Source organism: Aythya marila (assembly GCF_965140915.1).
Source record: "Aythya marila genome assembly, chromosome: 22".
NCBI lineage: Eukaryota > Metazoa > Chordata > Aves > Anseriformes > Anatidae > Aythya > Aythya marila.
This window is the reverse complement of record NC_139063.1, coordinates 3,484,333-3,600,213: the sequence shown is the minus strand read 5'-3', so window position 1 is coordinate 3,600,213 and position 115,881 is coordinate 3,484,333. Positions and strand designations below refer to the sequence as shown.

Genomic DNA, 115,881 nt, shown 5'->3' with positions numbered 1-115,881 from the left:
GAGGAGGCGAGGGGGACACAATCAGGACCCCCCCAGCCATACAGCGAGGGCTGAGCCCCGGCACAACTCCTGACACCAGTGCACCCCCCCCACCACCACCCCGCTCCCCACCACGAGGATTTCGCCCCCCGATCCCAACCCCACCGCCACCCCTTCCCCTACAGCAAGCCGGGGGCTGCCTCCCCTCCACACCCGGCTCTCCCCGGTCCCAAACCCGCCCCAGTTCCCCCCGAAACGCCTCCGTGCCCCCCCCCCGCTGTGCTGTGTGCGCTTGGGGGAGCAGCGGGCGCTGATCGCTGCTGACAGCGGCGCCGCGCTCGCCGCCGCTTTCGGAGGGGCCGCGGGGCCTGATCCTGCTGCCCCCCTCGCACCATGATCATCCGGCCCCGACGCCTCACCCCGGGGTATTTTCGCCTGCTCCAGGTAAGGAGCGAGCAAAAACTGGGGGTGGGGGTGACGAGCGGGGACCCCCCGATCCTCCCCACGAGGCCTGCTGGATGCTGGAGCCATGCCCAGCCGTGTCCCGGCTCCACGCTGGTGGTGGGGGCGCTGGGGCAGGGCTGGGGTTGGGGGCACCCCAAAATCATCGTGGGTGCTGCGGTGGGGGCACCCCGCTGGAAAAAGCCCCCCCCTTTCTTCCCCATATCCCGGCTGTGCGTGCATTGGGGTCGCTCAGGGCAGGCTGTGGGCTGGGGCTGTCCCCTGGGGTGGGTCTGGGGGTGGCATCGCCCCCTTTTTTCCCCTTCTTCCCCTTTTTTCCCTCTCCTCTCCCCCCCCAGATGCAGCTGGCGGCAGGACGGGGCGCTGAGCCCAAGGAGCGGGCGCTGCCCCCCCTGGCCCTGCTGCTGGCGGCCGCTGGGCTCTGCCTCTCCCTCTACAGCGCCTGTAGGATGGCCGGACCCGCCAAGACCCCCCCCGAGCCCTGAGTGGGGGCCATGGGGACGGTCCCCAGGTCCCCAGCCAGGCCCTGGCATCCCCCCCACACCCTTTTTCCCCCCGAGAGAGGAGCTGCTGCTGGATGCGGCCCCACCACACCTCGATGCCACGGAGCTGGGGGACACACACACACATACGCCTGTCCCGGCTTTGGGAAACGGATAAATCGACTCCAGACCCTAAAAGGACGCAGCCAACAGGGTCCAGGGCCTCCAGCACAGCCCCGGGACTCGTTGCCGTGATGTCGAGTCCCCAGCAGGCAGCAGGATGAGGCCATGAGACTGGAGGCTGAGCAGACGGACAGACCCCGCTGTTAGAGGGGTTTGGGGTCCCTCGCACCCTGCTCGCTGACCCTACAAGCAGCACGGGGACGCGCCGTGCCTGCTGCCAGCCCTGCTGGAGGAAAGGAGGTCAGCGCTGAGCGGCGTTAGGTAACCCGGCAGGGAGGGCTGGGGCCAGGATCAGCCTCCTGAACCCACGGGATATAGGGCCAGCTCCTGCGGGGGCCTCGAGGCGAAGAGCAGGGGGCAGCTCCGGGACCAGCAGCCGCAGCTTTCCCCTTCCCCACACCCACCGACCCCACAGAGAGCCGGGCAGGGAGCTGCTGCCTGCAGCTGCCCTGATCCCCCCAGGCAGGGGGAGGACAAATCCGGGCAGCTTGCATGGAAATAAATCTTTTCCCTCCCTGCAGAGCCGTGTGGTGTTGTCGTGCTGCCTCCAGCTGCTCGGCTCAGCCCGCCCTGTGGGAACCCGCAGCGGTGACACCGGGGCCACGTCACCCCCGGGATGGGGATGCAGCGAGGGGGATGAATCGTGCCATACGCACAGCCCCAGCCCTCTGGGAGCATGAAATCACCCCCGTGCAGTGAGTTTTAAGGCACTGAAACTCAGTGGTGGTGTTTCCAGAAGCCCCAAACCTGCTGGGGAGGACACCAGCTCACCCCCACCCCACAAAAAGCTGCTTACTATGAACCCGAGCGCTCGACGGAGGCTTCATTCACACGCAGCTCCCCCCATGCCAAAAATCAGACGCTCACAAACAGCTCTCAACACCAGCCCGGTGGGTGACACATTTTAATGGGTGACTAACGGGGGTCTCTGACCCACGGAGAGCCCTAAAACCGCCCCAAAAGCCAAGAGAGGAGCGCACAGGGTTTGCAGCAAGGAGCTGCCTGTCCTGTCCCCACAACGGGGACACGCGGGGGCACGCGGGGTCTCATTGGCTCCTTCTCCTCGTTAGCGCCCGGCGAGGAGGAGCGCTGTGCCCGTCCCGGAGCGTGGCTTTGTCATGGGGTTGGGGACAAAGAGGTCCTTTCAGCGGCACCTGCGACGGGAGCAGCCCGGCCCCGGGGGCTCAGCCGGACGCCTCCATCTCGAGCACTTCGTCCAGCGGCTGGGTCTGCACCTGGACCTTCTTCGGGGGGATGTAGGAGCCCATCCCCGCCGCGCGCTCGGCCTCCTCCTGCGTGTAGGGCTCCTCGCTCAGCTGCTTCAGCCTGCAGGTGAGCAGAGAGGTGCTGGGACCGTCCACGGTGCCCTAAAGGACGGTGAATCCCCACCGCAGCCCCCTCGGGGATCGGCCCTTAGGGTTTTTTGGGGGGCTCAGGACCTTCCCCCCCTCCTTACCTCTTCTTGTGCACCTTGGACCTGAAGTGCTCCTTCATGCTGGTCAGGTCCACGAAGTAGCGGCTGGGGGCAGAGAGGGGATGGGGTCAGGGGGGGATTTGGGGTCCCCGCACCTCCAGAACCAACTCCCCAGGGATTAGGATCCCCCCCCCCCCCATGTAGGATAAACCCCAAGGAGTCAGAACCCCCCCCCAGGCCAGCCCAGGATCCCCAGATCTGTTGCCCCCTGGGTCCTGTCACCCCCCCAAAACCTGTCAGCATCTTCCTGGATGTGTCACCACCCCCAAAACCTATAATCTCGCCCCCCAAAGCCTGTTGCCCCCCCCAGACCTGTCACCTCCCCCAAAACCCTGTCTCCCCCTCCAAAACCTGTCATCCCCCCAGTCCTGTCACACCCCCCACAACCTGTCACCGCCCTCCCAGACCTGTCACTCCCCCAAAATCCTGTCTGCCCCCCCATACCTGCTGCCCCTCTCACAAACCTGTGCCCCCCCAAAACCTGCTGTCACCCCCCCTCCCAGCTCTGTCACCCCCCCAAAAACCTGGTGTCCCACCCTAAAACCTGCTGCCCTCCCCCAAAACCTGTCACCCCCACAAAACCTGCTGCCCTCCCCAAAACCCTGTCGCCCCCCCCGAAGCCTACTGCCCCCCCAAAACCTGTCACCACCCTCCCAGACCTGTTGCCCCCCAAAAACCTGTAACCCCCCCAAAACCTGCCGCCCCCTGGGTCCTGTCACCCCCCGTGTCCTGCTGCCCCCCCCAAACCTGCTGTCACCCCCCAAAACCTGGTGTCCCACCCCAAAACCTTCTGCCCCCCCAAAACCCATCACCCCCCTCCCAGATCTGTCGCCCCCCAAAACCCTGTCACCCCCCCCCCAAAACCTGTCGCCCCCCCCAAAACCCTATGGCCCCCCCAAAACCTGTCACCACCCTCCCAGACCTGTCACCCCCCCCAAACCTGTCACCCCCTGGGTCCTGTCTCCCCCCCTCTGCTCCTGTCACCCCCCCAAAACCCTCTCGCCCCCCCAGACCCGTGCCTCCCCCCCAAAACCTCCTGCCCCCCCCCCATTCTCGCCCCGTTCCCGTACGCGCAGTGCAGGCAGTAGAACTGCGCGCAGCCCGGCAGGTCGGGGTCCGGCTCCTGGCGCAGCAGCCGCTCGGCCCGACCGGGCCTCAGGTCCGCGTGGATCTCGTCCAGGTCCCGGCGGCGCCGCTTGGTCTTGGCCCGGCGCCCCTCGGAGCGGGCCCGGTGCGCGCCCGTGCGGCGGCTGCTGCGCGGAGCCATGGCCGCGGCGTGAGGCCGCGGGGACGCACTGCGCAGGCGCAGGAGGGCGGAGCCACGCCCCTCTGGTTTAGCCACGCCTCCTTTCGCGCGTGGACACGCCCGCGAGGGGATAGGCTCCGCCCCCTGGTCCGTGCTGGAGGGGGCAGCGCCTCCCCCCCTTGTGTCACCCCCCCCGTGTCAGCTCTCGGGGTCACCCGTCAGTGTGACCCCCATAGCAGCACCCCGCTCAGTGTCACCCCCCCGTGTCACCCCCTGGTGTCACCCCCTTGTGTCACCCCCCTGGTGTCACCCCCCCCATGTCACCTTTCAGTGTGTCCCCCACCCCCCAGTGTCAACCCCCCCCCGGTGTCACCCTCCCAGTGTCACCCCCCCACATTGACCCCCCCCGCAGCATCCCCCCACCGTGTCACCCCCCCAGTGTCACCTCTTATGTGTTCCCCCACAGGTGTCACCTCCCCAGTATCCCCCCCCCAGCATCCCCCTCTGGTGTCACCCCCCGCTGTCACCCCCCCATGTCACCCTTCAATGTCCCCCCCTCCCAGTGTCACCCCCCATTGTCCCCCTCTGGCGTCAGCCCCCTCTGTCACCCCCCCAGTGCCACCTCTTGATGTCACCCTCCCAGTGTCACCTCCCCTGTGCTCCCCCCCCAATGCCACCCCCAAATGTCACCCCTCCGGTGTCACCCCCCCATGTCACCCCCCCCATGTCACCCTTCAGTGTGTCCCCCACTGCACAATGTCACCCCCCCCCCGGTGTCACCCCCCAGCCCTGCCCATCCCCACACCCCCCCGAGCACATCCCTGCCTCCCCACGGCTGCCCCCCCCCCGTCCTGCCCCCAGGGTCCCAAGCTCAGTCCCAGTGTCCCCCCAGTGCCCCCCAGTGCCCCCAGTGCCCCCCCAGTGCCCCAAGGCCACCGATCACATTTCCTCCTGGCCGATCAGTTACACACTGGGGACATGGGGAGGGGGGGGAGGACAGCAGTGACCCCAACACCAGCCCCCCCATGCTCTCCGTGCACCCCCATTACCCCCCCCTTGGGGTGAGGGTCACCGGGGACCGAGGCGGGGGGGGGGGGCTTTGGGGTGCCTGTAGCAGCCGCCCCCGCTGTGCCCCCAGCTCGGGCTCAGGTTCCCCTTTGTGCATCGGGCCCTAAAACTTTAATGAGGACACCGGATCGGTGGGTGGCACCGGGGGGGGGCCCCCCACACCCCCCACACCCCCCCCCCGTCCTGCTCCCCGGCACCCATCGGCTCCGTCCCGCGGCCCCTTGCCATGACCCAGGGTTTTTGGGGGCTCTACAAGGCCAGGGTGCTGCAGGCCCTGGGCGAGGAGGTAATTTGGGGGGGGGGGGCGCACGGGCAGGCAGAGCCCCCCGGCCACCCCCTGCCTTCACCGGGGGGGGTTTGGTTACAGGGAGACCCCCCCGAGCTGATGGAGGCGGCTGAGCCCCCCGTGCCGGCTGAGGAGGGTCCCGGCCCCGTGGCGCAGCTGGCGAGGAAGGTGAGGATGAGGAGAGGCAACGGGGTTGAAGGGGGGGGTGTGGGGCTGCTGTGGGACCCCCCCCCAAAAAAAAATGCTCGATCCCCAGGTGCAGGGGGTGGGCGCCAGGGGCTGGCGGAGCCTCTCGGCCCTCTTCGCCCGCGAGGACGAGCACCGGCTGCTCAGCCCCGACCAGTAAGTGGTGGCTCGGTGAGGGGGGGGCCCCAAAAACACCACCCCCCCCCCCAAGGGCTCCATACCCCCAATATCACCCCCACCCCGTCACCTGGGGGGGCTCGGACACCCCCTGGTGTATTGGGGACGGGGTGGGTTGGGTGAGAAGGGCCCCGCGGTGACGCCCCCCACCCCATTCTCCCCCCAGCCCGCTGGCTGCTTCGCCAGCAGAGCCGCCCCCCGCCCCGAAACCCCCCGGTTTTTGGGATCTTTTGGCTACCAAGTGGCAGCAGGCGGCGGCCCCCGAGCCGGAGGAGCCCCCGATAACGACGGAGCCGGGGGACAGCCCCGGGGAGCCCCCGGGGGACGAGGGCCCCGACGACCTGCGGGAGCCGGAGGAAGGGGCCTTCAGGTGGGGCTTCCTGGCCTGCAAGCTGGCTGAGATCCGAAATAAAAACGCCCCCAAGGGCAACTAGAGGAGCAAGAGGAGGCTAAAGACCCCAAAGTGCCTTTTCCCGGAGTGTTTGTGGTGCTTTCTTTGCCTTCGTGCCACCCCCCCCCAGCAGCCCGGTCATCGTGTCCCCAGGGCCTCAGAGCTGCCCCAGATCCTCTGGAGGGATTTGGGGGGCACCACCCCAAGCCCCAAAGCATCGCCCCCGAGTTCTGTTGGCAGAAACCACACACAGACAGGCTAAAAAAAAATAATACAGGTTTATTGAGCCCTCCTCCCGGCCCGACAGCCCCTTTTCTGGCAAGGACGGCGTTGAGGAGGGGGCTCGGGCTGTGCCCCCCACCCCACCCCACATCCAGGAACAGTGAGGACCGAGAGGAGGGGACCCAGCGGTGGACAGCAGCCTGCGGACCCCTGGGTTTGGGGCTGAACTCACCCAGGGGAGCCCCTGGGACACCCCCCACCCTCAGCCCTGCATCCACACCCCAAAATCCATCCCCCAAGGGGCAGCCCCGGTGTCCCTGCCGGCCAGCAGCAGCCCCACGGTGCTGGGGCCGAGGACACCCGCGGGGTGCTGGCCTCCTCCAGCCCGGGCAAGGGGCCGCGTCCTGCCTCCCCGACCCCCTTGGGGGGCTCCTGGTTTCACACCGTGGACTCCTTGGCGGCCGCCCAGGCTCGCTGGCAGCCGTAGAGCCACTTGATGACGCGGGCATTGCGCTCCACCACCGACACGGCGGAGCAGAGCCGGGCGTCCTGCTCCTCCTCACCCGGCCCCGCGTCCTCCCCGCTGCCCCCCGAGGCCTGGCTGGGCTCCCACTCGCAGGAACCGGGGAATTTGGCCGAGGAGGCGTTGTCCCAGCCTGCCGGCACGAAGCGCTCCTGCCCCAGCCCCTCCACCAGCGCCCGGTCCAGCCCGCAGTAGTTGAAGAAGCGCTCCTGCTCCGACAGCGGCAGCGACAGGCGCAGCCCCAGCGTTGGCTTTGTAGGGCCGGGGGACGAAGCGGGGGTCTGGGCCGGGCTGGGGGCTTCGGGGGGCTGCGCCACGGGGCTGCCGGGCAGCTGGAAGCTGTTACTGCCACTGCTGCTGCTTCTGCTGGCGGCGGTGCCCGGCGTCCTCGGCTCCTCTCGCTCCGTGGGCACCCACAGCATGGGGCTCTCGGCGGCTGCGGGGAGCCCTCGGGCTGGGGGGGAGCCGGGGGGCTTGTCCCTGAGCGGCCCCTGGAAGAGGCGCCTGACCAGCCCGTAGCCCTTGTTCTCCTTGTTGGTGACCGGGCAGTCCCGTTTCTGCCGGTAAATGATGAGCGAGTCGGGCCTCAGCAGGCGCTTGCCGCTGCCTCCCCTCCGCAGCACGGGGGATTGGGGGCACGGCGGCTTGCGGGGGCCGTCGCGGCTCAGCTCCGAGCCCTGGCAGAGCTCGTGGCAATGCTGGAGGGCGAGCAGGCGCCGGCCGCGGGGGGAGAAGCGAGGCGAGCAGCCCCGCAGCGCCGGCTCCTGCCGGCTGTTGATGACCTGCTGCGATTTGACGTATTTGGCTTTGTCGGCCTCCAGCCGCTCCACGGCGCTGGGCGTGCGGCCCCCGCTGCCCCCCGCCACCTGCTCCCGCAGGTATTCGGGGCCCCGGTTCAGCAGGCGCAGGGGGGAGACGCCGGGGGAGCACGGTGCTCGGGGGGAGCTGCCCAGGGGGACCATCGCCTGGTGGCCCCCAGCCGGCTCCGGGTGGGACGGGGACCCCAAAAGGCTGCTGGGCTCCCGGATTCAGCTACGGCCCTGGGGGGAGAGAGGAGAGACGGGGTTAGGGCCACGGATGGGGTCGGCACCACCGGCAGAAGGACCGAGAGCGAAGAGGGGACCGGGGCTGTCCCCTGCCCCGCGAGCCGCTGCAGGAACAATCACGGGCAGGAAGAGCGAAGCGCCGAGCATCCGCCGGCTTCACCCAGCTCCCAAGAGCGGCTTCAAACAGGAAAAAATACCGCAGCCACCGCCTTATCTTTATGAGCCCAGGGACAGCAGAACAAAGACAGCGCGGGGAAGCCGGCGAGCGGCCCTGGCCCTACCTCCCAGCCTGCCGGCAGCGGGGCCGCGTTGGCCGGGGCCGTTTTGGCCAGCGGGGTTTCCGTGTGCCGTGCGGGCATCGCGGCTCCCCGCGGCGCTGGCCTGGGCTGGGTCCTGGCCCCGTTTCCCTTTTCGGGAAGGAAAACAAAAGAGTTCGGGGCAGGTTTATTTTAAGCGGAGGCTGCTTGCGGCAGACGGTCGGCAGCGGGGGCAGTGGGGTCAGCCCGGCCTCCCCGGTCCCTCCGCAGCACGGGGATCCCAAGCGCTGGGATGAAAGATCCTCTGAGCCTCTCCTACCTCCGTTTGTGGGGTTCAAGGAGCAGAGGGCTTCTGTGAGCCCTGCGGGCACGGCTCCTGCTCAGCTTTACCCAAGCATCAGCAGAGGATGGGGATGGTTTGGAGGCAGCAGTGCGGGGCCAGGGCCATAAATCGGGCGGTGGAGGTGGGGCCTGGCCGGGGGCTGTAAATGCCCGAAGCAGATGGTGGCCCTCAGCAGAAACCCAAATGGCCGTGAGGAGCCCGCTGTGGGGATGTGGTGAGGACGGGCAGAACGCGGCTAACAGAGAGCAAAGAGCCGGGAGCCCTCGGCCCCGACACGCAGCCCCACAGCAACCCCATGTTACAGCCGGGTAAACTGAGGCACAGAACCGTCCTGCTGCAAAATCCCAAAACTCCCCGGGTTTCGGGCAGAGCTCTGGGGCGGTTCAAGGGACGCTGCCCCCACATGTGGTCCCGTCACCCTTCACGGGGCACAGGGTGCCAGCGTCCCCATACCCCCAGCCCCATACCCAGCAGCAGGGGCAGCAGAGGATGCAGAGGATGCTCTCGCTCACCTGGGCCCTCGCAGGGGTCAGGGGTGGCTCCGTCGGTCTCCGCTGCTCCTGTCCCCGCAGCCGCCAGCAGCAAACTGAGCCCAGAGCCGCAGGAGCCTCATATAGAGGGGGAGGAAGAGCCACCCCATTAACCCCTCCCGGCCCAGCCCCGTCAGCACGGCCGCCACGTGCCAGCACCCTGCTGGCTTTGGGGTCCCCGTTCCCACAGCCTGAGCACCCCAAAGCCCCACACAGCCGGCATTAACCCCTCTCCTCCTGCAGCCCCAGCTCCTCTCCCAGCCCTTTTTGCCTCCCTATGGGAGCGTGGCCGGGATCCTGATTTAGGGACGGGCTCCCCACCACGCTCTGCCCCTCGGGGGCTGGTAGCAGCAACCTCTGCCTCCTTTTCGGAGGGGACCACTCTGTCCACCCCTCAAACCCTTTGAATGAGGAGCAGGAGGGTGGAAGCTCACCCACCGCATCGGCTTTTCCCCCCTCCACCTGCCCTGGAGATGCTGAGCCCGGCTCCAGAGCAGGAGCCCCCTGCGATCCCCCCTTCCCCAGTGTCCCCGCAGCAAGGAAAGGTCCCGGAGCCTCCTCGGTCGGTGGTGAAAGGGTCAAAGCCAGCTCGGAGCCAGGCAGGTTCCTGCCTCCTCTTCCCCCGGGAAGGGCTGTAAATTGCAGGAAGCCACAGGGACCGGAGCCAGCCCAGGGGGTTATTTTTACCTCTGCCCTCTCCCCTTCCCGGAGGGCTGAGCATCCCCCGGGCCCTACAGCCCACCCTAAATGGGACCCGGGCTCCCCAAAAGCTTGTGCTGAGGAGGCCAAACAACCCCAGGGACCTGCACCAGCTCCCTGCATCCTTCGGACATCCAGGAGGGAACCAAGAGGCTGTACCAGGGACAAAGCCACGAAATTTGGCACGGGACCTGCAGGTTCCCTTAAGGAGGGGGGACATGGCTGTAAGTCTGCCTGCCCCACACCAGTTCCTTCCCGCAGCACCAGTGTCACTGCTGGTGTCACTGCCAGTGCTGGGAACGGGGCTGGGTCAGGGCCAGCACCCCCAGGGATGGAAAAATCAAGCCCGAAGGTGAGGCTGGAGCAAAATCTGAGGCAGCAGGGCTCGCTGGGCTCTGCTGGCACAGGCAAAACCCCAGCAAAAACAAAATTAGGGACAGAGCTGGGGAGGAGGAACACCCCGAGCTGTGCTCCCAGCGGCACCCAGACGGCACGGGATGCTCCAGAGGAAAACGGGAAGGGGATGGGGACAAGAGGCTGAGAAACCCGTGCCAGGACTGGGATCTGCTCCCCACCCACCTCAGTTTTAACACCAAGCGACAGGACCGGCTGTTTCTCCAGACAGGTTTATTTTCCGAGCCGGAATTGAGGCGGCCCTGCTGGTAAAGGCGGCCGTGAGTAAGAGCGGCTCTGATTCCCTTTTTCTGTGGCGTGTCCCCGTGATGCACTTCCACCCAGCGCCTCCGCTTCCCCTGCCCTGGGAACAGGACGGACAGACAGACAGAAGGGGGGGGCACAGGCAGCAGGCACTTAGTGCTGAATTAAATTTACACGAGCCAAATTCCTGGGGGGAGGCAGAAGGGGGGGGGTTGAGGGGTTCTCCCCGGCATCAGGAGGCCCAGCAGCTCAAGCCCTGGGTGTGGGGGCTGTCACCTCAATTTCTAGGGAATGATTTCAGTGATTTCCCCAATTAATCAGCCTCTTGTAAAGGCACTGGGTGGCATTTCTTAGCCCCACGGACCCTTAAAGCTTCTCGTTATTTTAATTAAACCTGATTGTCTTACGGCTTCAGCACTGACTGGCCCATGATGACAGGAGGGTCGCAGTCACAGGTTTGGGTGCAGCTGTAGGATGCTTTCAGCCTGCGATGGGACAGAAGGTGGAGGAAGTCCCCAAAGGTCGAGCACCCAAGCACAGCTCCCCAGAAGGGCTCTGTGAGATCACCGGGGCCCTGCCACAGCCCCGAGGAGCAGCAGGAGCAGCCCCGAGGCTACGACAGCCACAGCAGGAGGAGGTCCGGGGCTGTCCGTGGCCAACTGACTGTGGGGAGGATGAGCTGATCTCCAGAGGGAAATTTGGTGTGGATAAGCTGAGCTCACAGCCCTGCTCCTCTAAAGCCTCCAAAGGCAGAGAAGGGCTCTCTGTATAGTCAAAATACAAAAATAAATTAAAATAAACCTATGGTGTATAATTAAACACCAGCCCCTTGTCCCACAGGTCTGCCTGGGGCACGGAGATGTGCAGGCAGGGCTGACCCCTCAGCACCGCTGGGCTTCCCAGGGAAGGTCCCAAAACACCCAGCACACACCAGGATATAACAGAAAATGAAAAATAACAACCCAGACTGCAAACAAATGGTAAATAAGGAGATCCACCCCTCTGGAGCTCAGCCTGCCCACGGGATGGAGGTCAGGGCTCGAGGTGAGGGCTCGAGGTGCCCTCAGTCACCTCTCCAGATGCGTTTCTCCTTTGCAAATCACTTCGCCACCGCTGGGACCAGGTGCAGACGTGGCTGAGGGAGCTGATAACATCGCCATCTGTTGCTACTTGCCAGTTCACTTTCCCAGCCCGCAGAAGCCCTTTCTGGGCTGAGGCCCATGTAAATACCAGAGGGGAGAGCAGCCCCAACGAGCTGGCAGGCTGAAGGCTGTATGGCCGCGAGCCAGAGGGCTGGAGATGCACCAACGTGTCTCTGGGACGGAGCAGGAGTGGAAGGCCTGCTATACGAGTTTAAAAATATCAAGGGCTCAAATGGGCATAAATAAATCTGAAACCAACACCTCGTCTAAGGCAGCCACCCACAAGTTCGTGCAAGTAGGAACTAGAGAGCGGTCGGGCGCAGGAGAGGACACGGAGCCTCACGCAGGTGTTCGTGCCCTGCTGGCGGGCAGGGCTCCAAACCAGGCTGCAGGGAGAGGCTGGCCTCGCTGTGTCTATGCCAGCCTGGGAAGCAAAAAAAAAAAGTCAGTATTTGGGCCATGGATGCAGGTTGAGAGAGGGAAGGTTACCACGATGGAGGGGTCTCCAAAATCCAAGTGGCTGGGCTGAATCCTCCACCTGCTGCGAAGGACCCATGGACATTTTTGTGTTGTTTTCATTTCAAACCCCAGAGCACTTCCAATTCTAACGCTGCTGCTCCCTTCACCCACTTCAAGAAATGCAAAGCACATCAGCCACGGCCTCTAGCACCCAAACCCAGCATACATCACCTGGTTAAAGCATTTGAAAGGAGTAGGATTTATGAGAGGCACCAAAGGGAGGTTGCCTTCCTCCTCCTCCTCCCCAGGCCTGTGGCAGCCACAGCCCCAATTCGCCACCTCCAAGCTCAGCCCACGGGGCCCAGATCCCTCAGGAACTGTTCCTGCTCCAGGCACCCAGATAATCTGGAAACTCATCTGGGAACAAAGGGACTCGAAGAGGAGAACATCACCTGGGCCCTGGCTCCTCTTGCAGCGAGGCACTGGGGCTGCTGGCTGATCTCTGGGGTCGCTCAGCTCCTCCGTGCCCCCAAATCTCACAGCTCTGGTGGTCAGAGGGGAGAAGCAGCAGCAGCTCAGGCTGGGATTTTGACCTCCCAACCTTCCCCAAACACAGTGCAGGCACCCCGGACAGCCTGTGACAGATCCCTCTTCCTCAACTGCGTGTAAGAATAGCCAGCACTTTGCATGAACCGCTCCTGAGCAAAAAGGAAACGAAACCCAGCCAGTGCTCAGCAGTTCCTGAGCTGCCAACAAACAACAATTTACGTTTAAAAACTTGTAACGAGCTCTCTGAGGGGCTCTGCTTCTGGGGCTCACAGCACAGGCTGCCAGTGAGGACTGAGAACACTTCACGATGGATCCCAGAGAGGATTTGGGTGACAGTGCAGCGAGGGGCAAAGCCCTGCAGCTTCTCCCCGTGCTGCCTGCAGTCCAGAGTCCACCCGAGTGCTCAGGCACTGCACGAAGGAGAGAGACGTTGCTTCAGAGCGAGGGCATCCTGCCAAGGGGCAGGCAGCTCTGCAGGGCCTTATCTCCACCACAACACAACGCTGGAGCTGCAGCGGGGGCTGCAGTTGGCTGGCACGAAGGACAGCGGTGTTTGAACGAGCACAGGGCACCAAACACAAACAGCAGCTCGCTACGGAGCGGGGAGCTCCCGGCCAAACCCTGCCTGAGGACTCTGCACTCTGCAAAACGAGCAAAATAAAGCAGGGGTTGGGTTATTTAACTGACACGCAGCTTTATTTAACTTCCAGGGTCTGTAACAGCGTTTCTTCAGAGATTTTAATTTCTGTTTTCCATGCGCTAGGCATATTTCAAGTGTGTAGGTTTGCTTTTCTCCATTTTATGGGGGAGGGATTTAGCTTGTGTCTGTATTTAAAGTCACCGGTCTTAGAGCTAACCAGAGGTGCAGCTCTCTCCTTTAATTAAGGTGCTGATCCTTTAAGGTGCTTATCCCTTAATGGGAAAGAAAACGTAAATCCCAAACCCTCTCTCTTTTGCAACGCCTGTGCTGACTTACAGATTTAACCACAGCTCCTGGCCAGGCGGGGACCTGCCTGGCTGCAGCACCAGGGAACACAGAACTCCAGGCGACGGTGCAAGCACAGCAACATCCACGAGGCTACTGGTGGGGTAAAAACAGGAGGACAGGATGATTTACAGCAGCTCCAGTTTGTGCTAGTCCCACTCCCAGCCTGCACAGCCCTTTGTTCTGGAGCATTTCTAATTAAAAGCATGCAAACGACCTCAGCCTCTTGTATCACGTATAAGGAATCGCATTTCCTCACCTTTATTTCTAAGGTTTCTCAGGGCAGGTGAGACCAGCGGGATGCCAGCACCTTGTGGTCTTCAGGACACCATTTACAGCTGGGTCAGCCCCAGCAGCCACCCGCACAGCCCTGGCACCAGCTCCCAACAAAACCAGGCTGGGTTAAACAGTCCAGACCCCAAACACAGGAGGAAAACGTGCCAGGGGACACTGCTACCAGCCCTCAGCTCCCTGCATGGGGTTTGCAGCGTGCTGGGGAGGGGAAGAACGGGGCTCACCCACCAAGGAACAGCTGGGGGTTCTCTGGGTGAGGGTTTCCTATTCCAGCCCCCATTCCCTGCAGGGTGAAGGCTTGCTTCAGAGGGAGGAGCAGCAGCAGCGCCCAGGAAAGCAGCAGCCTCTATTCACAGCCCCAAATCCAGTCACACCAGTAACAGGGCAGCCAGAGCCTGCCCGAGATTTCCATAGGGCCCAGGGTGGTACTCACTCTGCTTGTGGTAACAGCTCCAAGCACGCAGCGGCTGCAAGACTTCTTCTCTCTTTAATCCCATCTTATAAAAGGCAGCAGCACACCCAGCAGAGCAGCGCTTTGATTCTTAGGAGGCTCAGCAGAAGGCTCCACGTGGCCAGGGCTCATCTCAGCTGGCCCAGGAGCCAGCTGCTGGCACTTCCAGCAGGGCCGGGCTCCAACAAGTCCTCCAGCAGCACCTCACGTACCTGCCAGAGCCCCGCTACCCACACACGGAGCACAGCTCCTGGCCAGCCCAGCATCTTCTCCACCCTGAAGTCACCTCGAGTACTCCTACAGCTCACTAGGATCCTAGCAGAGCAAGGAAACCTTTCTGTCACCTGGCAGCTAGGTGACGTGGTGCTGACCGAAAGGAAAGCCATTTCTCAGGAGAGAGTTCAAAAGCGTCATCGAAATCCAGGTTTTATTTCAAAAAAAAAAGTCAGGAACTTAATAAATTACACAATCATCTCCCCCATTATAAATTCTGCACAAAATATATTTTACAATTTTTAAAGAAAGATTCGAAAAAAAACCTTTTCTGAGTGCCGAAGAGTATCTTGACTTTGTGTCACGCTGGTGAGTAGTTCTGTAGCTGCTACAACAGTTTGCTGTACCAAAGGTTCGAAAACAAAGACCTCAGACAACAAAAAAACAGAACACAAACCTCAGGGACTTCCATTCGATGAGCCAAGGAAACGCTCAGGGTCACCCAACAGCAAGGCTAAGCACCATGAGAGGGATTTCAGGTACCCCCACCCTTTAAAGTGGCAATCAGTGCAAACACATCCTTTGGGAGTCAAAAAACAAATTTTTTGTGCATTTGTTAGCACTCATTTCTGCACCGCAGGCAGGCAGCACGCTCAGTGCTCATCCTTTGAAGTGCTCGAGGAGAATCAAATGATTTGCAAAGCGCCTTACAGGTAAGGACTATTACTCTGGAGTAGATTCATACTGTGAGATTAACAGAGCTGAATTCTGAGCTGATTCTGCCGGGTGGGCAGGAGAGAGGAGGAAGTTGATGCATTTTTAGAAGTTTGCCATGAAATGTTGTCTACTGTTGTCCACCCTCAGCTTTACGCAGCCTCCCTGAATGACCGCGCTGGGATGTGAGTGCTGTGGAGGTGTTAGCACAGAGAGCAAGGGGTTTGCTTTCCTCCTAACAAGCTGCCTCCAGCTGCACCGAACCCAGTTAATAAGGGGAATGAGCAGACCTCCACTTCTAGAACATGGGAACAGAGCTCTCCTCATCACCCATCACTCAGAGAGGCTCCCAGTCTTCCTTTGCACACAAAGCTCCCTGCAGGGACGTCTGTGCAGGCAGGAGGCTGTACCCTCAGCACAATGCACTCACCTCCATCCCTGCCAGCTCAGGCATGAAGCGCTCTGCTGGCCCCAAACACCTCGGTGTTACATAGCACCACCCTCCCAAAGCCACTTCGGAAAGTTCAACCAGACCCTAAGTATTGTTTTACTTCAAGACAGTGAAAATTTGTCTGAGCATCACTGTTCAGTGATGCAAACCAAGAAGAATTAACCTCTAAGGACCCTGAGGTAACTGCTGCCACCAGGATCACGAGCAGCAGGCAAGACTCGCAGGTAAGAACTCCCTGCTGCAGTCTGTCAGGCCTCAGAGGTCTGGCAGAACCAGAAACCTTTGCTTTTCCCATCAATGTGTTGGTTTTGCTGCTTACTCACCCTGGGCAGAGTTCCAGTTTTCATGGCAGTTTTCAGGTAAGGTTTAAGAAAAAAAAAAATTAGATTGATTTTACTAAGAAAAAACAACCTTTGCTGCAGCTTTAATGGAAACTGCCGCTTTTTTTTTTTTTTTAAGACTACATTTTCAAAAGGTCAGATTGATGGGAAAGGTCATGCTCCCGCAGCCAAAAGAAAAAGGTCTTGTACCAGCACAAAGCAGCTTCTGTCTGGCCTGCAGTGTCAGGTAGTGGAAATGAAACATCTGAGCACGTGAATATGCTCCTGTGCAGTACGAGAGGGGATAAGCAGCCTTCCAGCTGCTCCAAAGCCTCCTATCCGACTGGCTGTGGCTTTAAATATTACTTTTTTGGATTTGTTTTCCTCCTCTTCAAGACTGGCCAAGGTTGCTGCACAAACCTGAGATGCCTTTCACTGATCACTCAGGGTTTTCTCCTGTATTTGGGGTGTTCAAGACAGCCACCCCTTTGTCTCCTCATCACTACCAGGTTACAGGCAGCACCAGAAAGGGAAACCACGACCAGTAGCAGATCCAATTCACAAGGAAACTGTGCCATAACCAGTATTTTGGAGAATTTTTAGAGAACTGCTTTATGCTGCTGGATTCCCTCATCAGGGATTTGCCTTTTCACATGTAAACTCTATTGGAACCACTCAGTTTGCTACCAGATTCTAGTTTAAAGGAGGGAGCACGTCGTGAAGCTGTAGATTAATGGATTAATAAAGTATTTGATTAGTAGGGGAAAGCAGAATTGAATGATTAATGAGCTAGCTGCCATGCCAGCACCTGATTGCATACACTTGTAATTTGACTCCCGCAGTGATGAGCTCATTAGGCTGGAAGTGCTAAACGCGACCACCTCAGCACTTTTAAAGCTGCTGATACCCTTGCATTGTATTTTGTCTACAAAGTCAAGTCTCAGACCCTATCTTTAACAAAAATAAATAATAAAGTTACCCAGGACTGGAGAAGAAGGGATGCTTCTCACCCGCCTTCCTCAGCCGGTTTCCTAGCAGACCCCAATCATTCAGACCCACAGCAAATAATTTAAGAGAAGTGCCATTTCTCCATGGAATGCAACAACACGCTTACAGGCACACGCTCCCAGTCACTCGTGGACATAAATATATACACAGAGTCACTTTACAAAGCCTGAGGATTTGCACTGCCAGCATGCAAACCTCTTCTCCCGTGAGAGTTCCTAATACTGACGTAGGAAACTGGAATGTAGGAAATACTCTGAGATATGGCTGGAAACCAACTCTCAGCCCTTAAGACATCCCACTGCCAACGTACACAAACGAACATGGTCACATCTCACACTCCGTATGACATCCTGGCAATATACACATCGACGCGGCGCTAACACAAGGGCCGACCCGCATTCGGATAGTTTATGAAACCCCAAAATTGTCAGAACTAAACCCGCAGGTTTGAGACCAGGCTCGTTTCTTTGACTGCCACCAAGTCGCGCCGTGGGTCAGGCCAGCAGCAGCTCTACCAGGAGACGGGGCTGCTCGGCGGGTCACGTCTCCCAGCTGCTGTCTTTAAAAGCTATGTTGACTAATCGCAGCTCCAGCTCGAAAGCATCGGGACGGTCCTGCGGGTTGGCAGCCAGCATCTCCTTAATCAGCTGCTTCATGCGAGCGTTCATGGATTTTTTCTTTACGGGGATGAGCAGCTCCATTTTAGGGTTCTCTAGAAGCGCCTCCCCAACAGGCACGATCGCTGTCCCCTGCTTGACGTAACTCCCCAGGAGTTCTTTCTTTGTTTCGGTGTCTATGAACGTGATTCTTTCTAGCATCGCCCAGATTATGATCCCCAGGGCGAAAATGTCTGCTTTGGCAGTGTAGTGTCCTTCCCAGACTTCGGGGGCCATATAGAAGTCAGTCCCACAGGCGGTCGATAGGAAACACTTATTTACATTGACTGGTTCCTCGGGGTTCTGGCCCGAAGCCGAACACACCTTGCTCAGCCCAAAATCGGCCACTTTCAGCGTGGGCTCCAAGTCACTAGCATCCATCCTGCTCTGGGATATCAGAATATTGTCGGGTTTGAGATCACGATGAATGATTTGGTTTTTGTGCAGGAAAGCCAGGGCGCTGCTGAGCTGAAGCATGAAACTGGTGTTGGTCTTGCGGTTCGGCTTTCGGGACAACAGGTACTCGTTCATATCCCCTCCATCACAGAAATCCATCACAAACCATAGGTAATAAGCGCTCCTGGGGTCAAAGACTATCTCCCCTTTTAACGAGGTCTCTACAAGCTGCAACAAGGAAGAGAAGCGTCATAACTACCTGACGAGCACCAGAATCTAAAGATATGATGGAAAAATAATGCGTGAGTTTTGGATCTTCCTCTTGGCAATCAAGAGAGTAAGATACTGTGACTGGTAAAAATAAAAGTGGATGCGAAGCTTATGATTTAAAAGAAAAAAAAAAATCACAAAGTATTTGACAGCCTCTTTATTTGTGTGTGCACGAAGCATATCAAGCTCTCCCTGCTGCCCAGAAACTGGAGCTAGACCCCGATAAGAGTATTTTGAGAGATACCAAGCGGCTGTTTCACTCCCATCTGTTCCAGCTGGGCAGCGTCCCACCCCTACGAAGCCTGTCCCACCCATTTTGCTAACAGCCTCGTGTACAAACACAGCTCCGAGTAACCCCTGCACAGCACCAGCGGGCTCTGTTTGTCCCCTGCAGCACCACGATAGGTTTTTAAAGCCTGCTCTCCATCCCTTACACGTGAATGCATCCTACAAAGTGTTGGTAAAGGATCTCATAGCTCAGGAGAACACTAACCTACGGGCACAACCAAACAGCTGCTGCAAGAAACACCTTCCTCACCACCACTACTCACCAGCTAGCTCCTAGGACACAAGCACTGAGTGACTCCAGCAGCTACTTCTAGGAGTAAGCCAGCAATCACTTCTGCTAACCCTGTTTACACAGCTACACATTTGCCCTTCCAGCTCCTCTGAGGCAGCTGTCAGACTTGCCATTATTTGTTAGGAGCAAACTGATGTTTACTAAACCAAATGCAGCTGCTACGGGCTGCCAGAAAATTAAGGTAGCTATTAATATTTAGAAAAAGGATTCTAAAATGTCTCGAAAAGCAGTGTTTTCCATTCAAGAGCAAAATTAGTAGCAAATTATAGCTATCTCTAATTACAAGCATGGCTAGTACTCAAACCAGACTTACTTAGGAATAACTCCATGTTAAAACTCAAAAACTGTATTCAGGGCTCCGTCTGTAGCAGGGAGATTGAGGAACCGCAGCACAGGAGCCTCCTCACCAGGAGCACACCAACACCCAGCTCCTCCCTCCACGTGGGCTCACAGAAGCAGGACTCGAATTTTGGCTCAGAGCATCGGGACAGCAAAACCCACCCCAGACCTGGCAGCACAGGGACACCGAGCCAGTCCCCAGGTCTCACTAAATCCATTTGGCCGAGCTGACACCCATTTAGGACCTGCCCCAGAGCACTGCAGGGGACACCGACACCCCCTGCCCACTGCAGGGGCCCAGCTCTGTAACATAATAGCACCTGGGGCAGGGAGAGGGGAGGGCACGCCGCAGGAGATCTGGGGTTCTCTATTTTAGCACATGCTATTATAAAGCCAGCCCGGCTCAGCCCTGCCCTTTGCCCTTCTCTGCTCTCTGGAGAGGAAAACAACCTGCAGCACTTGTGCCCCATGCACACACGAGCTCTACACCCTGCATTACCACCAGCAGAAACCAGTGCTGCAGGTGCCCTGGAAGCTCTCCCCCATCTCGCAGCTCCACCCTGCAGCCTTCCCCTCAAAACCCCCTTTTTTCAACTCCCCCTGTTCAGCTGTCTGCGAGTTTCGTGCCGTATCTCAGGGATCCACTACCAACTAGGCACTAAGGCACTGATTTCTCCTCTCTGAGCTGAGCAGCGTTATTTTACCCTAATCCCTTCGTGAAAGCCAGCCAGTAACAACAACTGAGCTATGGCAAGTTCACAAAGGCAAGAATCCTTTCTCAGGCTCGTACAGCACCCAGCACAACGGGATCTGGACAGCCGTGAAGTGCTGTCAAATGAATGTCCAGTAACAAAAGGCCCTGTGCCAGACATGCAAGAACAACAATAAAAACCAAAACGATAAAAGCCAACTATGGATAACACACGTAGCAGGCTACTACTGACTTTTTAAACCAAATAGACAAGTTTCTGACAGGGGTTGACTTAAAGTTTGGGGCAGATCCCTGACAAGGGAATGAATCAGATGAGATTTCAAGGTTCTCCCTTGAAATACACTTGAGTACTTCTTCCTGAAGCACGTGCCTTCAAACTCTAAGGCAACTCTGCTTTTAATAGCCACACAGGGGAAAAGCAATATTTATTCCTCTACTCCACTATTTACTGTACCTTTGCTTCTCTTTGAAGACATCAAGTTATTTACCGAAAAGAATTTTAAACAGCTCCATGTACTGCAGCAATTGCTTATTATTTAGGAAGCCAACACTTAAAATTCTTTAAGAAATCAGACAGCTACTTCCCCTCCAAGGACATCCGACATTAAGAAATTCTTCAGAGCTCTGTCTCAAGACACCAGTACGACTCGTTAACCCTGCAGCGGGACTTCCATCACCTCCCTGCACCTCCCCTGTATTTTTATCTGCAGTGTTTCCTCAAATTAGCAAAGCACATCCTGGAGTCTTTGAGAGTGGCATGGCTTCAAATTAAAAAGATACAGATGATTGTTCAATACATACGCTCTTTTGAAGACGTAAAGTAGTTCTTGGGTGTCATCAACATGGAAACACCCTCTCCTAACTAAGAATACCTCAAAAGGAGTCTTAGCTACCCATCTCCTTCCCTCCCAGCTGCACATCCATATTAAGCACTTCCACCCCGTTACCTCAGCTTCATGTACCTGTAAGTAAAGGGAGGAACTGGAGCCATGGGACATCTTCTGCACCATGCCATCTTTCTGCAAGATGCACTCCTCCAGATGAATGACGTTGGGATGCTGGCTCTTGATACTGCTAAGTGCCCAGAACTCACGCAGAGCTAGTTCCACGTTCTCTGGAGCATGGCACCGAATCTTTTTCACAGCGACCCGGGCAGAGGTCTTCCTGACGACTGCTTCGTACACCACACCATAACTGCCACGACCAACCTCCCGTATTAGATCGTACTTAGGCTGGCTACTCACCATCTTCAAGATCAAGGGTTCTGGGGAAGGGGGAAAAACCCACAGAACTATAACTTATGCACAAGAACTGAGCTGCATTTTCCCCCATATGGCGTGGCAATATGAGGTCTATCGATACCCCTCAATTAACAGGGCAGCACCTCTGGGCATCGCACAGAACATAACGCTGCGTTCAAGTGCTAGAATATTTCAGAAGTTATTCCGTAAACCTGGACCTCTTAAGGGCTAGCTAACAGCGCATCATTTTGGTGGGATTGTTAAGATTTAAAATACAGCTCAGTTTTCAGGAAGGCAACAATTCAAGCCTAGAATTGTACTGTGCTGAGACAGGATTATCACGTACTCTCCTACTCCTTTCTCTCAGTGTCCTTTGTGAGTGTCTACGTGAGTAACAGCACTCTACCATGCTCTCCATCCACGCCTGGGATAGCAGAGACGAGGTTCTAGTTCAAGCCTGTGGTTGAGGAGTAACAGATTTAAATAAAGCTGTCTTTCAAGACGATTGCATAGATAAATATTTCTGTTAGAATGTAATAATTTGTTTCCTCTGGTACTAAGACAAGAGGAGACTTCACAGACTTTTAACATTACTATGATGTTCCAAGAGGTCTCATCTGTATGAACTCTATTGTTACAAAAAAAGTGAAAGAGCAACTTATTACAGAAGCTTGTGCCCAGCACCTAACTTGCAGTTTTGCTCAACAGGATAAGGATTTCAGCAAAAACAAGTATATTGCTCTGTAAGGAAAACAAGACACACACAAAGAGGAAAAAAGACCCCAAACACTGCCACAGGTCTATGAGCCTCCCTGAGCACTTCCCTCGAGGATTACAAACCAAAACACACCAGCACCACCTCCATACAAACAGACCGAAATGGGACATTGCCTATAGACAGAAAAAAATCGTCTGGCCAAGTATCACTGGTCGAACAGAACGAAATGCAAGGAAAAAATATCACAGTTAGGGTGTCAGAAATGGCTTGCAAGAATGCCAGTGATAAGTGTAATTTGCTACGTCAGTAAACCAGGCAGTAAGGACCACATCAAAAGAGCCTGTTATTAGTAGGGATCTTTCAAGTATTTCCAGTGTTTTAGGTACTATTTTTTTGGAGGGAAAACAAAACAAACAAAGAAAAAAAAAAAAGAGAAAAAGAGAGAGAAAGACAGGTATCATCAGTCTCAGGGCAACACTACCGCGGACACCTCCAAGCTCTCCTCAAAGCCCTGCAGCCAGCGCTTGCAGGGAGCCAGGGCCGCTGCCACGGGGGGGGTTCAGGGCTCTGCGACCTCACCAGCGGCCAAAAACCTCCCCGGGGACACCCCCACGGTGCTCACCGAGCACAAAGCGCCCCAGCCCCGGGGCTGCCCACGGAGCGGCCCCGTCCCCCCGACCCCCAGCACCGGGGCCTGAAGGGAAGCGGCCCCGTAGGGCCCTGCCCGCCGCGCCGGTAGCCGAACCCTTCACGGCGGGGCTCCACGCACACACCTGAGGCGGAGACCGCCGCCTCCAAACCCACCCGGGGAGCCCCGAACCCCGCGGCCATTCCCCCTCTATGACAGAGGGGGACGCGGCCCCCGCGTTACCTCAGCGCTGCCGCGCTGCCGCCGCCCGGCCGCCATTATAGGGCCCGCCCCCGGCCGCCATCTTAGGGCCCGCCCCCTCGGCGGCCATCTTAGGGCCCGCCCCTCGCGCCGCCCCCGGCCGCCTCGGTCATTAATTAATCCGTCGTGTCATTAATTAACCCATCGCCCGGCGTTAATCAATAAATAACGGGGTCCCCCGCGCCTTTTGTGGCGCCCTAGCTGTGTGTGGAGCTGCTGGCTGGGGGTTGTCCCCCCTCTCTGTGCCCCGTTCTCCCCTATCTCTGTGGGTTTCCTATGGTTGGGGTCCCACAGCCCCCTTGAGGGTGTTGGGGTGCGGTGGGGCTGCTGCTTGTGGGGGTCCTGCGAGGAGCCCCTGGGGGCCCTTCGGGTGTGCTCCCATAGAGCAGAGCTCCCCCATCACTCCCTGGTTAATTGGTAACGAGCCCAGTGGTGATTAGTGCCCCACAGCCCTGCCTAAGCTGCCCCAAGCCAATTAGGGGCCAACGAGCCCCTTGTAGGGTTTGGAAGCTGATTAAGGCATTAAAACCCGTCCTCTGCCGTGAATCCCCTTAATCGAGTCCAGGAGCAATTAATTAATCAATGCCAGCCTTGGGCAGGGCCAGCTTTTGGATGTGGGCACGGGTGCATGTCCGGTGGCCAACCCCGCCGTGTGCCTGGCCAGCCCTGCTTCTAAGCACACACCTCCCTGGAAGAGCCCCAAGTGCCGAAACGGGGACAATTTTGCAAGATGTGCTTGGCCGGTGCCTGCACAGTCACTTGGTTGACATGTGAGCCTGTCCGGAAGGAGCACCCAAAACAGCCCTGAGGCTGCCCTGCCCCTGGAGGGGGGCTGGCTGCGGTGAAAACAGGGCCCCTTGCACCCATGTACCCCTGTACCTATGTGCACGAGTGTACCCGTGTGCCCCTACACCTCTGTGCACGAGTGTGCCCGTGTACCTGTGCACCCATGGGCACCTGCACCCTGTACCTGTGCATCCGTGTACCTACACACCCTGCATGCCCGCGCACCCATGTACACCCGTACCACACGGCCATGTGTCCTTGCACCCATATATTCAGGCACCCCTGTACCTGTGCACCCACACACCCCCAGCTACCCCTGAACCCCTAAACTCATGTCCCCACATACACAAACACCCGTGCACCCTGTACACAGGTACCCCTGCACCCCTGTGCTTGTCCAGCTGTGCACCCACACACCCCCAGCTACCCCTGACCCCCTAAACCCATGCACCTTTGAACCCAAGCACCTGTGCACCCTATACACAGGTACCCGTGCACCCCTGTACCCTGTGCACCCCTACACCCCTGCACCCCACACACATCCCTACAGCCTCCAGCAGTGCTGGCACTCGCAGCACCTCCTGCCCAGGGACTCTGTGGGCTGCAGAGCAGCCACCCCGTCCCACCCCGTCCCCTGTGACCCGCGGCCAAGGCGCTATAATTACCCGCTCTCCTCATGCAGCTGCTAATATTTACAGGTCTCCCTGTGCACCGGTGTTGGGGTTTGGAAGAACACCCTGTTTACCGCCGGGCAATGTGATCGGGGCCGCTCCCAGCTGGGGCAGCTCCGGAGGGTTTCGCGCTGCCGCTGTTCTCCTGCCGCGGTTTCTGGGTCAGGTTTTGCAAACAAGCACAGGGCACGGCAGGCCACATGCAGGTTGTGCCAGCACCGTGCTGCCGGCCTTGGGGAGCTCCCCATGGGCTGCCACATACATTTTGGGGTGCAGAGAAGCCCTGTGTGCAGAGGGGGCTGCACACACCGAGCACGGTGCTGCCATCCACCCAGAAAGCCCCCCACCCACCCTGTTTGTGCTCAGCACCCCAAAAGCGCTCACATTTTACGGGTACAAACACAGATGCTCCACACAAACCACTCTGCCAGCTCGGTGTTGCCCATTCCTCACCCTAAACCCCCCGTAGGACCGAGTCCCACCTTCTACCCCCCCACGGGGCCCCGCTGCCCCCCAGCACGGGCGGCCGGGCCACGCGGACAGCCTGTCCCCGGCTTGTTTACCGCCGGCCTTGCGCCCCGATTGTCACCGCCATGTGACAGGTGGCAGCGCCTCGCCGGACACCCGAGCCGCCCGGCAGATTTTTGGGCTCCACGTGACGCCGAGCGAGTGATAAAAAGCCGCGCGAGGGGCGCCGGCGGCAGAAGCGGGGGCTGCTCCGACGAGGTGCCGCGTAGGATGGATTTCCAGCCCAGCATCCTGCGGGATGGCAGCCCCATGGAGAGCCTGGAGAAGCAGCTGCTCTGCCCCATCTGCCTGGAGATGTTCAGCAAGCCCGTGGTGATCCTGCCCTGCCAGCACAACCTCTGCCGCAAGTGCGCCAACGACGTCTTCCAGGTGAGATGGGGACCCCCCCACCACCCCCAGACCCCCTCCCCTGCTCCGGGATGCTCTGCGGGGACACCTGAGGACCCCCCCGTTGTCCTTGTCCCCCTTCAGGCTGCCAACCCCTGCTGGCAGAGCCGGGGCAGCATCATCCCGGGGGGCCGGTTCCGATGCCCCTCGTGCCGCCACGAGGTGCTGCTGGACCGCCACGGCGTCTACGGGCTGCAGAGGAACCTGCTGGTGGAGAACATCATCGACATCTACAAGCAGGAGTGCTCCAGGTTGGTCCCACGGGGACACGGGGACAGCAGTGCCACAGAGCCCGGCATAGCATGTGGGAGGCGATTCTGCTGAAAATGGGGGGGCCGGCTTGGTGCTCCCCCACCATCTTCATCCCCAGAGCCACCTCCTCGTGCCCCAACCCAAATCTTCATCTCCTAACCCAAATCTCCATCTCCCAACCCAAATCTCCCATGCCGTTCGGGTCTGTGGTCTGGTGGCTCACTGGGGGCACTGGGACCCTGGGGGGGTGGCGGAGGAACAAGTCCTGCCCCCCCTCTGGCACTCTGCAGCTGAGGCTTTCAGTTGGAGATAAGGGGCGTGAGGGACAAATCCAGGCTCTGCTGGTGACAGCGGGGAGCTGATAAGGGACAGGGGGACAGTCAGGGGGGGACCCTGCTGGGTAAAGGCATCGCTCAGCAGCAGGGTTACAGCATGGGGGGGGGGGGGCAAGGAGGGGGGTGACGTCTTTTTGAGGGACCCAAACGCAGGGGCTCAGCTCCCCGGTCCCCTGCGCCACTGTCAATATTGTTCCAGTGCCATGGGGACGGGGACGGATGGCACGTGGCAGGTGGCTGCGGCCCCGGGGGGGGGGGGAATTGGCTAAAAAACCCCCACTGGTGACTCAACTGATGTCACCCTCCCTGGAGCCCCCGCTCTGGTCACACGTCGGGTGATAAGGACACATGCCAGCAGCGCTGCTCTAAAATTAGGCGCTTGTGCAGCATCCCTGGAGCGTGGCCCCCGACTGCTGCTGTGTCCAGTGCCAGACTGGTGCAAACTGGGGCTTACTGGGCTTGTAGAGGCACAAAGGCCAGGATCTGGCCTCTCGCAAGGGGACACGACTGTGGGGTGGCTCTGCAGCGTCGGTGGGGATGTCACTGCTGTGGGAACATCACCTCGATGGGGATGTCACCATGATGGGGACATCGGTGTGATGGGGACATCGGTGTGATGGGGACATCGGTGTGACAGGGACGTCACCACGGCTGCTCTGCTCTCTCCAGCAGGCCCCTGAAGAAGGGGGAGCACCCCATGTGCAAGGAGCACGAGGACGAGCGGATCAACATCTACTGCGTCACCTGCGAGGTCCCCACCTGCTCCATGTGCAAGGTCTTCGGGGCCCACAAGGACTGCGAAGTCGCCCCTCTGCAGAGCGTCTTCCAGGGCCAAAAGGTGCCACGGGGAGGGGGTTGGGGGGGACCTGGGGCCATGGGGGGGCATGGCAGGTTCCGGGCAATGTGCTGAGGGTGGCCACAAATAGCTCTGGGACGTGCTCATGGGGTATTAATAGCCATCAGGCTGACTTCAGCCAGGAGACAGCCCTAAATTTAGAGCTGTGGACACAGCGATGCCCCCCCCGGCTCCCAGCCCGTCCCCACGTCAGGATGGGGGACGGACCGTGACATCCCGGCGGTCCCTGTCCCTGGGGGATGGGGTTCAAGCTGCTTCTGTCCGTCTGTCCCTGCCCAGAGCGAGCTCAACAACTGCATCTCCATGCTGGTGGCGGGCAACGACCGGATCCAGACCATCATCTCCCAGCTGGAGGACTCCTGCCGCAGCACCGAGGTGAGGGACAGGGGAAAGGAGCCCCCCGAAACCCCGGCGTGCTGCGGGGAGCCAGAGTGAACAGAGGAGGCAACGGGGAGGGGACACGCAGGGGCTGGAGGGCCACGGCTGTCCCTTGTCCCCGCAGGAGAACAGCGAGGCGGCCAAGCGGGAGCTGTGCGCCCGTTTCGACGCCTTCGTGGCGCTGCTGGAGGAGAAGAAGACGGAGCTGCTGGGGCGCATCGGCCGCGAGCAGGAGGACAAGACGGGCTTCGTGCAGGGCCTCATCCACAAGTACAAGGAGCAGCTGGAGAAATCCAGCCGGCTGGTGGAGACGGCCATCCAGGCCATGGAGGAGACCGGGGAGGCCACCTTCCTCATGGTGAGACCCTACAGCCCCTTGGCGCCCGTGAGGTGCCAGGTCCCGGTGGCACGGGGACGTGCTGGTGGCACGGGGACATCCCAGGCGGTGCTGCTCTGACACCCTCACCTTTTTTCTTGCTCCCACAGAACGCCAAGCAGCTCATTAAAACGTAAGTGCCCAAACTGGAGACCTCGGTGCTCCCCAGCCCTGTCCCCGGGCCAGGATCTGGCAGCGGGGCGAGCACCGCGAGCCTGCCCGGGGGTGTCCCATGCTCGGGGGCTGTAGGATCAGGGCCGTGCTCTCCCCACAGGATCGTGGAGGCCTCGAAAGGCGGCAGGCTGGAGAAAATCGAGCAAGGCTACGAGAGCATGGACGCCTTCTCGGTGAGCCTGGACCACCTCGCCGACGCCGTCCGCGCCTTGGACTTCGAAGCAGGTAATAATCCAGCCCCAAAAAAAAACCACGGGAGCCAGCGGCCGGGGCCCCGCCGCAGCTGCCCCTCGCTGACATTTGGCCGCCCCTTTTGCAGATGAGGAGGATGAGGAGTTCTACGAGGAGGTGGAGGAAGAGACAGAAGGGGACTCAGCGCCCGGCAGGATGGTGACAGGTAAGGACGGCCACCTCCGTGCCGGCCTCATGGCGGAGCCCCCGCCACGAGCACCCCCACACAAAGGGGGGAACGGGGAGGATTTATTGGGGTTCCCATCCCTCCCCAGCACCCTCCCACCACCCTCTCCCTCCCGCAGCCCCCCAGTAGCCACGGTGGGCGCAGGATGTCCGGCGACGGGACCTGGGGACGCGCCGATGGGGGCTGGCTGCCCGGCGAGGCGACGGCTGCTCCAGCACAGGACACTTTTCTATACGGGTGCAAAGGATTATTCCGCACGTTTTATATGTTCCTTGTTTTGTATATAATTGTAACGGGGTTGAATTTTGTGTATTTTATAAAGAAAACCAGTGCTTTGGGCATTTTTTTCCTTCCTCTCGCCTCTCATTTTCGGTTCACAGGTCCTGGGATGGGCTCTGGGGATGAGGGAGGGTTTCCCAGGGCAGGTCCAGCTCCTAATTTTCACCTAATTGACACCTCCAGCAGTGCTGGCATCCCGTGCTGGCCGTGCTCCTGGAGGTTTTAAGGGGTCAGCACCGGGCCGGATTTATCCCCTGGCGATGGGGGCACACGGGGCCAGCGCTCACCGGGGTTTGGGAACATGGGGCGGGGGTGAGGGTGGTCCAGGCTGTGCCAGCCCCAAAATGGGGCCAGCCTGAGCTGCCAGCTGAGCTCACACAGCTGCGAGGCCGTGGCAGGGGCGTGCTCCTCCTGCAGAAACACAAACAGAGCTCAGCCCCTGCCCGAGGGGAAACTGAGGCTGCACAGGGAGCGGTGCTCTGGGCTGTGCCCTGATTGCAATTAGCCCCGGAGCAATTAACGCTGCTCTCAGAGGGGGGCAGGCAGCAGATCCGACCCTGCCCCCTGGGCACGGCCCCAGCTTCACCCACCCAGCTGGATTTAAACCCGGGAGGGCGGCCAAGGGCTTATCATAGTGGTGATCCGGGCTGTCTTTGGGGGTTGGGGGGCTCCCCATCCTCCTGGGGTGACCACAGCCAGGTCCTGCCCCACACACAGCCCCTGGGGCACCCTGGGGTGCTTAGAGGGGAGCAGCTCAGAGCAGCCCCCCTGGCACCGGGACCCCCCCCCAAGGGTGCAGGGTGAGGCAGGGCCCCCCCAGGGGGGGCGAGGCGGTGGCGGCGGCAGGCGCTTTGCAGCCGGCCTGGCCCTGCCTCCCCCGGCTTGGCTTTGCACACGAGTCCCCGGCGCTTTCACACGGCCGCCACCGAGGCCACCGACTGCCACCGGCTGCCACCAGCGCCCGCCACGCACCCACCGGGGTCACCGGCCCCGATCCTGACCCCAACCCCAACCCCAACCCCAACCCCGATGGCAGCCGGCGAGGAGAAGCGGCACCTGCTGACCGAGGGCGCAGCGGGGTAAGGGGGTGCCCTGCGGGTTGGGGACATGCACGTGTCCCCCACATTCCCCTTGGGGGTCCCACGTGGCGTCCCCAAAAGCCCTTTGACCTGGGGGGAGCAGCACTGAGCATGAAGGGAGGGCGGCGCATCCCCTCTATCCCCCCGGTTCCTCCACCCAGGCACCCCGCTGTGCCCAGCGCCAGCACCTCCTGGTGCCCCGTTGTCCCCCCGCTGTCACCCGTCCCCCCACAGGTCCTACCTGGGGACGGTGCAGGAGGACGGGCACGGCTCGCTGCGGGGCCAGGCGCCCGCCCTGGAGCTGGGCACGCGGCGCCGTCGCCACTGCCACGCGTTGGGGGCCGCCGACCACCCCGGGCAGCAGCAGCGGGCGCGCAGGAAGCTCTACGTGGCCGCCGGCATCTGCCTCGTCTTCATGCTGGGGGAAGCCGTGGGTGAGCGCCGGGTGCGGGGTCCGGATGGGGTGGTCGTGCCCTGAGCGGCTGCGTGGCCTCTCCCGTCCCCATCTGTGAAATGGGCGCAAGCTGGGAGCGGGCAGGGCGCCCCGTTTGGGTTTGGGGTGATCTGGTTTGTGTGTGGGTCCGGGTGGGGGTCTCCCCTTGATCTCTTCCCTCTTTTTGTGCGGGGTGGGGATCTTCAGTGCGGGGAAGATCTCCCCACCCCCCCGATCTTCTTTTCCCTTCTGTGTGAGCGCAGGTGGGTACCTGGCGCACAGCCTGGCCATCCTGACGGACGCTGCTCACCTCCTGACCGACTTTGCCAGCGTCATGATCAGCCTCTTCGCCCTCTGGGTGTCCTCCCGCCCCGCCACCAAAACCATGAATTTCGGCTGGCACCGAGCAGGTAACACCACGGCCCCCCCCCCGGGAACCCCATTGGGAAGCATCCCGGTGCAGTAGGGGCACCCCGGGGTGCGGTGACAACGCGGGGCTCTCTGCAGAGATCCTGGGGGCCCTGCTGTCCGTGCTCTCCATCTGGGTGGTGACGGGCGTCCTGGTGTACCTGGCGGCCCAGCGCCTGCTCTCGGCCGACTACGAGATCGAGGGCGGCGTCATGCTCATCACCTCCGCCTGCGCCGTGGCCGTCAACATCGTGTACGTACGACGTGCTGGGGGACAGGACGGGACCCCCGTGGTGGCCGGGGACGTCACTGCCACCCTGCCCGCAGGATGGGGGTGGCTCTGCACCAGACGGGGCACGGGCACGGGCACGGAGCGCCGGGCGAGCAGCCCAACGCCAGCGTCCGCGCCGCCTTCGTCCACGTGGTGGGGGACCTGCTGCAGAGCGTCGGCGTCCTCGTGGCGTCCTACATCATCTTCTTTAAGGTGCTGGGGGCCGAGGGGACGCTCGGGAGGGGGACACGGGGATGGTGGCTTGCCCATCCCTGGCTGCACACGGGGGGGAGATGGATGGGATGGATTCTGATGGGGATTTGGAGGCCGGGGGTGGCACTCAGGGGGTAGATCTCAGCCTCTGCCGCCTCTCCCAGCCCGAGTACAAGTATGTGGATCCCATCTGCACCTTCCTCTTCTCCGCCCTGGTGCTGGGGACAACGCTCACCATCCTCCGCGACGTCCTCCTCGTCCTCATGGAGGGTAGGGACCCGCCGGGGCCGGCGGGGTGGTGAAAACCACCCATGGGTGCCGTGAGCCCGACACCCACCCTCCCCGTTCTCCCCCCCAGGCACCCCCAGGGGCATGGACTTCAACGCCGTGCGGGAGACGCTGCTGGCGGTGGGCGGCGTGGAGGCCGTGCACAGCCTCCACATCTGGGCGCTGACGGCAGCGCAGCCGCTGCTCTCGGTGCACATCGCCATCAGTGAGTGTGTGGGGGGGGGAAAAAAAAAAGGATTTGGGGGCTCACCCAGCCCCCTGACACCCCCCCAAACTCCTTGCAGACGCCGGCGCCAACGCGCAGGAGGTGCTGGAGGAGGCCAGCTCGCGGCTGCAGCGCGCCTTCCGCTTCCACACCACCACCATCCAGATCGAGAGCTACTCCGAGGACATGCGGGACTGCCGCGAGTGCCAGCCCCCCCGCGACTGAGCCCCCCGAGCCCTGGCACCCCCGTCCTGCTCCCACGAACTCTTAGCAGGAGGCAATAAAGCAGAGCAAAGCGAGTGCCCCACCAGGGGACGGCCCCGCCGACGGGCGACCTTGTGTCCGCGGGGTTTGGTCTGCGGGCGACGGGACCAAGGACGGGGCCAGGGCTGCGGAGAAGGGCGGCATGGGGAGGGGGGGGGACACCTTGGTTTTCAAAGTTTCAGTGCAGCCAGGAAAAGCAGCTGAAATACCCCTTTTATTTCGCTTTGGGGAAAAAAAAGGGGGTGGAGGGGCGCCTGGGGCGGAGCCCCTGGGTGCTTGGGGTCCGTCCCAGCCTGGGGAGGGAGGGAGGGCGGAGGGTGGACGCTTGCCCTGCTCTCACCTCTTATCGCTCCCCTGTTTGCTTTTGGGAAGCTCAAGCACTCGCTGTCCCCTCCCTGCTGCTCGTGGGGTGGGGACGGTGCCCGAAACAATCACAGGGACACGGGCACCTCTGCAGCACCCAGCAGGGACACTGCTGGTGTAGGGCAGCCCCAAACGCAGCCTCCTGGGTGCTGCCACTGCCTGGGGACCATGAGTGGGAACGCAGCGACCACCACCAAGCCCTGAGGATGTCCCCAGTGTGCTGGGCATGGTGGCACTGGGGTCCCCTGCTGTGCCACCACCGTGCACAGCTGGCTCATCCCGCATCCCGCAGCCTCCAGCCGGGCTCCGCTCACCCTGCATCCATCCCCGTGCCTGCCCTGCCCTATATCGTACTGGTAAAACCCAATACCAAGTAAAAACCCCGTGGGCAGCCACCCCAGCGCTCGCTCCGGGAGGGATCCGCTGCTCCCCTGAGGTCCGTGCGGTGGGGTCGGGGTGCCCGGCGGGGCTCAGGGCCTCTCCAAGTGGCGATATTTCTTGCGCAGGATGGAGACCTGGTCCTTGAAGAGCACGGGGTCGAGGCGCAGCTGGGAGGACACGAGGGGCATGTACCCGAACCAGTCCACCAGCTGGTTGAGGCAGTCCTGCTGCTGCGAAAAACCCCCGCTGCTGCTCGCCGCCGTGCCCTTCACCTGGGCGGGGGGAAAAGCGCGGGGTTCAGGGGCTCTGCTCCCGGTTTGGGGAGGGTCTCAGCACCCCCTCCTCGCCCCCTAACCTGCTGCTGGGGCACGGCCTCCTTGTGCTGCTTCCTCTGGGCCACCTTGATGGGCGGCAGCTTGGTGACGGCGGCCACCAGGACGTTCATCAGGATGTCCTCGCAGGCGGCCAGGCCCCCCGCCAGCTCGCGCAGCCCCGCGGGCAGGTACCCGGTGAAGAGGCTGTGATAATACCTGGGGGAGGCGGCGAGGAGGGGGCAGGATGTGTCCGTGCCCCCCCCTCAAGCTCGTGGGGCTCCCCCCGGCCTCCCGGTGCGCTGGGGTACCTGTGGTAGAAGGCGGCGGCGGTGAGGACGATGGAGAGCTCGTTGGTCCAGCGGGAGGTGTAGCCCCAGCGCTGCTGCTCGGCGTCCCAGAAGTGGCTGGAGGCCAGGAAGCCCACGATGCGCTCGGGGAAGCTGCGCCACACCACGAAGGCAAAATCCACCTGGCACAGGGGGTGGCATCAACAGGGACCCATCGCCATCCCCAATGTCCCCCCCGAGGGGTCCCCTGGGTGTGGGGACACGGGGACAGCGGGCACGGCTCCCTGTCAGCCCCACGGTGGCCGCTGAGCATCCCATTTTCTCAGCACGGGGCTCATCCAGCTCTGTGGGGTCGGGGATCACGGTGCCCACGGCCTCACCTCGCTGGTGGAGAGGCTGCTGTGCTCATCCAGGCTGAGCACCGCGTCCGTCCGGATGGCCGCGTAAGGGAAGAAGCGGTCGCTGGGCTACAGAGGGGGGGGAAATTAAATTTGGGATGTGCCCCCGGGTGGGTGCCCGGCTCCCCGCACGTCCCGGCTCCTCGTACCTCCCTCCTGCCCTCGATGACGCTCAGGGGCACGGTGATTTGGGGCCACTTCTCGAGCGGTGGCGGTGAATTCTCGCAGCTCCACAGCACCAGGATCTGCAGCGGGGTGGAAAAGCAGGGCTGGGGGGCACCACGAGGGGGTTTCCCCGGGGCTGCCCCCCTGGGACGTGTTGGGGTTCGCAGGGCTGAGCCCCCCCCAGATCCGGCAGCGGGACCGGCTCCAGCTCAGCTCTCAGTAGGGCTGCGCCTCTTCCACCCCAAAACCATCCCACGAGGGTTTGGACCCAGGATGCAACCAGGGGTGGCCCCAGCACCGCGAGGAGGGGGCAGCTTTGTCCCCAAGGGTGACACAAGCACTGTCAGCCCCCCCATTCCCACCCCAATCCCACCCAAATCCCACCCCAGCCCCCGGGAACCTGCCCCATCATGCCCCCCGTTACTCCATCCCCCATCTCCCCCCACCTGGGCGCAGTACTGGGACCTGGAGACGGCCTGGATGAGCCTGAGGACGGGCTGGGACAGCGGCGAGACGACGCGGATGAAGGCCGTGAACTTGTCAGAGGGGCTGGAGCCTGCGAGTGGGGCCGGACAGGGGCAGAGGAGAAGCGTCAGGACGCGCACCAAGCCCATGGTGCTCAGCCGGGGGGGTTTGGGGGACGCCATGGGGGTCCTACCGTGCTGCAGGTAATAAAAGGGGAAGTCCCCGATGTGTGTAGAGAAGTCGGGCAGGGCCAGCAGCCCCCCGGGGGGCGCGTTCCAGAGGAAGCGGGGCCGCGAGCGGTGCGGGAGCAGCCGGTCCTTGATGATCTGCGAGGGGCCGGGAGGTGCCGTCAGCGCCCCAAAGGGTTCCCCATAACCCAGTTGGGGGGGTCCCCGTGGGGCTGTGCTCACCTCCAGCGTGGTGTGCACGATCTTGTCGACGGAGGAGAAGTAGGCGTCCCACAGGAACTGCGTCTGCTGCTGCAGGGCCAGCACGCGCTCCGGGTGGATGCAGCGCACGGTGGAGGGGATCTGTGGGGCGAGCAGGGCTGGTTTAACCCCCCCCAGGACCTCCGTATGGTCCCAAGGGGTCCCCCATAACCAGTGCCATGGCCACAGCCCTCTCTGTGGAGCAGGATCAGGCCTGGGACCCCCCCCGAGGGTTTGCGGAGATGTCCCAGGGCTGGGACAGGACCCCCAGCACCCCCACACAGGATGGGGTAGTTGACTGCAGAGCTTTTACACCCCAAAAGCAGCGACTCCTCCGCCACCTCTGGGGTCAGCCCCCCCCAAAAAAAAACTGGTGCCCAGCACGGGGCAGGATCCGGCCCCGGTACCTGCAGGAGCAGCTTCTCACTGCCCACCACGGCGGCTTTGCTCCAGTCGATCACCTCGGAGAAGGGCAGCTCCCAGCCATCGCTCAGCAGCACGGGGATGCAGGCGGCCTGCGAGGGACCCCACAGGGGCTGGGACAGAGCCCGGGGACCCCACAGACGAGTCCCTTGTCCCATGTCCCCCCCCCGGAGCCCCCCCAGTACCTGCAGCGCCTCCAGGAAGCGAAAGGAGCCCAGGCGCCGGCCGCGGGGCACGATGCAGAAGGTGGAGTTGTGCAGCAGCTCCTGGTAGTCGAACCTTTTTGGGGGACGTGGGGGGGGTCAGGCACTGCCCCCCACACCCCCGTGCACCCCACGGGGTTTTGTTGGCACCCTACGAGGCCGGGCACCCATCCTTGTGGGGTTGGGATGGATCGGGGCTGGGCTTGGTGGGGCTGCAGCGCCCTGGGGGGTGCCCACCAAGGGAACCCGTGGCAGAGCCAGGAGCCAAATTCACCCCAAAGAGCGGGGTCAGGAGACCCCCGGTGTTACCCGGGGGGGAGCACAGCCCCCTCCACGCCACCCCACAACGCAGCACCCAAACCCCTGAGCCCAAAATCGCGGTGATTCCTGCGCTGTGCCCAGGCTTGTAGGGCAGGAGCAGCCCTGCCTGCCCCGGCAGCATTTTTTTTTTATGGGGGGGGGACAGAAGGGCCGGCAGGGCCCCAGGCGATGAAAGCCCCGTCTGTGCTGCTGGGGAGGGGTGACCGCACCGGAAAATCCAATATTGACACGGAGCTGGGACAGACCCCGACTGTTCCTGCCCGGAGGGGATGGGGGACACACACACGGCCTGGCCGGGGGGGCTGCGGGGACAAATTGGGGCTGGGCCCCAAGGGAAAGGTCTCCCAGACCCGGCCGTGGTGGGGACGTGGGGATGAGCCCCCCTCAGTGGGTGTTGGGGCACCCTGGAGCATCCCCGCAGGAAAGCAGCACGCAGATTTGGGAACAAAACCCACTGCTGTAGGATCATCCCTGCATCTCCTACAGACACCAAATCCCCCAAATCCCGGGGGGCACTCCCTGCCTCGCCAACACCCCAAATCCTGGCCAGACACCCCGTGAAACCACAGCAGTGACAACCCCGACGGCGACATCCTTAGGGCCAGGCACCTCCAGCGCTCGCCTTTTGGGACCACCCCGCTGCCACCCGCTCGGAGGGGACCCAGCAGGACGTGTCCTGGGGGGGTCCGAGCATCCCGGGGGGGGTCCGAGCATCCTTTTTGGCCGGCAGCCGTGGCGGGGAGGCTGGCGCCGGCCGGGCTGCGGGGCCGAAACCTCCCGATGGAAATATTTGGCTCGTGCCCCGCTGTGGTTTCCGGGCACTTTTGCCGTCAGGGCTTCCTTGTTTTGTTCGGGGCCGTGCCGGGCGCCCACCACGTCCCCCTCCGAGCGGCTCCGCTGCTGCCGTGCCCCGTCCCCAAAAAACAGCCCCAGGGCGGGGGCTGACGGGGCCGTGTCGGGGCCAGGCGATACCCGAGCGGCCCCAGAGCCCTGGCTAATCCCAGTGCCCCCAGCCCCGGCTTCACTTTTACCTCCCGGCACCTCCTAAGACGCTTTGGGGATGATGTCCCACGCGGCCCTTCCATCTGCTCTCGGGGTCGGGTGGCCGCGGGATGTCCCCGGGTGGCAGGACCGAGACCTCCCTGCTTATCCTCACCTCTCATCCTGGCCCCAAATCCCTTTTTTTCCACCCAAACCACCCTGGCTGAGGGCGGGACAGGGAGGTGAGGAGCCGGTGTGCAGCTCCCCGGTCCCGGGACCCCACAAACTCGCCGAACTTTGCGTCCCCATCCCGTTTTGCAGTGGGTGCCACCGCACATTTCCCCCGATGTCCCCAAGGGGGGAGCTTGGGGCTGGGACGAGGCCGGGACGCGGGGGGACAGCCCCAAATCCTCCTCTCTCCCCATTTCCCACCCCCCAGACCCGCAGGGCTCCCCCCTTTCACCCTCCCACCCCCTTCCCCACCCCACTCACTTCTCGTAGTCCACGTTGTCCTTGTCGCAGCGCTCGTCCTTGTGCTTCTCCCAGTCCTTGCCGTGCTTGCAGGTGGTGAGGGAGACGATGTCCTTCCCGTTGTGGATGTGGTGCAGCGCGTTCCTGGTGCCGGACCCGATGCCGGTCAGGTATCTCTTCCCCTTGAAGGCCAGCAGGTATTTTTTCCTCGGGGGCACCGCGCCGTGCCGCAGCCTCCCCTCCTGCCCACCCCGCTGCGGGTGGTCGCGGGGGAAGAGAGGGATGGAGACGTCGAAACCGGGCCTGAAACTCCCAGCATCAAAACTGGCTTTGGCCAACATGGCCTGCCCGACGTCAAAACCCAGCTCCTCGCCGTAGTGGGGCCAGGTGCCCGAGTAGAGGTTGAAGACGAGGTGGTTGCGGCCCCCGTTCCACAGCGGGGAGGCGCCGAGCTCCTGGCCCAGGCCGGGGACGTAGCGGGCCGAGAGGCGGTCGCGGTCCAGGGTGTCGATGGGCAGCACGAAGAGGCAGGCCTCCTCGGGGCGCCGCGTGTGGTAGCGCGAGCGCTCGAGGGAGGCCAGGATCTTGCCGTAGCTGTCGGACACGGGCTGGCCGCGCTGCCGCGGGTAGGTGAAGACCTTGAAGCCGTGCCGCCGGCAGCGCCCGAGGTCGAAGCAGGTCTCCATGCGGCACCGGGACGAGGCGTTCAGCCGGGGTGAGGGCGGCGGGGGGGCCCCGCGGTCCTGCAGCTCCTGGGGGTCCGCGAAGCTTCCCAGGAGGGAGCGATCGGCCCAGCGGGGCCAGCGCCTCGGGGACCCGGCTCTCGGCTGGGAAATGAAAGCCGAACGGCGCAGGCGGTCCCCGAGGAGGAGGAGGAAGAGCAGGAGCCAGGAGGCAAGGAAGGCCACCAGCAGGTATTTCTTCCTGGCCTGCATAGGGTCACGCTCGGCCTCGGCGGCTCATCGGGCTCCGACGGCTGACGGAGGACGGTGGCAACGGGGACGGCTCCGGGGTGGCCCCCGGTGTGCGGGGACACCGAGGACCCGCGGTCCCCTCTCCGTGCCCGGCTCCGCGGGGTCTGGGGAGCCTCCGGCTGCGGGGCAAGAAGCGGGGCCGGTGCGAGGCGTCCTGCTTGGTGTCCTGCTCCTGTCCCCTCGGTGTCCCGCTCCTGTCCCTCCCGTGTCCCTCCCGTCCCCCCGGCGCTGCGTTTCCTCGGCTGGCTGCGGTGACAATTCCACCGCCGCCGCTTGGCCCGGCTTCAAATCCCTGGAGAGGCAGCGAGGTCGCACGATCGCCTCCCTGCCAACTGTGTCAGCACGGGGGGGGGCCACCGGGACACCCCCTCCCCATTTCCCTCATCTCTCCCCCCCTTTTTTTTCCCCCCTCCCCAGCCCCGTCCCTGTCCCCGTACCTTCGGTGCTCCTCCGGTGCCCTCGTGGCTGGGTGCGTGCGGCCGCCCCGATCCCATCCCAGCCCCCCCGGGGGGCTTGGAGCCTCCCTAGGAGCAGCGGGGGGAGGCTGCGGGTCGGTCCCAAAGCCCCCCCGGCCCCCAGCCCCAAAAGGGACCCCGGTGCTGCCTGCAGCCCATTGCGGGGAGGGGATTGGGATTTGGGGTTGGGATGGGGGTTTAGGGTTGGGATTGGGGGTTTGGGAGGGGGATTTGGGATGGGGATCAGGACCGGGATGGGGTTTGGGATCAGGGTGAGGACTTGGGGTTGGGATTTGGGATTGGGACCAGGATTGGGTTTGGGGGCGGGATTAGGATTAGGGATTGGGATTAGGGATTGGGATTAGGGGCGTCCCGGTTTTCTCCCCCTTCCCCACGGTGCCGTCAGTGCCCCCGGGTGCCCCCCCCCCGTCACCTCGCTGTCCGTCTGTCCCTGCCCCGTGCTGTCTGTCCGTCCCGTGCCCTGTCCGTCTGTCCTTGTCCCCCCCCCACGGGCTTTGCTACCTGTGCCCCCCCCGGCTGGCTGTCCCCGGGACCCCGTGGCAAGCTGGGGTCCCCCCCCCGTCTGTCCGTCTGTCCGTCTGTCCGTCCCCCCGGCTCTGTCCGTCTGTCCCTCCCCCGGTGCCCCCCCCACTCCCTCCCCGCGCCCCCTCCCCTCGGTGTTCCCCCCCTCCCCGCGCCCCCTCCCTCCCCGTTCCCACCGTCACAACAATCGCCCTCGGCCACGCCTCCTCCTCTCCCATTGGCCGTTCCCTCCCACTGGGCGTGGCTCTCTGACACTCCCTCCTCCCCCGGCGACCTCCCATTGGCCGAGCCGGCGGGGGGCCCACGTGGGCCGGGGGTTCCCCGCGGTGGGAGGGGGAGCCCGGGGGTCCGCGGGGTCCTAGCGCCGACCTCACGGCTCGCCCCGTGGCCCCACGCCCCGTGGCCCCACGCGTGTCCTTGCTCTCGGGGGGGTCTCTGCCGTGACGGGGAGCGTCAGGCCTGACCCCCCCTTTACCCCCCCGCCCCAATTAGCCCTCCGCTGGGCAAACTGGAAAAAAAACACAAAAAAAAACTCGAGTGGGAGAGTGAGCCGCGTGAATCCTTTCAATGGAAACCCGGGGACACGCGTGGGACACGGGGGGGGGTTTCCGAAAGGGGGTGGCTCCCACGCGGGACAGGGTGGGCGACCCTGGGGACAGGCGCGGTGACACCCCCGGAGCCCACCCGTGCCTCAGTTTCCCCGGGGAGGAACCGAGCGCAGCGGGAGCCCCGCGTGGGCTGCGTGGGCAGGAGCTTGGCGGGGCTTTTGGGTGGATTTAGGGGGTTTTAGGGTATTTTTAACCCAGGCTTTGGCTCTTTGCCCGGCCCAGGGCACAGCTCGGCCCCGCGGGGAGTTTTAATCCCCAGGGGATTACGGCGGGGGGGGGAGCCAGGGCACGGAGCGGGGGGGGGGGGAGCGGGACCCACGCGTGGGGGGCGTGGGGGGGGGCTTGGGGGGGGGCGTGGGGACCCTGGGGGGGGCGTGGGGACCGTGGGGACCGTCCCAGCCCCGGCTGCAGGGCAGGCAGGGCACGGCAGCGCCACAGGTTGGTGGGACTGGGGGTGAGTGGGGCACTGGGAGCTCTGGTTTTGCACTGGTTTTATACTGGGAGCTCTGGTTTTGTACTGGGAGCTCTGGTTTTGCACTGGGAGTTCTGGTTTTCTACTGGTTTTGCACTGGGAGCTCCGGTTTTGCACTGGGAGTTCTAGTTTTGTACCGGTTTTGCACTGGGAGCTCTGCTTTTGTACTGGTTTTGCACTGGGAGCTCTGGTTTTGCACTGGGTTTGCACTGGGAGTTCTGGTTTCCCACTGGGAGCTCCGGTTTTGCACTGGGAGCTCTGGTTTTGCACTGGGTTTGCACTGGGAGCTCTGGTTTTCCACTGGTGGCACCGGGAGCTCTGGTTTTGCACTGGGAGCTCCGGTTTTGCACTGGGAGCACTGGGCACTGTGTCCCACACTGGTGGCTACTGGGAGCTGTAGTCCCCGCCCAAGCGTGGCACTGGGAGCTGTAGTACTGGGAGCACTGGTGTGTGCTGGGAGCTGTGTCCCCCTGCACTGGTGACCGCGGGCAGTGCTGGGAGGGGTACTGGGGGATACTGGTGCCCGGGGGGTGCTGGAGCTGGGGGGCACAGAGGGTAACTGGGAGCTCGGGGGGCTGTGGGAGGGGCAGTGGGAGCCAGAGGAGGAACTGGGACAGGGGTCACTGGGAGTTACTGGGGCAATGGGAGTTATGGGGGAGCACTGGGAGCCAGGGGGGGATACTGGGAGCTATAGGACGGCACTGGGAGCTATTGGGGGGGGGGGCACTGGGAGCAATGAGGGGGCAGTGGGAGCAATGGGGGGGAACTGGGAGCTCTGGGGGATACTGGGAGCTCTGGGGGGCACTGGGAGCTCTGGGAGACTCTGGGAGTTATGGGGGGGGTACTGGGAGCTATAGGGGGGCACTGGGAGTTTTGGGGGGTACTGGGAGTTATGGGGGGGGGGACACTGTGAGCCAGGGGGGATACTGGAAGCTATAGGAGAGCACTGGGAGCTCTGGGGGGCACTGGGAGCTCCGGGGTGCACTGGGAGTTATGGGGGATACTGGGAATTATGGGGGTCACTGGGAGCTATAGGGGGGACACTGAGAGCTCTGGGGGGCACTGGGAGCAATGGGGGGTACTGGGAGCTATGGGGGATACTGGGAATTATGGGGGAGTACTGGGAGCTCTGGGGGGCACTGGGAGCTCTGGGGGGCACTGGGAGTCATGGGGGACACTGGCAGTTATTGGGGGGTCACTGGGAGCTATCGGGGGAGCACTGGGAGCGCCCTGGGATTTGCACTGGTAACTGGGAGCACTGGGGGGAGCCCTGGGAGCTGCAGGCAGGGCTGTGCAATCCGGGGGGGGGAGGGGGGTTGCAAGGCATGCTGGGAGCTGTAGTCCCCAGCCAGGGGCATGCCGGGAGCTGTAGTTCTGCGGGGGGGGGGGATGGGGACAGGGCTGTGCCCCCCATGTCCCCCCCATATTCCCCCCATGTCCCCAGGGGGCTCTGAGCCCCCCCAGCCCCGCGCTGCCCTCTTGCTCGCGCTCCCCTTGTAGGGCCCGGCCGGGTTTTGGGGTGGGATGGGGACGGCGGGGGGCAAATGGGGCAGGGGATGGGTTAAAAACCCTCAGCCCCATTGGGTATGGGGCTGGACCCCCCAATATCAGCTTCCACGCGGGGTTTCGGTGACGGGGTAAAGGGCTGAATGGGGTTTGGGGTGCGGGGCACGGCCACTGACCCATTGCCTGCAGCCAGGGGCCATGGGGGGGGAGCAGTCGCTGGCGCTGCCCCCGGGGAAGGGACCCCACAGCGTGGGCTGCGTGGACGTCATGGTGGGACACACACGGCAGGTACGGGACGGGGATGGGGACGGGGACGGGGATGAGGACGAGCAGCCTGAGCTCACCGAGGATGTCCCACGGTGGGCACGGCTGTGAGGGGCGCAGGGCACAGCCCCCGGTGTCCCCACACTGTCCCCCCCCCCGTCCCCTCTCTCCCCCAGGGGCTCTTCCTCCGCCTCTTCTACCCCTGCGAGCCCCGGGCGGGGGCCGAGCGGCCTCGCTGGATCCCCCGCTACGAGTACAGCCGCGGGATGGCCCAATTCGGCGGCCGCAGCCCGCGCTGGGGCGCTCCCCTGCTCCACGTCGCCTTCGGTAAGGGGGCACCCGGCACCCCGACCCCATCCCGGGTGCCACCCCTGACCTTGGACCCTACTCCCTTAGTGGGATTTGAGGCCGCAAACCCCATCCCCGGTGCGAGGAGGATGTGGGGAGGGTGCTGCGGGTGGTGACGGGGCCAAGTGGGGTCCCGCTGTGGAATCAGCACCCCGCTGCCCGTCCCCCCCCGTTTTTTCTGGGGTCCCTTCTCTTCCCCGCAGGCTCCTGTAGGGTGCCGGTGAGCTGGAAGGGGCCCTTCAAACCCCGCAGCGGCGGCTACCCGCTGGTCATCTTCTCCCACGGCCTGGGGGCTTTTCGGTAGGAGGACGGGCTGGGATTTAGGGCTGGAGCTGCGACGGGGACCCGGGTGGGAGCCCTGACCCCATTGGGACCCTTCACAGCACCCTGTACTCGTCCTTCTGCACGGAGCTGGCGTCCCGGGGCTTCGTGGTGGCGGCGCTGGAGCACAGGTTGGCACCCAGACCCCGCTGCCTTGCGGGTCCGGCGGTCCCAGGAGGGAAACGACCCCACTGGTGGCCCCGCCAGGGGTCTGGATATAGGGCAGGGGTAAGGCAGGGGTGCTGCCCCCCCCATATGTGCCCCCTGCCCTCCCCTGCAGGGACGGCTCAGCCTCGGCCACATATTTCTGCGCGGCGGAGAGCGGGCAGGAGGAGTGGATCCAGCACCAGCGGCTGCCCCCGGGGCAGAAGGAGTTTTATTTTCGGAACATGCAGGTACTGGGGGGGCTGGGGGGGGCTACGGGTGCTGCTTCCCAGCCCGTTTGCTTCACGTCCACCCCATTTCACAGCACGGGGCACCGTCAAGGGAAAAAGTTCCCCAGAAAAATGCCCCCACGAGCTCGTGCTCGTGCTGAAATTTTGCGTTGAAAGGGAACAATAAATCCAGCAGAGATGATTATTTTTATAAATATAGCAGAGGCTCGGCCGAAGGGCAGCGTGACCCCGGCACGGCTCAGCACTGAGGGATTTCGGGGGCTTTTGGTTATTTCCAGCGGTCTGTGGTAGCAGACGGAGTGAATCAGAGAGAAAAAGGAAAAAAAACACCCCAAAAAAATTCACCGCAGCCCTGCAGGCTTAGAGAGAAGAGCCTGGGGGGGACACTGGGGAAAGCAGCAGGGTGAGGACCTCTGCCTGTAATTAGCAGGGGGCTAATTGCCTGGGGTAACTCTCGCTGCAGGTTCATCAGCGAGCGAACGAGTGCGTGCGGGCGCTGCGGCTCTTCCAGGCCGTGCGCGGCGGTCGGCCCGTCCCCAACGTCCTGCACCCGGACTTTGACCTCTCCGTGCTGAAGGTGCCCGGAGCTGGGGGAGCACCCGGGGGGCTTCGTCGAGCTGGGGGGGTCGTGCCCCTGCTGGGTGCCCCTCACAGGCAGGATCGGCTCATGGTTCATGGGGTTTTTCCTGGGGGTGTGTGCGGAGCCACGCCGGGTCACCTTTTTTTTTCAGGATGGCGTTGATCTGGCCAAAGTGGCCGTCATGGGGCATTCGTTTGGGGGTGTAACCGCTGTGCTGGCCTTGGTGAAGGAGCCCAGCTTCAGGTGAGCAGCTCCGGGGATGCTCCCGAGGGGTTGGGGGGCCGGGGGCTGCCCGAGGCCAGCGCCGTGTGTCCGTGCCGTGTAGGTGTGCGGTGGCTCTCGACGCCTGGATGTTCCCCCTGGAGAACACGCTGTACCCGGAGGTGCCCAGGCCCGTGCTCTTCATCAACGCCGAGAAGTTCCAGACGCCGGAAAGCATCGCCAAAATGAAGAGGCTGAGCTCCAGGAACAGCCAGACGAGGATCATAACCGTGCTGTGAGTTGGGGCTGGGGGCAGGCACCCGCTGATCCCCCCAACCCCAAAAGGAGCAGCGAGGAGCTGGCCGGGAGCAGGAGCAGCCCTTCCATGCTCCCTTCTTTCCCTTCCCTTCCCCAGGGGGTCCGTGCACCACAGCCAAACCGACTTCGCCTTCCTCACCGGGAAGCTCGTCAGGCGGATCTTCAACGTGGGGGGCACCCTCGACCCCCACAAGGGCCTGGACATCATCAGCCGGGCGGCTCTGGCCTTCCTGCAGAGGCACCTCGGTACGGTGTGGGTATGGGGATGTTGGATGGGGTTCGGGAGAGCACGAGGGCCCTCAGCTTGCAGGGCTGCCTCCCCGGGGTTGTTTTGGGGCTTCCCATCCCATATGGCCATGAGCCACGTGGCTCCTGTCCTCCTGTGGCCGAGGCTCTGGCACCCCACAGGGTTGGGGGTCACCGGTTGGGAAATTTTGGGGTCTCCCCAAAGCTTTGCTGCACAAAGCAAGGCGCCCGGTGGCTGCTCCTCTTTTAGACGCGGGGCCAGGCCGGGAGCTGCCGCAGTGACCCCGTGCCCGGCTCTGCCCCACACAGACCTGCAGGAGGATTTTGACCGCTGGGAGCACCTCCTGGACGGCGTCGGCGACTCGGTGGTGCCAGCAGCACCTCCCTGCCTCTCCAACCTCTAACCCCGGGCACCGGGGAATCATCTGCTCGTAGCCAGCACGAGGACGTTTGGAAGCCAGCCCCGAAGAGCAGGAGGGCCCCTGGGGACAGCAGGGCCTGGGGGCTGAGCGTGCGGGACGTGGCTGCGGCGCTCGCCAGGAGTGCCAGGAAATCCCTCCCAGCCCCAGGGCTGCAGCGGGGCAGCAAGGGCTGAGGAGCTCGGGGAATAAAACCCCAAGGGACAAGGACTTGGGATCCTTGGGGTGGTGGCCTTCTGGCACGCGTGGGGCTCGAGGGCACACGTGGCAGGGGCAGGGTTGGGGACGGAGCAAGCGGGGCCACAAGAACCAGAGTGAAGACGCAGCGAAAGGGCTCCGAGCGTGGAGGTGAGGCAGATCTGACCGGGAAGCTGAGCTGGTCGCTGGCTTCAAGCACAAAATTTGGGGAGGGGAAAGAGGGGAGGAAAGTGGTTTAAGGAAACATCTCTGAGCAGCCTGGCAGCACCACGAGCAGGCTGCAGGCTCAAGCACGTGCTGGAAGCAGCCCAGAAGCCTCTACAACCAGCAATACCGGAGCCGTGAGCACAGGGGCTGCTTTTTTAGGAGGGTCCGGTCCTCAGCTGTCCCGAAGCAGCCTGGTGGCATGGTGGCTGCTGGTTTAGGGCCCCGCAGACCCTCCCCAGATTTCCGTATGGGCTCTGTGCTGCAGGACGCACTGCTTCGGCACCAGCGGGGTGGTGGCACGCCACCTGCCCGTCCTTTGTCCCCCGCTGCCACAGCTCGTGGGACCCTACAGGAGCAAGGTGTCCTCGGGTTTGGGGGCCTGAGCTGTTCCTCGCCCGGTGCCAGCAAACCCCAGGGCCCTGGGGGAAGCGGGGAATGGAGCAGCAGGGTCCTTCCCTGCCCCGATGTGACAGCCGCGTCCCCTCCTCGCCGTCTCCTTTTAATCGAGGGCTGGGGATGCTCTGGGGTGGTGAGGGGAAGGTGAGGGCAGAGGACACATCTCCTGTCCTCCCCCCGTGGCACAAAGGGCCGACACGGACAGGACCAGAAGCTCCCGGTGCTTTTGAAGCTTTTGAGGCTTCCAGAGATATTTTTTAACTGATTTACAGCCTCTGGTGCTGGGAGCAGGCTGGGGCGTGATAACGCTGAGATGCTGAGGGTGGGGTGGGGACGCTCAAGGTCGATTTCTGCAGTGATTTGGGGGGGACAGAGCCTGTTAGGAGGTGGCTGTGCTTCTGCATCCTGCCTAACGGCGAGAGGCAGTGACTGGGGCCCTGTCCCCAGCTCTCTTCTTGCCCAGAAGAGGAATGAGGAGAGATGGGAAGAGCCCTGGTGTTGCTGTGGCCGCTCCATCGTCCCCTCTGAGCTCCCCTGAGCTCGGCTGCTGTGGGATCCCTCTCCCAGCACCCCCTGACCCCACTGCCAAGCGGTGGAGACCTCTGCCCTGCTTCCCAGCTCGCTTGCTTTGCTTCGCTGGGGCTGGCCAGAAAGGTTTGGTTTTGTTTTGATTTGATTTGATTTGTTTTGTTTTATTTTGGCAGGAGGCAGCAGTTCAAGGTTAGCCTGGGCTGCCAGCTGCCCCACTGACCCTCCCTTATCAGCTCTGGGTCAGCCTGAACCTACAGAGCGGGGCTGAACGTGACAGAGCTGGGTTTTAAGCTGTGGGGTCCCGCTGGCTGTGGGGTTTTTGGGTTGTGCTGGTTATGGGGACACAGCCGGCCCTGGGGCTCTGCTCTGGGAAGGGCTCACCTCCAGCCAAGCACCTTGCGTCTCACCGGCTTTCCTGCTCAAACCGGTGCCTTTAAAAATAAATTCGAAACAAAACAACAACAAAAAAACCCAGCTGCCCATTTGTATTCCCCTCACAGCTGTGCTCGCAGCCTGGCCGGGGTGTGAACGGGCAAATTCCTCTTCCCCACGCCTCGCCGCAGCGCAACCTCCGCTCGCCGACCTGCTGCGGCTCCGCGGGCTCGGGGCTCACAGCCGGCAGCACCAAGCGGGCGTGCGGCTCCCAGCAGCTCGGAGCTGGCTGCATCCCCTCCATCCTCCCCTCCAACCTCCCCTCCAACCTCCCCAGCCCCTGCTCTCTGTGGCTTCCTCCTTGCTGGGAAGCCCCTCACAGCTGCAGGACCCTCCCAGCCCGTGCGTGCAGGCAGCGAGGTGCAGGGAGGTGCAGGGAGGTGCAGAAACGTGCAGCGAGGTGCAGGGAGGTGCAGCAATGTGCAGCGAGCAGCCCCAGCCTGCCGCAGCGTTTGCTGCTCCTCAGACAACCTCGTTTACTCCACCGAAGCTCCCCCGGTTGATTTAATTAATGCAAATTGAGACTTGCGTTGAAACCTCCTTTTAATTACCATAGCGATTACTGGAGCTGGTTTATTGTTGTTGGGTTTTTGTGTGTGTGTGTGTGTGTGTGTGTGTGTGTTTTTTAATTTATTTTTTTTCTTGTGTTTTGTTTTTAAGGGACAAGGCCTGGATTCCCAATGGCTTCCCAAGGTGTGCAGCCCTGCAGCTCCGTGTGTGCCAGCAAGACCCCCACGAGCTCTGGGCGAAGAGCTCAGTGCCTGGCTGCGGCACCAGCCCCGAGGAGCAGCCAGGACGTGGATGCAGCTCTCGCCCCAATCCTACCCCAAACCCAGCAGCACCCACTTGAGCAGAATTCCTGGGATTCCGTCGCTTGGTGAGTACGAGCTGGCTTTTGTGTCGATTTTTTTTTTTTTTTCCTATGGGAAACCAGAACTTGGCTCCGCGCGAAGCTGGTGGGAGACACCCAGCTCGGCAGCACGTTGTCACCCAGCTTCCAGGCCGCCTCGGGCTGCAAACCCCGGATGCTGGCAGCCACGAGGGCTTCGCCTCAAATTTTGTCACCTCCCTGAGCACCAGCTCCTCCTGCTCTGGGTGGCACAGCGGGGCCAGGGCACACACTTACTGGTACCCTGCTGCGATGCCGCGGGGCTGAGCTGCTCCTGCGATGCTCGCTGAGCTCCCCAGGCCACCAAAATGCAAAGCTGCGGGCACAGCAGGCTCCCAACCAGCTGCATTTGGAGCATTTTGAGGGGATAAATGTGTTTTTTTTGAGAGTTTGCACTCTGCAGCAGGAGCCCTGTTTTGGGCTGCAGCAGGACAAGAAACGATCCCTGATTAACAGGAGGGAAAGGACTGAGGGAAACTGAGGCACGGGAGGAGGGAAGGGGCTGGGTGGGGTCTCTCTAGTTTTGGGATACCCCAAAACGCATCGCAGGGATCATTTTTGGTCATTTCCCCCAGGTTTAGGAGGAAGCCCAGGCTGCAGATCACTGGTTTATTGCCCAAAAGGCAGAGGTGTGCTTTCCCCCGTGAAGGGCTGCCTTTGTTTGCCCGTGGTGGACGTGCCCGGTCTTTTTTTCTCTTAATACACACAAATATTGATCCATTATGGACTGAAATGAGCAGGGGGAAAAGAGATCAACCAGCACCGAGCAAACGTGAAGCTCAGGTATTGTTTCCCTGCGACTGGAGGCAGCCAGCGGGATGGAGCAGGAATTAACCCACGTGGATGCAGAACCACGGGAGGAGCTGGGAGGGGAGCTGCTGCTTGTCCTGGAGGCACCGGGATCTGAAAACGAAGCTCTGCTCCATGTGGCCAGGAGGTCGGAAGGTGCTGTTAACCCCCCTGTCTTGGTTCTGTGGCTCACGCAGCCCGTGGGAGGAGGCGTGTGGTGTTGTGTCGGCGGTGTCTGACCCAGATCTCGCCCACAATTTGTGCTTCCACTGCAGGACAAATACCTGTGGGTTCCCCGAGTGTGGCTGCACGGAGCGGGGATGCTTCCAAATCCTGCCTTTTGTTCCGAATCTGACCTTGCCCTGCCCGTCTGAAGGAAGCCAGGCACCTGAGAATTGCGAATCCACCTGCAGATCCCTGCAAAAAAAAATAAGAATTATTTCCAAACGTGCACTCGGGGAGGGCAGGCTGGGCCTGGGGGGTCGTGCCAAGCCCATTCCTCTTGGATTTTGACGCCGGGGAAGCCGTACTCCTTTAAGAGGGTTTCCATCCCTCAGCTCCTCCCATCGTGACACTTCCGAGCCACATCTTGTCTCGAAAGGGTGGCAGTATTTTTAACTATATCACGCCAGGGATGTATTAATAGCACAATGGGCTCGCCGAGCTTCTGCGCGAGCTGAGCCCATATTTTAAATTCAAGGAACTAATTAGGAGAGAGGGAATAATTAGTGCGACACCCGGCTTTCCTTCCCAGCCCCCCCCCCCCAGTCCCCTTCATTTGCAAAGAGCTAAAGCAAATGTCTTTGCTGGAATCTTCTGTCGCTCTTGAATATTTTATGGCTTCCCTGTGCGTTGCTGTTCCAGGTGGCTGTCAGAGCCGTGCTGCCTCCCCTGCTCCATCCCAGCTGAAGGGGCTGACTCTGGCACTTCTGAGACGTAATTAGTGCCTCTCACGTTGGCTCCCGTGCAAAAACCCGGCCGTAAAGCCCTTCTTAGCGCCTCTCTCGCAGCCCCTTGCCATGGCTGGGTGGTGCAGCTCGGTTATTTTGGAGCCCTGGGCTGTGCAGAGGCTTCGTGGAGTGGCAAAGTTCTCGGCACTCCATATGGGAAGCGCGGAGACGGCGCCGCGGGTGGGAGCAGGAGGGGAAAGCGGCGAGGATGCTGAGAGCAAGGAGGGGGAAGCCAGGCGAGGAGACCTCCGGGCCGGCTTTCCCTGCGTGTTTCTGGGTGTTATGGGGCTGAGACCACGTGTAGGGCGCTTATTCTATCGGGCAGGTTGCTCCCAGGACCCCACAAGTGCCTTGGGGGATCTGCTGGTGGCATGAAGGAAACCAGTGGCTCCGAAATGCTCCCCGCTGCAGGGAGCGGCAGCTCTCCCCGGCGCGAAGTCTCCGGTCTCTAATAATAGTCGGGCTCGTGCTGAAGCCTTTCCCTCGCTCTTGCCTCTCCCCAGCCATCTGTTTTCAAGAAACTTGTGGAATTCGAGCCGCTGAGATCTCATCCATATTTACCGGCGGGGCAGGGAGCGGCTTGCAGAGCCGGGAGCTGGGACGGGAGACGAGGCCGAGGTCTGGAAGGGCTTCGATTGCACAAAGCCCCATTTTCTGAGGAAACAAAGAGCGAAAAACACGCCAGGAGAGAGGGCAGTGCTCCTCTGTGCCCCGGCCTGGGAGGAAGGGCAGCGCTCTGACAGCCACGGGGCTGCACCCGGGGTTAAGGTGCCCACGAGCCTCTGCCAAACCTTCAGGGTCTGTCACCGTCCCCGTGTGCTGGGGGATGGTTTGCAAGGACAGCAAAGTGCTCGTGGAGCCTCTGGCATCAGTATATTAGGAGCTTATCATATTTTTCCACCCTCTTCATAGCCTTATAGCTCCCATCACCACAGTATGTGGGTATCGTGCGGTGCCGTTGTGTGTTAAGAGCTGAGTGTGATGTCTCAGGGTTATATTGCCCCAATTTCAGAGCAATTAATTTATATTTCCATCTCTCTTGCTGCAGGCGCAATCGCCATCTGTGGTGAGTGCTTTTATTTGTCTTTTTTACTCGTCTTTTACTTGTCTCTTTTTATGGAGGACTTAAGTGAGTTCGAGTGAATTTCTCGAAGAGCAAACCCACAACGGGAGCCAGGCGCCCTGCCTGATGTCAAAAAATTAAATCATTTCCAACAGCACACCAGCAAGTGCGATTTTTTTTTCCAAAGGGAACATTTTCTTAATGGTGTATCTCAGCATAAATACAGTGTCAGCCTAAACCCCACCAGTAAGCAAACACCAATTACCTTACGCACTCCTTGCCCAGGGGAGAGCTTTCACGGGGAGGCAGACACTCCCTGAAAGTCGTGTTTTCCTCTTCATTTCCACGGGCTCCTAGGCTGCACGTGGGCTGAGACGTGTTGGTACCTGATGATCAGGGAGAGCTCTGCAGCCACCAATTTTTCCTGCAGGACGTTTCTTCCAGGCAGCAGCACGTAGGTGCCAGCACCGCGTCGAGGGGAGGAAGATCTGCCGGAGGTGAGCACAAAGCCTGAAAAACACGGACAGGAAAAAACCTTGCAGCCCCTCTCTCTACCTCTGAGAGCAATTTTCTTTTCAATTACCATCTCCTCTAGCATGTTATTTATTGTGGAAGTGTGGCTATGGCTGGTTCAGGTCAGTGTATTGGATTTCTGGCTTTAAATTGAACTTTACCAACACGGAGCCTGTTACCAGGCTCGGAGAGGCACTTGCTGCTCGTGTCACTTACAAAGGCGCTTTACAACCTCCTCTGCCTAACAAACAAGCTGTCAGCCCGTCCACCGTGGGTGCTTCAGGGTGGCAATTTTATACTCAGCGCACTTCCTTATTAGAGATTAAATATTTTTGCCAGTTAAAAGAGCTGCCGTGGGCTGAGTCGTCGCCTAATTCTGTCAGCCTCTTTGTGGGGTCTTGCGATAAGCACGTCAGAGGAGACTCTTTAATCTTCGTGCTAAATCTGATTGCGCCACGGCCTAAATTCACACGTACGAGGAGTCCTCGGGATGAGACCTTGATTCATCTGCTTCTCGGGGAGCAGAGCGTGTTGAGACGAAGCCGAGGGGTCTCACACTTCGTCTGTGCCGGGAGCGAGCTCCACTTGAGCTGGCAGCGAGCAGTTGCTGTGACCAGCACGAGGGCAGCGATTTTATGCAGGTGCACTCATCACTGGCAGCCACAGACCCTGAGAACAACTCAAATCCCCAGTCTGTAAAAGCCTTCGCCCCTTCCCACTCTGGGAATATCTCCTGCAGGTTCTGCTGTGGTCCGTTAGTGTCCCAAGATGCACAAATTGGTCTGATTCATCTGGCTGATCTGGTTAGATTTGGGCTTCAGTGTGTTCCTTCTTGAGCCTTTTATTTTTATTTTTATTTTTTTGGGGGGTTAAATGGTGGCATTTTGAAGGAAATTTCTCGTCATGATGCTTGTTTTTTTTTTTTGAAAAACTGGAATTAGAGCAAAAAGCTCTTCTTGGTGATGAGGAGCCCAGGAGACAAAAGCTGCTGCAGCCACACGCTGCTCGGCTTGCCGAAAGGAGTCTGTTTAGAATCCCAGTAAAAGTGTTGATAAACACAAATCAAATGCAAATTGAATAAAAGCCTTTCATATACTCCATTCTCATTGAGATCCGACGAAAATAAATTCCACACAAACAAGCGGGTCTTATGAAATGTTCCAAAAATAAAAACCCTCCTGCAATGAGGCCAAAAATGAGATCGTCTCCATGCATTTCCAGCTGCTAAGGGCTGTAATTCCTCTTTGTATTACAGCAGTGCTCCAAGATTTTGGCTTAAATTGAAACCAGTGGTGGCAGGTGTTGTGAAGAGGTTAGTAAAGAGTCTCCGTGTAAGCAACACAGAACAGAAAATGTCAGAGCTGAGGACAGATCCCAAATCTGATTCCCAGCACATTGCCTCTTACGTATGAGAGCTCTTATCTGAAATAAATGATTTTGGCTGTAAAGCTGGTCTGCAAAGGAAGGTAAGTTACATTCACGTCTTTCTCTCTCTCTCTCTCTCTCTTTTTTCTTTCCTTTTTTTTTTTTTTTTTTTTTCCTTTCCTGTGAAGAGCCCAGGAAATAAGATGGAAAGCACTGAGAACAGCCCCTGCATGACTGCAGTTATAGCTCAGTCTGCATCCCTTCTTCAGAAGCTGAAAATGATGCTTCATCATCATCTCTCCAGGGGATGAGGAGTGACTAAAGGCAGTCACAGGTACCAAACAAAAAGCCCCAAGCCCAGGAAGCTTTATTTCCTTTGGGAAATCCTGAGATCATCCCAGGATAAGCTCACTGATTTTACTAAAAAGCGTTAATATTAAAGCATCCAACATGCTGTTGATCCACATGGACGCTAATTAATGAATGATAAAGCAAAACACAAGCTGATGACACGATCTCTTGGCTTCTTTGTCTTCCAGCACCATTTAATGCAATTTAATCCAAGCACTCAAGATGTTTCACTTAAAAACACGTGTTGTGTGTGATAGCAACGCGTATACTGCTGGGTTTTGAGCCAGGAACCCTGTAAATGTACCAGGCGTGATCCTGAATGGCCAAGCAGGCAAACCATTTTGAATCTGAAGCCCCCTCCACCCTACAAAAGCTCCACCATGCTGCTGGAAAATGGCTCTTCCCATGCCCAGCCAGCCACTCCGACAGCAACCTCTCCCAATTCTAGCAGCTCGGCGGCTGGATGTGGTTTCCATGGAAATAGACGTCAGATCAGCAAAAAACAGGGCAAGTGTTTAAAATAATCTCTGTTTTGAAAGCTTCATATATTTCTGTCACAATATTAACCTTCCTTAAGGTAGGGTTTTTTATTTTTTTGGGTGCAAAATCCGTGGTTTTGAGATTGTGCACGAGAAGGGTGGGTCCCCTCGGAAAAGTCCTTTCTTTGGTATTTTGGGTACAAAGACTGCGCTGCTGGGCTCGTGTTGCAGCAGAAGATTTGTGCTTTTCTCTGGCCATCTGCCTTTTATGTGTATTGACTCTTGGTGTTAACTCAAGTGACTGCAGCACGAGAACTACCGCAGCAATCGTACACGAGTGATTTGTACAGAACATGCAAAAACGCAGCCAGTTCATTTAAAACCCATTTGCGAGCACGCCACTTATCTATGCGTGGTAATGGCGTTATCTCGGGAAGGGAACTGCTCATAATGCAGCCCGTAGGACAAGGGAGGGTCCTCTATATGCAGCCATTGCACATTATGTATCATGGAAATTGTGTTTTGAAGACAATTGTGGCTTTTCTGGACCTGCTGGTGTCACCTCATAGGAGAGGGTGGCCAGGTGGCCACCCAAAATCGTCATTCGTTTGGGTGGCCATCCAAAAACGTCTCCCAAAACGTCATTGCAGGGGCTGTGGGGCCAACGCATTGCCAGACTCAGACCCTGTGGGCTCAGCCTGTGGTGGCTGCAGACTGGAGGTGAGCAAAAGTACATGGCGGTCATCTTGGTGATGACCAAGAGACCCGAAATGACCATGGCCATGAGATGACCAAAGACGCTGAGACAACTGGCTGGCCTTGAGGTGACCAAGGCTCCTCAGGTGGCCATGGCTCTGCAGCAACCAAGGGCCCTGAGGTGGCTGTCACCTTGAGGTAGCCGTGGCCCTGAGGTAGCCATGGCTCTGAAGAAAGTGTTCCTGAGCTAGGTGGCCGTCCCTGAGGAGTAAGTGGCCGTCTCTGAGGTAGATGGCCATCCTTGAAGTGTAAGTAGCCATTCCTAAGGTAGGTGGCCATCCCTGAGGTGTAAGTGGCCATCTCTGAGGTAAGTGTTCCTGAGGTAGGTGGCCATCCCCAAGGTATAGGTGGCCATCCCTGAGGCATAAGTGGCCATTCCTGAGGTGTAAGTGGCCATCCCTGAGGTACAGGTAGCCATTCCTGATGTAAATGTTCCTGAGGTGTAGGTCACCATTCCTGAGGTATCGGTGGCCATTCCTGAGGCGTAAGTGGCCATCCCTGAGGCAGGTGACCACCCCTGAGGTACAGGTGGCCATCCTTGATGTAAATGTTCCTGAGGTGTAGGTGACCACCCCTGAGGCATAAGTGGCCATCCCTGAGGCAGGTGGCACTGAGGTGAGCGTCCATCCCTTTGGGGATGGCAGACAAAGGGAGTCCCACCGCCCTCGAGGAGCGGCAGGAGGACGCCCCGCAGAGCCGCGCACCCCCCGAGCCGCACCGCGGAGCCGCCGCGCTCCGCGTCGCGACCCCGCACCCTCCCCACCGGCCGCCATCGGCCCTCGGGGGTCGCCGCCCCGCCCCTCCGCGAACTACAACTCCCGGCATGCAGCGGGCGGCGGGGAGCGGGGCGCGAGCCCCCCAGCCTCGCCCTGCTTCCCCCCCCCCTCCCCTCCCGCGGCGGGCGGCACGTGCCGCCGCGTTCGGCCAATAGGGGCGGGGCGGGGCGGGTCACGTGCCTTTGTTTGGCGCTTTTGTGCGCGGCGGGGCGGGCGGGAGCGGAGTGGGGCCGGAGCGGCGGAGCGGGCAGGTGGGTGCGCGCTGCTCCTGCTGCTGAGGGCCCGGCGGTGGCGTTGCTGGGCCGAGGGTGGGCGCGGCGGTGATGAGGAACGGCCGCTGGGCTGTGGAGAGGGAATCGTAGCGGGGAGCGGAGCCGGCGGGAGGGCGCTGAGGGCGGTTGTCAGGGCGAGGGGAGGCGGCGCGGGGGGCTCTGAGGGGCCGCGGAGGGCTCTGAGGGGCTGTGGGGGGGACTGTGGGGGGGGGGCTGTGGGGTCGTCGGTTGTGTCCGTGAGGGGGGTCGGGGGTTGTGTGTGGGGTCCGTGAGGGGGTGACGAGGAGCCGGGGGGCTGCGGGAGACAATGGGCGGGGGTCCCATTGTCCCGCCGTCGGCTCGGAGGGGGAGCCGCCCTGATGGCGGCTGAGGAGAAAGGCGGCGGCGGCGCCCCCTCCCCTCCCCTTCCCTCCCTGACAGGACCCCGCCATTGTCAGTGGGGAGGGGGCGGGGCGGGGCCGCTCCCCCGGGGGGCGGCTGTGGGGAGAGGGGAGGGGGAGGAGGGGGGGGGGTGAGGGGAGGGGAGGGGGCGACGGGGGGTGCCCGGATGTAGCCGTTGGCCCCGCCCCCTCCCCGAGCCCCCCGCCCGCGCGCGCGCGCTCCCCCTCCCCTCCCTCCCCCCGCCCGCCCCTCTCCGGCCGTTTGAATTCGGTGCGGTTGGCGGGGCGCGTGCCGGGGGGGCGGGGCCTCCGCCCCAGCGCGCCGTGCTCATTGGCTGGCGCCGGGCGGCCGCGGGGAGGGGAGGGGACGAGGCGGGGAGCCGGGTCCTAGCGCCGCCCGCGCTGCCTGCGGTGGGCGCAGCCCCGCCGGGCGCTAATTGCATCGGCGGCAGCGCCGCTCCCACCCGTCCGCAGCAGCCCCCGCCGGCTCCTAATTAGCGGGTGCAGTCACCTGTCGGCCCCTTGGGCCTTTTCTCGCTGCTGTGGGGCGCTGGGGGGAATGGCAGCCGTGTGCCTGCTGCTCAGAGCCCTGTCTCTTTGTTACCCAGGAGTCCAGCTGTTGGAGGTCTTGCAGAGCAGGCTGCTGGAGGAGAATTTCCTCGGTCATGGCTACTTCTGGTACGTAGCATCGTGTGCCCAAAGCGTTTTTCCTCCCTACCTCTTGATTTCCTATGTAATTGTTGTGCTGTGTTAAATTAACTGTTGTCGCCAGGCTTTTCTCCCCTCTCTAGGCTGCTTTGGAGAAGCTGTTAAAGCAGCGCGTGTGGAAACAGAACCAAAAGCCATCTCAAACTAGGCTGATAGCAGATGGGCTTCGATTCATCTGCACGCCATCTGCTCACTTAACAGAACCGACTGTCATTTAGACATCTTGGTGATCAGAACTGGTGTGCTGCTACAGCTGAAGCCATACAGGGCTGATATGCCTGTGCCCCTGTGGAGGTGTTTAAATAGCAGGAAGCTAGCTTAGGTGTTTCTCACAGAAAAGGTTTCAGAGAGAGAGCCTTCTATGTTAGGTCTGAAGAAGAGATTTGAAATGCTCACCTCTAACTTCTCATTGAAGAAAAAATGTTTTTTTCATTTGGAAGTACGCTACACTTGTTTTTGTGTGTCTGGATATTAAAAGCTAAAATCAAGTGTCAGGCACTTGAGTAATGTATCCAGGCAAAAAACAAAACTGCCCACTGTGTTTTTGAGAGGTGCTGCTGTGTAGAACAGAGCTATCTGCTCTGATGCACCTGTAGCCTTAAGGGAGTGTGGTGGCATTCATTTCTTGAAGACTGCTGTTCCAGTTAGCTAAGTCCATTTCATGGCTTCAAATCCCATTTCTTTTTCGTGTTCCTAGATATACAAGTGAAGGAACTGGAAAAGCGTGCCTCTGGGCAGGCATTTGAGCTGATACTCAGTCCCCGCTCAAAAGAAGCAGTCCCAGAATTCCCTCTTTCTCCCCCAAAGAAGAAGGATCTGTCATTGGAAGAAATCCAGAAGAAGTTGGAAGCAGCAGAAGAGAGACGTAAGGTAGGTTTGCAGTAACAAGTTAAAGTGAATTCTGCTTGATTAGTGTGTGGGGTTTTTTTAGGTTTGTGTTGCGTAAGACAAATGGTGAGTGGCTTGCGTTATGGTAAAGGGAACAGTAATTGAGATTCTAACAATCTTGGGCTCTCAGGGAGATTTATTCCCCAAGTTATTTTGAATGGCCAGTTAAACTGGGGAGATAACTGAGAGGTGATGGTCTTTCAGCAAGAAGCTGTCCTGGTCTCTATTTATAATGTCATGAAAGATTCACGTTCTCCTGAAAAACCTAGCGGTGAATCTATAATTAGAAAGCTTGTGGATGCAGCATCTTGATGTAAGATCTTGCTGATGTAAGATCTCCAGTGTGACTGGAATCAGTAACTCACTGTTCTGAGAAGCCAGAGTCTTCTAGGAAAGATCAATAGGTATTAAAGTAAAAATCAGTGTACAATTCTGGGATAAATCCCACTTAAAGATTTGTGAGCAATGACACAAACTTGCTTTCCTGTGTCACTAGTAGTGGTGAAATACGGGCTATGGAGGTGGAGCAGGTACTGGGGGGCTTTGTACTGCATCAAGAATTGATGCAGATTCCAATTAAAGTGGCAGAAAAACCTCTGCTGAGGAGTTGCAGGCACCTGGATTGTAGCTGTGCAGTTTCTTAATGTTCAGAACGTGCCTGGTCTGTTTTGTCAGTCTCATGAAGCAGAAGTCCTGAAGCAGCTAGCTGAGAAGAGAGAGCATGAAAAAGAAGTGCTTCAGAAAGCCATTGAAGAAAACAACAACTTCAGCAAAATGGCAGAGGAGAAGCTGACCCACAAAATGGAAGCCAACAAAGAGAACCGTGAGGCACAAATGGCTGCTAAACTGGAACGCTTGAGGGAGAAGGTAGGTGTCGAGTCGTGGTTGGGAGGGAACGTGCCAGTGCTCCTCACTCACAAACCAGTTAGAGACCAGTAAATGGACATGTGAGGGGACTGGTACGAATAGACACATCCCTGGGTGTTCTGTGGGTCCAGTCTCAAAAGAAGATCTTTAAATCTCTGGGAGACCTTGTAGAAATCCTCCTCGTGGGGGGGGAGGGCGGATGGGGTTAGAGCAGGCTGCTCACTTCCTCTCGAGCCTTTCTCGAGGTGCTGCAGGTGTGAGCTGGGGCTGGGATTCAGGCGGGGGCGCGCTCTGCGGCTCACTGCTCCCCTGCTGTTGGCTTCCAGGACAAGCACATTGAAGAGGTTCGAAAGAACAAAGAAGGCAAAGACCCCGGTGAGGCCGAAACCGACTGACTTCGTTCTGGAAACTGACACTCTCCCCCTCCTCTAAATATCCAAAGACTGTACTGGCCAGTGGTTTTACTTTTTGGTTTTGTTTTTTAAGTTTCTAGAAACTGATGTAGAACTGTAAAGTTAGATCCAAACTGTACGCTTTCTTTGGGGGCTAGAGGGGAGACCTTCCATGTTTCACTTTTTCTAAAGTGTTGTCTTTCCAGTGTAGCTATCTTCTTGTTGCATCCTTTTCTACTCCAGAGCACTCGCTCCTGGGTTGATGGCTAGTACTGTATCAGCTCTGTAAGACATTTGTGAAAGGAATATGTAGTAAACTGTTCCATGCTCAATATGTTACACTTCAAAAAAAAAATAATAATCTGACTCTGTCCCAGTCTTCTAAAATACTGCTGTAACTGAGTGACTAAATAAAGCTGCACAGTGCTGTTACCATGAGAATCATTTCTGGCACTGACCTGAGGAAGAATTGGTTGGCCGATGCATACAACAGGCATCCTGAGCCAGCGCTGACCCAAAAATCTGTAACAGCATTTCTCCTTGCACCCATGGGCGTGCTGTGTAACTGTCTCTTCCCAGAGCACGCTCATTGTCTCGCTTGTACAGTGGGAGCTTTGTTTGGACACCTCAGCCCTTGTCAGCTGTGGGGTGTTTTTGTTCAAAGGGTTCAGAGCCACCTCCCTTCAGATGCTGGTGCCTCGACAAACGAGTCCTTGTTGCCACATGACTCCGAGCTGACCCGCTTATTTTTTTGGTAAGGGTTTCTGGAAGATAACTTGTGCTGTTGAATCGGGATCTGTGTACCCCTTGCTGCAGCGTCACGGGGTGAGAGCCACATCCACCACCAGAAAATGCTGCTGAAGATAGAATTTGGTGTCTGCTGCAGATGTGGGATAAAAAAACTGTGCCCTGGGGCGAGTCTGGAGATAAGGCCTGCCCGCAGAGATGCATGCCGTGCTTGTTTTTCTGGGAAGTGAAACGTACAACTGTACTTGTGCTGTGAGTAAAGATGCTTTTAGGTGGCGCATTGCTGTATTGTACGCTTGCCTTAAAAACAAAAAAACACAAACACCCTTCCTGTAAGATCAACACGGTCTGGCGTGTCCACGAGTAGCCGTGCAGCTTGGCAGTGAAGGCGAGGTTACGATGGGTGAGTATAAATAGCTGTAATGAATGAAGTGTGTGACTTCCTGAGCTGAAATAATTGGCAGTAATGATCACCTTCCCTCGGAGAAGGGGGCTTGTCACTTCTCAGCCCCTTGTGCTGTCGGGCACTGAGCTCTGCTCAGTCCCACCTCCCTCTCCTTGCTCATGGGGCTGCTTCTGCTCTGTGCCCAGAGCTCCTGGCACTGACCACGCACTGGACATTGATATTCTGAGGAGGGAAAACCTGGTAGGGATATTTTTAAAGGGGCTAATTGAGTCCTGGATCACTCCCCAGTGCTCTGGGGATTGCCAAGGAGGGAGGCTCGCTTCGGAAAGCTCTTGGGTATCGCGCTTGGTGCTTTGCAAAAATGCGACAAAAAGGGGAGGGGGGGGAAAAAAGCTGGGGAATAGGGTGACACAAAGCCAGGCTGCACAGATGGGGTGGCCGAGCTCTTGATTAAAGAACTTTCCAGCACTGTGCTTCATTCTTTGAGGCAGGAAGGGCCTTCTGTCTGCTCAGAAGCCCCCAGCTGCAGGGGGAGCAGCAGGCTCGGTGCTTTCAGTGGCACCGAGCACAGGGGTGGGGGGAGAAAGACCTCAGGCATTACAGACCTGCCTCTGAAAGAAGGTGAGCGGCTCTGGCACTGTGTGGTGAGGCTGCTGCTCAGAATCATTCCCATCTTTATGTGTGAGTGCTCACTGAAACCCAAAAATCTCTGCCTTAACATGGTTGCCTGGTGCTCAAGCAAGCCCAGCAGCCCAAATGCTGTATGCTCCCCCCCTTCCTTCCAAGGACGAGAAGGATGCCAAAACCCAGCCGCTATGAAGAGCAGGAAGGCATTAAATACGCTTCTTTGACTTGCCAGAGCTGTCACACGGCTGCCTGGGGCCTTCTGTTCCCTGCAGTTCTGCTTTTCTGCGCCTTCGTGTGCGAAATGGAGCCCGAGGCGTGGGGCTGGGGCCTCGGCAGGGGGATGGGGAGGGGGATGCACATCCTGGGGGGAGAAAGGGGTAAAGGAAAAGCCCTGCCCTGGTGCAGGAAATAAAAAAAAGAGGAAAATTCCTCTGCCTGACGGGGAGAACCTGCCTGAACAATGCCCGCGCTGCCAGCAGAGCTGCAGCTTCCTTCTTCCTTCAGCGCCGCGCTGCAGCGAGCTGCACCAACAGCCCCTTGTAAGGGAATAAAACCGATATCCCCACCAATTCCCACCGCCAAAAGGCATCAAAACCCCCCCAAAACCCCCAATTCCCACCCCCACCCCCATAAAACCCAAGGTTTTGCTTTCACGGAGCCCTCCCCCCCTCCCCTTCCTGCGGGCATCCTCCGCTCCCCCGGCCCTGCCGAGGCCCCGGGGGCGGCTCCCGGTGCCCAGCGCTGGCTTCGGGTTCCCCCCCGGTCCCGAGCAGCCCCCGAGGTCCCCCCCAAATTCCCCCCGGGGGTGGGGGGGGGGGTGCGGCAGCTCCGAGCCCCGGTACGGGGCGGGCCCGGCGCTGGGGGCGGCGGCTGCGGAGGCTGGGAGGGAGCCGGGGCTCCGCGACCTCCGCAGGGCAGCGCGGCCGCAGCGGGGCTCTGCAGGTGCCTTTGGGGGGGGTACCGGGGACAAACGGGGACAAACGGGGACAGCTCCGGGCTGGGGGCACCGGGAGGGGGCGGTGGGATTGGGGGAGGCTCAGCCGAAAGGGGGCATCGCCCCCCCGGGTGCCTGCTGGAGGTTGGAGGCTGGAGGGAATTGGGGGGGGGAGGTTCGGTGCTGAGCCGGGTTTCCGAGCTTTGGGCTGGGGCTCCGGGGGGCTGCGGGGGCTGGGGGTGAGGCCCCGAGGGAGGCTCGGTTTGGGGGGGGGACACGGGACGGATGCTGCGGAAATGTGCTGCAGGAAATCCCGGGTGCGATGGGGGGGGGGGGCTGGAGGCCGGTACGAGCAGGGTTTGGGGTGCCCAGCGCTGCCCCGGCCCTACACGAGCATCCCTTAAAGCTTCGTGGCTGGGAAGAGCTTTGGAGGAGTAAACCTGGTCCTTGGGAGGGCCCCAAACGGCCTCCAGAGCCTCCCCTGCCTCCTCCTGCCTGGATCCTGCTGCCTGTGCCCCAAAATCTCCCCGGGGGCACCTTTCCCATGGGAACCATCACAAACCGAAGGTCCCCACGCATTGCGGTGTCCCCATCTCTCATTAGAGCTGCTCTCGCCCACATCCGCCCCAGTGGGACCCGAGGCTGCTTTGGACCTCCCCACGGCAGCCCACACCATCACGGGGGGGCTTGGGTCAAGGGGGAGCCTCCTTAGCCAGGCAAGGTGGGAAAAGAGCACACGAGAAGGGAGCCAAGCGGCAAAGAGCCGATTTTTATCCCTATTTGTGCTCCTCAGACAGGCGTGGGTTAGGGACCTATCTGCTCCGCTGCGATGAGGAAATTCTGGAGCGTAAAAAATACAAAGCAGTCCCACTCCCTCCTCCTCCGTTTCCAAACTTTTCCTGTCTGAGCTGTGCCTGAAATGACTGAACTTGCCAGGAGTTAAGGCTGTAAATCAGCACCAGGGCAGGAATTTGGCTGTTTTCCCCCACTTGTCTGAGCAGGAGCAGGTAAACGGGCGTGGGGGAGCTCACCTCCAGCGAGTTCTTTTCAGTGAGCCTTTAAGGCCACCATGCAAAGGCAGAGCGGGGCTGCCTTTATCTCGGCAGGGACAGCAGCTTCAAAAGCATAAATATAGGAAGCTTGCTCGGAAAGATTACGCTGCTGGATGTCAGTGATGCAACCGGATAAACTCACTCAGGCTGCATTGTTTTCGTGTAAAGTCATACGGCAAACGCAGTTGAAAACAGACGGTGAAAACCTCAATCAGATTACGGCCCTGCTCCCCTGCTCCGTTACTTCATCCCCCGAGGCAGCTCCTCCTTAGGTAGGGCAGGGTGCCCGGCCAGAGCCTCGAGCAGGGATTCTGCAGGCGGCTGGCAAGGGAAGATCGGGGCCGCTCCTGCAGCGGGAAGTTTGCTCAGGATGTTGTAGGAACAGAACATCCCGAACCCCTGGGAAGGGCCGAGCTGAGCTTAGGAGCTGGTGTATCCTGATAAATTAATTATTTTGTTGATTAACCCCGTGCTGGTGTCCTCTGCCTCTCCAGTCTTCCAGACTGTCGCCTGTGTGGGGCACTCCAGCAGGGCTTAAGTATCACATCAGCCTCCTTCATATCGCTATTTTTGGAGACTCTCTTATTTCAGCTACTCTCTAGTCATGCAGGATTTTACATATTAAAATAAATTAAAAAAAAAAGCATTCAAACAGCCCCTGTTGCTGAGTTTGGTGAAGCTGCCATTAAACCCCACAGCAAAACTTTCTTCTTTGTCCCAAAGGTTGCGCCGGGTGGCGGCGAACTGGACTTTGGCTGTGTCATGGCAACGGCCGTCCCTGAAAAGCTCAGCCGCCTCTTCGTCAACGTGCGGCAGGTCCCTCAGCTGCTGGCCCCGCTCTCCCCCTCCACCGTCAGCAGTGCCGAGGTGCCGAAGGTCTTCTGGAAGCCCTACATCCACGCCGGCTACCGGCCGGTGCACCAGACGTGGCGCTATTACTTCTCCACGCTCTTCCAGCAGCACAACGAAGCCATCAACGTCTGGACCCACCTGGTGGCCGCCCTCATCCTCCTGCTGCGGTTCCAGCAGCTCTCGCAGAGGGTGGATTTCGGGCAGGACCCGCACGCCCAGCCCCTCCTCATCATCATCGTGGCGTCCATCACCTACCTGACCTTCAGCACCCTCGCGCACCTCCTGCAGGCCAAATCCGAGTTCTGGCACTACAGCTTCTTCTTCATGGACTACGTGGGGGTGGCCGTCTACCAGTACGGCAGCGCGCTGGGGCACTACTACTATGCCATCGAGCCCAGCTGGCACGAGAAGGTCAAGGGCTTTTACATGCCCGGGGCCGTCCTGCTGGCGTGGCTGTCCTGCGCCGGCTCCTGCTATGCCAAATTCCGCTACCACCAGTCCGCCCACGTGCTGGGCAGGCTGTGCCAGGAGATGCCCTCGGGTCTGGCCTACGTGCTGGACATCAGCCCCGTAGTGCACCGCATCTACACCGCCCCGCCGGCTGAGCACGCGGACCCGGCGCTGCTGTATCACAAGTGCCAGGTCCTGTTTTTCCTCATCGGCGCCTTTTTTTTCTCCCACCCCTACCCGGAGAAGTTGTTCCCTGGGAAGTGCCATTTCTTCGGGCAGAGCCACCAGATCTTCCACGTCTGCCTGGTGCTCTGCACGCTGGCGCAGATCGAGGCGGTGGTGCTGGACTACGAGTCCCGGCGGCACATCTACTCCTCCCTGCACGGTGACCTGGCTCACAACTTCTCTGCCCTGTGCCTCTTCACCGTGACCTGCTCGGTCCTCACGGCCACGTTCATGGCCCGCAAGGTGCAGAACAAGCTGAGCTTCAAAGAAGATTAGGAGCCCCACGGGAGAAGCTGGGGCGCTCGCCCGCAGGCCTGAGCGGTTCCTCTGCAGCTGGTTGCAGCGATGCCATGGCAAAGGCCACAGAGATTGAGGAGAAGAGGAATGAGACGCTTTGCGAGCTGTTTCTGGGCACTGCTCTGGTTAGGGAGGGGGAATTAGAGCTGCTCTTCGTGCTTTTTTTAATTCACAGTTAATCCCAGCTTGATCTCAAAATGGTACACTGGTTTCGTTCAAACGCCTGAATAAACAGCTGGAACAAAACGCTGGTGGTGGTGCAGCCCTGTGCCTTCGCGGATGGGAGCTGGGAAAGGTTCTGGGATGTTCCTGAGGCTTGGGGCAAAAAGTCAGGAGCTGCTGACCAACTTCCCCGCTAGCGGTGGCAGCATCCGACCCACCAAAGCAAACAGACCCGTGGGGGCTTGTATAAATCATAATGAAGGGTAGAAGGTTTATTTCAGATCAGTTCAGGCCCTTTTTATGTAGGGTAGGGAATTGTGCAGAGCTCAAAGAGCACGCAGGTGGGCTTGGGGTGGTGGAATTGGAACTGTTTGGAAGGGTCCCCAGCAGATCACCAGGCCCACACTGGATGGGGACAGGGAGCATGGGTGGGATGTCTGGCAGCCTGTCCCCTCACGCCCTGTCAGCTTCTGCCACGTCCCTGGGGAGGTCCTGCCCTCAATTGATTATTCCCACTGTAAAAAAATTCTTTCCTATATCAGGACAGAACCTCTCCTGGTGCGGCCTGTGCCCATTGCCCTTTGTCTTCTTGTCTTCTCCACCCGCCTCATGGCTGCCCTCCAAGTACAGGAGCCCTGCGCTGAGCCCCCCTGGGCCTGCTCCTCACGGGGAGGCCAGACCCAGCTCCCTGGTGTTAGCAGCAGGCTTTTGGGGGCTGCTTCCAGCCCAGAGCATTCAGGAAGGTGGCGAGCAACGTGAGGCCCAGCAGCAATCCCTGGGGTCCCCCCCGACAGGCTGCCGGCCGGGGTAAAGCCATGGATCGCCCCCCTCTGAGCGTGGCCTCCTCACAGACCCTGCACCCAGCCCCTATCCCCCCAGTTTGCCTGCAAAAGGGAGCCTCAGCTGGACGTCAGCTTGTTTGCCACCAGATTGCACCGTCGGCTTTTTTTGGGTTTGGTGCAGGGCCCTGGTTGCCTCCAGATCTGCCAGGAATTTACAAATGAGTGGAGGACTTGAAGAGCTCCTCTTACGTGACTGCTGCCATTGCCCCTTCAGTTTTTGGTGTAGCCTTACTCCTTGCTCTGGTCTGATTTATGATTTTTTCTCTTTGCCTTTGCTATTTTGGTGGAAAAACAAACAAAGAAACCAGTTTTACTGAGTCCAATGCAGCCTTCCCTCTTCTATGATTTTCAGATTTCCCTAGGCATTGGCTTCTTGCTGTATCAGACTTCTGCCCAGCCCCATTTCTTATAGGGTCCAATTAACTGCTTTATTCAGTGGGCTGCAGCCGGACAAACGGCCACGTGCACGGTGAGCAGCAGCCCTGCACGAGCAGTGAATGATCTTTGCTCACCAAGGGAGAGCTCCACACAAATGCACCTTCTACAATGTCTTTAGGGAAAAGCGGTTGCCTTCTCTTTAAACGTGCTGAGGCACATCAGATTGGATATTTCTCGGTTGTAGCAATGGGGTTTAAATACCGTCAACTTTGATCTACTAAATTGCTGTGCAAGAAATTCCTAAACAGTACTAAGCTGGTTTTGAGCATTCAGCATCTTAGCAGGGAGTGTTTTGTGAGTACAAGCACCCTGCTTGCTTACAGGAAGCTTTTTGCAATATAGTGAAGAGCTTGAGCAGCAAAAAAAAGGGCGTCCTAAGTAGAAATGTTGCATGAAATCTAAGCTTAAAAATAACTAGTGACCAAAAAACCACCTTAAACCTTTTGGATAAAAGCCAGGGCATCTTCAGAAAGATCCTTTGGGAAAGCAAACCCACAAGTCTGCACCTACTAATTCACACGTATATCATAGCAATAAAAATTGATTCTATAACCCAGCACAGAAAGCAGACAGAAATCAAGAGCGTGTGCCTCTCTCTTTATGTCCTATTCTGTGATCTGCCTCCAGCACTGCTGGATTGTGCAATCATAAAGACAATATTGAGTAGTGTGGTTGCCCAAATTTCTCATTATCATTTGTGATCCCGATGTCAGTATTGAATGAGACTACAGGAGTGAGTCTGCATTGTCCCACAAGCCTGTAGGACACGTCGCTGATGTCTGTGCCTCTCGCTATCCAGCCGGCCATTGTGGGTCAGACAAGTGCAGTAGAAAATCAAAATCAATTGTACACATAAAGTGCACACTATTGATGAGTAGGAATTAAAAGGTCTGATCTTAGGAGAATATTTCCACGACTGAATGATTTTTATGGTGTTTGACCCTGAGATAAGAAAACATAATTTAGTAGGCAGATGAAATTTGGAGGGTATTTCGCAGCACAACCAACTACAATAAGATGTGGGTGATGTCGCTGCTTGACCTGGGAGAAAATACAGCATTCTCTCCTTACATCACTACTTGTGTTGTTGCTAAACACTGAATACTGGCAGGACAGTCTGTGTAAATATTCCTATCTGCAAAATATCTGGACTAAAGTAAAGAGCAGCATATCGCTGCCATAAAATTGCCATCAGCACTTGAATTCATTTTCCCTCCTGACCGGTCAAGTTGTCATTTGACTGAAATGCCCTTTCACATGAGATAATGCATCTTGGAACACTAAGTGCAGATTGACAAAGGTTTTCCCTAACATGAATCTTTTATAAAACGAGGAGGTTCCCCAGACACCATAGCTCAGTCTCTTCTAATTCTTGGGATTTTCAAACAAAGCTTCAGAATCTTTGCAGGGGGTGGGGGGGTGTCCATGGACCACTCGGATGGGTTAGGAATCTTTTGTACCAATGGTAGAAAAATGTTTAAAAACCTACTTTAAGTATTTAATAGAAATGGCTGGCTGGAGACCAATAGCTTGCCAAAACGACTGAGTACTTCCAGCAAGCTGTCATTTAGCTATGAAATCGGACATGACCTATTGACTGGTCCTCAGCACCAAAATTAAAAGATATTGATGAATGTCGGAGTTTTCAGCAGAGGAAGTTTATGCATCCTATACAGGCCACTTGTATTGGCGATACACTTTAGCAGGGCACTGATCAGAAAAATCTAAAAGAGCATTATAGTGCTAGTTATACTTCTCAGCAAATATTGATCCTAGAGCAGGAGTGGCATCTTCATACCAAGCATGCATAACAGGTCTGAATTTTTGGCTACTGTGCTGCTAACACGAGCTCCAGGAAAACCTCTGTACACAAAGCAAGCCTATTTCTTTCCCTAGCTTCCCTTTTCTAAAATGAGGTCTCTTCCTCTTCCCTCTTCCAAACATTTTGCTTGCATTTACTAAATTTTAGAGTGTTTGAATGGGTGTCACCTGCTCTGTTTTTACAGGCTAGATATAAACATCACTCCATCTTCAGTGTGTCTGACAGCTAGACTGGGGGGGTAGCAACTTGCTCCTGAAAGGAAACACCAAGTTGTACGGGCTGGGAAAACGGAGTAGCAGTTGCAATGTTCAGGGATGTTTAAAAGAAGTCAATGTGACAAGAGAGGTGGCATGGGGAAAATAAATGAGGGGTCAGGGATCATGGAATATAAGGACAGGTGCTGTATATGAAGAAGGAATGAGTTTGGAGCTGCCCAAAGTACTGTTCTCTGTTCTGTTTTGTTTTTATCAGGAGTGCAGCACTAAGCTGTTACAACAGAACAGATTTTCTGCAGAAATTTACACCGCATTCCTTTGGGGAGGATTTACATTCTTAGATTTTGCATAGCCAAGCTGAATGTTGCTATTGTGATATGTAAACTCTAGCTTGGTTGTAGTTAGCCTTTTTGTAACCAACCGTGTATTAAAAGAATGAAAAACAATGCCAGAAGATAACTCCAGTGCTTTGACAGAAGCAGCCACAGAAAATCAGTATCGATAATTATGCCGTTAATTGACTGAGTTAATATGGCTGCTGTGGTAACATAATTTTTCATAAGTAATGTCTTATGGGATTACAGGGATAAACCATCTTCTGATGGTCAACAACTATTTCATTTAAATCGATAAGGGAAAGCATTTTACTTGCTGGTTTTTGAAGGCATAAAGAACAGAGTTAATTGTAGGGCACTAATGCCATGTCGTAAGTGCATCTGTGTAGTGACAGAGGTCTTCTGAAATTCCAATTTCAATTCAAAATAAGCAAGTTTCCTTTAAAAACCAAAGCAAACCACAAATGAATCAGACAACAAAAACCCTCTGCCCCAAACGACCAGAGGGTCAGGTAGTATTTTGTCCTGATGGTCTGAGCTGTAGCCTGTGCTGCTTGGGACCTCTACATCATTCATCAAACCGATGAAACTCCATTCCCAAACACCAAAGAGAATGAAATTCTCCTGGTTCATCACAGTAAGTCTGCCTGATGTCTTTGATCACCCGTTTATCCCATACCCATCACCAAGGCTTACAAAGGGCAAAAAGCCTCCAAAGGTGGAGACTTGAGAAGCACCCTTTTCTCCCTCCTTCTACCCTCTGTTACGAGCTCCTACCTTGGGCAGCTTATGGCAGGGCTGTTTTCTTCCTTAGGAATTGTACACATAAGGTGCACAGGCTCCTTGTTTGACCACACTGTGCTAGGATGCAATGCAAAGCTTGAAGTTGTCTAAACCGGGACCTCAGCATTTCTGCTGTAACTGAAGTCTCTAAGATGTCTGATCGTTCCACCTGAAAGGACTGCGTTCATGGTGCAAAGCCTGCCTGTGCCCAGCATTAGAACAAGCAGCGTTTTGCAATCAAATTAATAGGTAAGGGTGTGGGACGGGGTGGGGTGGCCTGGGGTATTGCTTTCTTTTTCGCTGTTTACCTTACGCTGAGATGGTTCTTAAAGCTTGGAAGGTGCTGGAGAGGGGCAAGGGAAGATCGCCTGAAGGAAGTCTGAGCAGTGGATTTTATTATTATTATTTTTTTTAATGTGATTTTTCCCTGTAGATGTTAATTTGATTACAGTTAAATTATGCTTGGAGCTGTAGCAGACTGGCCAGCAGATTGATTTTATCCTCCCTCCCTCCCTAGCAAGTATAAATTCAGCGTGCAAAGCTTGCACTCTGTCAGTTGCTCCAGTAGTGAACTAAACTGTTTGTAATGTGAAATTCGCTCACACGGATGGAAGATGTCAGGGGTTGTAACTTTTCATTGGATGCCATAGAGCTTAATTTTACACATTTTTGTAAAGGAAGGTACGTTTTATTTTTAATGTGCTCTTTATTTGTAATTTGTTTATCTTTTTAAAATGTCTAACACCTATTTGTCTACCAATACAAAAGTGTCTTGTCATGTTTAATAGGCTGTCTTAACATTAAATTTCCTCTGTGGTCATCAGTATTGCAGCCAAGGCTTCAACATCCATTTACTTTCTTAATATTCTTATTTTACAGGGTGAATATTAATTATATATGTACTGAAAACTCTGTTAAATCATCCTTATCCTAAAAAATCAGACTATTCTCTTTTAATATAATTTAATTCTGAACAAAGTAAAGTTATATCCACGAACATAACTGTTATCCCTGCACATACAGAAGACAGATATTTTTGTAAGTGTGTGCACCCACAGAAGTGCTGAAATGGAGTTTATAATCTTGTTCATTATGTAGTATCCTGTAACAGAGGAAGAACCAAAAATTTGAAGTAAATGCAAGGTGTGTGATTACACTTATATTACCAGTTTGTCTGTACTCAGATAACAATTATTTGTGAAAATGCTGGTAGCTAATTTTTGCATAAATCATTAATTTTTCATAGAACCATGGACAAAGATAGCAACACTTGACACTTAGACACTCCATTCTGTACTTCATATGCAGGTATCATTGAGAAGAGGAGAGTGATCCGATTATGGTGATTTATTTATTTGTTTATCATTTTCATCCACAACCCAAAAGCTACTGTTTGCTCCCAATTATATGTTCAAAAAATACTTTTTAAAAATTTAACAGTGCATTTTTAGTGAGATGTTTTATTCTCTCATGAGAGCCTTTGTATAACCAGTTTTCACAGAAAAACAGTAATTGGACATTACCATAACCTCAGCTGCAACATGGGTCTCAGAACACCTGAAAATGAGGACCAGGAAATATTTCTCTGTTTGTTTGCAGGGAAATAAAACCTCATTACCTTCACAGGTGTCCTAAATATGAGCACACCGCTCTCACACTGGTGTCTCTTGGATGATGCTTCAAACAGCCCCCAGGTGCACAGAACCCTGCTACCACTCAGGCACCTGATTTTCCACTGACTCGGATGCAGACCTGGGTGCTGCATTTCTCGTAGTTACCTCCTTTTCAGGTTGTCTTTTACTGAGGTTAGATGCAGGTGAACGATGCACTTCTTCATCTTGTAGACAAGAAAGAATAATGCCTGTAATATCAATGAGGAGTGGGTCATGTTGCCAGCTTTACAACGTGAGATAGGACATTTCCTCCCAGCATAATTATTTTCATAATGCATTAAGGAAGGACTGTGGATTTTACAGTATTTGATACTTTTTCTCTCATACATTTCAGTGTTAAGATGGCAGAATAACCATGGGAGACTGGAATTTCCTTGGAGGCATTTTAGAGGAGGTCCACATTCATTCCACCATTATTGGGAAGATTTGGCTCACTATCCTCTTTGTCTTTCGAATGCTTGTCCTTGGAGTGGCAACTGAGGATGTCTGGAATGATGAACAGTCAGAATTTATCTGCAACACTGAGCAACCTGGCTGTAGAAATGTGTGCTATGATGAGGCCTTCCCTATCTCCCTCATAAGGTACTGGGTCTTGCAGGTTATCTTTGTGTCTTCCCCTTCTTTGGTGTATATGGGTCATGCCTTATACAGACTAAGAGCCTTAGAGAAAGAGAGACAAAAGAAGAAAGCTCAGGTAAGAGTGGAGCTTGAAAGCACTGAATTGGAAATGACCGAATATCGGAAAAGGCTGGAGAGAGAACTCCGGCAACTGGATCAAAGGAAGCTGAACAAAGCACCCCTGCGAGGCTCTTTGCTCTGCACTTACGTGATACATATTTTCACTAGGTCTGCAGTGGAAGTTGGTTTCATGATTGGCCAATATCTGCTTTATGGGTTTCGGCTGGATCCCCTTTACAAATGTCAGAGAGAGCCATGTCCAAACGTCGTTGACTGCTTTGTATCAAGACCGACAGAAAAGACGGTGTTCATATTATTCATGCAGTCGATAGCGACTGTGTCGTTGGTTTTAAATGTCTTGGAAATTATCCACCTAGGATTACGAAAAATTAAAATGGGGCTTTGTGGGCAGGAGGAAAACAAGGGTGGCCACGGCAATTTCTACATAAACAAATCTAAGAAATACTCAGTGATACCACGCTCTTCTTTGGGAATACCTGCAACCCCTCCAAAAACTCTTCCTTCCGTACTTAGTGGTTATGCATTTTTAATGGAAAAGCAAACCGACACTGCCATCTACCCGGTTCTAAATTCTCCTCCCATGTTTCAGTCTATTCAAAATAACCATACAGAAAGTAGCAGCAACTACACCCATCACAATCAAGAAAATAAATTGCCGAGGAAAAGGCCGGCTACAAGCGCTTTGAATGATCAGAATCAAAATATTAGCACAAATAATGAGGCCTTGCCTAGCAGGCCTGAGACCGAAGCAAATAATTCTCAGAAAGAAGCTGATCAGAAACATTTCCTTGCTGGCACACAGAATGCAGATACAGCTCCAAGTATGTGCTTGAGAAGCTTTGCTGAAATGCCATCACAACCATCACTGCAACCTTGCACTTTTCCAGCTTCCAGCTTCAGAAGACAGCAAGGAATTCTTTCCTCCTGGAACTGCTCCACAGCCATCGAGAGTGCCGGCTCTTCCACGAATTCCCTCACAAAGAGCAGCAGCAGAAGACAAAGCAGGCTCAGTGCAAACCAAGGGCAGCCCCCTTCCAAAACCGACATCAGAAATCCCAGCCGCCCAGACACTCCTGACTCCGCTGGGGCGGTGAGCTCCAGTTCTCACCAGAGCAGGGGCTGCGGCAGCCCCCAGCTGCTCCCCGTGTCTGGGCGCCCGTCCCTGTCCAGCAGTGCCGGCAGCCGGCGTGCCCCCACTGACCTGCGCATTTAGTGCCGGTGAATCTTGCTACTCAGTGCCCGGGTAGTTACTGGAAGCTGTAATATACGAGCTATTGATAAGAGTAGCCGCCTCGTTTGACTTTAACCAGCTCTTTCACGGAAGTGAAAATAGAAGTTGTGTAGCCCTTTGCTTATTAGCTAAGTAACTTTTAAACAGTCTACTTCTTGGCAATGACAGGATGGCTTGAACCTCCGTGCCGAACATCTACATTAACCCCTCAGGGTTACATACATCATATAAATCCATGCATTAGGAAGTCAGGACTAAAATTACAGCTGTACCTAAACCAGATAAAAGTAGAAGACAAAATTACAGTCTAAAAATGTATTTTACAAAGACCAGTAAATTAAATTAGGCTAAAGAAAGCAATAGAACACCTGAGAAATATGAATTATCAATAAATATGAATTCTTAATTTTATTCTTAATCTTTTTCTGAATCAATAAATTGAATTCTTAATCTAAGAATTCAAACACATAGTTGATAGCTTTTTGAAAAAAGAATGTCAAGTATATTCTGCTGTTTGAACTATTAAATACAAAAAAAAAAAAAATATTTGATAAATGTTTCACTTATTCTGACTCCGCAGTATTTTTTTTTCAGTGTATCACCACCGACTTCTTCAGCAGAGAAATCATCAGTTCTTCTCTTTTGGTGTCACAGCACACGGACACCACGCTGTGACCAGGTCAAGGCTGACATGGGCCTCCCCAATCGTTTTGGTGTCAATAATGCTCTTTTTGGTGTCAGTAATACACCTTTTGATGCTGGTAACACCCTTTTTGATGTCAGTAGAAATCTTTTTGACTCTGGTAACAATCTTTTTGATGTAACACTCCTTTTGACGTCATTAACACTCTCATTGACATCACAGCGCACAGATACAATGCCAGGACTAGGCCGAGGCCCCACAGCCTCCCCAGGCCACAGGCCTCCCCAGTGTTATTTTGACATCAGTAACCCTCATTTTGATGCCAGTAATGCACTTTTTGCCATCATTAACACTTTTTAATGTCGGTAACACTCTTTTTGACATCACAGCGCACGGACACAACACCGGGACTAGGCGGAGGCCCCACAGCCTCCCCAGGCCGCAGGCCTCCCTAGTGTCATTTCAACATCAGCAACCCTCATTTTGACACAATTAACATTTTTGTAGATGCCCCTAACACTCCTTCTGGCGTCATCAACCCTCGTTTTGACGTCACAGCGCCAGGCCGCCCCTGGGGCGTGTCTCCCGGCCCTCGTCGCCATGGCAGCGGCGGCCGCCCCGGGGCCGTAAAGGAGGCGGGCGCAGGCGCGCGGGCCGGGCCGATGGCGCATTACAAGGTAGGGGCAGCGCGGACCGGCCCCGGCGGAGCCCCCCGGGGGCTGCCCGAGGACCGGGACCGACACCGGGACCGGCCTCGGCCTCGGCGGGGTGGGAGCCGGGCACGGGCCCGTCCGTCCCGCCCCGCCGCGCTGACCGCCCGGCCGTCCTCCCGCAGGCCGCCGACTCGAAGCGGGAGCAGTTCCGCCGCTACCTGGAGAAGTCGGGGGTGCTGGACACGCTCACCAAGGGTACGGGGCTGTGGGGGGTGCTGGGGGCTCCCCTGAGCTGTGGGGGGGGTGTTTGGGAGAGGGGGAGCTGCCCGCAGGGAACTGTGCCAGGAGCAGAGGGAACGGCCTCGAGTTGTGCCAGGGGAGGTTCAGGCTGGAAATGAGGAGACATTTCTCCTCAGCAAGAGCGCTCAGGCGTTGGGACGGGTTGCCCAGGGAGGTGGGGGAGTCCCCGTCCCTGGGGGTGTTCAGGGAGAGGTTGGACGTGGTGCTGGGGGACAGGGGCAGGGGGTGGTGGTAGGGCGCACTTGGACCGAATGAGCTTGGAGGGCTTTTCCAGCCCTGATGACCCTGTGAGGGATGTACCTGTAGGTTTGTCCCAGGACTGGTTAAAGGTCCCCTCCTTAAGCAGGGCTCGGACCTCCTGAAGCTGGCCGGTAAGCTTTCAGAGAATCATTACGGTTGTAAAACTCCTCTGAGACCATCCAGTCCTACCACCCCCTTACCACCGATGTCACCCACTAACCCATGTCCCTAAGCACCACGTCCAGCCGTTGTGGAACTGACTTGGTATCAGAACAGGGAAAATACTTGTGCTCCACTGAAGGATGCTTTGGTTTTCTTTATGGCTTCCTCTGACTTCTGAAGTGCTCCCGAGAGCCTTCCGGCAGTGTGCTGATGTTCCTGCCTGACAACACTCGCTGTTTGAAGGGTGAACAGCAGATCTGTGATGGGAGGGAATGGGCTTCATGCTGAGGCTCTCCGCTGGGTGCGTGGGTGCTGTTTGGCTTCCTGTAGGTGTGTTTGTACTATCGCAGTTTGAAGCACGCTGTGCAATAGCAAAACAACTCTTCCAAGCACTGTGGCTTCTTGATTTTGTTTCTAATTTAGGTGCTCGGTGTAAAAGCTGTGCAGTTTGAGCACCTGAAACTGGGAGAGGGGCACTGAAGTTCCCTGCAAACACTGCTTGGGAAGGATTTATGAAACCAAACATCTATGGACGTGTGTGTGCCCCTGTGGGGTGATTACATTTGGGAACTTTCAGACTGCTTATGGGGCTGGGTGCCCCAAATACAGGGTTGGCATATATATGGCTAGTTTTTTAAGCTGTTAGGGTACTGCTGCTTGTGCTGAGCCCTCTGGTACTCTGTTGTCCACAGGAGCCCCAATCCATGAAGGTTTTAGTGAAGTGAGGAATTTAATCACCTCCTCTGACAGTAGCCTTTTAGTTCTGGAGCTGTTTGGAAGCTTGTTTTAATGCATAAAGTTACAGAAGCGCTGATGTTGTCATGCAGCTCTAAGTCATAGCTGAAGTAGAAATAACAGCTAGTAAAGGGAGAGTCTCAAAATAATTAGAAGTCATGTTTCTCTGTTGATGAGAGCCAACACTAGGGTTGTGTGTGGAACATGTCAAACTTGTCTAGGTTTGTTTTCTATGCTAGAATAGTCAAAGACTGGTTAGGGGACCAAGAAACCCCTCTCTGTCTAGCTGTTACCATGTGGGATGCTCTGTGTTCTCCTGTACAGCCCTACTCTTAACATCAAAGGATGTAGGTGAGAACTTTCTTAAACAGAAGAAAGTGCTATAAACATGGCACGCAATACTTATGCCTTCTGGCTGTTGGTATGTGTTTTAAAAGTAAAGAGTTGCATGAACCTTCTGAAATTGTTGAATATTTTCTGTTTGCAGTGTTGGTAGCCTTATATGAAGAGCCAGAGAAACCAAATAGTGCACTGGAGTATCCTTTTTCTCTTCTGTGGAGTGCTGCTGGGGACTTGCCATGCAGTGTCAGTGCTGTTTCGCACTTCCAGATGAACTGGAGAGACTTGCTCAGAAGACTTAAACTCAGAATGTGCCTTTTCTAGGTGATTTTAGTTACTACTAGCAGTCTTAGTGGATCAAGAGCCACCTGTAAGACAATATATAATAGACAATTGGAAATTCCTTTGGTGCTAAACCACTTCCAGTAACCTTAAAACCTCTGGCATTTTCCAGCGTTTCTGGCTGCAGTTTATTATCAAAGCGTTTGGTAATATTCACATGCGTGTATCAGATTATTCTTGGTTGAAAACTTGTCAGAGAGCTGACCAAATCTGACAGGATACAAGAGAATCGTGCTCATCAGTGTGTCAGCATTTATGAAATTAAGTTACAGGCTACTACAAGATGTTGTAGACCTGCAATGTTAGAATTGATTACTGTATCTGTGGCTTCTGAAGTCTGCTTCTTCACACTGCCCCTTCTTCTAGTAGTATTTGAGTACAAGAAGGTCAAGAAAAAAGTTAAAGACTTTATTTCTTGCTGTTTTGTAGGTAGCCTACCTTTTTTTCCCCTTTTCTTTCTAAATGTTTGAAACACAAATTGAAAAGCTACCATATTCTGCATTTCAGAGGAAAGAAAAGGTTGGTGTAGCAAAACGTGAGCATCTCATATGTACAGATGTCACTTGTTTGTGTGATATACCAATGAACTTGAAAGGCTTTCATATTTTTGGAACTTTATCCTGTAGGATGAAAAGCTCTGTAGTAATCGAAGTGGTTTAATGCAATTTTGGTCATGTTTATTGCATCACTAACTTTTAATTAAGTGTTAAAACAGTTCTGCTGTCTAACGGAAGAAATACTTAACATCCAAATACCAGCTTTCTGAAGCATCATTTGGGAGCTTCAGCTCCTGAGAATCCAGAAATAGAGGCACTTCGCCTGGAAGTGGCAGAGATGAAAGAAAAATACGAAGCTGTGTTGGAAGAAAATAAAAACCTGAAAACCAAGGTAAAAGTCTGTCTGGTATTCTGAAGTACTTCTGCATTCCACAAGCAGATACTTTGAGGTTTACAATACAGCTAACTTTTTTCACTAGAATAACTGATAAATGTTGTTAACATTGTTTAGCCTTGGGGCTGAGGAATGCCAGCTCATTCCTGGTAGACTTCTGTGTAGTAATTGTTTTGATGGGAGACTTGCATTCTATAATCTAGTTTTACTAACTAGAGAATTTACTTTGTAAAAACTACACGTATGAAGGCTGATTCCCTATTATCACTCAGTCCTATCTGGATATTTTTAAGTTGCCTGATACGATGTAGCTTAGGCTTCCACAAGAGCTTTGAAAAAGAGGGTGTGGTGGGAAGCCAGTGTATCTACTAGAGAGGCTTTTAAAGGGCTAACTGAAGGAGGAAAATTGTGTTAGTTTTTGTATCCTGGTATGGATTTATACATGGCAGGATTTTACCAGTGGAGGTCACTCTTATCACGTTGAACATTAACTTGCCCTTTGGTTAAAACAGCTCTGGTACTCCTGTGTCTGCAAGGCTCTGGTGAATGCAGGGCTGTTCCTTAAGGGGTCCCTAGGCCCTCTAAAAGAGCTCAGATGTGAACAGCTTCCCTTTTAGATGGTAATGACTGTAAAGTGAACAAGAAGTTTCAAAGGAAAACTGTGAGAACCTTAATGAGCTGGTGTCAGGGCTTTAAGCCACTGTGAGCTTCCATGTCTTTGTCTGGAGGGGATGGCTCTTCTGTCCTGTGTGAACATCCCCGTGTTTGTTTTTGTGTCCTAAACAACTACTGCTGCTTCCCTTCTGGGAGAAGGGATCCTTGGGCACTACTCCCTCTTCTGGAGTGTCCTCTTGCTTACCTAGCAATTCTTAACTAGTACCTGCCGAGTCCTTGCAGCTACGTTTGTTTATGCTTACTAGGAAACACAACAGAGAGTATCCTGCCCCCTCTTGTGGGAGTGGCAGCAGACCAGCAGGCAGCTTGCTGTAGCTGAGTTGAAAATGCAACTAGTAAGTGGACATGTGAAAGCAGAGGGACCTGGGTCTCTCTTAAAAAGGTGTTGCTAAAACTTCTTTCAGGAAAGCAAGCTTTCCATAAGCCAAGTTGTTTACTTAAGTTGTGCTTCGTCCTTCTTTATCTTCAAATGTTAACTTTTATTTTATGTTTTCCATTATTAATGTCTTTTTATTTTGTTCCCTTATTACCTGTCATTCTGACACAGTAGAAGTTGCATGGATGAACTCACACGGATGTTCTCAGCAGGGAAAACTGTTAGCTTTATTTTCAGCATTCCTCTAGCATAAAATACACCCCTCTAATTGTGCCTTTATTGGTAACTTCAATCATGCCTGAATAGGTGTTCTGCTGCTGTGTTAATCTGTGAAGAGCTGTTCTTTTCCTTAAACTTACTGAATGTTATGTATTTACATGGGGGCGGGGGCAGAAATGCAACAGTTACGTCCTTACAGGGAAGAAATCTGATTTCAGGTTGTATAGTGACCATCTGGTGTGGTAAACTCTAGAAGAACATGCTAGAAATGCTGTTTTTGTGGTTCTTGTGAATGCCACAGTGGCTGCTGTAAATCAGTATTGCTACAAGGGACACGATGGTATTTTAATTTGTTTTGATGTATTGATTTTTTAACCTACTTCACAGATTGCAGGATGAGGGGTAGAATCTTAAGTGAGGAAGCTGGACTGGCATATTTCAGACTCAGTCCTGGCACTCGAACTGTTTTTGAAGCTTCAGCTTATCTTTTATGTTACCGAGGTCAAGTAAACATCTTAATGTTTCTTTGAAAATAACTTTCCAAGTAAAGGTCACACTTTAATGCATGGCTGCCTAGGCCATGCCTTCTATAAAGAATAATCAAAGCTAGAATGATTTCAGAAAGTGTTTAGATACCCTTGCTATGAGAAAAAATAATTATATATCAGTACAAATCAAAACTTAGGAGGCACTGATCAATACCAGCTGCTATTTTAGATTAATAGTACTTCACGAGACCTAGAAAAAGAAATGGGAAAGTGAAAGTGTACTTGAAAAGCCAACTTCTTACAGCTGTGTGACTGTACAATGCAACAACTTGGTGCTTTGAAGGAAGGGTTAATCTGTTGCTTAACTTGAAAATGGACATGCATAACTGCCTGTGATGGATTAAAATACAAAAAGAAAATGCAGCACTTCCAGACCAGACTGCCTTTCATACTTTTTAATGTAGAAATTGTCCCTAAGATGTTGTCCCTAACTGAATTCCTCTCTTTAAATCCACAGCTGGCTCAGTATGAACCACCTCAAGAAGAGAAGCATGATGAATAACAGTAGTTACTCCTTTAATGCCTTGATTTAATAAAGGGCTTCCTGAGAACCGCAGTCCTGACTCTTCTGTGTGAACTCTGCACATCTATTTAGGTACCCGATCATCTTAAAGGAAAACAAGTGTTTTGAGTGTGATTTCTGTGCAGCTGCACCACCAACTGATGAATTTAGACATGCTGGCCAATCTTCCTGCTTTCTGTGCTGCAGAAAAGGTTGCTGTTATGATTAACTTGTAGAGAAATGTGCCTGCCAACTTTGTGTAAGTTGCATATCATGGTCGATGATCCCATTAAGCTGCTGATCTCTTGGTATTCTCTCAGCTGGGAGGAGGGAGGAACCAACTGTAAAAGCAAGACCTCCAAAGCATGTTGCAGGCTGGTACTTGGTACTGCAGTTAGGCTTCTGCTGAAGCTGGTGTAGGGCAACTGTCTGCTCAAAGTGGCATCAGGAATGGGTATAGTTAAGTGAGGGACACAGCATGCTGCTGGAGCTGCAGTATCACCTGCATCATTTCATAGTGCTTCTGAAATGCAGAATTGTTTTTCATGGGAAAGATGCATTTCAGAGAGTATTTTTTTCCAATCCTAAAACCAGGAACTTTAAAGGCAACTGTTGATGGGGAAAAAATGTGGGGAGATAAGGAGACAGAAGTGCAGTAGTTGTTTATGTACAAGATCTACTGGCTAGTAGAATAAGTTGTTTCTAGGATTGGTCTTGCACCTGGTCTTAGAGGTGTGGTGAGATAGAGCAGAGCTGCTGAGGTCAGTGTGCAAATTGAAATCAGGTGCTAATGAATGTACTGGCTTCTTACCTTGCTGCTGTACCTCTTCTTGATCTAGAGAGGACAGAAAAGAGCTAAATGAGTAGGTAATGCTGTGTTAACTCTTAAAAACAAAAACAAAATCTAAAACTCAACGTGCTGCTTCCCTCTCACCGCTGTTGCAGAAGGTAAGTTAGGATGTGTACGCTGCATTCAGTTGCAGCCTGGGGAAGGACTGGGAGGGGTGGTGCTGTAGGGAATGTGTCACAGCTGTGAGGGGGTGGTGCTGCTCAGAGCACACCTGGCCCTGGGAGCAGCAGGCAGGTCAGGTGTTGGGCTGGGGCAGTTGTAGGGTGAGAAAGCATCAGCTGGGAGGGCGATAAGGGGCACTTACACTGCTCTCTGGTCACCCCTCTGCTGGTTTTGCCTTCGGTCGTGTGAGCCTTAAACGGGGCTAGGGACAGACTGACAGCCCCGTAGCACAGCTTCACGCGAGGGCCGAGCCGGGCAGCTGCTGCCGGGCGATATTAACGAGTGGTTAACGAGCAGGGCGAGAAAAGGACCGGGCAGGGCGAGCCCCGCTCCCGGGGCGGCCGCTGGGGCCGGGAGCTGCGGGGCACGATCGGGGCTGGCGCATGGAGCGCGGTGGCCACGCCCCCTGCACGTAGCCACGCCCACCTCCATTCACTCCCCGACCCGTGGCCACGCCCACCCCGCTCACCACGCCCCTCGGGCCATTCACCGCGCCCCCACGCTTAGCCCCGCCCCTTCGGCTCACGTGCAGCCGCGCCGTCAGGTGACTCGGGTCTTGTGCCCGGAGCCACCCTACCTTGCTGCTGCTTCCCTCAGCCAATGGGCGGCGCGGAGCCGGCGGCTCAGCCAATGGGCGCGGGGCCGGGCGGCGTTGGGTTGGCGCGGCAGGCGGAGGCCCGGCGGGGCGCAGGGCGGGGGCGGCCATGGCGCTGCAGTTCGGCGGCGGGGGCGCGGCGGGCGCGGCGGAGGAACCGGCGCTGGTCGGGGGCAGCTTCGGAGCGGCGGACGCCTTCCCCAAAGACTTCGGCTACGGCGAGGAGGAGGAGGAGGCGGAGCTGGACGGCGGCCCGGGCTCCGGAGGCCCCGGAGGCGGCGGAGGAGCGGGCGGGCCCGGCGGCGGGGCGGGCGGGGCGGACTCCAAGCCTCGGATCCTGCTGATGGGGCTGCGGCGCAGCGGCAAGTCCTCCATCCAGAAGGTGAGCGCAGGGTACCCGCCGCTCCTCCGGGTCGGTGCCGGTGAGGGCAGGCTGCGGAGAACCGGGGGAGGCCGTCCCGGTGTGGACAGGACCCCCCCGGGTGTGCCGTGCCCCCCGGTGGTCGCCCACCCCTCCCCAAAGGGCAGGCGGCCCCGGGTCCGTCGCCTTCCCGAGGCGCTGCCGGTGCTCAGCGGGAGCGGCCCCGGCCCCGCCGCCGGTTCCCGCAGGGGCAGAGGCTGCGCTCCCCCCGCTGCAGGCCGCGGCGAGGTGCTGGGCGAGGAGGAAGTGGTGCTGGGAGCCGCCGGTGGTGGGTGCTAAAAGAACGCGGGGTGTTCTGCAGCTCCGGGGTTTTGTTTGCCGGGGCTGTTCGGGGAAGGGGCTGTGGGGGAGGCACGGGGGTTGTCAGCCCGGAGCAGGGGGCTCTCCGGTTTCCCTGTAATGCGAACGTGGCCCCCTTCGGGGCTTTCTGTAAAACTTCTCTGCAGAGGAGCCTTTTTTGCATGTTGCACGCAAGGAGGAACGGATCCGCTGCTGGTAGCGGCGCTGCGCAGGCTGCGTGGTAATCCCCAGGCTGGGCTGCGCCACTGGGTCCTGAACCGCAGCCTGGGACTCCTGCCTTCGCTGGGGACTCGTTCCTTTCCTTAGGCAGGGTTTACAAATCGCTCTGGAGCTGTTAGAAAACACTTACTTTGTGCTCTGAAACACAGACGGGGCTGTCACTGCCCTCCAGGCTCTCCAGTCACCTGTCAGTACCCAGGCCTGCTGCCCCCCGCGTACGTGCAGATGTCGTGGTGGCACCGAAAGGTTTCTTCTGAGTCTGGGCATGGGAATGGCAGCCCCCACAGGCTGTTACTGGAGATCTCAGTGTTATCCACAGCTGGAAGTTGTGAAACCTGAAAGCTGGAGGGATCCAGTAACCCCAAATTGTGGCTAGATTTGAAGACTTTGCAAGTCACTTCATAGATGCAGCCTTTCTTTTTCTTCTAAGCAAAGGTGGGAGCACCAGCTATGTCAGCCATGCACCGCTTTGGGAAAGTGGATGATGACATTGCTTCTCAGAGACTCATCTGCTTTAAATGTAATTCATTAATTGTGTCCTGCTCCGCGTGAGGGATGCCGAGTTCCAAAGGAGTGTTGATTTCCAGGATGCCTTAAAACTGTTCTTCAGACCCCAAGGGATGTCTAGTCCTCGCAGTAAGGCCACTACCTGCCTAGAACTGCTCTCACTTCTCCATACCAGTGTCGTGCTGTATGAAACCTCACTCAGACCCTAGCTTCCTCAAACCTTGAGGAAGTGAATTTCTTTCCCCTTATTTCTAAAAATCTGACATACTACTTTCAACCTCACTGTGCAACCATTAGGTGTGCTGGGTGTGGAGCTGTTTGTTTTCAGTTTGACAGAGAGTGTTGCATTCACTCTTCTTAATGGTTGACTTTTATAACGGTGTGAAACATTTAAAAGAATAAAAGAAACATTTCATGTAGCAGTCCTAGAGTTCAACCACCTTACCGTTTGTAGTAACATTTGTGACAGGCAGTCCAGTTGCTGTAGCACAACATTTGCTGTTGAAGCTGACAGCTTTTGTTACAGACTGCTTTGCTCTGGGCTTACATGTTTCTGTTTGTTCAGGAAAGGGCTAAAATCCCAGTGGAGCTTTGTGAGTACTAGCAATAACTGTGTCTTTCAGCACGGCAGCTAAACTGTTTACCAACTACCATGATACTTTGATAGTTTTCAACATTCCTCTGGGGTACTTGAAGGGAGAAGGTGAGCAAAGATAAACCAGTCGCTAACAGCAGGTGAACTACCCAGCAGTTCAGGGCCCTAAAACAGGGATGTATTTCTGTAAGCTTACATTGTAGTGTAGCAATGGTTCGTTTCTATTGCACTATAAACTGCTTTCAGGCTGGTGTTGGGCATTTTGTAGAGGAAATTCTAGGGCTAGAAAAGAACAGTTCTTAAAAGCTTGTGGTTGCTTAATAATGTGGTGGCTTTACACCTGATGCAATATGGCTAATACAGCAACATTTTGAGATACTGTGTTTGACTTGCAAGGAAGAAAGAGCAACTGGGTTGGTGTCTTTAGGCAGTATCATTATTTAAGCTTGTAAAAATATTTAACTGAATTGAGTTGCTTGGCTCTAACAGTAGGTTATTTGCTTAGCTGATGAACCAGGCTGTCTCTTCACCAAAAGGGAAAAGTCCCTGTAGGAAAAGCCATACTCTTCAGAGCGGATAAACCTATTTGTAAGATTCAAGTCACAGAACTTTTAACAGTCTCTTCTACTGAGGCCAAGTCAAGGCTATTGTTTGTGTTCTTTTAACAGGTGGTGTTTCACAAAATGTCTCCCAATGAGACCCTGTTCTTGGAAAGCACCAACAAGATCTATAAGGATGATATTTCCAACAGTTCGTTTGTGAATTTCCAAATCTGGGATTTTCCTGGACAGATGGACTTTTTTGACCCAACGTTTGATTATGAGATGATCTTCAGAGGAACAGGTGCTCTAATATATGTTATTGATGCTCAGGTAACTTCTTAACAATTCTTAGTGATTTGTATTTTACTTTGTGAGAGGAACAATTGGGAATCTAATAATTTGGATTTTTAAATAAGGTTTTGTGAAACCTTTCTTACGTATGAAAGGCTGTGTTGGCCATCTCACTTTCTGGTGTGTGATTCTTAGTTCTGTGAACTGATTATGTGGAACATGCAGCCCCTGTGGAGACGGTGGAAGGGGGCAGGTACTCTGAAATACTTCACTTGTGGGAATCTGATGTGCTAAATGGTCTGAATGATCCAATTATCCCCTTCCTCTGCTGTTGAATACTATGGAGTTCATGTAATAACAGCGTGCTTCTGACCTCAGTGTCAAAGTACTGGTACTGTTAGGTATCTGTTAGCTTCTAATGGACTTAAGAATCGTGCCGTTGGAGAGTACCTGGTTATTGGGACCGTTACTGCTGCATTTTGCTGGAGTTGAAGTTTAAGCTGCCTTTTGCTATGAAAGCTGGTTTGGTATAATTGCGCCTTGCATAGCTAATGAAACAGTCTAAGCCACTTGGATTCCTGAATCTCCAAGGTATTCTCTTCTCCCAAACTTCTGTTTCATCACAGAAGTGAAATGAAGTTCTTGTACTGAAAGGAGTTATTGAAGATAGAGGCTTTTCATTCATTGCTGCCAAAACTTATTTACAGGATGACTATATGGAAGCTTTAACAAGACTTCACATCACAGTTTCAAAAGCCTACAAGGTCAACCCAGAAATGAACTTTGAAGTTTTTATTCATAAAGTTGATGGTTTATCGGATGACCATAAAATAGAAACTCAGCGGGATATTCATCAGAGGGCTAACGATGACCTTACAGATGCTGGGCTTGAAAAACTTCACCTTAGGTGAGTTACAAAATATTGGCATATGTGATTTGGCTGTTGCTGATAATGCCTACAGACTATGGGGTTTTAGATGTCATAGTGGATTGGAGCAAGGTCTTGTTAATTTCTTAAAGTTATAAAATAAACTGTTGAATTTTTGGCCAAATCTCAGCTAGCTACCTGACTAAAATAAGGCAGGCTAGCGTATCAGTTTCCAATCAACAGGCTTATGAATAAGCTTGCTGATAATTCAAGATCCTCTTGCATAGCTTTCATTCAGTGTAACAGGCCAAATCTGTACAAGTGGCCTGGAGAGGCAGGGGAGGGAGGACAGAAGAAGCTGTGTTCTAATACTGTCTACCACTGGCTTTTCAGTATGACTGGTTTAAAAGCTTGGTCTCTTTCTTGATATTTGACCTGCTTTTTAAGGAATCTTTTACTGAAACCTTTAAAACAAACTATCTTTTTTTTTTTTTTTTCTTTTCCTGTTTTTACTATTTTATTTCTTATGGGGCCTTTAATTATGGCCAGTCTCTCAGTGTCAGTGTGACAAAGTGGAAGGTCAGGAGCAGGACTTGATGAAACCTAGTTAGACATTTAACTCCTTTGCATTAAGTATTCTTGTAGGCTCAGTGTGTTGTGACAGCAAATTCATTTTATTTTTTTGCTCTGTTCTCACATCTCCTGTGGAAGCTTATATCGTGTTTACTCCAGTCTCAGAAATGATGTTCTTGATGGAGCAGCCAAAGATATCTGTGATAAAGCATCCCAGTTTAATTACCAGGCTTGAATGTTAGAAAATAAAGCTTTAACATTTGAATTGTGATTCTAATAGACTCATGAATCTGTTTTTTTTTTTTTTCCCTTTTCTCTTCCCCCCTCACCTCAGCTTTTATTTGACCAGTATCTATGACCATTCAATATTTGAAGCCTTCAGTAAAGTGGTTCAGAAGCTCATTCCGCAACTGCCAACACTGGAAAATCTACTAAATATCTTTATATCAGTAAGTGTTAATTCAACAGAATTGTAATTGAATTATGTGGAACAATGAAGCAAGTCCTTCTGCTAAGGGACGCTGGCCTTGGGAGGTTTGGGTGGCTTTCAGCATTGTACTCATCCTAATTGTCTGCATTAGAAGTTCTGTACCAGAGCTAAACTGTCCTGGTCTGTGCTTCATCCAGGTTTCTCAAAATACTAGCGAAGTGTAGTTTGGCTTGTTGTAACTGCTGATAAGGAAGGCTTCTGCCAGCATGATACACTAATTAGTCTGTCAAGGTGCTTAGTAGTGTAACGTAGCTGTGGTGCCAAGACGTTTTTTTTCATATGAACTTCACCTGAAACCAAACTGTCAATTTCATGTGGCCTGCAAAACCTTTGTCCTTATTTTAAAGTTTGTGTTTTTTACAGAATTTGTGACATAGAATTTTGTGCTATGTACTTTAAATCAAATGAAATACCAACCTAGGGACAAGGCTGAAGTAGCCTGTCTTTCATCTGAGTTATGTCTGAGACTGTTGTAGGCGTGTGGACAACATGGAAAATTACAGTTGGGATTGAGAGGAGCTGCGTGGGTCAGATGCATCACCCCATGCTACTGTTTGAAGCTTGCTTCCCGTTGGCAGAGGACTGTAATAACCTGGCTCAGCAGATAATAGGCATGTTCATGCTGCTAAGTGCCATGAGGGTACAGCGTGGCCCTGATGCTAAAAGGATAGGTTAGATCCTTTCAGCATGCTGGCTTGATACTCACACAGGCTAGGATAAAGCAATAATGAATGCTCCTGGTGCGTAAATAGAACTTAAGCTCTGCCAGAAATCCGTGGTGTATATGTGGTTAACTCGCTTAACAGCAGAACGCTTCTGAACTTAGGAGCACATGAACTTTGCTAAAGTGCTTAAAGTTACATGTGGGATGGTACAATTGGCTGCGTGCTCTTCCTTTATCATAACTGCCATAAGAAGATATTCTTTGTGGAGTCAAAAGTTTAGAAGCTGGCTTTATTGGCTCTGCATGTCAATCTACATGGCAGCTGCATCACACAGTCACTGAACTGCCAAGATACTACAACAGCGTGCTGACACGCTTTGTTGCTATGAAGTAACTCATCTCTGAACCTGGTTTATCAGGTGAATATGCAGCTCTTCTGGTGTTAATAGAACAGAAACTATAATGCTGAATTTAGATTCTGGTAGCAGAGTAAAATATATTTTTAATTACAATATAGTACATAATAAACTAAAAGTAATTCTAACCAAGTCCCAAGCTTTACATTTTGTCAGCTAGAAGGTGATATTGATAGGTACTATAGCAACAAGGGTATTATATTTATAAACTGTATGCTCTAGATCTTGATTCTGTTCTAAGCCTCTAAACTGGTTGTTTAAAACATTTCCTGCTATTAAGAATGTGAAAGTGTATGAATTCTACTTGAGATTTTAAAAAATGCAGTTATTTTAAAAACTCATCCAAATTCTTTCTCTTTCTGAAGAATTCAGGCATTGAAAAAGCTTTTCTCTTCGATGTAGTCAGCAAAATCTACATCGCAACAGACAGTTCCCCTGTGGACATGCAGTCATATGAGTTGTGCTGTGACATGATTGATGTAGTGATAGATGTTTCCTGTATATATGGGTAAGTGATGAATACTCTTAAGAAAAAAAAATCCTTAAAAGTTGTAGAATAGGTTGCAAACTATGCAAATGGTATTGGCTTCATCATCCTGCAAGATGCTATTAGTTGTTCTATAGAGCATATTGGTTCTGTAAGTGACTAGAATAACGTAACAGATGATTTGGCAGCTGGATCAATTATTTGTAATCATTTTTCTTCCTCCACTCACGTCTGTAAAAAGCCATTTGACATTTTGAAAAGGCAAGGGTTCAATGTAAAATATGAATACTGCTGTCTTGTTTGGCACAGGATGGTAGTACGCAGATATGTTAGTACCTGCAACAACTGGGGTTGATAGCATACAACAGCTCCTAAGTGTGACTTGCAAGTCACGTTGCTATCAGCCTTCTTGCTATCTCAACGGAGTAGCTTTTGCCAACTTTCAATTTGGCTCCGGTTCTTCATCTTGGCTTTTGAGGGATGCATATAGCACTTGCTTCTCCCGGTTTGTGGCAGAATTTTAGTTCGAAACACATTTTTTGAAGTGGCCCTAGAGGTGTGGTAAATTAATTAAAGGTGTGATTGTAACCTGAAAAATACAGTACTGCCAACGAATACTGCAGTGTTTAATGGTCTGTCTCTTGATGGGTCAGCCCCAGGGCTGTATAACCTCTTGTCTTTTTGCAGAAGTAGCTCTACAATACTGCTACTGCTACTACAGTAACAGAAATAACACTAATAGTTTGTCCCAGTCCTTAAAACTCCATGCAGTTTTAGCTTAACACCAAAACGCGTCCCCCGTGTCACAGTTATTTGTCATTGTCATTTGTCATGAAGTTACTTATTTATGCCTTGGGTTAACTCATTCTTTCTTAGGTTAAAAGAAGATGGTACTGGAAGTGCTTATGATAAGGAGTCAATGGCAATTATCAAGCTCAATAACACAACGGTCTTGTACTTAAAGGAAGTAACAAAGTTTTTGGCATTAGTTTGCATTCTTAGAGAAGAAAGTTTTGAGCGCAAAGGTAAGAGCCTTCCCTGTTTGAATGGCTTTTGTCTAACGATTTTTATCAACTATAAAATATTAATATTGCCTTACAAGTCACCTTAATTTTGTAAAATTAAATTTATTTAATTTCATCTGGGGGTAATTTTCTCCCTTCATAGAGCTAAAATGATCTTATTTTTATTCTTGTGAATCATTGCTTGAATGCTGTCCCCCTGTTGAAATGACTCGTGTAGCTAATGAGGCCTGTGTCATTACCATCTGCTATAGTGCAGTCATTTGAATGGAGTAATGCTTATTTGTTCTGCTTGACAGGCTGCTGTGTTGTGATAGCCATATTCTCTATTTCTTGTGTTGCGCTACTGCAACCTTTTTAACATAGGACTGAAGAAATCAGCAGTGGCAGGCTAGTACAGTGGTAGGAACTTAGAGCAAAGGGTTTAATGTGTTGCAAGTTTAACCAGCTATACAGTTGCTTGGACCTGTAGCAGACAATTGGTATGAGTGGTCTTGCATATATTATGGGGTAGAAATGAAAGAATAAACCCTAATTTCTAAGTACTTGACTTAGATAGTGATGGTGTTTACCTTAGCGTTTACAGACTGTTCAAAAGAAGAAAACCAGATATGTTTTAATAACTGTACTGTACTTAGAATCATTGAAGTTGGAAAAGACCTCTAAGATCCTCTAGTGGAACTCTTTAACTTTTAACCTAGTACTGACTCCAGTTTTACATGATCTCAGAAGTTTTACCACAGTTAGGATATGCATCGATGACACCATCAGAGTGCAAGATAATGTCGAATGTTATCTGCTTTTTAATTATGAATTATACACCTTGTGTTCCAAATGAGTACTTGCTTTCTAAAAACAGTCTAAACAAATATTGGCACTAGAGTAAAAACTTAACTGTTAAATTTTCTGAATCCACATTCATACTGAATCAAGTAACAAAATAGCTGTGTATTGAATGAAACATACTGATTTTGAAGGTCTGACTACATGTGGCAAGCTGAGCACAGTTTTTCCTCTCCCCGCCTCTCCTTGACAGGTCTGATAGACTACAATTTCCATTGCTTCCGCAAAGCCATTCATGAGGTCTTTGAAGTAGGTGTTGCCTCCCACAGAATCTGCAACCATCAAGCAAGCACCTCGAATATGAAAGCAGTGACTCACAATGGCACACCTAGGAATGCAGTCTAGAGGGAAACTAAAGACATTGGATAGACTTGTCAGCTCTTCAGTCCAAAGATTTGTGGAACAAGAGAAGAGTAGTCTGAAAGCCTGAAGTATGTTTCACAGGAGAAGAGCGGCGCTAACTGTGGCACAGCAGCTTGTAACTCATGTCCGACAACTGAAACTACTGTAAAAATACTTTGAGGCCAGTGGAGTTAGAAATGTCAGTTTGAAACCACCTTTATTGCAAGCGCAGTGGTATTTCAGTTTGGAGTCCTGTTTTAACAGTCTGTCTATGACTGATTGCCCGGTCAAAACTTAAAAATGAGAGAGTTGAGTTTAATGTGAAACATCGAACAGTCACTTGCTCAACGTTTTTTTTAAATTATTCTGTAGAATGTCCAGTTTTGCTTAAGTTTAACCTCTTATCATGCAAAACATTGGTGGTGTTAATACTTAAGCTCGTGAAAGTCACGCTTTCTGTTTTGTGAGGCTGGTCTCACAAATCATTCCATGAAGTTCTTGCTTTCCCCAGTTTGCTCAGAGTATCCTTGTGAATTCTGTACTTGTGAAGTGGACACAAGGTAGAGCTCTGTTCTAGTGACTCGATGTTTGCTTGGAGAACTGAGCTGGAGTTTTGTTTTGAGAGATCATGATACTTTGCTTTCAGACAACACTTCTTGTTACGCCCGCTTTGATGGAAGGGAAGTGTTAAAAACCAGGAATAAACTACCTGCTCTTTTTTGCTAAAACATGGATGTCATAAATCTGTGTGATTAATCCTATTCACAAAACAATTGCATGGCTAACTAAACTGAGATGTCTGCCATCTGTTGGAATATAGCAACCAGTTTCAGCCATTTCCAAATGAAGAAACGATCATATTACTGGCTTGTGACGGTAGATCTCTCCTTACCCTCTGACTGGTAATCAAGACAATTTTTAGGAAACTATCTGAAGGTGTTATCCTTGAATAGTAATTAAATATTGGAGTGCCACAACCTAATAATAATAATGGACATTTGAAGCGTGTTGATTCTGTATTGTGGCAAACAGCTTCTTGTTTGTTGCCATGCAATCTGAATAGAATTGCGTGTATTCTGATTTTGTGAATGCTGGCCGTCATATTATGGGAAGTGTATCTGAATAGTTTTCATCTAATTTATTGGTAATATTGCTGCAGATGTCATATTGTACATCAGCCTTGTTATGCAGTAAGCTCAGCTATTGGCCCATAAAGATCTTGCCACTCTTTGCCTATCCCTATGTGTGTATAGGTGTTCCGAAGCCACTGGACCAATTGACTATCCAAGTGCCACTATAAAGGTTTCTACCAGAAGGTCTGTAACCGTAAACGATCTCTGTGACTGATGTATTTATGTGGTCAGACATAACCACAAGATTGCTTATGTGCTTATAGAATTGATTTTTATTGAACTATGTAAAAATTAACATTCATGCATTTACATTAGGGTGTATGCACATACTATGTAAATGTTTTTCCTTTGATTTAAAGCTGTTGTATGATACTCTATACATAAAGGATCTGCTCCAAAAGTTACTCAAGTCAGTAGGAGACTTGGGAATTCAAATGCTTTAGTTCTGGTCTCTGTTGGCAGTTGTCATTCTGAACCTAGGCTTAGCCCCTTTCTGGTAATGGAACTGCAGGGTTGTTTTTTTAAGGATGTGCTGTGGGCTTGTAAGATTGGGTTTTTGTGGCTTGCAAGCTCTACAACAGTGTTCAGGTACGCAAGGTGAGAGGAGAATAGGCAATATCACAGGAAGTAACAAGTCATTCCCATTTTTGTAGTGAGTTTTCCATGTTCAGAGTATGTGTTCCTCTCTGTCTTCATTCTACATGATTCTGTGCTAATAAAATGAAAAAAGATCAAACCATGGCACTATTGTTTCTGTTGGAGGGTGAGACACTTCAACAAAAGTCTAATAAAATTGGCCTATATGATTAAGCGAATAATGCCATGCTATCTTTTTTTTTTTAATTTTAATATTATATTCCCATGTGAGACTTTAAAAAATCTAGTCAACCTTGGCTTTCCTCTCAATTTAAAGCTGACTCTTTATTGAATACTCAGTATTTGGAAGATAACTCTAGACTGTAAAGGCATGTAAGTGATAAAGAAGCTTGTTCTCTTACTTTGATTAATGATGAGCCTTAGGCTGCGTTATGAAGTTCTGCTTTCTAGTGTGCCGTTTTTGTTGTTTTTCAGTTTTCTATTGCATTTATGTGTGACTCTTATTATTTTTGCTCTTAATTATCTTATTCTTGAATGATTGCATTTACTAAAAGTTAATGATAGCTTCTCAAAACAGAACATCAATATACTTGCATGATTACTGAACATTATTAGCTTCAGAAGTTAAATTTATCTCTGTTAAGGATCAAGATCTTTAAATTACTGAAACTATTCTTAATTTTCTTTCTAATACATTAATCAATTTAAGTCAAATGCTGCTATGCAAATAAGAGTGTATCTTACCCTGTTGCTGCTCTGGCAAGGCAGTTCTCAGATTTTGCTGAGATCTCTGTGGTCATGGAGGGGAAGGACAGGAGCTTTGTCTTTTCTTCCTCTTGCAGACACCTGTGTCCACTTTGCTGACCTGCTGTAGGTGGAGATACCATTAGAGAAAAAAAGGGAAGGTAATATGACAGCCTCTCCAGTAATGGAGGTCTGAAATTGTAAAGGAGGTCATTGAGTAGTGCTTCATCTTTTTTTTTTTTTTTTTTAATCTCTGAATCTACAGTCTTTTTTTTTTTTTTTTTTTTTTTTAAACTAAGACCTGAGGATGTGCACTTCTAAGGAGGAAGAAAAAGGGGTAGAAGGGGAGCAGCCTGCAAGAAGGAATGAAATATTCTTTCTTTTGAAGAGTAGGGCAGTCTCTGTGAGCTGCCCTCAAAATTGAGGAAGCTGGCACTGCAAAGGCCTGCGATGGCTGTAGCAGCAGAGGGGCCAATGGCGTAGCAGTCGGATCAGTAAAGGAGCCCACAGCTCCCTCACTGTCTGGCAAACCACATGTTTCTGATTGTGGCCCCACATGGCTCTTTAAGGCCTCAGAGACTGCTCGCCAGGGGCCAAGCAATCCCACTGCATCCTTGTCATTTTTAGTTGCAGAGTCCCAAACCTTGACATCAATTTGGTCCCATATTTCAGGATCATAAACTGTCCGATTGTTAATAAGGAGAATAAGCTGTAAGGTTACCAGGACAGTCTTTATTGCTAAGGACGTAGGATTCCCCATAATGTGCAACTGCTTACCAGTGAGGGGCAGTTGTGTGCTGGCTCTGCTTCTCTCAGCTTGAGCGTCTTCCCAGCGCCAGTGTGCCATTTCCAGTGCCTTTTTGTACGAGCTTCTTTGAGCAGTTTGCGGAGTTTGGCCGAACCTATCTTCATGAGGCAATTAATATGCCTGCTCCAGTCCTGGTCTCCGTTCTGCTAGCCTGTTCCTTTTAATTCCTTCTTTATGCTTCTTTATTGACATAACTTCATCGTGTTGCCTTTCTTTTTTATCTTGAGGCCAGGCTCCCCTCTTATAACCTTCTCCCACAGCAGTTCTTTTCAAAACAACTTTTCATTGGTCAAACAACTTTGCATATAACAGCAACAGCAAACACCCAGAAACTTCCATGCCTTAATGGCTGGAGAACAAGAAACCCGAGACTGCACGGAGTCTCCTGAATCACCCTTCTTTGTTCCCTCTAAACTCTTTTACATTCCTGATGGCCTCATCATTAAGAGTCTGATGTTCTCACCAACCACAGGGCTTGCCTACCCCCATGGCCACACTCCCACATCTCCTCCTTCTTTATTAATATCAACCATCTTCTCGACACGAATTACCACTCCATATATAACAAGGGCAAGGATCCAACCCCGGGCAGAGGTTCAGAACTTTATCTCGTCTCTAGCTGCTGTCTTTAAGACCCAAGTTGTCCCGTCACTCAGAACGAGTGCCCTTTCCCTCAGCCCTTCCCGCCCTCCCCCTGCCTGAGGTGCGGCCGGGACTGGCCGCCGCCTCACCCCGTGCTGAGGCGAGAAGATGCCCGGGGGCTCCGGTGCTGCCCTCCTCGCTTGTGGCTTCCTCACCAGCTGTGACCTGAGGTGCTGAGCAGCCGTGGATGGGCCCGGCCTTCCCCTGAGGTGACCGCCCCAGTCGGCAGGGGGTAAGTTGTGCTGAAGGCCCTGGCGCAGGGGAGAGGCGGGAGCGGCCATTTTGTCGCTCGTTCCCCTCATGGTCCGCGGCGGGGAAGTTGTGGCGCCCATCGCCTGAGGAGAAATTGTGCCTAGCAGCCTTCAGGCGCTGTGTGTCGACGCCTGGTGGGTGTGCACTGACCTGCTGAAAACTTAGAACCTCAGAACCTGTCATATGGGCCTTGTTGTGTGGGATGTGATGGACTTTGGGACCTGTTCCTAAGTCTGAGTACGTACTGTGTGGCACCTGTGTGTCTACGGGCTTTTCTCGTTTATAAAAGACTTTGAGTTCTCTTTAGTGCTGAACAGCTCTTCTTAGCTTTGAGTACCTACTCGCAGTAGATGGCACCCTTGTAACGTGTCTACAAGAAGTTTTTCAGAAATGTTTCCTAAAGCCATCTTCGCTTGCTGTCTGAAGCACACCTTCAAGGGATGAGCAGATGTCCAGTCACCACTGCACGGTAAGAGAAGTTCTGAGGTATTTAGAGGCTTCCTTGAAGACTAGGTTAACCTTTAAATAAGAGCAGCTGAGGAAAACTGGGTTTTCCTCAAAACTGAGAGAAGTGTTCTGTAGGAAGTGGTTTCGATAGTCTGTTTTTTTTCAGTGCTGGAGTGTTTCTTTTTGGCTCAATATTTGGTAAAAAATATTTTATTGTTTGGATATTTATTTTGTTTGGCTTTTGTCCTTCTGTCAGAAGTGAATGTTTTTTTTTTGGCCCCAAAACAGTCATGTTAGGATATTTTCCTTTGTGTTATGAACACCAAGTGTATTCTCCATGCTTTAAAACTATTGTCATGTTTCCTTATTTTCAGTATGTCTTTTCACTCCATTTTTCTGGTCTTAATTTCTGAACTGCTGTCCCCTAAGCATGAATGGGAAAGAATTACTGTTTTTCTCATTTTTCATTAACATTAAATTAACCCTAGCTCGTTTTTTGGGTATGCTTTGGAAAGCGTGTAAAGGTGGTGCTTGTGGGCATCTGTTGTCTCCAGGTACACAACTTCATTAAAGGCACTTGTTAAAATAGTGGATCTTGTAAAAATAGAAGGGAGAGCTGTATCACAGAAGAGTCTTGGCATGGTTGTATTCATTGGTTCTTATCAATTTTAGTCAGGCAAGTACTAATTTTGTATTATTTCTTCAGTGAGTCTAGGGGGAATCCCAAAAACATGTTCATTGATGACAAACTTGGTTTGAGTAAAAGTATACTCCTTAAAAAAAAATATACCCCCATCCTAGTTTTGTCTTTTAGGTGAAAACACTGTGCATCACAGGTACAGGCCAAGCCAAGCAGCCAGTTGTTAGTTCCTTGTCCACTGATGTAGGCTTCAATTCGACAGCTAGTGTGTGCAGCTGTACCTTGTTACCTGCTTCTCACTTGAGGGGAGTGCTTGGCACAGCTTCCAGTGTGAGCTTGTGGTCTTTTTACTGACAGAGCTTACGCAGGTTTTGTTTCCCTTTGCTCTTGTAAGAGATTATTGTCTTCAGAACAGTGTTACAGCTTGGAATGTAATAGCACCTAGTGCACGTAAATAGGTTCTTTAATATCTTTTCTGTTGTCATTTTTATTACTGACCTTTTTACAGCATAAACACGGAAGTCTATAGAAATACAACTCCAGCTAGTATTAATAAATCAGTCCAAGCTAAGCCAAACCAATCTATAACAGTTTATTTTTTATTTTTTCCAGTTACAGAGAACACAGGTTCAGGGCTCACAAAGCCTCACTAAAGACTGGTTTGCTGCTTTCTCAGTTTTACTTATGGCAAAGGTAGGATGGTGGGTCATGTCCTCTGGATTACTGAGGCTGCAGTCAGTGAATAGTACTGGGTATTTAATTGTTACAAAATGAGGCTTCCTAGTTAGCTTTTATGAACTACTGATTTGTCTTTGGTAGCAGGGAATAAGACCATATTTGCTAGCCTCATGGATGTGATGGAGGATGACAGTTCTGGCTGTCTGTTTCTGTCCTTTATGTATGTTTTATATTAGAATATTCTAGTTTCCCTGCCTGCTTTTCTTACCTTAGATAATGCCATTTTTTTCATCAATCAACTAGGTAAGGAAGAACTAATTATTCTGATTTACCTTTCAGACACCTGGTGAGGCAAGTGAAGAAAAGCAGTCAGGGACCATTCAGAAGGAAAAGAACCAATTAAAATCAATCTGTGTTTAAGCAGGAGATTAGAAAAATGCTGGAGCTTACAACTGAGGCATTTGAAGAGTAGAGCATTTGCAAGGTCCCCACTAAAGAATCTGAATTGTTCCTTTTGTGGAGATTTTCTTGTCAAGGCAAAATAGGCAGTATTCCAAAACGCAGGAGAAAAGCTCAGCTTCAGGAGAGAAACAGAGAAACTTTTTTTTCTTTTTAAACTAGACCTAGAATTAATGCAGCATAACATATATAATGATATATTAATATAATTCATATTTACTTCTAGCAACTGCAAATACCTAAAGTTAACCAGTTAACACTTTGCCTTCATAATGGGATCATCTGGAGATGAGTTACCCACTCCTCTGAAGTATGTTGCTATTTGAAGGTAGGATCTTCTTCATTTAAGATGTGGAATATGTGTAAGTAGCCATTGATTCTTTCATATTTTTCTTTCCTACCTTGACAGGAGAAGCAGTTCCAGGCTGTCCACATCTTGCTTCTGATTTTTTTTTTCCAGGATGGAGTTTGTGGTGGTGTTGTTCCTCTCTTTTTCCCTTCAATCTCTTTCATTCTGCTAACCGCTTTTTCTTTATCTGAAATCAATAGGGAGAAGGAAAAGAAGAAACATCTCCATTAATAAGCCTGTATAATTGTACATGTTTTTGAGAGACTGGTAATTTTGGTTGTCACTGAAAGCAAGGAGGAAAAAAATCTTGCTTCTCAACAGCCACGTTCACTCTTGAAAAATTCTGTGAGCTGCTTAAACCATGTGTCACACTTCAAATCCGCAGTGTGTCAGGGCTAACTTTTGTCATGTGTCATGTACCTGTTCGCTGGAACTCACTGGGATAAAAACATGCTCCCAGACTGATAGTGCACATTGTTCAGAGACATCTTCTGAGCTGCTGCAGTCATTGGTCAGGTTTTGAAATACCATTTGAAGATCAGCCAGGTGCTAGGCAAGACATTTTTTGACCTAGAAAATGATCTGATGTGCAGTTGCCATCTTTCTTTACTTTTTTTTTTTTTTTTAAATGTGGTATTTGGTACAAATATTGATGTTAATGTCTGACGGAAAATGGCACTGTGTAGAGTAGGGGGTATATTACAACTTTGAACTAAGGAGTGATGAACAGAAATGTCACCTTTGTGCAGGATTACCTAAACATTAGACAATTATCTTGAGAGCATGATGGCCTGAGCTTTTAATTTACATTGATGGTACATGATTTTTTAAATACTGTTCAAAGACTGATAAGAGACTTTTAAAAAAAGTACCAGAAGAATACCTAAAACAGTCCTCTTTAAATATATATATATATTTCTGAACTAAAAATAATAATGGGCAGCCTCTCTTTCTCTTGTCATCCCGAGTACAAGGTATACCCTTTATCAGATTGTCTGCTGAAGGCATGACTCTGTAGCAACCTTTCACTTTCTGAGAGATAAAACCCCTACCTTTTATGGTTCCTGTGGGAGTTTAGCTTCTTCCTATTAAAAATGAATAATAAAATTCAAAGCTTTCATCATAATGGGGTTAGGAAGGAGGTGTTTTGCTTTTTATAGCTGTACCAATGATCGAAAAGCAAGTTGAAACCGTCGCAAAATTAGGGAAGAGGTCATCATTAGAAGGCAAGTGAAAAGAAGTTTTATAAAAGCACTTTTGGATTTAATTCAAAGATTATTTCTTGCTGGTGTCAGTAAGCAGGCCATCCGCATTTCGTGTCAGAAATGAAACAAAGGGATGGTGTGAAATCTCCAGAAATGTAGGGGAAGAGATACTTCAGCAAGAACAAGCCCTCTGTAGATGTTCCCAGGATCAGTATACGGTATGATGAATACCTCTGCCTCCGCCCTCAGTTCCTAAATGACAACTCAATAGCTGTGTTCCATATTGTGGAAACGGCAAGAGAAGTGAGAGAATTTTGTATACATTGGTCTCTATGCAGTGAAAAATATGGCAGGTACCTGCAATAGGCTTAAAAGACAGCCTGCAGTAGTCACAGCGGACATGCAGTGTTCTGAACAATTAGATCTCTGGTAGCATAGAAAATGAGACAAAAAAAAAAAGGGGGGACTGGTCTGGATAGAGCCAAGAGCAGTGCCTATTATTTCACCACGCACCTTTCTCCACCCTGATCTCTAGATCCAAATCAAAACTCTAGAAAGATTTTTCTCCACTTTTCAAATAATAATTCTGTCTTTCTGTGCATTTTTCATTTGTAATACCAGTTCAAAATCAGCTGTGCTAACAACTGTGTTAAACTTTCCCATTGTCAGGAATTGATCTGAGTAAACAGTAAGAATTAGCTGGAATCCTTTCACAGGGGACTGTAATCTCCAAATATATCTATTTCTCTAATATACCAAAAAACAAAACAAAACAAAACAAAAACAAACAAACAAACAAACAAAAAAAACCAAACAAACAAACAAACAAAAAAACTATTTCAACTTGGAACTCCCCCCTCCTATGACTTACTGTGATGGTTTGTAGAATTTATCAGTAATGAGCTGCTTAAGGCATAATGGCCATAAATGCTGTTTTATGATCGTGGAGCAAGAAAGCTCGCTGCTGGTGTAGCTGCTGCTTTGTGTTGCATTTTGCTCTGCGCCAGAACCTGTACTGAAGAAGAAGGAAATGCTGAATACTGTAATATAGTTAAGGAGCTAAGTAGCAGTGACATCTTCATCCCTAATTACATACCTGTGATACTGATTTTTTAGAATTGTGTGTTACGTAGTAGTAAACAGTCTGCTTTTATAAAAATCTGTGCTTTCTGTAGAAATTATCATCCTAAAAGGAGAAAATTGTCACTTTTTGGTTTCTGGATTATTCTGGTAGTCAGGGTGAAATACCAAGTAAAAAGGAACTACCTGGTGTTTGCAGTGAACTGATTGTTCAGTGTTCCCTAGTGATTTAAGGGTCTGCCTTTTTTGCCCTCTAGATGGCTGTCTTGTTCTCTTATAAAGAGCGCATTAGCCGAAGAGTCTAGCAGAGCTGCAAGAGAAAGTTTTTAAATCGTCACAGTTTTTAAATGTTTACATATTCACAACGTGTTTATGAGCAAAAATGTCGGGTGGGAAGGACTATATGACTGAAAACCTGCTGTGAACAACTGTGAGGTGATGTCTTCTGCTGCTGTGCTGGAGGAGAATAAGTACTAACATGTTGGGAAGCACTGAAAATATTATCTAGTACGTTTTTCATGAAATCAAAAAACTGTTAATTTATCGTGGGAAGAAAAATTCCCTTGTGGCCACAGCTGTAGTAGTATTTTCCCTTCTACTTAATTCTATAGGAATTTTGCTTAGTTTAAAAACCTCTTGAAAAACCTTTTGACTGTAGCCAGAAGTGGGTGTGGGCTAAACATACTGAGGGAGTGTTCTTGCAGCATTTGTAATTTATCACGACTGTCTTATTCTTACTTTTTTTTTTTCTTTTCAAAAGACTTCTGCCTTCAACTTGAAAACTTTTATTTAGATGAAGTAAGTCTTAAGAGGAAACTCATGTAGAGGATTATCTTTAAGAGGACTGTTGTGAATTAATTCACAGATGAGTAACTCTTTCAGACCCTTGATATAAGGAGAGCCACAATGCAAAAATCTCTTTAGTTTATGAGTATTGATGTTTAAAAAAATAAATCCCCCCCAATAAAACACTAATCATATGTTCATTTTGTCTATTTTAATCATTTTTACAACATAAGAGTTTCCTGAGTATTAATGACTGCTCATGACACTGTTTTAGGGGGACAGTATTTGTAGTTAAGTGCCATGTCACAGCCAGTGCTCTGATTTATTATGTAAGTTTTTAATTTTATGTAATTTGGTAAAAACTGTGATCTTTTTTTTTGGTATTTGCATTTTGAAGCATGCATTGGGTTGCTCTTACAGTTATATGTGATGCTTATGGCTGAGATTCTAAACAGTGACTCCCTGAATCCAACTTCGTGGGATGTGTAAAATGGCTGACCTTGTGCATTCTTATTCCAATACATTTTTGGGTACCCAAATTGTTACAAGTCAGGCCTTTAACCAGATTTGTCACTATAACTTCTTGTAATTCATGCAGTTGATACTATATAATAGCTTAAGAAAACCAAATCTAAAGAAACGATCAATCATCGGTGTAGAGTAAAAACTTTCTGAGGCTTTCAGTTTATATGTAGGAAAATTAAAAATTTTGTTTTTTGAAGTCCTTCGTTTGTGTGGTCAGATATAACTGCTTAGCACTGGAAAGAGCAAGTCAAATGTTTGTTGATCAGCTGGCACTTATTTTTATTCACAAGTAAGTCCACATAGAACATGACCTTGGTATCTGATCTATTTAAGTACAGAGAGGTAGAAGGATCTCCTGTTTTCTGAATTGTAATGAAGCAGTTTAATTTTTGCAGTGTTCCCTGTGTTTCTAAAAGTCATTATATCACTTTTTCCCTTTCAGAATTACTGAAACCGGTGTTTTCTCATTAAGTGGCATACTGAACAAGCAGTGCCCTCCTTCTGACTGCAGCACCGATCTTACGGTGTTTAGAAACAACTGTGTAGCTAATTGCTTTTAAAGACGGTCGTTAAGAGATGATGACTTATATGATTTAGCATTGATTAAAATAATTGCTTTCTGGAAAGAATCTCTTGTCTAATAAGTTGATGCTTCTGAAGGGCAGATGTTAAGATTATTAAGCATCCTTCTGTCATGAAGAAAGGTGCTGGTTTCCTTAAGTGGTGATAATTAACACATTGGGATAGTAACTTTGGTTAGGAGGTGACTAGCTTAATCTGCTTCTACTGCTTACAGCAGGTCATAATGTTATAGATAAGCAGTTATGCTTACTCCATGATTAAGGATGAATCATGTTTGAAAATCATGATGTAAAGCATTCAGTGATCTTATCAGTCATTCATAATAACTCCCATGTCATGCAGACTTTTTATGGAAAAGAGCAAAGTAATTGGTATCCGTCACATGCACTTGTGTTAAGATCACAATTTCCATGACAGTACTGCGCTTTAATAGAGTCTGTCAACTTAGCTTAGGCTGTAATGGCTCACAGCACATCAGTCTTAAAGAATACATGAATTTATTATTGAATAAGTTAACTACAGTTTTACAGAGAATTGTGCTGCAGAACTCTCTTAGGGTCAAAAAGTTAAATATAAGAGAAATGCAGTGCAATTAGGCCACACAGCTTCTCAAATAGTAGGATGAGGATAAATGGTCAGTTCACTTAATGAGAAACAAACAGACAAAAACACTAAAATAGACACCCCCCCCCTTTCTGGTGTTAGGAATGTACACAAGAAGTCTACATTTCACTTTTTTGCATTATGTGAATTTATTTAAATTAGGCAGTCTTGAAAATTCTGTGTATTTCCAACTAAGTAGATGGCTTGGCAACATTTTTCAAAAGCTTTGAAGCCTGAAGTTGTTTGGACTTTCAGAATTGTGTGGTGCCAGGCCATCTGAACTGTTTGTTATAAACAAAGTCAGAAAACTTGAGGAATAAGAGAAGGATTAGGTTCTATTGATGGAACATCCTTCTTCGTATGAAGGATACGTCACCAGAAGTAGTGACTGTGAAAGCGGCCATGTTTGAAGAGAATGTGAAATTATTCATAAGTAACCAAATGGAAAATTGGCTGGGGGGGAGTCTTGTTTCGAAGACGTGTTTTCAAGTCAACAGAAAGGTGATTTTCACTTAAATGACTGTGTTAGAGTCTTTCAGTCAAAAGTTGATTTTTTTTTTCTTAGATTGCATTCTATTTCCCTGATAGTGCCTTTTTTAATAATACTTGTTGAAAACGTCAGTGCCAAATACAAGCATATCCTTTTCTCAGACTTAATTGAAAATATTATAAAGACAATGTGAATTCAAACGAAGCGCTGAATTTTATGGTCCAGCTTTGGACCTTGCAGACCAACATGCTCTCACAGATGTGGGGTGGAAAGCTTACAAAGTTAATCGTGTTTTCTTTATTTCTTCCTTTTAATACTATGTGGATAACGTGAGATATACTGAGGACAGGAATCTCCTAACACCAGTGTAGGATAGGTACACAGTGAACATTGGTTGACTTTTTCACAGCCTCAGAAATCGTGAATGTCCTTGTTGTTTCAAGTTTTTTTTCCCCTCACGTATTTAATTTTGTTTTCTTACATTTTCTGTTTGTGGAGCTTGCTCCCTTTAGCCTGCTGCCATATGCTGCTAGTGTGAAATAATGTTTGCTATCTAAGTGAAGAAAAAAGGGGAAATACCATGGGTACAGGTATAGCTACGGTTTAATGGCTTGTGTGACTGCAGTTTATGTGAATACACCCGAGCAATCTTCAGTTCACTTGGACGCTGCTGACATTGTGACAGCAGAATGGAGTTGCAGTACATGCTAGAGAACTGGAGAAAATATTCAGCTGTTTGGAACATGCTAAGATCCATATGAACTAGGCTGTTAAAAGTCAGCTTAAGTAAGCTTGATTGATTTGAAGGTAGCTATATCCCAAGGAAAGAGGCATGATTGGAACACTTGAGGTTTCCAATCATGTAAAATTATAGTAGATATAAGGTTGTGCTGTCATACTCAGTGTTTCCATAGTGCTGTTCTTCTCCGATTACATAAAAATACTGCTCTTTTAAGATCATTGCTGTCTTCATCTTTTTTATTTTTAACTCTTTCCTTTCTCACTTCTTATTCTTTCCAGTAGCACTGCTGATAGGGTCTGTGTAAGAAGCTATGCAAGATCTAATGCGTGCCCTCCTTTATTTTTTTTCTGCTTAGCTTGCAAGCCAACAAAAATGTGAGCTGAAGACTCGTATCATTTGCCATTCTTGTAAGGGAGTTAAGTATTCTTTTGCAAATGATCAAAAGAAGATACTGTATATAAATATTCTACTTGTACAGTGCTGCAAACTTGGCTTTAACATTTTTTTATAAAGTTAAAGCGGGAGGTGAATTTGCAGACCTCCTCTTGCTTCATTTAATTATTTCCAGATTAGTGGCAGGTATACTTTGCAAGGATACTTGTCTCTGTAATGGATCAGAGCAGATGTGCCTTTATGGGGTCTTTGCAGTCAGTCAGTTTGCGTTTCAGGTTTATTCTAATCCTGTACAGAACCTACTGCATGTAAATCATTTTATAAAATTTGTCACAAAATTTTCCATCTTTTACTCACTAGAGTTTTTTTTAGTATCTGCTATTGTATTAATGAGATTTATATAAGAAACTAGCTCTGTAGAGGATTGTTTGTCTAGTTTTACACATACAGGTGGGTAATCTGTAAAGCAGCTTCAACTTTTCCTGACATCATCACACTAACCATCTTCCATCTGCTCGGGAATCACTTCTGTGTTTCTCTGTATCTTTTGGAGATTCAGTTTAGCAGAACTATATGTGCATGTTCTAAATCTTCTGTTTTTATTATCATGTATCATGTTTTTTCTCCAAAAAAAATAATAATAAAGTTTGCCAGCAAAAGATTTCTAGCTACACAAAGGATGAACAAGGAAGAGTAGTAGTAGTAACACCTACATGACATTGCATGTGATCTGCATATGTCTCAAAACACTGGGGCATTCTGTTGGAGTGGCATAACAGCAGGAAAAAGCGCCAGTCTGGCAGCAAGTTTGTTCAGTATGTTTGTTGAATTGGGTGCTGCTGGGTGATTAGTAGCTGGCAAATTAGTACTGTTCTTGTGCACGTTTAAGATGTAACTGATGCGACTGCTTCTTGGCTTCAGTAACGTTCATCAGTTTTCCAGAATTGGCCTTCCCAGTGGTGCATGAGAATAGGATGGAACTTAATAAGTGAGTCACCATTTTTGTTCTTCTTTCTTCTTATTAATTCTGCGTAGGATCATAAATGAAAGAGAAATGTGTAAGGTATTTTACCCTGCAACCTCTGTTGGTTGGAATGCAGATGACTATGCCTCTTTATTAGGATTTGATATAAGACTGTATCTTACCATATCTGATTCTTCTACATAATACTCTGCCTTATCATAAATTTTATGACTACCTCATACCATAAGGTTATTAAATGCGAGCATATGGCTTCTGCCCTGGTGGAAGCACTAAGCACTCTGACTGAAACGCACCAAGCATTTGGAGGAAGGAAAAGGAATACAAAAGAACAAATAAAAAAAAAAAAAGGAAAAGAAAAAAAACTTATAAAATGATAATGAGGGAGCATGCAGTCCCTCTCAGCAAGCAGCTCACCAGAGCAGAAGTGTGGCCTCAGTCACGGCACTGTGACTCATTATTAGAATCCTTTGCCTAAAGGCTTGGAGCAGTGATGCAGTAGAACTTCACGCTGAGAAGCTGATAGCTCGTTGGAGTGACTGTGAGACTAATCAGGCAGCCACGGCTGCTGAAGGCTCGTGCTTGTTTCATGACAGACATATTCAGAGTCAAACATTAAGACTATCAGGTTTGGTGAATTTCTGTGAGGGCACAAAACATTCCAGCTTATTCGGTATGAAATGTTGTTGTTATGATAATAAAAATTATTATCATTATTACCAGCCTCATTTCTCAGGGGAATAAGAAAATGTCCTTATGGAACTGCTGTGACTCTGACATCTTGTTTTGTAAAATATTACTCTGATTTGGATGGGGCAGGATGTTCCTTTTCAACATTAGGAGGATGTTTTCCTATTAGCCTAGGAAAGACACTACTAGAAAGGCTATTCTTCTAGTGCTCTCTCCATCATTTCAGTGACAGCACAGGAATTATTACGTTAGCCTGTTACTAAAAATTTGGTACCTTTTGCTCATTTTCTATTCCTGATTGGTTCAGCACCTTTGATTAATGTTACTGCCACATAGCTCCACTTTTGTAACGATAAAGGTGGTGTTCTTTGGTCACCTCATAACATTGCAGATTCTTTATCAGAGTACCTAAAAGCCTGTTGAATTGAGTAGCATTCAAGTTTCTTTGTTCTTAACTGTCTTGTGGGTTCTTAGCCCTACAGCTGTTTATAAAGAGAGCAAAATTTGAGGTTAAATGTAAGCAAAGGCCTCTAGAAAAGAGAAGCCAAAGCCTGTGGAAAGCCCAAACCCAACCTGCTAGGTTGTACAGTAGGCTGTTTCAGCATCTTAGTGCCCATGTTGTGTTTTATTGTACAACATAATACACTGATTTCAGTCATGAAAAAATGGTCTTAAGATAAACAATGGGTTTAGGATTTCTTTTTGTTAATGATTCTGATACCTGACCTCTGGACATCACCAGGGCAGACTATTTTCAGACTATTCTCAGGCTCCTAAGAATGTGGAGGTTTGGGTTTAAAGCCCTGCTCCTAGTAGGCAGACAGAATGTATTTAAATTTGAGTGTACTGCCTCTCATGCTGGGGCTCTCATTGCTAAACTTTTTATTGTTACTCATAAGGCAGGACTGCATCTGCCTCTTTATCTTCACCATCATTGAGAGATGCAGTTTGATAGTGTGTAGCTTGCTCTAGTGCACCAGTCTCCAAACTTTTTTCATGGTGCATACCTATCAGTGAAAAGAAAATTGAGCACCCCCCAATATGTGTATTTATGAAATATATGCATGTACTACTGCACTAAAATACAATGTGCATTATGAAGTCTAGGCAAAAATAGAAATAAAAAAGGAAAAATGATTTTTTTTTAAATTGTATTTTATGTATTAATGGTATAAATACATGTTCTTGCACTCCCCTTGGAGACCACTGTTCTAGTGACTGTCTCCAAGCTTAGCTGTTGCAGGGGAAATGGGCAGAAGGCTGCTGTTCATTGAAGTTCAGTAGAGCTGAAGTGCCAGCTGTTAAGGTTTAGATGGCTCTGTGTCCAGAGGCAGAAATTAAAGTGCCTTAGAAATTTGCCTTGTGGAAACGTAGAGAATTCAGATGTCCCTCAAAGTTGACTGGCAACTGAATAGAGCGTTTGGGAATGAGACTGATAGGTCCCACTTGTGAAGCTCAGTGCTTACCCTGAGTTTTTCAGTTCCTTTTCTGAAAATCTAAGAACAGAGCATGAGGTTCTTTATGCCTGTTTGCATGACCTAACCAATAAAACTTATGCATATGCACAACAATGCTAGGAAAAACAGTTATGAATTCTTAGGATTTTTAGTCTTGCTTGGAAACATGAACTGTCAAGATTTGGAAAACTGTTTTCTAAACCAAGCAGTCATGACACTTGCTCTTGTCATCTCATTTCTCCCATTGATTATATTTGAAAAGTAATGAATCCAGGAATGGTTTGAAGAAAAACAGTGTGGGCTGAGATGTGATTAAAGCAGAGACAGTGTAAAGGAGGGCATCAGATATTTTACTCTGTCTCTTTTATTTGAAATGAATTTGAAATGAGTAAGTGTACGTCCTCATATGTTCGTGTGACAGTATACTTGACATAAGCAGCAGTTATACTTAACTGTGACTTTGACCTCCTTGTGGCTGGGTTTAAATATAGTTTAAAATCTGAGCAAAACAAAGACCTAGATTTGGTTGTATTTTATGGATCTGTGTTGTTACGCTGTATCTATGGAAGCAAATGGACTACTGCATGTGCTATTTCAGATGCATACAAGTCTGAAACTTAAATATATAAAATAGTACCAGCTAATAATTTTAATGTTTTGGAGGTTTGCAAATATTATTTGTGTCAGTGTGTCCTTTGACCTGTTTGAAAATTTCATCATGCTTTGGAAATGTTAACTTATTAGAGCCTTACGCTCAGATGGAAAGTATTAGTGTCTGGATTTATTGACTAGTGAATAGTAAGTTGCAAGCGGTGTGACCAGAATACGTGCGGATGATTTGCAGATTGCAGTACGTGTTCTGAGGAAATGTATGAAAAACTTTAAATTCAAGGATTGCAGTTTGAAACATAGGAAGTAGTTGTCTCTGTTCAGATGTAGTTAAGTTGCTGTTTGTACAATGCAAATGCCAAGTTTGTGGCACCAGGTAAAAGCACTTTTGGTGTATTTTATTTAGTACTTGAATACTTGAAAACAGCGCTACAAAGAAAATGAGCTAAGGAATGTTGATACAGTTTAAAATGTGGGTTTAATGGAAATAAAAAGGAACTGTATTTCTGTAGAATTTGGGATTACAGTATTCATCAAACACGGTGCTTTTTAAGGAAATGATCTGGGGTTGCTGTAAGACCTTGAAGTGCAGTGACAATTACCTGGTCTAATTTCTGTGTACTGATAACATTTCAGTTACTCAATAGGGTCTGATAGTGGTGACCACAACAAATAATATGTGACAGATTCTGTGCTTTCTTATCTGCACATAATTCCAAGATGGATCTTGATTCATTTTATTTCATTTTCATTTTCAGTGAGAACAGCATAGGAGTTCTATGTGATGGGCTATTATGATATGGATTGTGTGGACAGGTATCTGCCCCTTCCATCTTCCTTCCTAAATTTGTTGAGCTTTTCTGTTTAAGTTGGTTCCCAGTTTTCCTTTTCAATGGTGTTTGTTACCTGAAGCAGTTCATTGGGCGCCTTTCTTTGTTACTGGCTTTTATAGCAGGAGTTATGGTAAACATACCATTTTCTGTCTCCTCTTCACAGTATCCCCTCACTCAATTTCCCCCTTAGCAGTCTCTTTCTAAAGAATTCCTTGTTTCACTTCTTAAAAATAAACTTTAAAAAAGATGGCTTAGAAGTCTGTAAAGTGCATCTTTCAGAGCTCTAAATGGCTAAAGCACCATTGAGAGCCTTTTGACTTTCCTTCTGTTTATTGCTTTGGGCAAATAATTTGGTTGAAAATACGACCATTTTAGTGAAGTGCAGTATGCTGAGAGAACATTATCTCTTAATTTTAAATATATTCTGAATACAGGTAGAATGTGAGAATTGTTTAACATAATATTCCAGTTTAGTTATTGTCTAACAGAATAAGAAATCCCAGAGGAATTTTGTTAGCAAGGTACAATAGAATCACATACATTCCTTATTATTGCAAAAGTTTCCTTAATCGCATTGTTTAAACTTTTCAATACACTCTAATGCTTATTAGTGGTTTTTCATTTTGAACTGTCAGATAATTCCTTTTGCTAACTCTGGATAAATAGGACTCTCAACACTTTTGGTTTTAGTTATAGATGATGTATATATGACCAGACAGCTGATATAATAAAGAAGTATTGTGTTTTCCACTGTGTTCAACTTAAGGGTTCAAATGTGTTAATGCAATTGATTTGATTGTAATATTTTATAAAAGTTTCTTGCACTAATATACTGTTAGTGATTCTTGTTGTCGAAAGTTATGAAAGGAAATTAAATGTACTCTGAGCTGTAATGACAACAAATGGTCAGAGGACATAGAAATGGTCTCTTTTTCTTCCTATTTTCCATTAAAAGCTGTATGCTAACAAAAATCTTAATAACAAGAGGCAAAGAAATGCATCTTCATATAAATGGGTGTGTGTGAGAGCTGGGGAAGTAAATAAAATTTTTCCAAGATTTGGAGTATCAATTTGCTATGCAATTTCCAGTAACAGTTTCCCTTTTGGGCTATGTTTTCCTTTTATTTCTTTTTTTTTTTTTTTTATTTGAAATTTGATTTAGGTTTCAGTCAGAAGTGAGAGAAATGAGTAAGGATCTTGAATAAATCCCTTTTTATGGAAAAATGTCACTTTTTTATTAAAATTTTTTTTTTGAGGGGGGCATGGGGGAGTACTGAACTTGTGGCTGGTTGGGATCTCTGTCCTTCAGAATCAAAAAGTCTTCCAGTATTCAGAGAGGAAGATGATGAATGAATAATTTCCTGTTTAAACTTGTAAGTGTGTAATGACACGTTTGATCATGAATCTTCAAGTCTAACATGCGTTTTTAGGATTTGAACTTTATCGATTGCTTTTTTCTTGGAAATGAAGCAAAGGAAATGAAATGCTGTAATTTGCTATTGAGGCATTACAGTCAGACTAAGTGGTATTGGATAAAAGCTAATAGATTATAAGGTCAGAGCAGAGGCTTACCAAATCTGAACTACTTTAAAAAAAAAAAAAAACAAAATTTAATAACGTTCTCAGTTTTTCTGTTTCCTAAAATAAAGGAAATGGGACATCCTAATAGAGTGTGCGAACTGTTAATTCCTTCTTGAATCCATTAACTTCTAAAACGCAATGTCCAGAGCTATATTGGGTTTTCTGGAGAGAAAGACGGTTGAAGGTATTGGGAAACTGTGGACAATGCACTGTTTTAACTGGATTGCCTCTGCTATTAAAAAGTGGTGGTTTAGGGTGTGTTTATTTTTTTATTTTTTTAAACTCTGTTGAATTTGTATGTATTTAGCTCTTTTCAGACTGGTATTCAGAAGCGTGCATAGTATTTGACATTCTCTTTCCCTGGAGATCCATACACCTGTTGATGAAGTTAGTTGTTGGTATTTCTTGTTTAAGAGGCTGAGTTCTGGAAGTCTCTTGTAATGGTGAGGTTCTGTCTGTAAGTCTCTGTTGTTCCTGTTAAACAGGAACACCATTAAAACCTGTAGTACACTTAGGTTGATGGGTTCAAACTGCAGTACTGGGGTAATTTCCCCTTCTCTATACCTACATTCATCCAGATAGTGCTTTCATCCATTTTTCCACAGCATCCCAGTGGAAGCTCAGATTGGAGTGCTTCCCTGGATCCTTCTCAGCAGTGGTATTCTTCCAAGGTCTTGGTAGAGCGAGGCCAGGGGAGGCCATGAGGATGCTCAGAGGCTGGGGCCCCTCTCCACTGAAGACAGGCTGAGAGAGCTGAGGTTGGCCTAGAGAAGAGAAGGCTCCGGAGATATTGTACAGTGGCCTGCCAGCCCCTAAAGGGGGCCTGTTTACATAAGGATGGAGAGGGACACTCTCAGGGAGTACAGCAACAGGACAAGGTTGCTTTAAACTAAAAGAGGGGAGATGCAGATTAGCCAGGAGGAAATTCTTTACTCTAAGGGTGGTTACAGTGGCACAAGCTGCCCAGAGAAGCTGGAAACGCCCCATCCCTTGAGGTGTTGAAGGCCAGGCTGGATGGGATTTGAGCAATGAGGCTGGATCTTCAAGGTCCCTTCCAACTAAAACCATTCTAGGATTTTCCTATTCTGTAACTGTGGCTCTAATCCCTTTTCTATATCCTCTCTTTTGCATCTGGTTGTGTTAGAGTATAGCAGAACAGAATGTATTAGAATATAGTAGTAGTAGTCAAAAATCCACAGCATTTTCTATGCCTGAACAAATTCCATCATTAATAATTTTGCCAATCCCAGAAAGGATGGAGAGAGGACTTAAGCCTGCAGAGGTGTGTATTTGTTTAAATAGGTCTGTGTGTAAGACATTTCCCAAAGCAGAGGATAATTTTTCTGGTTTTATATAAAGCGTCTGGGGCCTTGTGGATTTACACAATTTTAAGTACTGAAGGCATTATGATTTTTTTTTTTTTTTTTAATATCATAGACTGTATAATAAATGCTCTTGATCAACCTTGGGATACTGCTTTGGGTTTGGCTAAGTGGGCTTTCAAGGGATATCAATATAGGGATATCAGTTCTTTATTTGAAAATATAAAGAGATGGTGAAAATAAATGCTTTTTCTCTAGCAGTATGTTGCAGTTGTTGATTCTTCTCTTTAGTGAGCACAGCCGATGTTGTTGCACAGAATTTTAATAGCTGTACTCATAAATCCAAGACAGAAAATCCAGGCAAGCATAAGATCATCAGAAATCACTGATGATAATTTCTAGTCATTTTTCTGGCCTATGCAAAAGGATGGGATGATGCTTCGTGTCTGGTCTGCTCCCCTTGACCTCATGAACTGTTGTAAATAATTGCCATTAAAAGAAATTGCCTTTCTTCAGAATTAGTTTTTTGAGATAATTGACATTTTAGTAACTTACAAGGGGCAGCTAATCATGTGCAAAGTTACTTCGCGTGTATTTAGATTCTTTCCCTTCCCCTTGCCTAAAACCTAGCAGACAGGTTTTTCCATGCTTTTCTAGCTCCAAAACACTTACAGAAAATGAGTGACCACTGCATTTGAACACAGAGCGTGTCCTTCGTGCCAGCTCCTCTCTGCAATGCTATGTGGCTAAAATAGAATTCTGCTGGAACACTGAGTCACGAGGGCTGACCCAGCAGAGCGCTGTGTGTGTGACACATAATGAAAGGTTGAACTGTCTGTCTCTGAGGTGGCGTAGCAGATCAAATCACAGAGGATCAGGCAGAGATATGTTGCCTTGCTCTGAGTGACAGAAGTTAATAATTAGTGACAATGATTGACAGATACACTCCATCTGCCGCTCTGACGCCTAGGAGCAGTTATTCCACAACTGTCTGCAGGCACAATGAACTCCTCTGGGAGAGAAAGCTGCTCTGTGATTGACAGCTGCCTCCGAGAGAGACAGGCCACTGACAGTAAAGTCACTGTCAGCAAAAGTGTTGAAGTCTCCCCCTGTTCCCTAGAAGTCTCACTAGCTGTATACATTTATTCTCTTTCATTTATCATGTCAGGTGTGGTTTTAAATATATTACTCGCTAGCCGTGTTCTTAACCACAGGTTTTTTCAGTGGTAAAAATCCATACAGTGAGATGACTTCACCTAGCACTAGCTGAATTAAGTACTAGGCACTGCCATACTGACATAGCTATAGCTAATTAATCTGTCTGTCTGTTGGCAAAGAAGTCTTGCATTACTTCCTCTGTATATTGATATTTTGAATGTTCATGTAACAAAATTTTACACTTTGAATATTTTCAAAAAATATTTAGAAGGAATTTGCAATTTAACTCAAGTCATGTAGCATTATTCCTTCGTATCTGCAGTATTATAGTAGAAATAAAGATGATTTTTTACTGAGATACTAAAGTCTAGGAACTACAGCTTAAAAACACATGCAGTAAACTAATAACTATAATTTGTAATGTAAAATCATTCTTAATAGTCAAACCAGATTTATTCTGAATTCTGTAAGAGAGAAGCATAAGAAAAGGTATTGTAGCATGCTTAGAATATATTTCATCACTTTACCTAATTATAGATCACTTGCTCTGTGAAAATAAGTGCAAACAGCATTAAACTCCAGTAGGTCTCATTCCCAAGCAAAATGCTATCAGCTGTCACTAGCTGGAAAAATCTAGGAGTTCGGTTTTTCAGAATGCATTGTTGTTGTTTTTTTAGTTACGTTAGCAGACTAAGTTTTACCAACCCATAGATGAAATTGCAGTTGTCAAACACCGGATACCAAGCTGTTCCCACTTAGTGAGACGCAGGTCAGACTCTATCACCCTTTTAAAAAGGAACCCTGTGCCCCGTTAGTAATTACCGACTTTCTTCCTTCTGGCGGTTGGGACCACAGAGAAGAATAGAGTTGTTACTTCAACAAATTCCCACAGATCCTGCAATGGCGTTCTGTTCTTCGCAGTGTGTATCACTTGTACTTGGAGGATGCTATTTTTGCACTGCTTTGTGAAGCTCTAAGGTGAGGTCTTGTTTTGTTAGTCAAATACTATGTACTAATTAGAGGAGATCTACATTGGATTTTGTTCCCATTTTCTTTCTTGTATTGAACCCTTCCCCCTGTTTTTCTGTAGCTACGTAATTGGGATTGACTGACTAGATAAACGGCTAACAAAAGTAAAACAAAACACTGGGAGATGCTTCTCTTGCTTATTTTCATGATAATCTTTCTTTTGGTGTGTAATGATAGATACAATGCTCAAATCTCAAGTTTGATTGTTTTTTTTTAACTTTTTTTTTTTTTTTAATTTCAGTGTTGTTTTAAGGGATTAGCTAATCCTCATGAATGGGTTGCATATTGTGATAGCTGATAAAAGTTAACTGGATCCAGTCAGAATGGAAAATTTGTTTGTAGAGAGGCCTGTACTTCCATCTTCCTGTTGCTACTCTCTTGCTGTATCCTAGTGCTAAAATCTCCGCTGATTTTCCTGTCAGGCCAGGAGGAAATACAGGAGTATGCTAAGAATAAGTACTAGGTTTGGCGAAGCAGTTCCATATAGAAGAGCTACCACATGGTAAAGTTTAAGAGATGAGTGGTTCCAGGACCACTGTGCTCATGGTTAGTAGGTATTAGGATGCTTTAGAGATAAGCATCTTCAAATTGTATTACAGAATAATCTTAAAGTATAAATAGAGTTATAAATATTAATATAATTATTATAACAAGTTAACAGTACAGTTAAATAATGTTTATAACAAGGAAAGCTGTTTATACCTGATTTTTTGGGTCATAATTTCCCTCTTGAAAAGTATTCTCTCTCCAATTCCTCTAGTTCTGATTGCTCTTCACAAAATGCACTGTAGCTTTAACTAACTTCTTTAGAGTGTGGTTCTTTAAAGCTGAAGGTTAGGAAATTCATGTTTGGCATGCAGATGACAATTATTGCAAAGGAAGAGTAAGCTTTTGGGGGGGACACAAGTGTTAGTACTTCAAGTTGCAGCTTAATTTGACTTGGTTTTGAATTAAATTTTCCAAAGGTGCCAAGCTAAAATGGCTTTTGAATTAAGTGTGTATAAATTAAAGAGTTTCATGGAGTGTAACTTTCTGACTGTTCCACATACTTATGGAAGTATTCTGTTATACAAAGACATGTATTTAGTCTGTAACAACAGAAAGCTAATGAAGCTGCTTCTGTAGGTAAAGTGCAAATGAATTAAAGGCCAAATTAAATAATTCACCAAACTTCTATAACTTTTTTATCCGATTCTGGAAGTATTTTGAAAAATTTTGTTCATGTTTTTCTGCTATTAACCTTAACAGATGAGATCTATCCTTAACTTTGAAAATTATGTAGATATATATCATGTAGATTTTTCATTTTCTGACCTATGGCAATAGGAAGGGAATAATTACAAATGGAGGATTAGCTATGATGGGGGTTAGTGTCCAAAGTGGTTGTGTTATCTCTTCCCTAATTCCAGATATGCCCAGCATGCAGGAAGTGTTTACTTGTGTACTATTTCTGTAGCCCAAAGGGCTTTTTAGTTGTTTTGCTGTTCTTCTGCTTCAAGCTAAATCTAAAACCTGTTGTGTGAGTCTCATTCAGTCAGATGCATACATTTTAGAGGAATGCAGTAATGTGAAGTCTTCAGAATGTTAAGCAGGCACATCTTCAGAAGGTAAATAATTTTCAAGCTGTTCTTTTTTGATAATTGTCTCGATCATTTTTTTTCTTTCTTTAGCCTGGATGTTTGGCTTAAGTTTTCACTTTAATATTAAAACACCCATTTATTTTATTTGTCTAAATGTGTCATTACTGTTGGACTTGCTTTCCTGAGGTTGTATTTGCATTTGAAATAGATGTGGGCATGATAATACTGCATTATAAAGGAAGATTTCAGCTGATATTTGGCAACAAGAAACAAAGCATAAAATGTCACAAAGTTATCAAATAGGATGTCTATGCAAACTAAAATGTCATAGTTTCAGACTTACACTGCTCAAAGAATAAGTCTGTAGGTGTCAAGCACTTGTACTACAGGAACCCCAAGAAAGGAAAAGTGGAGGGCAATACTAAATCGTTACCTTTTTGTTAGTAGCACCAGAACACAGGAACAGAGTGAATATCTAACTCAAGAATAACAACAGTCTGCCCCATCCTTACGTGAGGATATAAACTTCCCTCGGTTTGTTTGAAGCTGCAGCTTGGTCTTCAGACTTGGAGGCCTGTAAATCTTAGGAAAAAAAAATGATTTGGAAAAAGGGTATTGTTGCTTGCCTGTTTTGTTGCAGGAGATGTTAGTATTCTCTTTCTGCAAGAGAAAGAAGCCTTGTGATTAATCATGGAGATACAGTTAGAAGGTAGACTGATCTGGAGAATGGCAGAGGCCTTTTTTTACTCCGCAGATGTACATGTTCATGACTGTACCATGGTATGTTAAGTAACAACTGTCTTCTGTTTATGTAGTTTTTTGGAGTAACTTTCAGGTGTTAAACCTAAAATTAAGAAACAAATCTCACCTGGATTGCCCTTATAGCACATTCTGTTCTTAGCAATCTCATACAGTCAAAGAATAAATGGATACTAACTAAGACTGTAAAATAACTTCATTTTGCAATATTGAATATGATCCTAATGGCAGCATTCCAGCAAGCCAAGTATTTTGAATAGCAAATGGAAAAAAGCTCAGCTATATTTCTGTTTTCTTCATTTGTATTAGTTTTGTAATACCTCAGTCCGTAAATGCATTGCACTTCCTAATGATATGTCAGAGGAAAGCAGGCCAATCAGGTTGTCAAGGAAAAGAAAAATTAAAGAAAATGTTTGTCTTTTTTTTTTTTAATGTTGCATTGTTTATAAAAACACATCATCATGTGTTGCTTGTCTTGTGCTATGTAGCTATTTTTTTTTTAAGGTGTGCTTCTGTTAAGCCTAAAAGAAGATATAAAAGCTTATACAAATCAGATGTTTTTTATTGTTTGTGTGAAAGAACCCAGGGGCTACTGTGCTCTTTTTCAGAATCCTTAATTTTAAGAAGCCTGACTTGGCAGCATGTGTGGATGTTCATTGTTGTTTGAATCCTACAGGAAAAGACTTAGACCCAGGAGTAACTATGGTTAAAGTATGTTTCTAGCAAGTCATTCTATGAGTAAATAGTTTTAATTTGTGTTTCTTATATGTTCAGGTACTGTAAGCTCAGCTGGTTATCACCAGGGCTTCTCACATGCCCTGAGCTCTTCCTTCCTGTACCTGCACTTCCTCTTGCCTAACTGCCAGTGGGGCTGGGGCGGTGCAGGATAGTGACCACGCAAAGCGCATGTAGATCTGTAGCCAGAGGATGAGAATTGCTTCCCTGATCCCACTTGCTCTGGCATTGTGGGTGTGATTTTAGGTGGCTTTTTTTTTGTTATTGGTGGGGGTGGGAGTGGTTTTGCTTTTTAAGAATGCCTTGTCACAGCCTCCAGGTAGCTGAAGTAGTGGTAGGTAGAAGTGTACAGTCATTGTCATCCTTCCAGTTCTGTTTCCCTACTTGCCTCCTAGGTCTGCTATAAAGGAATCCAGTTACTATAAAGGAATCGACACACAAACTTATTTCACTTATTCCAAAGTCGACATGCAAAGAGCTCTTATGCAATATGATAGCGTTATGTTGAAAATGTAAAGCAAATTTGTTGTCCCTTCTTAAGGGGGAATCAAACTCCTCTTCTGTTTAATGAGAATGATATTGGTTTTCCAGAATGTTGTATTTTTGGCTGTTAATAGTCAAGTCTCATGTCTTTTCCTATTTCAAATCTTTCCATGACTCACAATTTGAATTAAAGAACAAGGCCAACTGAGAGTGCTGCTTCGATCAAGCTAAGAGGCAGAGACTACAACTTGGAGTCTGAAGCTCTGGGCTTTTTGGACACATTCTTTCAGTCTGAGGCTTCATTTGCAAAGTTCAATGTCCATGCCTGTTAGCAGTGAAAGTCAAGTCTTGTTGAGTGTCTGTTTGCTAGCACAGCAGGAGGTACATCATCTGTCTTTGAATAGGGCTGCTGTCGTTTCAGCTGACATGTACAAGAAGCAGCATGCCTTGCAGAAATGAGTGTGTGATAACTATACAGCGAACAAAATATTCTTAAGGCATTAGGAAACTGAACAGATCTCACTGTGTTATACTTCATCTCTGCAATTCAAAATGACACATTTTTATAGGTTCAGCAGTCATAACTGAATGCATGTTTCTGGCCCCGTGAACATGACCCTTTTAAAAACCCTTAAGTTTTACACACTGCTTTGAAACACAGATCTTTTAGAGATGGTTTTTTAAGTAAAGAAAACCTTCTTCATCTGCTAAAGTGTTAGAAAGAAGAACATTCTGCTTATGGTTAACTCACAGAGCTTAAAATAATTAGTAGAACGAAAATGGATCAGGTGAGAGCTCTCCTCCCCCAGTCTTCATTTTTTTTCCTTCTCCTTTTGGGTTTACACCATCCATTCCAGTGTGTGCTACCTCAGCATTATTATTGCTGAGTTGATGGGCTTACCATCAAGACATGTCTAGCTTTAATCTTTGCCTCATCATTAGCAGCCTGCTGTGAATCTTCTTCAGTTGCTGGCCATTGACTCAGTAATATACATTTCCTCAGTGACATTTTCCCCTCACTGTTGCTTTTTTCTACTTCCCATTGTAGAATAATTAACCCTTTTGACCAGTATACTGAGATCACTTCAAGTGCTATACATAAGCTCTGCGGGGATATGAGGAAACAGATGTTACTAGCACTTTATTGCTTAATTATGATTACAGATATTTCTGTACTCTGGAGACTTGTCTTCTTAGCAGTTACGCTTCCCACCCATTCATTGAGCAGAGTTAGCGATAGGGTTCTGGGTTGCTTTTCCTCATTATCTCCCAGCAGAAAATAGATGGCACTGTAAACTGGAATGAAGCAGACCAGACCTTGAAGAAATTAATGTGTAGACATTTGCAATGCCGAAACATTTCCTAAGTGTTACATTAAAAATCTGTATGCATTGTGGAACTGGGAAAGCTTTACCAACAGTCCTTCATGGAAGAAGTGTTTCTGCAAAATGTATCGTGAGAATGGTTTGCTTGCATGCAGTCCTTGTAGTTACTTGGACTGCTAGTGTGGGTTTTGTGTACACTGATAGTTCCTAAATATTTAACAAATTTATAAGGAATTTTGACCTTTTAGGAGAGCTAAGGCTGGTATTATTGATAATCCCGTTTTTTAAAGTAAAATTTTCAAGGATATTAGTCCTTTTAAATAGCTAAAG

General features: G+C 51.6%; 13 protein-coding genes and 1 long non-coding RNA gene across 18 annotated transcripts; 10 read left to right on the top strand and 4 right to left on the bottom strand.

Annotated features, from left to right (window-relative positions):
* Window positions 1-1,986: 1,986 nt before the first annotated feature.
* Window positions 1,987-3,880, bottom strand: ZNF593 (zinc finger protein 593). Its single transcript, XM_082777467.1, has 3 exons — window positions 3,651-3,880; window positions 2,563-2,625; window positions 1,987-2,432 (listed from the first exon to the last, which is right to left on the bottom strand). The coding sequence occupies exons 1-3, from the start codon at window positions 3,845-3,847 to the stop codon at window positions 2,291-2,293; spliced, it is 402 nt and encodes a 133-aa protein (XP_082633593.1). The 5' UTR covers window positions 3,848-3,880; the 3' UTR covers window positions 1,987-2,290.
* Window positions 3,881-5,120: 1,240 nt separating this feature from the next.
* Window positions 5,121-5,977, top strand: LOC309886561 (uncharacterized protein C1orf232; the record flags this gene model as incomplete). The annotated part of the gene is made up of 4 exons (XM_082777548.1): window positions 5,121-5,180; window positions 5,262-5,348; window positions 5,437-5,522; window positions 5,710-5,977. 4 exons carry the CDS (start codon window positions 5,121-5,123, stop codon window positions 5,975-5,977), a joined length of 501 nt encoding a protein of 166 aa, XP_082633674.1.
* Window positions 5,978-6,213: 236 nt separating this feature from the next.
* FAM110D (family with sequence similarity 110 member D) lies at window positions 6,214-9,347 on the bottom strand. The gene is made up of 2 exons (XM_082777455.1): window positions 8,838-9,347; window positions 6,214-7,719 (listed from the first exon to the last, which is right to left on the bottom strand). Exon 2 carries the CDS (start codon window positions 7,639-7,641, stop codon window positions 6,595-6,597), a length of 1,047 nt encoding a protein of 348 aa, XP_082633581.1. The 5' UTR covers window positions 7,642-7,719; window positions 8,838-9,347; the 3' UTR covers window positions 6,214-6,594.
* Window positions 9,348-11,252: 1,905 nt separating this feature from the next.
* On the bottom strand, window positions 11,253-22,621 carry PDIK1L (PDLIM1 interacting kinase 1 like). 2 transcript variants are annotated; one of them, XM_082777459.1, is made up of 3 exons: window positions 22,581-22,621; window positions 20,713-21,014; window positions 11,253-18,077 (listed from the first exon to the last, which is right to left on the bottom strand). In XM_082777459.1, exons 2-3 carry the CDS (start codon window positions 20,995-20,997, stop codon window positions 17,337-17,339), a joined length of 1,026 nt encoding a protein of 341 aa, XP_082633585.1. In that variant the 5' UTR covers window positions 20,998-21,014; window positions 22,581-22,621; the 3' UTR covers window positions 11,253-17,336. The 2 variants fall into 2 exon arrangements, with proteins under 2 accessions (XP_082633585.1, XP_082633584.1); XM_082777458.1 differs by having other exon boundaries at window positions 20,713-22,094; window positions 22,581-22,608.
* Window positions 22,622-24,749: 2,128 nt separating this feature from the next.
* On the top strand, window positions 24,750-28,100 carry TRIM63 (tripartite motif containing 63). 2 transcript variants are annotated; one of them, XM_082777453.1, is made up of 9 exons: window positions 24,750-24,952; window positions 25,055-25,221; window positions 26,227-26,395; window positions 26,693-26,788; window positions 26,916-27,149; window positions 27,278-27,300; window positions 27,442-27,566; window positions 27,661-27,738; window positions 27,848-28,100. In XM_082777453.1, the coding sequence occupies exons 1-9, from the start codon at window positions 24,794-24,796 to the stop codon at window positions 27,886-27,888; spliced, it is 1,092 nt and encodes a 363-aa protein (XP_082633579.1). In that variant the 5' UTR covers window positions 24,750-24,793; the 3' UTR covers window positions 27,889-28,100. The 2 variants fall into 2 exon arrangements, with proteins under 2 accessions (XP_082633579.1, XP_082633580.1); XM_082777454.1 differs by having other exon boundaries at window positions 24,751-24,952; window positions 27,878-28,100.
* An 868-nt stretch (window positions 28,101-28,968) lies between these two features.
* SLC30A2 (solute carrier family 30 member 2) lies at window positions 28,969-31,263 on the top strand. The gene is made up of 8 exons (XM_082777452.1): window positions 28,969-29,117; window positions 29,352-29,551; window positions 29,814-29,960; window positions 30,058-30,211; window positions 30,286-30,442; window positions 30,607-30,712; window positions 30,801-30,935; window positions 31,015-31,263. The coding sequence occupies exons 1-8, from the start codon at window positions 29,068-29,070 to the stop codon at window positions 31,158-31,160; spliced, it is 1,095 nt and encodes a 364-aa protein (XP_082633578.1). The 5' UTR covers window positions 28,969-29,067; the 3' UTR covers window positions 31,161-31,263.
* A 132-nt stretch (window positions 31,264-31,395) lies between these two features.
* EXTL1 (exostosin like glycosyltransferase 1) lies at window positions 31,396-38,284 on the bottom strand. Its single transcript, XM_082777448.1, has 12 exons — window positions 37,811-38,284; window positions 36,421-37,492; window positions 34,609-34,702; window positions 34,408-34,515; window positions 33,983-34,102; window positions 33,766-33,898; window positions 33,554-33,663; window positions 33,092-33,187; window positions 32,925-33,011; window positions 32,566-32,726; window positions 32,299-32,473; window positions 31,396-32,215 (listed from the first exon to the last, which is right to left on the bottom strand). Exons 2-12 carry the CDS (start codon window positions 37,332-37,334, stop codon window positions 32,033-32,035), a joined length of 2,181 nt encoding a protein of 726 aa, XP_082633574.1. The 5' UTR covers window positions 37,335-37,492; window positions 37,811-38,284; the 3' UTR covers window positions 31,396-32,032.
* Window positions 38,285-39,780: 1,496 nt separating this feature from the next.
* Window positions 39,781-44,723, top strand: PAFAH2 (platelet activating factor acetylhydrolase 2). Its single transcript, XM_082777451.1, has 11 exons — window positions 39,781-39,929; window positions 41,147-41,245; window positions 41,398-41,548; window positions 41,773-41,869; window positions 41,953-42,021; window positions 42,171-42,285; window positions 42,749-42,862; window positions 43,017-43,108; window positions 43,191-43,361; window positions 43,482-43,630; window positions 43,940-44,723. Exons 2-11 carry the CDS (start codon window positions 41,156-41,158, stop codon window positions 44,032-44,034), a joined length of 1,143 nt encoding a protein of 380 aa, XP_082633577.1. The 5' UTR covers window positions 39,781-39,929; window positions 41,147-41,155; the 3' UTR covers window positions 44,035-44,723.
* Window positions 44,724-44,780: 57 nt separating this feature from the next.
* On the top strand, window positions 44,781-48,634 carry LOC309886516. 2 transcript variants are annotated; one of them, XR_014318943.1, is made up of 3 exons: window positions 44,781-46,155; window positions 46,474-46,690; window positions 47,284-48,634. It is a non-coding gene; the product is annotated as an uncharacterized lncRNA (long non-coding RNA). The 2 variants fall into 2 exon arrangements; XR_014318944.1 differs by having other exon boundaries at window positions 47,278-48,634.
* Window positions 48,635-53,951: 5,317 nt separating this feature from the next.
* On the top strand, window positions 53,952-57,682 carry STMN1 (stathmin 1). The gene is made up of 5 exons (XM_082777465.1): window positions 53,952-53,995; window positions 55,005-55,074; window positions 55,802-55,974; window positions 56,668-56,859; window positions 57,186-57,682. The coding sequence occupies exons 2-5, from the start codon at window positions 55,062-55,064 to the stop codon at window positions 57,252-57,254; spliced, it is 447 nt and encodes a 148-aa protein (XP_082633591.1). The 5' UTR covers window positions 53,952-53,995; window positions 55,005-55,061; the 3' UTR covers window positions 57,255-57,682.
* A 698-nt stretch (window positions 57,683-58,380) lies between these two features.
* Window positions 58,381-63,087, top strand: PAQR7 (progestin and adipoQ receptor family member 7). Of its 2 annotated transcripts, none has more exons than XM_082777457.1 (2): window positions 58,381-58,401; window positions 61,741-63,087. In XM_082777457.1, the coding sequence occupies exon 2, from the start codon at window positions 61,780-61,782 to the stop codon at window positions 62,818-62,820; it is 1,041 nt and encodes a 346-aa protein (XP_082633583.1). In that variant the 5' UTR covers window positions 58,381-58,401; window positions 61,741-61,779; the 3' UTR covers window positions 62,821-63,087. The 2 variants fall into 2 exon arrangements, with proteins under 2 accessions (XP_082633583.1, XP_082633582.1); XM_082777456.1 differs by lacking the exon at window positions 58,381-58,401 and adding an exon at window positions 59,840-59,973.
* A 5,549-nt stretch (window positions 63,088-68,636) lies between these two features.
* Window positions 68,637-71,472, top strand: GJA9 (gap junction protein alpha 9). Its single transcript, XM_082777449.1, has 2 exons — window positions 68,637-69,693; window positions 69,958-71,472. The coding sequence occupies exons 1-2, from the start codon at window positions 69,467-69,469 to the stop codon at window positions 71,021-71,023; spliced, it is 1,293 nt and encodes a 430-aa protein (XP_082633575.1). The 5' UTR covers window positions 68,637-69,466; the 3' UTR covers window positions 71,024-71,472.
* A 798-nt stretch (window positions 71,473-72,270) lies between these two features.
* MYCBP (MYC binding protein) lies at window positions 72,271-77,720 on the top strand. Its single transcript, XM_082777468.1, has 5 exons — window positions 72,271-72,361; window positions 72,520-72,592; window positions 74,262-74,310; window positions 75,214-75,343; window positions 77,622-77,720. The coding sequence occupies exons 1-5, from the start codon at window positions 72,347-72,349 to the stop codon at window positions 77,664-77,666; spliced, it is 312 nt and encodes a 103-aa protein (XP_082633594.1). The 5' UTR covers window positions 72,271-72,346; the 3' UTR covers window positions 77,667-77,720.
* Window positions 77,721-79,382: 1,662 nt separating this feature from the next.
* On the top strand, window positions 79,383-90,024 carry RRAGC (Ras related GTP binding C; the record flags this gene model as incomplete). Its single annotated transcript, XM_082777450.1, has 7 exons — window positions 79,383-79,655; window positions 81,984-82,187; window positions 82,856-83,055; window positions 83,924-84,038; window positions 85,525-85,667; window positions 86,523-86,671; window positions 87,705-90,024. 7 exons carry the CDS (start codon window positions 79,383-79,385, stop codon window positions 87,854-87,856), a joined length of 1,236 nt encoding a protein of 411 aa, XP_082633576.1. The 3' UTR covers window positions 87,857-90,024.
* Window positions 90,025-115,881: the final 25,857 nt, after the last annotated feature.

Coding starts and splice junctions, on each gene's coding strand:
- ZNF593 (XM_082777467.1), bottom strand. CDS start 3,847: ATGGCTCCGCGCAGCAGCCGCCGCACGGGCGCGCACCGGGCCCGCTCC. Junction 2,626..3,650: donor TTCTACTGCCTGCACTGCGC/GTACGGGAACGG, acceptor CTCTGCCCCCAG/CCGCTACTTCGTGGACCTGA. Junction 2,433..2,562: donor TCCAAGGTGCACAAGAAGAG/GTAAGGAGGGGG, acceptor GCTCACCTGCAG/GCTGAAGCAGCTGAGCGAGG.
- FAM110D (XM_082777455.1), bottom strand. CDS start 7,641: ATGGTCCCCCTGGGCAGCTCCCCCCGAGCACCGTGCTCCCCCGGCGTC.
- PDIK1L (XM_082777459.1), bottom strand. CDS start 20,997: ATGGTGAGTAGCCAGCCTAAGTACGATCTAATACGGGAGGTTGGTCGT. Junction 18,078..20,712: donor GTTCCTCCCTTTACTTACAG/GTACATGAAGCT, acceptor TCCTTGTTGCAG/CTTGTAGAGACCTCGTTAAA.
- TRIM63 (XM_082777453.1), top strand. CDS start 24,794: ATGGATTTCCAGCCCAGCATCCTGCGGGATGGCAGCCCCATGGAGAGC. Junction 27,301..27,441: donor GCCAAGCAGCTCATTAAAAC/GTAAGTGCCCAA, acceptor CTCTCCCCACAG/GATCGTGGAGGCCTCGAAAG. Junction 27,739..27,847: donor GCCCGGCAGGATGGTGACAG/GTAAGGACGGCC, acceptor ATCCCTCCCCAG/CACCCTCCCACCACCCTCTC.
- SLC30A2 (XM_082777452.1), top strand. CDS start 29,068: ATGGCAGCCGGCGAGGAGAAGCGGCACCTGCTGACCGAGGGCGCAGCG. Junction 29,961..30,057: donor TTTCGGCTGGCACCGAGCAG/GTAACACCACGG, acceptor GGCTCTCTGCAG/AGATCCTGGGGGCCCTGCTG. Junction 30,212..30,285: donor GCCGTGGCCGTCAACATCGT/GTACGTACGACG, acceptor CCCTGCCCGCAG/GATGGGGGTGGCTCTGCACC.
- EXTL1 (XM_082777448.1), bottom strand. CDS start 37,334: ATGCAGGCCAGGAAGAAATACCTGCTGGTGGCCTTCCTTGCCTCCTGG. Junction 34,703..36,420: donor GACAACGTGGACTACGAGAA/GTGAGTGGGGTG, acceptor TCCCCCAAAAAG/GTTCGACTACCAGGAGCTGC. Junction 34,103..34,407: donor GTGAGAAGCTGCTCCTGCAG/GTACCGGGGCCG, acceptor CTCGCCCCACAG/ATCCCCTCCACCGTGCGCTG.
- PAFAH2 (XM_082777451.1), top strand. CDS start 41,156: ATGGGGGGGGAGCAGTCGCTGGCGCTGCCCCCGGGGAAGGGACCCCAC. Junction 41,870..41,952: donor CACGGCCTGGGGGCTTTTCG/GTAGGAGGACGG, acceptor GACCCTTCACAG/CACCCTGTACTCGTCCTTCT. Junction 42,022..42,170: donor GTGGCGGCGCTGGAGCACAG/GTTGGCACCCAG, acceptor CCTCCCCTGCAG/GGACGGCTCAGCCTCGGCCA.
- STMN1 (XM_082777465.1), top strand. Junction 55,975..56,667: donor CAGCAGAAGAGAGACGTAAG/GTAGGTTTGCAG, acceptor CTGTTTTGTCAG/TCTCATGAAGCAGAAGTCCT. Junction 56,860..57,185: donor TGGAACGCTTGAGGGAGAAG/GTAGGTGTCGAG, acceptor GTTGGCTTCCAG/GACAAGCACATTGAAGAGGT.
- PAQR7 (XM_082777457.1), top strand. CDS start 61,780: ATGGCAACGGCCGTCCCTGAAAAGCTCAGCCGCCTCTTCGTCAACGTG.
- GJA9 (XM_082777449.1), top strand. CDS start 69,467: ATGGGAGACTGGAATTTCCTTGGAGGCATTTTAGAGGAGGTCCACATT. Junction 69,694..69,957: donor TTCCCTATCTCCCTCATAAG/GTACTGGGTCTT, acceptor TATTTTCACTAG/GTCTGCAGTGGAAGTTGGTT.
- MYCBP (XM_082777468.1), top strand. Junction 72,593..74,261: donor GCTGGACACGCTCACCAAGG/GTACGGGGCTGT, acceptor TTCTGTTTGCAG/TGTTGGTAGCCTTATATGAA. Junction 74,311..75,213: donor AAACCAAATAGTGCACTGGA/GTATCCTTTTTC, acceptor TCCAAATACCAG/CTTTCTGAAGCATCATTTGG.